This window comes from Tasmannia lanceolata, unplaced genomic scaffold (assembly GCF_043159265.1).
Source record: "Tasmannia lanceolata isolate RefF3 unplaced genomic scaffold, GAP_Taslan_0.1 ptg000005l, whole genome shotgun sequence".
NCBI classification, from domain to species: domain Eukaryota; kingdom Viridiplantae; phylum Streptophyta; class Magnoliopsida; order Canellales; family Winteraceae; genus Tasmannia; species Tasmannia lanceolata.
The window spans coordinates 9668299-9812477 of record NW_027518682.1 but is presented as its reverse complement, the minus strand read 5'-3'; the positions used below and the strand labels follow the sequence as shown (position 1 = coordinate 9812477).

Genomic DNA, 144179 nt, shown 5'->3' with positions numbered 1-144179 from the left:
GCCATTAGGGATCTCTTCCCTGATGATGAGATGAGTGGTATGATTAGACGTCAGTTATATGATTTCATAGGAAGGGTTGGAAAGTTTTCCAGTAAATTTGCCAGGGACGATGCGAAAGATCCCAACGTGTGTGTGACCAAATGGTGGAAATTTCATGGAAGTAATGTACCAGAGTTACAGTCAGTGGCCATCAAAATTCTCTCACAACCTATCAGCACATCTTTTGCAGAGAGAGTATGGAGCACGTATAGCTTCATTCACAATGTAAAGCGTAATCGCTTAAATTCACATCGTGCTGATACTCTTGTGTACATCCACTCATATCTTCGACTCCTATCCAGGTTTAAAGTTTGTTTTGTTTTTGCATGCAATAATTGTTTTTTATTATTTATGTCAGATTATTTATTTAATTTCGAATCTATTATTTAGATTTAATGCGACTGCATACAAAGAAGGACCAAATAGAAAATGGGACATCAACCCAAAGCTTCCACTTATGGATGACTCCTCTATCAGAATGGAGGATATGCGATGGCAGGATCTCGATGATGATTTCCTTAGACCTTCTACATTTCATGCGTCATCTCAGTCATTACTTTCAAGTCCTTCACTCACTATTCGTGACTTAGACGACAATGACGAAGCTGCAGGATCTGGGACTCCAAGAGTGGTCAGTAGCTCGGAACTTGAAATTGGACGACCATCCAACACTCAAGGTCGTATTACTAGTTTCCTGGGGCGTGGAGAACGTACAAGGAGGTACAAAATCTTTAACACTTGCAATTTCCCAGTGAAGATATTAGTCTTATAAATATTAATTCATTTATTTAAACTTTTCATTTACAGAAAATGTAGAAGGAAGAGGAGAATGAAGAGGACGAGCTGATCATGCTTATTCAAAGGGAAAGAGAAAAGCCTAACTTTATTTCTTTTTATTTGAAAATACTGGAGAAATTCTGTAATAATTTTGATATTTCGCTTTTTGGAAACTGAATTTTTTGTTTAAGGGTGGGGTTCTGGTTCCTGGACTCCTGGCCTCCTGGCTCCTGAATGAAGAAAAACTGTTATAATTTCAGTATTTGAAAAATCATGTTTATGTTTAATGGTGTACAGTTGAATGCTTAGATTTTGATTTTCAGGTATTTTTCCTTAAATTTTATCTTTTATTAATTTTTTATCGCTCTCCGACGACTCTCCGGCGAATCCCCGGCGAAAAATCGAATCCCGCTCCCAACCATCCCCGGAACCTTTGAATCCCGCTTTCGATTCCCGAATTCGAATCCCGACCTGGCAACCTTGGAAATAACCACAAATACACATTTGGAAACTATCACATAAGCAAAACAACCATTCATAATGGTTTAAGAACATTAAACACTTATGACATGAGCTGTCATGCTTGATAATGCAATGCATACTACATTTCGCATGTAAATCATATAAATGTTTATGCAATACTATACCACATTCCACATGCAAGTCATTTGAATATAAGTATGTAACACATGCTGATAAAGTATACCACAAATACACTTACGGTCTTGGTTTCGATTTGCATTTCGGTTTCAGTATCACTACAGTAGGGATGAAAACGGAAACATTTCAGCAGTTTCATTTCGTTTCCATGGAAATTTAAAACCATGGTCCTTATTCTGTAAAATACTAATCAAGGAGACACTAAAAATAATCCATTAGACAAAAACTCAATAAATTAGGACCCGTTCCAAACAAAGTAAAAGGGCAGTAAAAAAATTTTACGCTCGTGCGCAAAATCAAGTGCATTCCCGACGACGTACAATTTCACTTTATTAGGGGCATGAATTGATTTCCAAACCCAACTTCTGTAGGTAAAAGTTGTCAAAACACCATTCTTTCTCTCAATGTCTTTGAAAAAGCAGCAGGCATCTTCGGAAAACCCCAACCCCTACCATATCTGCTCTCCATGCTATTCAAAGCTTGAAATTTCCGTAAGCCTTTTAATTTTTTCGTATTTTAATTCAAGATCGCGGCAAAATCTTTCGACCCTGAATCGCACACGTTTTTTTTCTGAGAGATATTCGATCTGTTGTTTCAAGAAGAGATGGCATTAGGGAGTGATTTTCTCGCTAAAGGGTTCTTCAAACTTATTGGTCCGGGAAGGGGAAATGAATGAGAGGTTCTTCTGGAATTGAAGAGGTTACAAGAGGATTTGAGAGGAAAAGAGAGGAACCCTAAAGGCATGGTTTTAAATTTCCACCGAAACCGACACACAAAACAACCAAAATATTTTTATTCCATCCCCATCGAAACACATACGAAACTAAAATGCATAGCAGCACCAAATATGTGTATTAGCAGTATACTATACCAGCCTGTGTTACATAATTATATTTATATGAAGTGCATGTGAAATAGCGTATGCATTATGCATAAATATTTATCTTAATTACGAGTGAAATATGGTACATTGAATTATCAAATATGCGTGATAGCATTTATCACTAGGTATCCGAATGTGTTAAACCATTATGAATGCTTTGTTTTACTTGTGTGATTTCTTTTGAGTGTGTATTTGTGCTTATTCTAGCATTTGCTAAAGGTTCATCTTAAATCATTTGCATGTAAACATATGTTTACATATGTTTTCCGTGATTTTACAGGATTTCCATCTAAATTTTAATCCGAAACGAACATGTTTACATTTCCATCATGACCGAAACACATACTTAAACCCCAAGCCTAAAACCTTGCCCAAAGGACATTTAATGATTATGTCGGTGCATTTAGTAGAGATTTCAAAAAAAAAAAATATCACAATTTTTTGTTGGATCGATTGACATCATGGAGAGTTGGGGAGAGAAAAACAAAGCTTCTGAAATTGATGATGTTTGAGGGTGTTTTTGTGTTCATCTCTTACTAGGATTCCCAAGAAGGATTTGTAACATGACCCTGCGTTGTAGCTCGGGTCTCAGCCAAGTCAACCGGAGAGAGAGAGGAGGTATCGGCGGGTTGTCAACAAGTTGCACTATGGGTCACCCTCGAACATTGGTCGCCAAAAGGTCATTGGAGTTCTAGATACTTGAAACCGTCATTTCCCATTTTTTGTCAAAGTGGTAGGAAACTACACTACCAAGATAGCCAGTACAAAGGCAAAGAAGAGAAACAATATGAAAAGAAGAACAAAACATAACAACATTAAGGGGGATGGAAATCAAGAAACTCTAGCCTATCTCTGTTCACCCCCATAAGGGTCAAACGGTCAACCTCACTATTGGTCGATCTCCTAACATGACAGAAGTAAACCTGGTGCCAAGTTTTTAAATTTCGGTTTCGATCGGCACGGAAACTGAAACATTTCGATTTCGATGGAAATCTTGTAAAATCACGGAAATGTATGGAGAGATTTCTTGGGATACCAAGCGTCAAAGCTACAATCTAAAGGTCTAAATTCAAGACCTTTTACCAACAAGGCAGCCGAGTGGTTGGTCACGAAAATGTGTGGAAACATATGCAAATGATGAAATTTTAATATGAAACTTTGGGAAATGCTAGAATAAGCATAAATACATACAAGTCGTCACATAAGCAAGAAAGGTATCCATAGTGGGTTAATCACAATGAACCAATGTTCTAAAAAGCACTTGGCGGAGCTGGGCGGCTGACTGACCTCCCAGCACCCAGGCGGCGCCTAGGCGTTTTGAGGCGTTTTTCATTTTTTTTAGATATTAATATATTTTCATAATATCTTGCATTTTTTTATATAAAATACAAATACTTGAATACATAACAATCCAAACAATTTTATACACAGGCACTAAACATTAAATAATAACAAAAAGTCAAAAACGCCCAGGGCCTGAGCGGCCGCCTAATAACGCCCAGGCGGTGAGACCGCTTTTTTAAACGCCAAGGGCCTGGGCGGTGCGTTTTTTCTGCGCCCAGCGCCTAGGCGGCCTGGGCGGCCGCCTTTTAGAACAGAGCAATGAACACCTAGTGAATGTGTTGTCGCACATGTCTGGAATAGTAAAGTCAATAAAGAAGTACAATGTAATAAGGTATAAGTACAGAAAAGGCTCCCCTCCAAGGACCCCCAACTCTATGTCAATACCACATAGACTTGCAAGTTCCATCTCTGGTTTAACTCGTTTGTCAAACTAAGAAGAAGAAGCTGACCTAAAATGTTTACTTTTGAAAACCAAATTTCTTAATGGTTAAGAAATGTTTGAAATCCCAGCCGTTCGATTAGTTTTGTAAAACCCAGAATTCTATGGGCGGCAAATGAAATTTCGAAGAGCACTGTTTTGTATTTGTCCTTCTATTACTTGAGAGTTGAGACAGCCTTCTTTTGTATAAAAGAATAGTCCTAAATATACAACAGTAGGCTGTCCCATGAAAAAATAAGGGAAACAGCTGGAGGCATAAAGATTTCATCATGAGGTTGGTGTTGTCAACATCTGTTTTGTCAACATCATGAGGTTTTGTCTTTCTCAGAATGCCCACTAAATATTTGTTTACCCATCAAAAAAAAATTATTTATAAAAAAGTGATGTAATGCCCATTCCATGGGATGATCCAAATCGTCCATTTGACATAGAGGGCTAGGATCATCCTGTAAAATATTTTATTGGGCACAACCTATTAAGGTTGTGGCTCATCAAATGGACGGTTTGGATCTTTGGATCATCCTATGGTGTGTGTCCAGATTTTTTTCAAAAAGTGCAGTACTACCCACACTAGGATAATCCAAACCATCCATTTGATAGGTCACATATAGTCAAGAATTTTTCCAAAAATGTTGTACTGCCCATACCATAGGATGATCTAAACCGTCCATTTGATGGTCACATCTTGTATTTTTTATATTTATTTTTTATAAAAAAAAATTACATCTCAGGCTCTCAACCGCGTTCTTGGCCGCGTCCGCGCCGAGTTGACTAGGTTTTTCTTTGGCCGCATTTCGCGTCAGATCCGCGTTTTTAAACACTGCAATGGTCCACACTCAAGATCTTACGGTTTCACAAGTGGTCATAACGATCTTGTCTTGGCACAAAATCCATCCAAAAGCACAAATTCTAGATAGGTACGATGGGGGTGAGCTAGGGACAAAATGATGATAGAAAGACTTGATGTTGAATACTCCAGACGATTCCCATAACCAAACCCTCCTGTCATTGCCTGAGTTTTTTTATTAAAACAGAATCTAAGTCGTTCAGGACAAGGCAACCCTCTCCAACTCTGTCAAAAAATTGCCTCCTAAAATTGACCTTCCACGAGACCTGCGGCTCTACCGTTCCATACTCTCTTGAATCACCGCATCTTTGCCAACAGCCACTCCAAAACTATCCGGAAAGCTATCTACCCCTACCCTACACCATTTATCCTGGCAAAAGCTTAACTTATCCCCTTTAGAGACTGAATCTAATCCCTTCTGTTCTGCCTCAAATTCTCCCGCCATATAGTTAGCCCATGAAATCTATATCTATCATCAGAGATCCAGTTGCCCTTGCTTACTCCATACTTGCTCTCAATGACTCTAACCCAAAGCTGATGTCATTCCTCCCCATACCAACACAACCATTTTCCAAGCAAAGCTTTATTGTTCTATCAGATGCCTAGACACCCCCCCCCCCCCCCCCCACACACACACACGATTGGATTGAAAACCTCTTCCTAACTGACCAAATGGAACTTTCTCTTCTTTTTTTGAATCTAGATCTGCTCAATGCGCTTAATAACACCAAAGGAAATTCCAATCCCAAAATTTCAACCAAAAAAAAAAGGAAATTCCACTCTCAAGATTAAAAATTTAATAAAACAAGAGGGTAAAATTGTAAGTCTAAACATAATAACAAATGTTAATGAAAAAAGTTAGTTTTAGGGATTTTTTAGAAATAATTTTCGTAAATGCCAGCTTATTGGTAAATAGATAATTTTTGTGACTAATTGTATGATATTTTACTAACTAGGAATAATAAGCTAAAATCCCGAAGAAAAATTAGGCATGCACTTTTGGCTGGAACAAGAAATATAGCAAAAGAAATGGTAACATGACATAACTAAGGATAACAGCAGAAGTGATGGAAACAGGAGATGTAAATAACTAAATACAAATGTGAAAGAGGTCAAAGAACAAATTCTACCAGTAAATGAATTTAGGACCAGGAAATTTTCTTGTTTTGCACAATTATTTGTCGCAAGGGAGGGGTTGAAGGAAAGGAAATGAAATAAAGATCATTTAAATTTCACACAGTATATTTTGAAATTGATTTTGGTAAAGCAAGATGATTATTAACACACCATTCTTCAAAGATGGTATCCATTCATGCAATTATATTACAGTGGGGGATGTGTAATTATAGTAGACTTACCTAACTTAAGTTATCAATCAGACTAATAAAAGCTAGGTGCCACTGTAAAATGGATGTGTAATTATAGCAGACCCACTACCTACCTTAAGTTGTCAATCAGACTAATAAAAACTAGGTGCCACTGTAAAATGACCAACTACAAAAACTTGGAGCAATGCAGCCTTTCTAAATTTCGGTGAAGCAATAGGTGGGGCAGTGATCTGTCATTTTTTCCTGAAATGGAGGCAATAGCCTGTCAGTGTCATCCTTTGGCCTCTCAGTCATTAGACACACTGAGAACCACCATACGTCAGTTTCCACAGCCAGTTAATTCTTTTTTCTCCAATTAGTACTTTCCCGAGGATTTTATCTGATCTGAATATAGGATCATGCGCACTTGATAACCATAGTACTTTGTATGCAATAAACATTTCCTCAGGTCTGGATTTTATAGATAACTATGGCAAGCGCATACTGTAAACATGTAAATTCAATTCCAAGTCTTTTAACAGTAACATAGCATCAAAGCAGAAAAGAGTTTTTCTAGAATATTACAAAAATTAAGGAAAAATGCATGAAAGACAATATTTTGAATAAGATATATGTGCATTTTGAATAAGATATATGTGCATCATATGATGAAATCTATGAATGCGTAGGTTGGGTTCTCAGTAGAAATTAGAGAATATACACAACAACATCAGAGGAAAAAAACATGTGAGTCTACAATCTGACAAAACTAACCCTTTGTCCAAACATTATGGTGCTTGCGGTTTCTCCTCGATGGCGTGGAGATGGGCCAATAGTCACAACCAGTGAAGTCCTTGCAGTGCCTGGATTTTATAACAGGTCAGGCAACACATGTTCAAGATTCCACAACTTAGGAATGTCACGGACGTCTAAATCAAACATCCATAATCAAATGCACATATTCTAAATGTTATCAGAAATAAGTATTTACTCATCTTTTTATAAAAAAGAAGAAGCATTCAACAAGTATGCGGCAATTTTGTCAAAAGAAACAAATTGACGGAAACACATGACCAAGAACCCATAGTCAGATATGTGAGTAGGCCCTCAATTAATTAATAACCTTAAATATTAAATAAATGTTTGACGTACCAAAATCATTCCAAAAACAAAAATTGACATACCCACATGGTTCCATTGTTAACAAGTAGTAGTCTCTATCATTCTGTGACTAGTATTGTGTGTCTGTGTGAGTTTGTGCGTGCGAGCGTGTTGTGTACATTCTGATTGGATTAGTTTCTTGTTTCAGAAAGTGGTGAAAGTTGGGGCTTGTGGGAACCTATCCAATGGATGTGCCCCACCATGGATGCCTCACAGCCCAAAATTCTCAGCAATCGATGAGACAAAGTTGTCAAATTAATCACCTATAGTTATCAAGGGTTCACATTCAGCAGCAATGATTTGACACGGTGTGCAACTAGTCCAAAAACTCAATCATCAGTGAGATTTTATCCATTTCCAAATATTCATATTCAACAACATTGATCAGATAAGTTGAATATCACAAATAAGTAATACTTTTCGGCAATAGCCAACGGGCCCCATAAAGTGGTTGGGGTTCAGCATGCCAAACATTCGTCACATGTCCATAATAGAATCCTAGTCCAAATTGGACTAGAGGCCAATATATATATATATATATATATATATATATATATACTAGTTAAAAACCCCGTGCGATGCACGGACCGACAAAGAACTGTACGGACCACGCCATACGTTGATCCAAACCGTCCATGTGATGGAACACAACATAAATAGGTTGTGCCCCAAAAATCATTTCCATAGGTTGATCCTAGCACTCCAATCTATAGAGGTTTCCATAATTCCTCTTAAATCGGATGATTTAGATCACCCTATAGATTTTTTATTAAAAAACCATAAAGGATACGGACCACGTCATAGGTTGATCCAGACAGTCCATGTGATGGAACACAACATAAATAGGTTGTGCCCCAAAAATCATTTCCATAGGCTGACCCTAGCCCTCCAATCTATAGAGGTTTCCATAATTCCTCTTAAATCGGATGGTTAAGATCACCCCATAGATTTTTTATTAAAAAACCATAAAGGAGGGGGGTAAGATTGAAATTATGTGGCTTTAATGGGTGCCTTTGTTAAAAAGCATAAAGGAGGGGGTAGGATTGAAAATATGTGAGTTGAATGGGTGCATTTGTAAAAAAAGTCAAAAAAAGTGATGTGTAATTCTCATAGAATTTTCAAAAAATTCTCTTCTTTTCTCTTCTGCTATATATATATATATATATATATATATATATATAGTACAAAATAATGATCCAACACGAAGCATCTAAACCATGCTTTCATTTTAACATAGAATAGAGAAAACGAATAGTTAATACTAGCTAATATCTCGTCCTGCTCCTTGGAGATTCGGCACTCTTTTTGATGAGATTCAGGATCGAATTGGATCTTCCTTGATTTCCTTCATGCACGTCAGGTGGTCAGCGAATGGAGACGTTGACAAACTAGCTAGAGAGGGTGTATTTAGGGAGAGTATTGAGCTCTTTGATTTTCTTCCTCCCTAGTCTTTTTATTTTCTGTATTTTTCTCCGGATCTTGTTCCTTTATTTTATGTACTCTCTCGGTCCTCCCTGGTCCCGTTTTCAATGAATTTTCTCTTGCCATTCAAAAAACTAAAAAATAAAAAATACTAGCTAATATCTAAAAAAATCTCTTTCAACTGCTTATTAGAGGGGCAATTGTACACTGAAATCATGTGCATGATGTCATGAATTGCATTGGCCTATTCAATTTCAAATCAAATGGTCATAAGAAAAGCCGATTAACCTATGCAAGAAGAATAGCTCACCTCCAAAAGAATCTCTAAGCAACCTTGTAAGCTTTGAATCTCGAACAGGCACATGTGGACTGTTCTCTGCTAATGCATTAATGCACTTTCCTAATGCACTGAGTGAGAGATTAATAGACTTAGCTTCCTCTAACGTATGTCCCTCACTTCCTGCCAAATAAGATTAAATATTAAGAGCTTTCTACCATAGTATTTAATCCAATTCATAGAATACATGGGTCAGCATCAGAATGTAACAGAATTATCCAATGCATATGGTTCCCAGAATTTAAGATGTGCTGTACTGTTGTGATTTGGAAAATTGAACGGACAAAACTAGCAATATTTGAGATACATATCCCTCATGCAATGCAACATCATATTTCAAGACAACGCATCCCAAGCTCGGCGAAATAGACATGACAGACTATAGACCAGAAGAGAATAAGCAGACGAGGAAAGTAGAGGCAGGACATATGAACAAAAATATTCTCCAAAACAGCAAAAGCAAATATCAATGAATGCAATTTTAAGGAAACAAACTCAGGTAGCACTTTTGGATTTTAATGGCACTACATATTGGTGATACCATCAGTTTCATTTTTCCAAAAAAAAAACCTAATGAAAAAGAAGACAAAATGCCAGATTTTCAAGATTTTCAAACAATAAAAAATCATTGCAAAAAATAACAAAGCTGGACCAGCCAAAAATCAATAGGAGCAAAAACTAGTAGAATCATAGTTTTCAAAGTGGAAAGAAAATGCAAGAAGTGATGTGTTCAGCAGAAGTGGGAAGCGAGGGGTCTGGAAAAAAAGAAAAGAAATTGCGGAAAGCAAAGATATCAAAAGAAAGTAAAGAGGAAACATGTACGAAATGTCGTCAAAGAAGACAGCGACACTCCATTGATTGTATTAGTAAAAGCTAGAATGCTTTTCCAAGCATATATCAAAGAAATACATGATTCTTCTAGTCTTCATTTCTAGTTTCAATCTTGTTTCAATCTTGGTCATGGTATTGGATATTGTCATTTCAAAGTAGGACCAGACTCATAATATGTTCAGTGGCTCAAACAAGAAAAGTAAATGGCAAAGATCAGTCTCAGCATAGATAAACAATAAGAACTTGTACAATGTATTAGGTGTGCAACATACTAGACTCTAGAACCAAAGACTAGGATGCACCTAGAACAAACAAATAATTCAGATGCTTGAAGCAAACTAAAAGACAACCACAATTCATGGTAGATACCTGACTTATCAATGCGTTCTGAACCAGCAAGGTCTACCACAACTAGCTTGCTTTTTCTTACAATGGGTGGCCTAAGAGGCTTGACCAAGTTTGAGCCATTTCCGTTCTCACTTGAAAGGCCTACTTCCCTCTCATGCCTTCCTTTGACAGACCTCCTAACATGTACCTATACAGAACAGTAAAGTTTGAGTAAGCAACAAAAATTATTTAAATCAAGTCAAAAACCATCACTGGATCTTGCAAATTCAATATGCTTGAATATGAAAGCAATGGAACAAGACATTGTCATTCACCAATAGAATAGCATGGCTGCGAGAAGATTCAGTATTCAACTTTGTATTTGCAGCAAATCGATGAGCTTCCCCATGTCGTAGTAGCTCCACAAAACTTTGTTGATCCCTGATTTCTACTAGGGTTGCCCCAGGTACTGAAACATCTCCAGTTTTGGGGTCTTCCAAAATGGAAATGTTATCATTTGCAGGATCAAGGAGGTCCTGAATTGTCTCCATATAAAGCTGTGCACAAGAAGGTAAAGATCAAGAATATTAGACAATGTAAAACCTTCAAAGAAGCCTTCACAAGTTAACAAATACATAGGATGGCTCCCACAAGCTTAAGTAAAACAGACTGGGTCAAAACTCTATACTAAATATTCCAGATAATAAAATAATTACCAATATTACAATGCCATAAGAACACAACAACCTGCAAGTACGAGACTGATATAGTATCGGTCTCTGGAGAAATATCAGCAAGAATATCCTCCATTGTGCGCACCATAATGCCACGGGCAGCAGTGTCATCTTCTCCAAGCCGTCCTAGTGTGAAAGTCTTCCCAGTTCCGGTCTGTCCGTAAGCCATCACTGTTCCATTGTAACCCTCCAAAACACTCTACAAAAAGAAATGATGGCCCATCACATGCAGTGCGGAATTGAGACATCAAACCAGGAAAGAAAGTACAGCAGTATCCATAAGAGATAGAAGTAAAATTTGGCATGAAGCTGACCAAAACTAGCAAGAAATCAAAAGCATGCAAGAAACAGTTGTTTAAAGAATTTTCTTATGCTCTGTTTGGTTGCTCAAATGTGGCTGGGAGATTAGTGGAAGAAGAAGTCAAAAGGGAGAAGACGAGCATGGAAGATGTATAGAAGATTAGAGGAAGAGTGGTAAGTAGAGTTTGGTTGCACGACAATCCGCAAGAAGATTAGCGGAAGATGTAGGGGTGTCATTACCAAAATAGAGAGTGGAAGAGAAAGGGAAGAGAGAAAGAGAGATAAGAAAATAATACAAGAATCTTCTCCTCTTCTTCCACCCAAATTCCACCAAAATGGTGAAATTTGGGGAGAAGATTAGTGGAGGGAACATCGCCGCCATGTGGGAAAAAGGCAATAGTGATGTCTGGAAGATGTCTGGTTGTCAAAGGGCGTTTCAATGCAAAATGGCAACCAAACATGCTTTGGGTAGATCTTTGGAAGATCATCGGTGTTTCAAATGCCGTTGATCTCCCACATTTGAGCAACCAATCAAGGCATTAGTGTAAGAGTAGAAAAATTGAAAAGCAAATGGAAGGGTCTAGAGCAAGGTGAGGCAAGGGGAAGCCGACTGCTTGTTTGATGCAGAAGTCAACAACTCATGAAAAAACTGATACATCAGAAATCATTTTCTCAAGCAACTTTCTATCAAAAACATAGATAATAAGTTATATTTGCTAGTAAGGGACTCGCATTGACTCCTTCCCTATGGTAAAGAAATCGGCTACTTGTTTTGATGGAGGTACATCAAATCGTTCTGACCTATCTAGTCTCTACTTTCTCTCGGATGAAATGATAAGTCGGTTTTGATGTGCTTCGTCAATCAAGAAAGAGATAACTAGGACATATGTGAACAGATTTCAATTGTCACAACCAAAGTCACCAACGAATTACATCCAAGATGATAACCGACTTTAGAATATTTTCCAATGACTTAGAAATTACAAGATTTCCAATTACTTAGGATTCAGTCCACAAACAGTCCACCAACAATCCAACTATTAATCACGACCCAACAGTCAATTAATTGTCCATGAACATTGAACAGTCTCGGTCAGCACAACATGCAGTCTTATGCATATTCATAACAGTCCATATGATTTATTAATGATAAACTAAATGTATATTTAGAGACCGCCTTTAATTAGTACAAAGGAGGAGAACAGGTGAGCAGCTTAAACTCCTTGGATTGCAATGGGGACCCATGAAGAATTAGATCCACAAAGAATGAAAGGGAGATTTGAAGGCCTAGGGTAGATTATTGAATGAGGGCTTAGATTGAAAGATAGGAAGAGTAGGGAGATACGGGTTGAAGATAGATCAAGGGCTTCGAAGAAAAATCTAGAATTTGGAGCTAGATCAAGAAAGGAAGATGGATAGATCTAAGGTTTTGAAGGCTCGATCTAGGGTCAAGGTTTTAAATTTTGGTTTTGGTTTCAGTTCTGTTTTGGTCGTCATCGAAACCGAAACCTTTCTATTTCGGTACAAAACTTCAGCTGAAATCTTGTAAAATCACAGAAATATTACGGGAAAAAATCCAAGTAAGATTCTTCACCACTGGCTTTTATTTTTATTTTTTGTCATTTTTAGAAATATCTTAAAGGAATCTCGTGTTGTCCTTCTCTTTTCTGTGAGTGGAGTTGATTTTTGTCAGGGTTTCTGTCGAAGTGTTATTTCGACAGAAACTTTGTTTTTTTATCTGAAAAGTTGCATGTTTCACATATTTCAACCAAAACAAAGGAAATCTCGAAATTTCAGGCAAAATCCGGTATTTTTCCAAATTCAAGTGGATTCCGTTCGGTAACAGCCGAAATCGAAATATTTCAATTTCGGACGAACTTTAAAACCATGTATAGGGTTTCGAAGGGTGGAGGGATAGATTGTGATTTTAATGATATTACTAGGATTTTGGATGGTAAATCTAGGGTTTCGAAAGGTAGATCTAAGATGCCAAAGAGTAGGTCTAGGGTTTCAAAGAGTAGATCAAGATTTTGGTCTAGATCTAGGATTTGATTTCCCATAAATGGTGAAAGCATAATTAGATCTTAGTCTTCATCTTGGATACGAAGGAAGAAGACATAAAAAAAAGGTGCAATCTCCAATAAGGAGGAAAGCAATATCAGATCTAATGGAAGAAACAAAAGAAAAGATAAAGGGTCCAAGATCAGATCTAATGGAAGAAACCAAAAGAAAAGATAAAAGGATCTAAGATTAGGTCTCATGCTCTGATACCATGTCACATTTAATAACCTTCATCCACGCAAACTAGAAAGAGAAAGGAAGATTAGGGAGGAAAGGGAAAAGGAGAAGAGACATCGAAGGAGATAGAAATCGTATGGGCTGTGTCCCAACCCCACGAACATATCATATTTATAATGAGTCTTTAAACCAGATCCAAAAGTGCCATTATGGCCATGGAATGATGAGCCCTATAACAAATGCATGAGCCTCCTAATTATGCCTTAAAACAGTTCATATAAGTGAGTGCACCCCATCTCCTCAACAAAGGCAATAAAGGAGAGAGATTCATGAGCAAAATACACATATCGTCTAGAAGTTCTCTTCAATAGGTTCTAGACTTTTGTGGTACTGATCAATATGATATCTTCATCCTTTGCATCGAGCAGCCAATTTGGATGCATTTGTTTTATGAAATGAGAGGTCAGGAACATTAGTTCTAGGTCCTCGAATATAGTGATCAACACAGCATTTTAGTTCTTTAGCACCATAAAGTTTATATGATCTCACTAAAAATATTATTATTGAATCTGCTAAATCTTTTCAAGCATTGATTGTTACCATGTTAATATTGATTCATAATTTCGCAAAGATGATACAAAATTTTGTCAAGACCAATTCCAACAATCAACACAAAAGCACAAATATACTGAGATGGTAGCATTAATCATAATAATACAATGTGAATTCATGAAGACAAACCCGCAGCAAAATAATTTCACTTCTAAACATTAGAAACTAGCATTGTATTGAAAAAATGAAACGAACGGTAAACCTAAAGTGACAAAAGCCTTACAATGATGAAAGAAAAGCTCAGTTCTACAAGTCACCATTAATGACCTAAAAAAAGGGGGGAAACAACCATACCATGAACTACAATGAAGCATGGTCATGGACTCAAATTTCAAGGACCTAAGTCAATTTTATATGCAAGATACCTCCACAACAGGCTTTGCCACAACTTCGTAGACACGCTTTTGAGATGCAAATTCAGTGAGTACTTCATCAAACTCGTATGTGTCTGAGTCCCAATTGTTTTTGCGAAGCTTCAACCTTTTAAGCTGAGATGGAACAAACGATGAATAATATGACCAAGTCACTATCTTCCGTGAAACAGTATTCTCTAAGCATAACACATGAAAATTAACTGGCATTTGACGTTTCCATAAAGATTTATAAACAATAAGAGAAGTACAACTGAAAAACCTCTGGTTGTAATTCTACACAATCAGCAAAATCAGCATCTGCAACTAACTCCTCAGCATTCCGGGGTCGTAGTCTTACAGCCACACGAACCCTTCCAAGAACTGCCCAAGACATTGAAATAAGAAATGTTAAAAATGAGACAAGCATGAATCAGAGAGAGAGAGAGAGAGAGAGAGAGAGAGAGAGAGCAGGAACATGGCAAAACACTCAGCAGTGTTCCTGCAAAACACTCAGCAGTCCTGTACACAAAGAACTGACAGTGGATACAAAAGGAAAAAATGCAATAGAATCATAATATATTTTTGAGGCCTAGAATGTTTCGAGAGTTGAGAAAACATTTTTCTCTCTGGTTGACAGATATAAATAACTTTCACTCTTGCAAAACTACCCAAAACTTTTGATAAATAACAAATTAATTACTAGAGAGTACAAGGTACAAGAAGATTATAGACAAACAAAAGAACCAAACTTCAAGATTATAATAGAGTTCCTGACAACATGGTGAAACACTGAAACAGAACATTCTTCAATTGATAAACCAAGAATCTCTTCAATAGAACTGACTAGATCCACAGAGCACGGGCAATGTGACTCACCCATCTATAAGTGTTATTTTTGTTGCATTCCATAATAAGAGGCACAAAGAAATGTTCTAAATTATTTTTAGTCCTTCCAAAAGGGCCTAACTTTAGCCTCTAATAAGTATTCCATTCCAAGATGACCAGCTCACCTTGTCATAATCATTCCAATGGACCTGGATTTCAAATTAAGACTTTATTCAAATTAGTTTGAACATATTCGCCAAGGCTTACTATCTTATAGTGGATTTAAATTCTTCCCTTTGGAAAAACAACCTTTAAGAAATAATCATTCATATTATCTACCAAAAGACCACAAAAATTCCTTTTGAAGCAACACCCAAGAGACCCACATTTTGTACCTTTTACTTCTACATTTTATCAACCCACGCCAACCAGATTCTTCTTCAATCCATTGAATCCTATTGTCATACAATTCTTCAAAGCTCTCTAAATTATACACAGATGGAAAAATCTACCATTAGGACATGCTCCTCATAGGGAAAGAGACAAAGGAGCAAATTCAATAAAGTCAATAAACATTGTTGGTATGACCCAATCCAACCTAGAAAGCTAGAGGAGATAAGTCCATGTGACAATGTCTTCGTCCCCACAACACAAAATACACATACTAGGGAACCAAAAATCCTAATTCTTACAGAAATTTGAGTGAGAGCACCAGTAAATGTAGCCTCATTTGATATCCTTCGTACTATAAGGGACATGTTCTATTATGTGACAAATGTGGAATATGGATTAGTTACAAAATGTCACTTTATTGAACACAATTTTAGAGGGAAGAAACCTGAAAATGAAGGACAGAATTACAGGAAATGCCCACGACTATTGAGGTGATGAAGAGGTTAATGGGGATATCAGGGGCACGCAGATGTAACATGTAACTATGTCACCAACATATTTGATTTAACATGCACAAATTAATTTACCATAGCCGCGATTTTAATTAGAAGAAAAAGGGCGAAGGGATAATGCGGAAATCCGGCATAGATTTTTTTCCAAATTCCCAAATGGAATTAGATTTGGTAGTTATAAAATCCGCACTCCACCATCACCAGTGAACAACCATTAAGCATTTATATGATATGAGACGCCCATTAAAAATATTCAATAGAAAATAAAATAAGGAATAAGCAAAACCAATAGTCAGTATATGAATAGAGGAGCATACAACACAATAGTTTTTTCACACCATATCAGAACCTGACCCACCCCATTATACTGCTACTGTTTTCTCACCAAAACACCTAGAAAAAAAACAACAACAGCAGCGACAGCAGCGACAGGAAAAAAAAGCTATAACTGTCTATAAAATTGTAACCCCTGGCCCTATATATAATTATCCCCTTAATCTGAAGTGCTAAAAGTTTCAATGCAGGAACTCTCTGATCTAGACCAAGACCATTATTTAATTAAAATTCATAGTCCTAGGGAGTGCTCAAAAGGCATTTTGCACTCCACAAACACAATCGAATCAGCATATTGATATCAATAGGACTCAAAACCTCAAAATTTATACCATTAATGCACAAAGGCCAAGAATAGTAGAATTCCACCTCCCTATACCACAGAGAACAGTAACAAAACCCTAGATCTCCTATCTCGGTGACAATTCAAGCAGGCATTTATACGAACACATGGCTCTCCAAAAAAAAAAAAAAAAAACGAACAAATGCAAAACAATTCAAAGCCTCAACAAAATCTAACCTAAAATCCAACAACTCGATCTAAAAAATAGAGAAACCTAAAGTGCAAAAACTCCATTCAAAACCAAAATGCAGAAGATCCTACGACAATCTGTCTTGGAAAAAAAAAACAATAAGCAGATCTCGGCATCATTCTTTACCAAGAGCAACAAAATCTGAAAAAAATCTCAAAACTAAAAAGAAAAAATCACAACTCCCCTCCTTCAGTAACAGTATCTCTACCAACAGAAAAAGAAAACGCACATTAAAACAGTAAAAAGAATACGAGGATGCTGACCTCCGGCATCCTCTTTTCCTCCGGCGGGAGCAACGCCGAGCGATCCGGCGGTACTCCGGCGAAGACCGGAATTGAGCGAAGGCTTAGGTTTTATAGAAGGTTTTATGTTCGAATTCAAAGAAAGAGGTCTATCGACCTTTAAAGACGATTTAGTGGTGCCATTTCTGTAACTTCCAGAAGCCATGGTTAGTTTTCAAAGGAATCGAGTAATGAGCGGCAACAAAATGCACAAATGGTCAAAACCTAGTCCGATTAAAAGACCGAGGAAAACACTTCGGTACGAAGAGGAACAAGACAGAGAGGAAGAAGAACAAGAGATAAACAAAAATAGAGCAGAAATCGAGGTGGAATGGCTGAAACCGATAATAGAGAAAGGCCGGTTCAAAAATGAATAATTCCGGTTTTTTGTGAGAAAAGAAAGCGGTTTTTCAAAGCACGTACGAGAAGACAGCCAGTCGCGGCGAGTGGGGCCCACTTTCAGAGCCAGATGGTCCATCGCAACTTGTTTTCTAATTTTTTGGGGGTCTTGATATTTTCACCCCCCAGAGAGTATGTATTCACCCTTTCTAATGTGAACAGTGGGTAACTTCAACGCTTTCTGACGTCAAATCACTATACAAGTGGGGGCGAATGCGTAGTTAGGTCTGTATGAGGTGAAAATATCAACTGCCCTTTTTTTATTTTTAAATGGGAAAATGACCAAATAGAAGGGGTTTCTACTGACTATGACATTTCAAGAGGGGTGTTTTCTAAATCACCAATCAAGAGTGCATATGACTAAAATACCCTTGACTCTCTCTCTCTCTCTCTCTCTCTCTCTCTCTCTCTCTCTCTCTCCCCCTATCAAATCACCTTTTTGAAATGATTACATTTAGAGAAAAACAAATCCCAAAACCCACCTTTTTCCCTCTTCTTCTTCTTCCTCCCACCTACCAAAAAAACGTACGTATGAAAAACCCAAAAACCTCCATTTTTGAAACCCAAAAACCTCCATTGTTAGATGTCAAAAGCTCCATTCTATTGCTGAAAACCTCATTTTTAGATGTGAAAGCCTTCCTAACCCTTCATTGCATTGCACAACGCCTCCATTTTCAACAAATATTGGAAAAAAACGTTATTGGATTTGGAAATCTTAAAAATATTCACTAGAAACCACCATTCCATTGCAGAAAGCTTCCATTTAATGGAAAGGTGTGTATTTTTACCCCTCTCCCCTCTCTTTCCATTATAAGGCATGTTTATAAACTTGAATGAAAGTTTTACATGTTAAACTACTGTCTTCCATTGCAGAAAGCCTTCAATCACTATTTAATCTTATTTAAATTACTTTAAACACTTTATAATCATTGTTATTTTTCTGTAAACCACTAATTTCTTAAGTTTAACCAGTATTTCACTACCATAAACCGGTACTGAAGTGGGTGTTTATAAGTGGTTTATATAGCTTCTTTGGTTAAGAATCCTCCGTAGTGGTTTATAATCGTAATTAGTGGTTTATTAAGGCTTACCAGTGGTTTAGAGTGTTTATAATTGGTTTATAAGGATTTATAAATGATTTATACGAGGTGAGCAGTAGTTTATAGTGTTTATAAGTGGTTTATATAGGCTTATAAGTGGTTTAGAGTGTTTACAACTGGTTTATATAGGGTAAACAGTGGTTTATATAAGCCTATCAGTGATTTAGAGTGTTTATAAGTGGTTTATGTAGGCTTATCAGTGGTTTAGAGTGTTTATCATTGGTTTATACAGGGTAAGAAGTAGTTTATAGTGTTTATAAGTGGTTTATATAAGCTTATCAGTGGTTTAGAGTGTTTACAACTGGTTTATATAGGGTAAACAATGGCTTATATAAGCCTATCAGTGGTTTAGACTGTTTATAAGTGGTTTATGTAGGCTTATCAGTGGTTTAGAGTGTTTATACATGGTTTATACAGGGTAAGAAGTAGTTTATAGTGTTTGTAAGTGGTTTATATATGTTTATCAGTGGTTTAAAGTTTTTACAACTGGTTTATATAGGGTAAACAGTGGTTTATATAAGCCTATCAGTGGTTTAGACTGTTTATAAGTGGTTTATGTAGGCTTATCAGTGGTTTAGAGTGTTTAAACATGGTTTATACAGGGTAATAAGTGGTTTATATAGACTTACCAGTGGTTTTAGAGTGGCTTATCAGTGGTTTATAGTGTTTATAAGTGGTTTATATAACTCTATCAGTGGTTTAGAGTGTTTATAGGTTGTTTATATAGACTTACCAGTGGTTTTAGAGTGTTTATAAGTTGTTTATTTAGGATTACCAATGGTTTAGAGTGTTTATAAGTGGTTTATATTGGCTTAACAGTGGTTTATAGAATTTATAAGTGATTTATATAGGGTAAGCAGTGGTTCATATTTCCTTGTCATGACTTAGTAATGGTCTAGAGTGTTTAAAAGTGGCCCGAATTGTCTTAGTAGTGGTTTATGTTGTTTTATGGAGATTTAGTAGTGGTTGAAGTTGTGCATAATTCTAAAATGGCTGCTTTACTTGTTAATTGGAATGATTTTTTTTCAATTGGTTATTTTGACAATGGTTTAATTTTGTGTCAACAGAAGAACGGTAGAACGAAAAGCTTCTTTTATCTTACACGTCGACGGCTTTGTAAAGGATGCGGTATCATTTGAATACATCGGCGGGAAGAAGTTGTCCGTAATTGTGGGTCGAAAAAAAATTGTGAAAAAATTGGAAGCAATTAGGGGTTTAAACCAAACTTTAGGGCTTTAAACCATACAATTCTAAGAAATTAGGGGTTCAAACAAAACTTTACGACTTTAAACCATATATTTCTAAAAAATATAACCAAACTTTAGGGCTTTAAACCATAGATTTCTAAAAAAAAAATTAGGGTTTTAGTTGCTGATTTTCCAAACTGAAAGAGAGAGAGAGTACCAACCCTAACTTATTGGTTTGAGTCTAAACTGATTTGGGAAAATTATAGAGTTTTCTAAACTGATTTTCCAAAATATACGATTTTCTCAACTAATTTGGGAAAATATAGGGTTTTCTAAACTAAATTTCTAAACCAAACTTGGAGGTTTAAACCAATAATCTCTGAAAAATTTGGGGAAAATTAGGGGTTTAAACCAAACTTTAAGGCTTTAAACTAGGGGTGGACATGGTTCCGGTTCGAACCGAGGAACCGAACCGGCACATATGGTTCGGTTCGGTTCGGTTCTATATGTATATGGTTCGGTTCCGGTTCCGAAATCCAGGAACCGGTTCAGATTCGGTTCGGTTTTGGGTTTCGGATTCCGGAACCAAAAACCGAACCAAGAACCGACCCTCACCTTAAGTTCTTAAAATCACCCCCAGCCAATTTGATAAAATCACCCCACTATCTATATAAAGTTATAAACACTCTGGACTGCCAGAAAAATGGAAAATGGTACAATAAAAAAGTGCATGAGAGGCTTGATATGCGCCCACCCATGTCAGATAGTGTGATCTGAACCCTTTATTTGGTAGACCCTGTTGTGAACATGACATGATCAGAAAGTTAGTCTCACCGGATGATCCCGAACATCCAATCAATGCCTACAAACAGACAGCTGCAAAAACAGAGTAATATCCACAATCAGGTTGTATGAATGAATTGTTAGAAATTAGGGGTGGACATGGCCTAATAAACAGGGCCATTGGTGAAGGTTGGGTAAACCCAGAACCGAACCGAACCGAACCAATTATATATGGTTCTGGTTCGGTTTGATTCCATACATATATGGTTCGGTTCTGGTTCCAATTTCAGGGAATCGATTATATGTGGTTCGGTTCTGGGTTTAGCCCAAAACCGAACCGAGCCCAAACATGTCCACCCCTACTTTAAACCATAGATTTCTAAAAAAAATAGGGGTTTAAACAACTGAAAGGGAGAGACTACCAACCTGTGAGAGGAGGTTCACTCAGAATAAGAGGATACCGGAGATAGGTGCACGAACCTGAGGGGCATTGTCACCCTCTAATGGACGGTTGGGATCATCCCATGAGAGAAAGAGGGCATTGTGGCCCTCTAATGGACGGTTGGGATCTTCCCATGAGAGAGAGAGGGGCATTGCGACCCTCTAATAGACTGTTGGGATCATCCCATGAGAGAGAGGGGGGCATTGTGGCCCTTTAATGGACGGTTGGGATCATCCCATGAGAGAGAGGGGGCATTGGGGCCCTCTAATGGACGGTTGAGATCATCCCACGAGAGAGAGAGAGAGAGAGAGAGAGAGAGAGAGAGAGAGGGGCATTGTGGCCCTCTAATGGACTGTTGGGATCATCCCATGAGAGAGAAAGAGAGAGGAATTGTGGCCCTCTAATAGACGGTTGGGATCATCCCATGAGAGAGAGGGGGGCATTGTGGCCCTTTAATGGACGGTTGGGATCATCCCATGAGAGAGAGGGGGGCATTGGGGCCCTTTAATGGACGGTTGGGATCATCCCATGAGAGAGAGGGGGGCATTGGGGCCCTCTAATGGACGGTTGGGATCATCCCACGAGAGAGAGAGAGAGAGAGAGAGAGAGAGAGAGAGAGAGAGAGAGAGAGCCCTCTAATGGACTGTTGGGATCATCCCATGAGAGAGAAATAAAGAGGAATTGTGACCCTCTAATTGATGGTTAGGATCATCCCATGAGAGAGAGAGAGGTGACGGTATTTTAAAAATGAGGGTATTTTTGTCCTAAACCCTTGCAAACCAGTCACCATCACTATAGATTGGTTATTTCCAAGTCTCCCCTCTTCATATGTCATAGTCAGTAGAAAGTCCTTTCATTTGGTCATTTTCCCTTTTTAAATTTGTTTAACTTTTAAACTACCGAAACGATACTTTCCTGTATGTGAAATAAGTAAATAACTGAAACCGCGTTCGCGAGTGTTAATAATCACGAACTGGACGTGACCATTTTATCCTGGTAGGGGTTATGAGCAGGCCCTGAGTTGGGACCATATTAATAGAAACAGGTTATATCCGGGGAGGAATTCCGAAGAAGGGGGTGCTTGGATCTAGGAAAAAAATTCCATAGAAATTAAAAGAAATTTGGAAACAGCACATACGGTTACAGTGATTTATTTATTTTTAATGAGGTAAAGTAGCAGAAAACAAGAAACATATCCGGTGGTGAGAAGTGGCTAAAAATCAGAAAACAAAAAACTCTACTAAAAATAGGATATATTTGTTCCTGATTTTTAGCCACTTCTCACCCTCATCTCAATAGTGCCCTCCGAAATCTCTCCCACTGTGGCACCTATCTCTTACCACTTGGAGATGCTGATTTATCATGAAAAAATAATTTCACTTGCAACCAGACATGGCCTAGGGTTTTTACTTTTTCATTAAAATCAGGAAAATTATCATTAATTAGTTATGGTCCTTTCAATTAAAATTGTAACAACAATGAGCTAAAGAAATAAGTTTAAAGGCAAGTGACAGAAGGATCCATTCAAAGCGCCTTCGGTAGGTTCTTTAAGTAATTTTACATTTATTAATGTATATATATAAATTAAGACTAGTCAGATATTTGATAAATATTATCAAATAATAACTTGCAGACATTATTGATTTAAAACCGTACGGGGTTGGCACGTCGGACGCCTCGTGGGTTTACTCCCCATAGACTCAAGTTCAAATCTCCTTGAGCTTACCCGGTGCATGTGGTTTACAGTTGATTGCGTGCATCTGTACGGATTAGTCCTGCCCTAACTGGGGTGGGGATGCCCTATGTCATAAAAAAAAGATTATTAATTTAGGCTGAATTCTGAACTGCCGATTTTCTATAAGATAAAGCTTATTGGCTTATCCCATATCAATTTAGACATGTTTTATTGTACAAGTGGGGGCTACCTGATCAAAACAATTTATTTCCTAAGCCTCATTATAAATGAGCCAAGGAGAAAAATCTACTCACATTAGAAGATTTGAGGGTGTGTGTGGCCACATGGTCCAGTAGTTTTCAAAAAGTATTGTACGGCCCACTCCATAGGGTGATCCAAACAGTTCATTTGTTGGGCCACAATGTAGATAGGTTGTGCTCCAAAAACCATTTCCTTAGGATGATCTTAACACTCGAACCTCCAGAGGTTTCCGCTCTATAGATCGGAAGATCATCATATGGAAATGTTTTTTTTTTAGCACAAGTTGTTTACTTTGTGGCCCAACAAATGAACAGTTTCGATACAGTACTTTTTGAAAATTAGTGGACTAAAATCAACTACTTGGAGTGGATTTAGCTCTGTCTATCCATAGTAATTCCTAGCAATTGTATGGTTAGGATTATTTAGCAATTAAACCCACTTGTACTTTGATGGCGGGCAATTGTTCAATGATCCATGTCATTTGTTTCCCATGTCTTGCTATGGATGGGCCAACCACTCCTATTCAACAATTCTAACCATTCAATGCATTCCTGATGAATTCATATCATTGCTTCTTTTTTTGTAAAATTTTTTTTTTTTCTCCTAGTGACCACAAATTGAATGGTTAAAAGTATCCAATTGGAGACTTGGAGTGATTTCACGCGCACTCTCCATATAAAATCTCTAATATAAGAAGAACTCACCGAAAAAAATATAATAGGGAGGGGTATTCTTGTCAAATGGCACCGAATTTAAAAGAGTAGAAAAGAGTCAGACACCCGGAAGAGGGCTAACGATTGGGAGGGCTAACGATTGGGAAATGATGCGGCACGGCATGAGAAAAAGGAAGAGGTGCTTTATGTGATGAATGACTGACACGATTTTTCACTCAAAAAAGCAAGCAAAAGCGAGTAAAAGACGGAGAACAAAGGGTATTCACCTTTTCAAGGTTTGAAATTAAGGTAGCTTACCTTAATACCCCTTCTTAAGGTTTGAAACAAGGGCAGCTTACCTTAAACCCCTTCTTCACATGTTCCCGCACAAATCTCCCCTCATACTCTCAAAAGGAGAACTTTAAACGAGGTGGGGTCCTACAGGACATAGAAAATCCTCGTAACTCGGGTGTACCTCAAGGACATAGAAAATCCTTCGGGTGAAGAATGAAGATCACTCGGATCCCACGTTGCTCTCGCGTGGAGGTTGAGATTCCATGTTGGAAAAAGCAATTGATGGGGAAGGGCTTTCAAGGACTTGCGCGCTAGCTATATATCTTTTACGGGTGAGTTCTACTATGGTTCCAACAGAAAATTCAGTCAAAGTGAAATTATGGTTTCTCTTAACTTGCCTCAAGGAGGGGATTTGGGAGCACTCCTACTCACCTCAAGGTGCCTATCCTTCCACTGGGGCGAATGCAATGCGATAGAGCCTAAAATCATCCTCTTAGATATCTCTCACCTATTGAAAGTTTGCATGCCTTGGTTTTATGTATAGGATCTATGTTCCATACGGGAAATAGAATCATTGGGGCACTTGCCAATAAGAGAATTCTTAGCAACCAAACATGTTAAATGTACTCATGGTTGTTCCAATAAATCAAGACCATGTTGGTATTGCAAGTTGTCTCTTATTAATAAGGTGGTATAAGCTATGTTGCGTTGGAACTCCCTTACAGCAAAACCGGTAATTCACTTAGATGGGTTAAATAAAAAATCATAAGTATGGCTCATATACTTGTCACCAAAACCGATTAATTATATCATTTATAGCTTGCACCCACTACATGCAAGTAGCTCGATTATGTCTTGTTGCTTGCCTCACTTTTGATGGTCAGCACATTCCATTTTCACCGTGTCATCCCACAATGCTGTCGATTAATGCTTCAAATGAGATTGGTGACTCTCCACATTCCTTTTTGGCAGCACTTGAATAATCTGGTACAATCCTTGTCTCTAGACTCATGTTTGTTTTAGATTATGATAACTGATTGTGGAGTCCCCAACTGATTATTGGACCGAAATTTGTTTTAGATTATGACGACTTAACTCGCTCTTCGCTAACATTGACGACCAATCCATCACTAGTGAGTAGCGACACTTGTGAAACAACCAATTACTTCAAAAGCTTCACATGGTATCAAAGCTATCGCCTTGCAGCAGGTCCTTGGTTCAAAATCCAACAACTCTTGTTATTAAAAATCTATGTGTACGGCCAACCCAAAAGAGGGCGCATGTGCCAAATGTACGGTCAACCAAAAAAAAGGGGCCACACATGAGTGTAGAAGTATAAGTAATAATGCCAACTCTAGTAGCTTAAAGCTTTGGAGTAATTGGGTTAAACTTAATTTTGGAGTAAAATTGGTTGTTTCACAACACTCACTGCAACCGTCAACATTACCCCAATTGTAAGCATTGTGGCCTAATTGTTCAGACTAAAACCTGTTGTTACAAGATGCATGACTATCCACTAGGTCACCCCGTGTCACAAAAGCAAACCTCCGGTCTAAAAAAGACGGAGACATGGTCGGATCAACCATGGCTTATGACATAGGCATCATTTCCCCTATTTGGGTTGTCCTTTCCAAAACTCTATGTCTAATCGGATTGAAAAATCCAAACCAGATAGTCCAGATGAATAATATTCTGACCAGACCTATCGTTAGAAAGGCAGAGAACTCTACTTATAGAGTGCCTCTTTTCTTTTGGCTTTATTTCCTCCCAACAATACGTTTGAAAGAAATGAATGAACGAGTACATTTTTTAAAGAAATGAATGAATAGTAGAAATGGTGGTGCCGAGGGCATGTGACCACTATATCATTTGGTATAACATTAAAAGATAAAAGAGGGTAGTACTTTAGCATGTAAGTACATTTATATATGCTCTTTAGATGGCAGAAACGTTCTTAAACATGAAATGCTTTCGGAGAGTCCAGGATGGTTGATTCTCCCATTTTAAAGCTTTAAGTTGTCAAACTTTATCTAATTAAGTTGGCAATGAGGTAAAGGTGGGTTTTTTTCGTGCGGAAGACTTCGCCGGATTTTCCATGACTCTTTGTGGACTTGGACTTTGAATGTGCAGACACTTGGGACTCCCGAGATGCACACAGACACAGGGACTTAAGCAAGAACTTGTTAGTCACACATACATTGAAATCGCATGTCAGATATCACAGCTACATGACTTTGAACTCCTAGAAGTTTAATATCCAATTTTTATTATCATACATTGGGTTTATGAGTCCTACTAATGGATCTAAATGCTAGTGTGCATTTGTGGGCACCACTAATGCCTTCAAATAAAGAAAGATTTTAGGTCTAACTAGTGGTAAAATTCATATTTTACTTTGATATAGGTATTTTGCTATGTAAGAACATACACCTCAAAATGTTACATGGCTTGATAATGTATGCATGCTATGGTACTAGTTGCAGACCCGTGTGATGCACGGGGCGGTCCCAGAAAAGAAAGCTTTATAACTATTTTTAGGAAAAAAAATGAAAAAGAGAGAAGAAACATTCATAAGATACAGATAAAGATGAGAAAAAAACTTTTAAAAAAGAAAAAGAAGAAAAGAAACTGCTAAAATTAAAAAAATGAAAAAGAAGGGGCAAATTATTATCCACATTATTAGCATATTGGATTGGTATATGTTGGTTTTACACAAAGGGTCTCACCATTTACTTTTTCTTTATAGCCCGGTGCAATTTTTCCTATAACAATGTTAGCGTCTCCGGCTTTTCAACCCATGTTTTTATTGTTTACTTACTTAAAACTCTCTAAAACATAACTAAAAAAAGAGGGAGAGAGATTATAGTAGATTTAATTGGTTACAATGGAGATAAATAATAAAGTTGTAGAAATCCTTTTCAAAGTAGATGGTGGAAAGAGGGATTGCTTTCTCTTTAAAAGGTAACTAATAAAGGGGAGAGAGATAGGAGATTTAATTGGTTGATATGGAGAGAAATAAGGAAGTTGTCGAATTCCTTCTTAAACGTAAGCTGATCAAATTTCGGTGCTATACACAGAAGTTGTGTGTATAATATCCTTTCTCTTAAAAGGGGCTATACATAGAAGTTGCATGTATAGAAGGGTGTCACGTGGCACCACCACGTTGTGCGACATTCATCTTTACTTATATATAATTAGATATAGCAATCTCATCAATAATAACATGAGAATACATCAATGACTAACCAAAATTGACATAGAAGAATGTAGTACAATCTCCTGTCGTATCAAGACAACATACATAGAGACCTCATGAATATCCAATATAAACCACCTATTCTTCTAGCCAACTTTTCAAATTATCCGATAAAAAAGATTTAATAATAAGTTAGCAACATATTTAATTCATTACAGAAGAAATTTAGATGAGCTAAACAATAAAACATACCATTTTAATGACTAGTTGTATGATGTAATAAAGCTTCCTAATGATGATATTATCTCACATCACAATGCCTAGTTCAAGTTGTTGAGTCTGAGTTTGCAACCCCGTCAAAATCATAATCTCTATCATCATTTGGACCATTATGATGTATTTCTTTCTTTGACACATCCGGTGCGAACTCATCACTGCTGCATTCTCTTCTCAAGTAGTAATACAAAAGCACAACATGCCATTATTAACATCGCTTTTGTTTTATATAGGTAGGGAAGTTGAACCTTAAATATAGTGAGTTGAGATTTGAATAAATCAAATATACAGTCAACCACATTCCTTGGCGACGGGTCTTTTGGATTTTATGGTCATTGGTGTCGGGCATCACACTCTTTCAAGTGATAAAGTATACCACAATATGAGGCCAAAAATTGAACCCTGTTTGGATATCTGACATCCACCAGGTAAAACTCGCATACATAAATTAGCAGATTTATCATTAAAAAAATATATTGTTAATCGATCTTTATAAATAGATATATAGCAACTATCCAATTTTTATCCTCGAGCACTCTAAAACCATTACGCCTTGTTAAAGCATCCTTTAGCACACATGCATCATTCACAGATCCTTCCCAGCAAACACTTACATGAATAGCAAATCAAATGTACATGCCGCTACGACACTTTAAGAGAGCTGACTCTTTTTATTGTGATAAGCGACTGTGTCATCCTCATAGACTATATCTGGACTATAAGTTCCGCCGATAGCTCCAATGCAGTTCTGATGTCAATCATGAAAATAGTGAGAAGATAGTAGGATATTCATTAAAAAAAGAGAACAACATGTACATTTAAGGCTTTTAATATACATTTGATAATACTTACCTTAAAACAAGTGTTCCAATGGGCACCAGTCAAGATTTTACCAGGAGTGCTACTTGACAGATGGGCCATCGTGTTAAGCCCTCTTGAGGGAACAAAAGTGTTTCAATTAGGAGACTACACCTTAACTATCTCTCCCCATACCTTTTGCACATCCAAATGGTTAGTATCGACACCCAAATGATCTTCAACAATGAGAACCAAAATATAGAACAAAAAAAAGTGTGGTAAAAAATGAACAAAAAAGGAGAAATTTCCCTCAACTTCTTTTTTACAGGATAAAAGGATAAGAAAGTGACACTTGTAAAGCGAATGATCAAAAGGATCTAATGGTCACGAAATATCCTGTAGAAAATTCAACATGACCAAACAGATCTAATCACATGCAAAGGAAAGGAAAGATACACGCACACAATCACACACGAGATTTACTTGATTCGGCAAAGGTTCCTAACGATCACAAAGGGATTAACCTCTATTAATCCCATATCTCCTAATCCATTCCTCTCAACCCAAAGATTATATACCCTCATCAGCTTCATGTCTCATGTCCTAGGAGAAGTATAAACATAGGCTGATTTTAAGAACGTAAGAAAACTTTCAAGAGACTGACCACCTGGTCTGCTTTGGTGGAAGCCATTTCATATTGCTTTTGAGTGCCCTCAAGGTCAAGGATGAAGGACCATTTACGAAAGCGACTGAGAAATACACTTTACCCTCACCACCAAGGCCCACGCAGCATTTGATGCTGAGGGCTCACCTCTTCCACGCTCTCTCAAGTACTAGAGTAAGGAAATGAACCAAGACAATCTTTTTCCCTCACCTAAGAAAGGGACCTTATAGCCATCGTCATAGATAAAAATAGCCTTGTACATTCTGAAAAGTACTTACAAAATATCTTTTAACTTTATTAGTTTGTCAAAGAAGACATGTGACTCTTTCTTCCCTTGTAGCCGTGGATGAATGTAACCCCCCACCTCTTTAATGGCTTTTCACCTCTACAATTATGAGTCCCTTTTCTTCCTTTCATTACAATCCTTTTTGTTTTTGCTGGAAATAATAGAAATGGTATCACAAATAAAGCTTCATGCATCTCTTTCTTATGCACTAGCCCCTTAATACCACCATCCAATGCAATAAGTTGTGTCATATTACATGTGAGGCCTACCTTGGTCGATTTAGACCAGAGTGCTTTTGTGCGTGGTTAACGACGTTGCCTAGAAACATCTAGCACTTGTGCAGTTGTGCTCGTTGTATACTTGTATCCCAGTGATTATGCTGCGGATAAACACCGCTTAGGCCAGTTTGTTTTGGATCTTGAGAACCGATTGGATCCAAAACTGATTATTGGACTCAATTTTGAGTCCAATAATCAGTCACTGGCAATCAGTTTTGAAAAAGAAAATCAAACAGGGCCTTAGATGGACAACGTGCCAAAGAGTCTAAGACCCTCTCGTCTCCGTATATAGAGCTAATGTAGCGGTAATTGTGTCCTGAAGGCTGTTTGGAATGCAGGAAATAGATTTCTTGGAAATTTTTTCCTAAGGAAAGTTTCATTAACACGATTTAAAGGCAAAGGAGATTATTACTTGTTTAGAGGGATATTATTGTAAATCGAAGGTCCATGTACTTCCATTTTTTATTCCTTTGATTCTTTCTCGAGCCCGATGATGAAAAATTATCATGTGCAGGGGATGAGAATTCACCTATGCCAATAACAAAGAAACCTACTTGAATGATCCTGCATTAACAGCAAAATCGCTCCAAAAGCTTAAGCTATTAGAGTTGGTGTTATTTAATCATTAAAAAGTAGTCTTATATTTGATGGTATGCTTAGCTAAAAAATATCAAAGAAAAAATAACATAGCTATATATAACTGGGTGACTATTGGGCTCTCTTGATTCCCTTTTATAGGCCTAAAGGAGGTTCAAATAGGACATGAAAGAATGATGAACCTTCAAGAAGTTTAAAGTCATATTTCTAAAGATTGTAGGAGCCTTTATGACTTAGAACAACTGCAGAGAATTATATGATGTCTCTGTAAGTTTATATGATGGTAACCGTTGAATGATTGCCAAGGTGCGTGATCTGGACTATTAATATAAGTGGGGAGACTATATATATATATATATATATATATATATATATATAGGTGAGCTCCTTATTTGCAAATCACCTCCGCAACCTCTGAAGTCTGAACATCAGAATTTGTAAGTATTCTTACTTGAGGGCACACCAATTCATTCTTCCATTCACACTTGTGTGTGAATCTCAATGTCTTTGTCTTAGGCCAAGGCTAGATCACTTCCGGTTAGGTTGATTCACGGCCAACATTGGAAGAGTGTTACATGGTGTGAGGCCAAAGATTAGCAAGCCCATGACATATCGCACAGATTTTTATTTTATTTTTTATTTTTACATAAAAAGTTTAAACCTGAAAAAATCGTACATAAGAAAATAGGTCAACAAATCTCAAAATATTTTATTTTTACAGAAGGGTTTTAGAGCACAACCAAACATGCCCAAGGTGTGACTTCTTGTGTGTCATGAAAAATACACATCTTTGCCTACATTTTTTCATAGAAGCCAAATTATTTATTGATATTAGAAAAACTGTTAGGGCCCGTTTGGATACCCATTGGATTTGGATTTGGAGGTGAATTTGGATTTTCAAAATCCATGGATTTGAAATCAAGAATTTTAAAATTCACAAATTTATAAATAATGCCGTTTGGATGACCACATATAGATTTGGATTTCAAATCTAAATTAATTTTTTTTTGTTTGGATGCTCTTTGGATTTGAATTTGAAATCTAACAAAACCAAAAAGCTCTAAAATACTTGATATAGGGGCATTTCAGCCATTTTCCATGATCCAGGGGTATTCTAGTCATTTTACCCTTTATGGGGGTAGTTTGATAATTTTTTATGTCATAAGGGTGTTTTAGTCATTTTCCATGACTCAGGGTATTTGGTCATTTTCACCCGGTATAGATGTATTGCGGTCATTTTGCATGACCCGGGAGTAATCTAGTCATTTTACTTAATATGATGTATTTTTATCATTTTTATCTCATGAGGGTATTTTTAGTCATTTTAGTCATTTTTCATGAGCCATAGGTCATTTTTACTTGATATAGGAGTATTTCGATAATTTTTCATGATCTTAGGGTATTTCGATAATTTTCCATGATCTTAAGGTATTTTAGTCATTTTACCCTATATGAGGTTATTTTGATTATTTTTATATCATAAGGGTATTTTAGTCATTTTGCACGATTCGAGGGTATTTTGTCATTTTTACCTGCTATAGGGGTATTTCTAGTCATTTTACCTAATATGGGGTATTTTTATCGTTTTTATCTCATGATGGTATTTTTAGTCATTTTAGTCATTTTTTATGAGCCATGGGTCATTTTTACTTAATCTAGAGGTATTTTAGTAATTTTCCATGATATTGGGGTATTCTAGTCATTTTACCCTGTATGAGGTTATTTTGATCATTTTTATGTCATAAGGGTATTTTAGTTATTTTGCACGACTTGGAGGTATTTTGTCATTTTTACCTGTATAGGGGTATTTCAGTCATTTTGCCTGACCAGGGGGTTTTCTAGTCATTTTACCTAATACTATATTTTTGATCAGTTTTTAATGTCATGTGGGTACTTAAGTCATTTAACACTTTTTTGGTTTATTTTGGTCATTTTAACCCTTTACAGGTCAGATTTAGATTTATTAATAACCTCTCGCAGAAAGAATTTATAAATCCAAAATTTTTTACTAACATGATGAATTTGTAAATCTTGTGGATTTCACTCAAATCCAAATCTATATGTCATAAAGGCTTGCCAAATGCCGAATTTGGATTTAAAAATCCAAATTCACCTCCAAATCCAAATCCAAGGGGTATCCAAACGGGCCCTTAAGAAAATCTATCCATTTGGTTCCTTGGGACAATTCTAAAACAAGCTAGTCTTCATATCCTTTTCCTTAATATAAAAAGAAAAAAATAACATGTTGAAGTCTTGAGAAAAGGCTATTCAAAGAGGGAGGCCAAAATTTGTCCACAGAGAGTTATATTTTAGGCCAGGTATAGAGAGGAGTTTAGGTACCTTACACTCCTCTCACTGTATCTTCTAGTGCTCTAAATCAAAGGTGAAAGGTTGATAAACATCAAACTCCTATCACATACCCAGCAGAGAACTTTAATATGCACTCAGTCTCTTGTTTCCCTGTTGAAACAAGATGCTATTAACTCATACACCCTTGAGACACCCTTGAGACATTAGAATTAGATAAATACATCTCACGACAGTTTCCCAGATCTTCTTTGCAGTATCCAAAAACATCACATTGGCACTAAAATAAGGTTCCGTATTATTCCCCAGATACGCCATTATCTGATAATTTTCACATAGTCGATCTTCATGCTTAAGATCAGATATTGCTACAATCTTCCAATAAAAACTTTAATTAGGCTCATTGAGATTAACGGAAGTTGATATGATAGAAAAGAAAAGATATCTATCCACACTTCCTCATTTGGGTAAGGACACCCCTCCCCTTTCACTTTCAATAGAGTATTAGAGATACAAATATCATATGAAAAGCTTCTAACTCTGCCCTTGAGCTTCACAGACAATGTAACACAAAAAGCTTATAAATATCTCCATCAATGTGCTTTGGCTCTTAAAACTGAACCAATGAGCCTAGGACCAAAATTATTGGAAAATTTGAACTACACATAATTCTGAAGTATGAACATTTCAAGGTCACTGACTCGGAACTTAGTGCGCCATAAGTGGTCAAAACGATCATGAGAAATGAAATAGGACACAAAGCAAAATTAATCACCAATGATCTGCACTAAGTTGTACTACTGGACTGCCAATTCGCCAGCTTAGTGTGCTATGCAATTTTGTCTGTTGATGTTTTCCTTCTTGTCGGTGTAAGGGATAAGCAAGTAACAGAGTAACTCTTTATTTTCTATAAACTGTCTCCTATGAATTCAGGAACCGATCAAAGGGAACATTCATAGCGATTAGAACATGCAATGCAGAATGAGACTCATATTTTTTTTAATGGAAGAATCAGACTCAGATATGACTAACAAAGTTATATTAACCATCCGGAAGGGGAGTAGTTAGAATTAACAACCAAATGTGTTCTGTATCATGCAGAAGATATGTCATTCTTGATCTTATTTATGAGAATAGAAGACCAAAACATAAGAACAGAACTATCATTATCTTAAAAAGAAAAAAAGAAAAAAACAGAACTAGCATTGTTTTCTATACATGGACTAGGAGTGAGTAGTATCAGTACCCTAAACCTGAGAGTAACAAAAAAAAAAAAAAACTAAAATTTTATTAGTAATAAATAGATTAAATACGAGAAACATGATACTTTTCTGCAAAACTTTGAAGAGGACCATAAACTAATGAAGCAACCCTGGGAAATATCAAAGGTTAAGGTCAATTGAACCCGAGAAACCTACTGGAAATAATACATATAGTATAGATGAACGCATAAAACATTAAGATGTATTACCATTCCTTGCGTGTCGGGAACAAACTATGCAGAAAAGAACAGATCATTATGTATGAAGTAAGAGGGAAGGAAAAGACTTTGTTTCAACAGGAGCAATAGGAACTACCTGTCTAAGGCTTGAAGCTTTCAAATAAAGAATCCAATTGTTTCTTCATGACAAAAGAGACAGGAGAAGGACATGATACAATTGCACGGCTAAATAAATAAGACTAAAGTTTAACCTGTAGCACAATTGCATTCAATATATAATTCCTATAAAGATGACCTAAATCCTGAAGTTCTGATATTTCTTTTATTTTTTTGATTTCCACCATTTTATAATCCTCCCAATTTTTTTAAGATAATACAGAATTTATCACAAGTTCTTGAAAATTTGTCTCATCCTAGGTAAACCCATACGGGTGTGGCTCCTTGGCTTAAAATCATGGGTATGCTCCCCATTGATGCGAGTTCGAACCTCCGTGCTTACCCGATGCGCGTGGTTTACAGGTGACTGAGCGCATCCATAGGGAATAGGCCTGCCCTAAAAATTGGGGTGGGGATACCCTATGTCATAAAAAAAAAAATCAAATCCATAAGTGATAAGGTCAACCAGGAGTCAGTCACTAACTAGCAGAGAGAAAAAAAAATTGTGGGCCCCCATTATTTTTGTTGCCCAGTGATCAACACACCTACACAGATTTAAATAGCTGCAAAAATCAGCAAAGCCTTAACTAAAAATAGTTGTAGATTTGTTGTGGTGGCTGAGCATAAGACAGAGAATAAGGGAATCCCATTGAATACAGAACAAGGAATGAAAACCTGGATTCTGTTCTTCGAATCACTCTGTGAGGTTCTACACTATTCAGTCTCTTTATAAATTCACCATCAAAACCTATATAGTCTCATCAACCAAACCAGTTTCAAAAGCAAACTGGACAAATTTCCATCATCCAAATCATTTACAGCATGAAAAAATAACCAAATAAAACAAATAAGTAACTATACCAATTCATTCTGTTTGCACCTTCAATTATTGCACAAGGACACAAGCAAAAGATCCCTACATAAGAAATTATCAATAGAAAAGCATCAATACATAACAAATTTGCCAAAATAAAGTCAATAATAAGATTTAAACTCGTATTGAGTCACTAAAATTAGAAAAAACCATTATAAATCAACTAGAAATTTCTACAAGTGTAGAAGGAAAGAAAGCTTATATGAAATAGTAGATAGAATGTGAAAGCATCAGTAAAATAAATACAAAGATGGTATTTAAACATCAATAAAATACCAAACCCTATATCTGAGTTGCAGAGATTATTGCCAATCAAAAAGTACCTGGAGAAGACAATAGATCTAAAACAACATGGAGCATTTCAATGGAGAACTCTGAGAGAGAGAGAGAGAGAGAGAGAGCAACCCCTGAATAAAATGGGTAATAGTTAGGACGGCCACAGGGTCGGGTTGGGCCGGGCTTTTCAAAACCCTAGCCCAACCCTGTTTCCCATTATCTCAGGGCCTAAAATCCTCAACCCAATGCCCGCCCTGGCCCACCTTGATTGGCCTTGATTGTATTGGTCCGGGCCGGGCTGGGCTGAGACTGATTGACCCTAGTGAAAAAGAAGAAGAACAGAGATCTATCAATACAAAAGTCAAAACTATGTGTTTCTAGTCCGGCCGACTAGAGATCATTCTCTAGTCCGCCACCCAAAAACACATGGGTCCCACATATTTGGGTGATGCAAAGCATTCATTTGATGTGCTCTGACATAGAGACGGTGTCCACAAGAAATTAGCTGCATAGGATCATCCCAACCCTATGATTTGTGGAGCTTAAAATGGACGGCTATAAACCGCCACAAATCTGTCCATTTTTTAACTCCACAAATCGAAGGGTTAAGAAGATCCTATGAAGCTGAATTTTTGTGGACATCTTATCTATGATGAGGCCTATCAAATGAATGCTTTAGATCACCCAAATATGTGGGACCCATGTGTTTTTGGGTGGCGGACTAGAGAATGATCTCTAGTCGGCCGGACTAGAAACTTTCCTCATAAAATAAAGTATACGAACATAAGTGTGATGCAGCATAAATAGGTTCGGGTTGGGCTGGATCAGGGGTAAAGTGTAAATAGGGTTTGGCCAGGCTGGGTCGGGCTGGCCCGAGGTATCAACCCTTAGCCTGACCCTGACCCAAACTTGCACCCCTAGTAATAGTAATACAATGGGGATGTTTCCAGAGACCCTAACCCCTGAATAAAATGGGTAATAGCAATACAATGGGGATGTTTCCAGGAAATGTTTTTCCCAAAATAATAGCTCGTAGAAGATGGGCTAAATGGACCCAGTTTAGACTTGTGAGATAAGCTTGACTAATGGACAAATATGCGATTCCCTAGCAGTAGCTTTGGAAGGCTGTACTAGCAGTGGGTCAATGCCAAATGAGTAGGCCTTCAGTAGGTATTGATGAGCTTGTACTTGCACTGGATCCATGACATATGAGCCAGATATATGGGCCTTCTTCTACCTAAGGATGTCTTTAGTAAGCTTGTACTGATAGCGGGTCCATAAAATATGAGGCATATGTATGGGCCTTCTAAGATTTATCATTGGTTTTAATGAACTTTTAGAAGTAGGAGGTCCATGCCATAAGAGGCAGATGTATAGGTGATAGGCATCTTACTCTCTACAATTGGCTTTAGTAAGCTTGTCCTAGTAGTGGGTCCATGCTTTATGAGGCAGGTGTATGAGCCTTCTACTACCTAATTTTGCCTTTAGTGGGCTTCTATTAGTAGTGGGTCCATGCCGTATGAGCTTTCTAAAGCCTACGTTTAGCTTTAGTGGGCTTTTACTAGTATTCGGTCCATGCCATTGAACCAGATGTATGGGCCTTCTACTAACTACCTTCGGCTTTAGTGTATGGGCTGCATTTATATCTATGGGCCTTCTACAAGAGGCAGGTGTATGGGCCTTCTACTACCTAACTTTGGGTTTAGTTGGCTTCTTCTAGCTGGGGGTCCATGCCATATGAGGTTTCTAAAGCCAACTTTTAGCTTAAGTGGCTTTTACTAGTAATGGGTCCATGCCATTAAGCCAGATGTAAGGACCTTCTACTGCTTTTTGTTCTACAACCTAAATTAGTCTTCAGTGGGATTCTACTAGTAATGGGTACAGTTCATATGAGCCAGATGAATGGGCCTTCTAATAACATTATGTTGTAGTGGGCTTTTACAAGTATTGGGACCATGCATGTCATATGAGCCAGATGTATGGGCCTTTTACTATCTACCTATGGCCTTAGTAAGGCTTGTACTAGTAGTGGTTCCATGATATATGAGCCTTCTATTACCTAACTCTGTCTGTGGTTGGCCTTTTCTATTAGTGGGACCACGCTACAGCTTTAGTGTGCTTTTTCTTTAACATATAGAGTACAAATACATATAACCTCTCCTGTGCGATGCTTCATGGGATTCAACAGTTCTCAAGTTTCTTGGAGGTTTTTCCTTTCAGTAAAAATTCATAGGGAAGGGAAACCTTAGAAGATAAGAAACAAGAACGCACAAGTAAGTTGGACTCAAGATTGTTAAGGCTAGAAAGACAATGATGGTATGAAAAATAAGGAATTATGTAACGTAAGAAGAAAATTTCAACATCAATTGAGCTCCTCCATAGAGTATCCAGTATTCTTATATTGAAGAAGCTTCTCTCGTCGGATATGGGAAAAGTTTGTGGCACAAGTCAAATTGGTCCTCAGTTGAGTGAGGCATTCTCAGCCCTCCGCACGCATTGTTCCCCCGCTTAAAGTGGGATGGCTCAGAGTGCATATAACTTGTTGCAGTTTTAAAAACTGAAAAACTGAAAGCAAAAATACCACTAGCAATTTAGAGAGAGAGAGAGAGAGAGAGAGAGAGAGAGAGAGAGAGAGAGAGGTTAAAATGTGAAGAAGAAAAGGGTGTCTATGTTTATTCTTTTGCGTCTTTTTATAGTCTATTCTTCTTAGAGACTATCCAGCACTGTTCAAAACACTCGATGAATCGGATATTTTGTAGAGATTTGAAGCGCTGCATTCTTTTAATTTCTTGTATTTTTCAAGTTTTGGACATAAACAGGAGAGAGACGTTATATTCCTCATTTTAATTAGTGGAGATATTCGCCCCATATCTATGGCTTTGGGTTTTCCCCTCTTCATTGGGGGTTTTCACCTAAATTGTTGGTGTTATCATTTGCCTGTGCTCTTGTTACTTTTTTTTATTTTGGGTAGGTAATTTTGATACTTATGGGTTAATTACTCCAAAAAAAAAAAACAAAAAAAGACAACCCACCGAGGCGTTGGCTCTTCGGCATAAAGTCATGAGTTTGCTCCCTATTGACGAGTGTTCGAATCCCGCCCCCGACTTACCTGATACCTGTGGTGAGTGGGTCGTTGCGTGTATCCGTAGGGACTAGTCCTACTTCCGAAGGGGGTGGGGACATCGTACGTCATCAAAAAAAAAAAAAATTACTCCAAAAATTTATTGGTTGTTTTCTTTCTCCACCTTGTTTTAGCTAGCCAACTGAATCGTCTTCTATTTTGTCAGTTACTAACCTTTCCGGTCAACCTTTTTTTTTCTTTTTCCTGAAAATGACAGCATTTCTCTCCCTTTTGTTTGTTTCTCCTTCAAAATGATGTCATTTTCAGAAAAAAGGCAGACAAAAAAGAAACAGAGAAGGAGTGGATCCATTTTGGATCGGATCCACCTATGTCATTGTCACGATACGTTCAAATCCCTCATTGGTCGGATCCATTTTGGAGTGAGTTTTGGATCCTACCTACTGAGTCTGGGTCACGATCCATTTTGGATTGGACCGTCTATTGGAGTGTCCTAGGTTATTAGGTCATGCTTACGTTGAACCCAGTTAGGGCTTGCCATTTGGAGAGAGAGAGAGAGAGAGAGAGAGAGAGAGTTTAAAATGCTACTCGTAAATATACATAATTGGACAGAGCACCTAGCTATTATTTACAAAAGACTACTTAATTGAAAATGTTTTCAGATGGGAGAGTAAACTCTAGGGGCTCAAAGAGCTCGGAGTTTTTATTCCTATCATGGTTAAGGAGTCAACAGTGCATCCCCAAATGTGGGGTTGAAATCCCGGATTGGACAAGAGCTCATGACAATGTAAAGAAAAAGTAGCTTATTTAGTTAGAGTTTTTGCAAAAATGGGGATGCCATTTATGGAATACCCCTGGCATGAGTGTTCAACAACCGAAAATATGGAGATTGCTATGATGGGTTCCAATCTTGAAGCAGTTTAGTTCATATCAAATGCACTCAAACATATCTTTTACTTCACTACGTAAGGTCCTACACCATATGAACAACATGCTTCTTGCTTATAAAAAAGTAGACAGACCCATATGGAAATTTGAGAACTTAGGGACTTTTTCATAAAGATGGCATGGAATCACATTCAATTTGCCTTTCTCATGACTGGAAAAAGGATTTGGTCAAGGCACTTTCCTCCAAATACATCAATCGTAGCTTGGCAACTAATGAGGAAGAAGATTAGAGTAGATTTGATTACAGAAAGCCATAGTGATTGTCACCATTATGCTATTCTTCTTGATGGGCTGAAGGAAAAAGGAAAAAAAAATCTTTTGCTCAAAAGGAATTTAGCAAGCGAGTTTGACGCCTTCTTCTATTGAGAATACGAGGAGTAGCCAAGTGGTATGATAACCTTCTTGGGGGGCTGAAAATAAATATAAAAAAAAATAGAAAAAAGAAATTATATTAGCAATAGAAAAATCCGTTGTGATAGATCCTTTTTAGTGATGTTTTCTTTTGGCAACAGCTTAGTCTCCGCCGCTAAAAATAAATATATATGTTTTTTATTTAAAAAAATTAGTGACAAATATAATCCGTCGCCATTCTATAATAAATAGTGACTGGTCACTAACTATCGAAAAATATGTCCCTATATACATTTAGCAACGCCATATATTAAGACGATGAATTTCCGTCACTAATTGGCAATGGATTTTTTCTGTTGTCAATGAGTATAACTCTTGTTAGTGTTCTAAGAAGCAAAATCTACAAAGAAACTGATTATAAGGCTCAAAGCACTTTTATTAATTGAGGTTTGTTCTCAAATGCAATCAAACGGGGACATTTTTGAACATGATAAAACCTAAATAACACCAACTTTAGCTGCAAAAAGTAAAAAAAATGTAAGAAACCGTCCCCAAATTATGACGCTACGCGTAAAACTATGAAAAAAAACACAAAAAAAAAGAGAGAGATTTTATATGGTGTAAGGCCTTACAACAATAGGGTAGAGGAACCGCCCTTGATATTTGATCCAACAGCGGCTCACTTTTTGAGCTTTTTGAGGTGTTGCTGTCCGATCAAATGTCAAGGGTGATACTTCCACCGTACATAGGCCTTATTGTAGTAAGGCCTTACACCATATAATTTCTCCAAAAAAAAAACCTTTTGACTCTAGAATTAAACTATTCAAAGAATAGATGTTTATACTTTTTACACACAATAATGTAAAAGTATCTTCGAAAGTCAGGGTTGCTAATAGGATTTCCATTTTTTTGTGACTATTGTGAAGATTATTTCTGGCAGGAAGGGAAGCTTATAGTAGACTTGCCCAAAATTTTCTTCATTTTCTTCTTTCTTTTGTCTCTCCCTCCTCTCCTCCCCCCCCCCCCCCCCCAAACACACACACACACAACAACATTCAACACACCCAAGAAAACAATACATCTTAACACAAAACTACGGCCAGCGTTCAAAGAAAGACTGTAGAAAATCAAATTATATGTTCTTGATAATTACACTTATGGAAAAGCCTCCATTACCACTCGAAGGTCAAAAGCTGTTTAGGGTTAGAATCAAATTATATGCTCTAGCTAATTATGCTTGAGGACAAACCTTCGTTACCATTTTTTGGGCAAAATACTGTTTAAGATTAAATAGAAATAGTAAAAGACAAAAAAACCTATAGGTTTGGTTTCTTTAGACGTACAATGGCCATTAAACAAATTTTACACCAAGATTAGAAAATGACTGAAGCGACGAGTGGAAATGCCCCAACATCGACAAGGGCTGTGTCTGGGTTGCAGCAATTATGACTAAGACGTGTCAAGACAATGATATTTCAAAAATATTACACACATGGCAAAGGCAGTACAATGAAGAGAATGACATTGGAAAATCCATCACAATATCTTGTAGTCTTGCAAGTTGCTTAGAGAGGATGACCTGACCTTGGTGTATTTGTCTCACACTTTTTGCCCTAATTGACTTGATAAGTGACGGACCGTATGAATCTCATAATCTCTGTATAAAATATTTATACTCATTAATATGACCTTGCCAAATCAACTTAAGAGAAAATGGAAAGATGGTAGGAAAGGAATACTTGATATTCCAAATGGCACCAGATTTTGTTTACAATAGTCAAAGTTAGATTATGTCTTAAGAGTTAGTTAACCATTATGAATATCAAAGGAGAAGAGACCAAAAACAAATAAATCGTGTAATTGTGATGACACATCAGTTAGAATTGCTTTTCCTTGGTATTTGACATAATGCATGTGTTGAGAAAATCCGCCGGGCAAATCCAATCAGATCGAGCACAGATTAGTAGAAAAGTAAGATAAACACAAGCCACAAGATGAACACCAAGATTTACGTGGTTCGGCCAAGCCTACATCCACAGGCAGAAATACGATCTTCCACTATGAGAAAACAATATACAAGGATTACAATGGATTAAATCCAAACCCACAACCCTTTCCTTGCTTCTCTCACTCAAGATTGAACATTGAGAGTAATCCGAGAATAAACCTGAGAAAAACCCAAGAGAAACACACCCAAGAAGAGACTCTCAGAGAGAACCCAAGAAGAAACCCGCTTCTTCTTTCTCCCTTTCTCCCTTTCTCTCTCCTCTCCTTCTCTCTCTCTCTCTCTCTCTCTCTCTCTCTCTCATGTTCTCTCTCTTTCCTCTTTCCTCTTTCCTCTCTTTCCCCTTGAGGTAGCCAACACACCCAGCCTCCTCTCTTGCCGTCGCACTCACATGAGTAAACCCAATACAAGTTTTTTAGGTTTTTTTCCAAAACCTATAAAAAATATATTTCTATATTTTGCCTATTGCCTTCCCTTGGTGGTGGAAAATAAGGCGATTATCCCAACTGCATGAAACAATATTTTTTTGGTAGGTAAGCTGGGATCGAAAACCTGAAACCTCAAGGTTGAGAAACAAAGCCTCAACATTGCATGAAAGGATCCTTCAACAGACATAGGGTTTAATCTCCACCTATAGGCTATACCCAATATATCAGATGATGCATCAAGCATAATTGAAAGTTAGTTAGGCAGGCATATAAATTATATAAAGCAAGACTAAAATTCCATGCCATTAATGGAGTTTTATGCTAGGGTTGAATCTTGCCTTAAATCACCTGATATCAAATAAGGTTTATATAAGAAAGGGAAGATAAACAAGAGAGAAATTATAGAGGAAGATCCTTCTGAGCTGCAACATCTGACGACCATAGGAACTAAATTAATGTTGATCCTAATTTTCGAAAAGGTTTATATAGTTCATGCCATCAAGAAATTTCTCCATCTCGATACCAAACATCTCTTTGAATTACTTGATGACTGCAAACTTCCAAACCTCATTAGAGATAACTCCATAAAGATTTTATTGATCAATTGTAAGGTCCATTAATTGGAAGATGAAAGGTCTGAGACATGCAAACTTGCAAACTAAACATCAAATGACGAAGAGGTGGAATAGAATAGGAATACAGAATAAAAAAATGGTTTACAAAGGTTGCAAAAACAAGATGTAAGATGTAAATGTGAGAAGAGGGATGCAATTTTCTTCCAATAAGAAAAACAAAGAAGTAGCTGTGGATCAGACCATTGTTGAAGGGGATTCGTTAAATGTGATTCGTTGGCTGAAAGGTGGGGCGGTTCCTCCGTGGAGATTTCTTTCCATTTTTTATGAGATTGGTGATATAACTTCGGGGTCTGCTATCTGCTATCTTCATGTCAGAAGATCGGCAAATGATAAGGCGGATGCGCTTGGCAAGTGCGGTGTATCCAGTGGTCCTATTATGTGGTTTGACCATCTTCCTCCTTGAGGAGTGGTGTGCCGTTGATTGTATCTTTCGGCTCTTATGTTTTCTTGTATTCTATTGTAAATATGGGAGTTCCATCTCGGTCTCCTATTTTTCTGTCATTTATAATATTACCATTTAAAAAAACAAAAAAAAAAACAAAGAAGTAGCTGGGGTGGGTGTACGTGTTTGGGGCGGGGAGATGTGCCTTGGAAAATGAAGTGTCATTGTACTCTTCTAAGTTATTTATGATATATTGAAAAATGGAAAAGTCTTTGTATGTCCCTTAGAGTTCACTATTTCAAGTTAGTTTATCCTAGAGTCTTACCATGAGTTCTATGTGGTTGGTTGTGTTATCTAAGACTAAAACTATCGTATATAGAAACCTACCACCAGAATGATTCATGTGATTAGGAATCTTAGAAGTTGTTTATGTCTATATATGTAGTCCATTTGTATGGAGAAAAGAAAGGGAGAAAACCAAAAGTATAGAGATCAAGAAGAAGAAGAAGAAGAAGAAGAGAAAAAAGGGAAGAACCTAAATTGTAAAGACATATCTTGTAGGTCACTTTGATATATGAAAAGTTCTACTTTGGTGTTTATTTGATTTCGAAGTGGAGCTCTATATGGATATATGACCCAGACAGCTACAAAGGCTTTTAATACAAGAACGTTTGCAGAAAGAAACTAGTCCACAATTCCAATATCAATGTGGATAAGAGACAAATAATGGTACAATTAGTTCTGACCCTAGTTTCTTGTCTTGATGTTGGAAAAATTCCTGACCTCATTCATCTTTCAAGTTCTATAGCTGTCATAAACTAGCACAAAAACAGGATCTATTTGGAAACAAAAGAGAGGAATGGCTTAATCTTTAAAAAAGTTTCCAGTTTAGATGGGGAAAAAAGGAAAAGAAGAATCTCATATCTCCTCTTAACTTTTTGATAACAATAAAAGGAATAATATATGATGGCACAAAATGATTTAGGTACATTTATAGAAACATTTCTATATGCTGACCAAAATGATGAATCAATGTGAGTTGGTCGCAACTACTGTTCATTTAGAACTCCGAAAAATATTGACTAGCTAGTATGCACATAAACCTAGATACTTGTTTGGAAACACAACTTCTAATGCAATTTCCCTAGAAAGCTCACAAATCAAGCAAGAGAACAAAAAACCCCACATCATGTTAGACGACTTTCTATCGATGGAACTCGAAGCAATCGTGGTAAGGGTTATTTGGGCAAGACAGTTTTGGTTGGAAAACCTCAATGACAAGATGTTCCTTTCGTGAAATAAGTTTTCTAAAATCCATCTGCTCATACATATCATAGAGATTTACAAGACAAGGTAATGTGAAAAAAGATGATAAAGCTGCAAAAGAAGAGCCTCCATAACTTTTTTAAATGCATGAACACAAGGCTAATCAAAATCAGTGCAAAGAGGAGATAATAAAAGAAGAAGAGAAGTGGAAAAAGAATGCAAGCTAACCCTCGTTGAAGGGTCGACCTAGTCAACGCGACTGAGAAAGATCTTCAAGGCCTATCTTTAAGGTGGTGGATTGCCGCTAAATCATGCAAAAAGAAAGGAGAGATCATGTTCCGTTTTTTTTTCTTCCCATTTTCTTCCATGTAGACTGTGTACTTACCTCACTTACGAGTTTTATTCATTTAATTGCTGCGTTATATTTCAGTCATAAGGCGAACTTTAACGCTCGGGAGTCCTTGTCGTGTGCCTTTTATGGAATTGCTACCTCGAAAAAGAGCTTGTTCAGAGCAGTGCACGTGTAAGACAGACTGCATTCATGTCATCTGGGAAAAGAACCAAAGACCAGACCTTTGCATGGAAAGCCTCCGCCTCTTCAGCTTAGAAACGGTTACTACTGAGTCTAAACTGTTATATCTGTAGAGAAACTTTGCCAAGGAGAACTGTTTGCCTTGTAGTAATCATCTTTTCCTTCTTCTTGTAGGAAATATGTTATTGTATGTACAACTGATCAAGTATCTTGTGATAGCTGGACTTGAATTGGCAGAAAGAAACTGATCAACTTCAAAAAAAAAGTTGGGTGTGAAGAAATCGATGAAATTGATTTAAAATAATTGATGTTTTTCAAATAATATTTTTTTGAATGAGTATTTTTCAAAGAATTTAATTCCTTTATCTGTCCCACTTCCCCTTTCTTATGGGTTATTTTATAGGAGGGGTTTGTGTAATGTATTTAAAAAAAAAAAAAAAAATTATAGGAGGGGTTTGAGTAATGTATTAGGAGCTGAAAAACGAGAAACAATAATATTATGTAGGCTAATAATAGAGGCACAAAGCAAAAAGAACAAAAGCACCAATTCTAGCAGGAAATGAAATAATCAGACAAATTTAACTAAGTTGAAAGGTCACAAGAAGGAAGACAGAAAGAGAGGAAAGTACAAACCACCATTCTTTCATTTCTCTTCTCCTTCCCTTTGGAAACTCGGAAAAAGCTTCCCTTCAAATCAAACCCATAAAGAACCCATGAATTTGTACATGCTTCTTCATTCAACAGGCAGACGCGCGAATCATTCGATCATGAACAAGGAAAAAGAAGAAAATCAAAAGAAAAAAGATAAAGTCCCCATCACCCCAAATTCTCCTCAGCTTGACTTTTTTCCTGCAAGGCTTCCATGGTGAGAAAAACTTGATGGAGAAATAAAAAAGGGTCGATTTTTTTCTCTCTTTTTTTTCCGCATTTTATCAGTAAGGAGGGCGACCACTAGTAGCCCAATAAGCCTCAGCAGGTAATTGGCAGTTGTTGAGAAGGTTTGGTGGTAACCCATGAAAAAGAGATGTGTTTGGATCTGGCAAAAGCTGTTGTTGTTGCTGCTGCTGCTGCTGCTGATTTTGCTGACCAACCATTCCTGGCGATCCGATTTGGCCGCCGATTTGGATCGGCTCTTCTTCCTCTAATGGAAGCCTCTCATAAGCCGCGTTTCCAAACGAAGCCGCCATTATAACCACCGGACCCGACGCCAGCAAAGCACCCACCACACTCCCGCCGACCACCTGACCTTGCCCTCCGGCCAAATAAATAGTCAGTCCAGTTGCTGCAGGCGGAGCCGGCGGAGGCAGGAACGAGCCCGAGAGGGAGAGAATTTCGAACCGCCCGTGTAGGGTTACAACTGCACCTGGAGCAGCGGGTTGTCGGAGAGTTACATTGGTGACGGTGCCGCTACCGCTGAGGATGCAAACGCCTCGCTGGCGCCGGCGGGCGAAATTGGCCACGCTCTCGCCTACATCGCACCCGTTGGCGATCTCCATCACATGGGATCGGAGCGCATTCGCGCTGTCTCGGGTTATGATGATCGGTGGCTTTGGTTTGTTCTTCGATCCTGCAGGCCGGCCTCGAGGTCTTCTTGTGATCTCTCCTTCGGCGTTGATGATTTCCTTGCTGTCTTCATCGTTGTTGTTGTTACCGTTGCGGTCGCGTTTTTTGCCTCTGTTGAGACTGCTGCTGCCGCTCTGTTCATCTTCCGAATTCGGCTGTTGGTGGTGGTGTTGTTGGTGGTGGTGATGGAAATCTCTGGTGTGGAAAGCAGGTGGGAGTTGATGACCATGAGCTGATGCTGTTATAGGATCCATTTTTTTGTCCTTAATATATATTTTTTCTATTCAAAACCCCTTCTTCTCATACAAAATTCAAAGTAGTTTGAAACCTAGGAAATGAAACAGTAACAGAAGAAAAATAGAGAGGAGAAGGAGAGAAGAAACAGAAAAGAAAGGAAGTCTCCACAACCCTTTGTTTTTCTATCAATCTATCAATCAATCAATTGGTACTAGCCTTGAGAAAGAAAGGAGAAAAAGATGAGGCTTTTTGCATCAGCCACCAAATTTGTAGCGAAATCTCCCATCTTATCTCTCTCTAACCCTTTGTGTAGCTGTTTCTTTGGTATTTGGGTTTTTCTTTGTTGCTGTAGTTTAGGAGAGATGAGGAGAAGGGTGGTTTGGGTTGTTTTTGGGTTAGTGTCGGGTTAGGGTTAGGTCAAGGTAAAGGATCGTTGATGGGTTTGGTTTTGGTAAGACAGCATGCGCCTGGGCGGTGGGAGGGCCCACAGCTTTCTCTCTCTATTTTGTCTCCCCGAACACTCCACGTTCTCTCTCTCTCTCTCTCTCTCTCATCTATATAAGCTTTTCTTTCTTTCTACTTATCTCTCTTCCCTTGTCTACAAGAACCTTTCTTCTATGTCAACTGCTTGAATTTTCTCACTTTCTCGCTTTGTCTAACCCTGCAACTATCTCAAGCTCATCTGGGACAGTTTCATTTCCATATTTCTATATATGTTATCGTGTGTACATGAGGTGAAACAACTAAAAGACCCATAACTATGATACTAACTACGATAATACCACTAGTCCTATCACCCCAATTAGAATCTATTGTTCTAAATAAAACCGCCCAGAAAACTTCACTCTTTTAACTCTGGTTTCTTTTATTACAAGTCCCCTAAAGAGAGAGAGATTCTTTTGGGAGCATTTTGTTTAACGGGTCTAAGAAAAAATGCATCTTTCTATTTTGTTGGGAGCCTTAAGCTTGCTGAAAAGATTGTTATGATCATTTTCATTATGCCTTTGTCATTTGAACGATATTCGGAGAATTTATTGCATCTTTCTATTTATCCAAGAATATAACCCCATGAACGATGAGAGAGAGAGAGAGAGAGAGAGAGAGAGAGAGATGGAATTTGCAGGAAGTGCATGAGGGTCATGGGAAATTGGAGCGGACACATATAAATAACGTCAGGGATTGTCTTAGGAGAGGCTCGAATCTCGGGCGCTATCATCGGCCGATGAATGTAGGTGATCGGTCCTACATTGTGTGATTGCACTCGTGGGGCACGTGATTCTCCTCCTAGCTTCTTCTATCCATCACTCTGCCAACTCTCTCCAACTCAATCCTTTTTTATTAATGGTGAACAGGAAAGAGGGTTGATGCAAATTTGGTAGCCTATCCTAATTTTGTTCAGAAATTTCAATCTTCATCTGGGGGGTCCAGCAAAAATCGAGCACTTTCCTTCTATTCTAATATGGGAAATGATATATTCGCCCCCCTTTTTTTAACTTGGGACAACCCCTCTAGTTTATCGGCTTAGAATCCTCCACAAATGCTCATTTTGTTGCACGATATATAAATGTTTGGATGATTGAACAAATGAGCCTTCCTTGTACTTTTGGCCACGCATAATTCTTCTTTAGAGAAACATGAGCATTCATCTTGTAAGTGTGTTACTCTCCTAAGTGGGGGCCCGCCTAGGTATGGGATTAGGTGAGACCCAGCCTGGTACGGGACATGTTTAAAGGGCCTTGCCTAACGCGTTCAATCAGCTCTGGAGCTTTTGGCGTATCGGTAAGGTACCTAACATTTGGTATCAGAGCAGCTACCACGTCTCGTGTTCGAGTCACGGAAGAGGCGACCTGTGGAGAGGACTATCTGGAAAGGGCTACCTAGTAAAAAAAGCTAGAGTGAAAGCCGTAAAGAGTGAAGTTGCCACAGAGTGGGCCGTCTCGGAAGGGGCGAAATGTGGAAAGGGCTATCCGGAAAAAAAATGCCAGAGTGAAAGCCGACACAGAGTGGGCCGCCAGGACGGTGGATTCAGAAGCGTGGTGGTATATTACAGTCCTAAGTGGGGGCCCGCCTAGGTATGGGACTGGGTGGGACCCAGCCTGGTATAGGATAGGTTTAAAGGGCCTTGCCTAACGCGTTCCATCAGCTCTTGAGCTTTTGGCGTATCGGTAAGGTACCTAATAGAGTGCCATGTGTACGGTTGATATTCAGGCATGGAACCCTAGTTGATGGACCTTCTAAATTTTGTGTTCTGAATTCAAAGCTATGCGCACTGAGCACCCACACGTTGTCACCAACATGGTTTTAAATTTTGGTTTCAGGTATAATTTCGTTGTTCACCGAAACTGAAATTTCGGCCGAAATCTCAAAATTTCAGCTGAAATTCTATAGAAGCTCACGAAATGTCGGTTTTTTTTTCCCTAAATTTCAGCCGAAATTCTATATGGGCCCGTTTGGATACCTTATATTTTGTATTTGGATTTGGAATTAAGTTTTGAATTCAATATGAATAGATCTGACAGCTCATGTTGAGGGAGAGAGAGGGGAAATGGGGTACTTCCTACCGGAGGGGAGAGGTTGAGGAGCAAAGAGGGTGAAGGAAACTGCCAGGTATGTGGATTTCCAATTACTTATTCGCACATCATATTTGGAAATCTGATTTTTTTCACTGTCCGTCACTGATTAGGAAATCAAAGGATTTGATCCGGATCCAAATCACAACAGAAAAAGGGCTGCAAATGTGAGAAATCCAAATCCAAATCTTCTCAGCATCCAAATGGGCCCCAAAGAAAAAAAATAGTATTTTATTGAAATTCCAACTGAAATTGCCGACCAAAATTTGGTACATTTCGGGGATTTCAGTTTCGTAACGTTTCAGTTACCGAAATTCGGTCCAAATTTAAAAATTAAAACCCTGGTCACCAATGGCGCAAGTCATTGTTGTGGTTTTAGCTTCTTTTGTGTGTAGTAAATCTCTAAAATGACGGAAATACCCTTTGCAAATAAAGCTTGAGAAATCGCTATACTTGGGCAATTGACGTCATTGTCTGAAGTCAGGGAATAGTTTTGCGGGAAATAGAGAATACGGTACCTGCGTTGGACCAAGCCCCGCCCAAGTACAATGCTCCAACAATAAGGTTGAAATGTTGCCACAGGCCCACAACCACCCTCGCTCCACAAATGCTGTCTGATTTTTTTGAGTAAAGTACCCTTCATTATTTGGAAGATAGAGTTGTCATTTCAGCGGATCAGATTGGACCCCTTAAACACACACCTTTTTTTACCTGGGACAGCCCCCCCCACTGTTTTTATGACAAAAGCACCCTTTGGTTTAGGCGCACAATGCCATTTTAACTGAAAAATGCGTCATATTTTATGAGATTTTATCGTCTAGCATTTTTACCTCGTTTTTCTCAATGCCCCTTTTCTTTCGACGTAAAAATGGGGCGTAAAATTTGTTTTATGCTGTAAAAATGAACATAAAACAAATTTTACATCCAGTTTTACATCGAAAGAAACGGAGCCTAAAAGAAACTGCATTTGCACCTTTAATTTGTTTCTCTTTTCCTGAAAAAAAAAAAAAACAATTTCAAGAAAAAACAAACCACAAGCTTTAAATTTCATCCCCCTATTTATTATAGGGGAGTGATAAATCGACTCCCAAATATGATAAATCGACTCCTCATGTGTCTTTCTCTCTCCACTGGGTTAGAGAGAGAAAGATGAGAGATAGACAAATGAGGAGTCGATTTATCATTATGGGGGTCGATTTATTACTGCCCTTTATTATATATCAATTAAAATACATACGTAGCACCCTAATTCATATTTCTACTCTATCTATGTATAATATAACTATATAAGTAGGGTAATATTTATCAATTTGAGACAATGCGATTTCATGGGGTCTTTCTGTATACAAATACCTCTACACTGCCTAAAAAATTATATTAAAGTTATCAAGCTATAGTAAGGTTTCGAATTCGGTTCCAAAGTTGGGAAATATCTCATCACTTGTAATAAAAATGATTAAAACACAACTCAGAAAGTTAAGGATTCCATACGAGGATTAGTCAAACTATTCCGACCCTCTTTTATGTCTCTTGTTTTATCTTTTCTGTCGCTAGATAAGCTTTAAGCAAGTTAAATAATCAAGGCGCACTTGACAACTATTCGAGTGCTTTATACAAAACAAAAACAGATAACCTTTGAGTCATTTTGCAATTTTGATGGGCACAGATGTAATTTAACCTCATTCCATCTCTCAGAGAGAGAGAGAGAGAGAGAGAGAGAGAGAGAGAGAGAGAGAGAGTTGAAGCGTGGGGTGCGCTGACAAAGGGTTTGGCACGTGCGGGTGAAGCGTGGGGTGCGCTGACACAAGGTTTGGCACGGGCAAAGACGATAGAGGGGTTTGGGGAGAGAGAGGGGAAGAGAAGGAAAAGAAGGAGAACGTTGGGAGTCTTAAAAACCAATCGCTTATGACCCACGAGGGGTTTTCAGGAAACCCATGAACCAAGAGATGCTCTTTGTCGGGCATTCAGTCCTCCACATTTTTATTTAAAGCGGCCCCCCTTGTGGGCCCCGCTCCTCATCTCTCGCATTCTACGAAGAAGTCCCAAACAACCTTTACCTCCTTTCTCGGGAATTTCGATCTCACTGTAATTTTCTAGCAGGGAAGAATGATGCAAAAAGACCTAGGCAGAGAAACCAACAATCAAAGTGAGAGATGCAATCAAAAAATTAGAAACAAATTTGAGGATTTCTATTTTGGGATCAAAGTGAGAGATGCAATCAAAAAATTAGCAACAAATTTGAGGATTTCTATTTTGGGAAGATTCACAGGTTGAAAATATGGAATATATATGTGAATAAAGTGTTTTGCAAGAATGGAAAGTTGCTCAGCTTATATGATTTTGACTTTTGAGATATGAGAAACTTACATTATTGGGAAGCTTGCAAGATTACAAGCTTTGAGATATTAGCAAGTTCCTAGAATTAGAAAATATTGTTTCCTATTCCCTTAGGTGTTTTGTTTCCAAAGGGTTATCAATTTCTTATTTAGCTATAGTTTATAGCTAGGGAAACTTTAATGTTTTAGATAGATATGCCAATATCATTTTTGCTACTTTTTAGTTTTTGGAAATCTTTTTAAAATGTAATAAAAAGAGATGGACATTGGAGTTGGGGGAGCTTTTTTTGACGTTGAATAAAAATTCTAGCTTATGGAATACGTGAGATTTTCATTCATGGCATACGTGAGATTTTCATTCGTTTTCTTCTCTTTATACATTCGTTCTTGGCTTGTTGATTGTTGGTGTTTCGACTGCACCAGATTGGAGTTGCGCCACGTGGTTGGGAGAAATTGAAATTACGTACGTAAATGAATTTTTATTTTTGTGTTCTTTTTAAATCCAAATTCAAACATAAAAATGAAAACGGGATGGTTTTCCATAGTGAGGTTGTGACTGTGAGCAAGGAATGTTGGTGTACCCAGCTATGTCATATTCTCGGTTTCCCGGTAGAACTCTTATGAAAACAAGTAGCAAAATATTTAGATTTGGAAATGTTTGGTCCAGAAATCCTACTGACATTTTGTGGATATATGGTTTAAACAGGGATTTGATCGACATTATGTGAGTGGAGGGTAATTTTGTAATAAATGATATAAAGTGTAATTAAATTTGAAATTTGATATGTAATGAATTGTAGTAGGAACTTCTGAAACAAATGTGTAACAATGGTTGAGGACTAGAAAAATCCTTGATCATTTGGCAAAGATTTAAATCTTACCAAACTACTGCTATAGGTGTGTCAAGGAGCCCGACCTACTCACGTGAAAAGAAAATATTATTAGAAATTGTTCAAAATTATATTTGAAAAAGATCAGTGTAAATCAACTCATCTATGTAACTTTTACCCTTGACATGAGAGTTGAATCAACTCATTTAAGTATAAGATGGAAATCTATTTTCTCTTAGAAATTGTCCAAAATTCTCTATTTTTTAATGTTGTTAGGCAACCACAAGAGAGTCCTACTCACGTGAAAAAGAAACCAATCCCAAAGATGGGCTTAGAGGGAGAAACTTGAGATGGTGGAGTTCATGGGAGCACGAAAAGGCGCTTGGAAAAAAAAACCAATTTAAAGTCCTCTCCACTGGTGCTCTCCCCTCTCTCCTTTTTAGCTCTTCTTTCACAATTGGGCCCATGAATATACCATGGAATAATTTTTCATGGTTGCCAAACATGCCCAAAATCTCGAAACGAAAATAAGTAGAGGATAACATTTAACTAATTTTTGTTGTTTTTTCTCCTTCTTTCTGGTATCTTTCTTGTTTTTGTTCTCTGGGTTGCCCCTTCTCGGGTGCTCCCTTTTCATTTTATACAAATCGCTATTTCAAAAAAAAAAAACATTTAACTAATATTGTGTCCAAGATCAAGTATCAATTATGAGTGATTTTGGGCAAAGGTCCGTTCACGTGGGGGCTCACTGTAACAACAACTTCATTGCCATACACATGTGCCACGTGTAGTAGGATGGGAACATAATTTATGTTCTTGTCCTAGAGAGAGATGAACTTGAGTAAAGGTTAAGCAAAGAAGGTGACAAGCTAAAGTATAACATTCTTATTCTTAGGTTTGCTCACCATAGAAGCGAGTTCGAATCCCTCGGGCTTACCCGATGCACGTGGTTTACGGGTGTAGGGATTAGTCCTGCCCTAAAGGGGGGTGGGGATACCCTTATGTCATCAAAAAAAGAAAAAAAATGTGACTAGCTAAAGTATGGCCTGCTCCATGCTTAGCAAGAGGGAGAGGGTAAAGGTGAAGCAAGGAAGGTGAGGGACTAAATTGCGGCCTGCTCCATGCCTTGCAAGAGTGGAACAATGGAAGACTCCCTATAAAGTGGGCCCACTTTCTTTGAATATGTTTTCTCCTCGTCTTCACGCCCTCGTTTCTTATACGCTGGCCCTTCCCTTATACGGTCCTTAAACTAAAAGACAAAAAACAAAGAAGGTAAAATAACATTTCCAAGACCAGTCAATGCAACTCTGCAAGTTCCTGAAATCCATGCTATCTCACACGAACTCCTCCTTTTATCCCGTTTCCCATTTATTATTCTTGTCTTTTACTATTTTACTCTTAGTCTTTGGTCGTAGAAAATGATACCCCATTTCCTTAATTTGATAACGCCACTCCGTTTTATACTTCACATTTTCTGATTGGCTGTCGACAGCTTTTTAAGAATTACAACAGCGTCAAAGTTCAAACTCAATTAAGAAAGTTGAAGAGAAAGAGAGTTTTGGTACTGCACAAACAAGGAATTGCGGATCTAATATTCACACTTTTACCTTCCATTTTACACTTTTGCTCTGTCATGTAATACAATGAAACCCATCTACGTAAAACATTATCTATCAATGTGTTTGTTAGGGCATGAAGGTCTCATGATATTTAGGTAATTTTTTTCCTTCTTTTTTACCCCTTATCTTGTAGTGTCTTGAATGCCATTTTTAAACAGCCTGTTATTAATGTGACATAGGAAATTCCCCCGATTCCTTGTAAAGTTCAATGCTCACGAGTCATGACTCATGAACCCATCAATTTGAGGTCCAAAGGTCGATTCCAACGTAAAAGTAGATGCATTTTAGTGAAAGCTCCCTAGGTGACATCTTGTGTACATGGGAACGTGGGTCTTTGAATGCAGTCTTCCCGAGAGAGAGAGAGAGAGAGAGAGAGAGAGAGAGAGAGAGAGAGAGTTGCAACTCCAAAATAAGTATCAAAATAATATTCTAAGGTCTTAATCATGTCTAGGTTATTTTATTAAAGAAAATAACCCATTACCATCTCCTAATAAACAATTGAGTCATCGGGTAATCCGTGGACCACATAATTTTTTTTTTTTGCAACCATGTGACCGGCACCAATTGCCCTAAAGATGCATAATGTTGTATGTCTCCACTTTCTCAGAAGTCTACTTTCAGGGCAGGCGACCCACGATTGTCGCTGCCCATCTGTTTATCTACGGAGAAGACCAATTGGGAAGCTTCATCCGTAGTTAATTAATCAAATTTCATCGAACTTTGGGATTATTTTATGTACTAAACAACCGACCACACTGAGGTTACCACGTGATCGATGGCGATCGGTTTGGAATTATGCTAGTCTCCCTCCAACCTGAGGAAGGTGAAAGCGCCAGCACGATCAAGTGGCAGTGTGTCGTCAATGGTTTATGTTCACACTAATCAAGACCCTTAATCTTTTACAAAAGACTTGGGATTGTCACCGCCTTAACGTATATGACACGTTCGTGCGAGACATTGTAATTGGGCCTACAAGTCAATTTGGATTATTCATTAGGTATATGGTTCCATATAGATGCCATAACTTGAAATTCGAACGCATTCGATAATTCTAAGCATTCGATCAAAAGGTTTGAATACGATTGTTTGTTCTTTTAACCGTCCATTTTTTTAGCTAATTGGGTAATAGGAAAATCTGATGACTTCAAATTTTAGGTTGATACTTCTTGATGCTGGAGTTTCAATCACCAGTGTGAGATATAGGTCCATTTACTAGTACCATTCTCCTTTCTGTAACTTTATGACGCCTCCATCGAGTCCTTTCACCTTGTAAAGCTATTAGTTATCGCAGCCTCTCTCATTAGAGGCAACTTTTTCATCTCTTTTAAGTCATTTTCTAAGTCTTGTAGTTTAAAGTAGTTTGTTTGAAGTACAAATGATTAAATAACACCAACCCTAACAGCTTAATTAAGCCTTTTGGAGCAATTGGTTGTTTCACATGGCATAAGAGCTATTGCCCTAGGATAGGACTTCTGGGTTCAAAACCTAACAACCCCTTGATATTAAATATGTACCCAAAAGAGGGGCCACATGTACGGCCAACCCAAAAATATCATCACCCTAGAAATATCTCCATATACTGTTTTGCACCATATTGGGGTGCAATTCCTATGTATTGGGCACACGGAGAATCTATTCACTACCCAAAACGAGCCGCAGCTTCAATTACCGAAGGCCAAAAATCCCTTGCCTCAGATGATCTTTAACCATTTGTTCAAAAGATTGCACAAAGGACGTGGAAGGAAGCTCGTCGAAGGACTAGGGGCACTTTAAGTTGTCATCCATAGTATCCGTTATAAATAATTTTCCTTTTATTTCGGTTTTGAGGTAAGGTGGTATCTCTCTCTTGTACTTCTTTTATTTAATTATTAATAAAATTTTAGGTTCTTAGATAAATTACGGGTAAATAAAAAACAGAGAGATCCAAAAGGATGGTAAAACGAAGAGACCTCTGGTTCCCATTTGCATGCTTCATTTGAATGGCTAGGATCATCCAAATTGTGACATTTTTGCATGGTGGCCCACCCATCGTGGAGCACACTAAGTGGACTGTAACTGTCCAATATTAATGATTAGACCATCTAGGTGTACCCATAAAACAAGTTTTTACTAAACCATTGGTTTTTAATTCAATCCCACACAGGGCACATAAATTTTGCCATTTTTATGGGGAAGCTGGCACTTAAATTAATTTAGTGTTTCCACACGTTTTTATTGTGCTTGACGTGATCACTTGAAAGAGGTATATCTACATAAATCACAAATTCCTAAGCTAATTGGAAGCTCTTAGTATATAATCAACTAATGAAGGAGATGATAACTTGGAGAAAATAAATGGCTGCTTTTATAAGTCCAGATCATTTTTTTATTGTGTCAAACTATAAAGAAGTTTATCTGAAAAGTTAAAAACATAACCCAAAGAAACATAGGCTTTTGAATATATGAGTTCGCATAAAGATATAAGTTGCATGAATAATTTAATTGAAAAGTAATGTTTAATAGAGAAGAAGAATAGGTTAACTATGAAGTTTGGAGTGCTACAAAATCATTACTGTCAACATGTCTAAGTGCTAGAATAATAGAAAAACAGTAATGTAGGTAGATAAATTAAGGCAATGGATTTTGTTCCCTTTGATATTGTAGAAATATGGGATGTTCAAAAAGTTGTGTAAGATTGATTAATAATTCTAATTTGTCTTTGTTATGTGTGTCAAAAAGTGCTCTCCTCTAACTCTTCTTGTGTAGGTTATATTAAGTTGTAGTGTATGTTAGATAGTTTTTATTTACTTATTATTATTTAGTGGATTTGATTATACATATATCTTTTATATGTCACATATGCATTACAAAATTTTATTTTATTTTCTTGTCAACAAAAACAAAAAGGTGGATTTTTTGCGTTTCGTGATTGTTCAAAGAGGTGATGTAGGGCATCCGTCTAAGGGAGCTCGTTAGCTTTGTATCTAAACCAACTTATATACCAAATAGGCAAAAAAATGAACAAAAAAGGAGATGATACAAGTGTGATAAGGCATCTAAATTTTACTATTGGATAAAATACTTCAAATTACTAACTCTTAATGTTAAAACTGAGGCCATATTTTTGTAGGGTTTTTTTTACAGAAGAAAATGTTGGTGCAAATAGGGAAAAAACTATAAAATGAAAACTGCAATAATATAATCTTAGAGAAAAGTGAAAATTGTGGAACGTAAATCACACAGATCGTATTGTGGACCAATAGCACACAACACTTTGAAGCTTCTTGTGTGGACCTTAATCTCAGACATAAATAGTGGAACAAATCACGCGAGCATTATGGGACACACCCTTGGTTGGCTTTTCCTTTCTCACACAACAATGGTAGAAAACTTTTCTCTTCTCTCTCTGAAGAAAAGCTGTACTTTTTCTCTCTTTATGAAAACAAGCCAAAGAGTCGTCATTAATGAGAGCACTCAAGGCACACCACTAAATGGCAAACCAAAGAGTCGTTTAATGGAATGCAAAGAGTTAGCTTCCTTTTATAAAATGACTCTTAAAATTTCAAGGAATACAAAACGCCACCTTAAAAGCCTCAGCCCGTCCTTTGTTTGAAACTTCAATTTGAATTCAAAATCCAACAGAAAAATCACTGAAATTCCGAAGCAAATATACATGTGGATTAAAGAATCAAACGATCAAGAGAACATTCACACAAAATGACAAAAAAACATTTACATGAAAAACCCTACAATGAAGAGAAAAAACTATGGAGCGAATATGACGAAATCTCCACTAATTAAAATGGGTAATGCAACATCTCTCAACTTCTCACCTAAAACTTAAGGAAATATAAGAAATTAAAGGAAATATAAGAAATTAGATAGATACAAGTCTTACCTCTATAGGAATGACAAATCCATCTTTCTCAACATAAATACGCCATTCGATCTCTAAATCGAAGAAACCAAATCCTCGCGAAGTCTCAATGCATCAAGAAGATTAAAGCTGCGGTGAAAATCTTTAGGAATAATCTAAACTTTAGGTTTTGATCCCTTACAAAACCCCCAAAAAGAGCACACAATGAAAACCCCTAATTTCTTCTTCTCTTCCCTCTCTCTTCTCTCTACGCCTTCTAGTTTTTCTCTTTCCACCTTTTTCATTTTTCATTCGTCACCACACACCGTGCCCCTTTTTCTTTCCTTATCAAAAAAGGAATACGCATCTTGTTTCCTAATGCAAATAGGAAACCTATGTGTGTGGGAGTGGGTTCCATGTCATGGGGAGGAATCCCATGACAGTTTGGAAATGATAAATTTTTTCCATGGAATATTAGCTTACCAAATGTTGTGAGAAGGATAGGGAGAGTGGGAGAGGGCAGAAGGATAGAATTGAGAGGGTATGAGCGAGGATATTGTGAAAATTAGTGAAAACAAAGAACTCTCTTCAGTTTTCCCTAATTTCCAGCAGCTCGGTACCCTCCCTCTCAATTCTCTCCCTTTTCCACCCTCCTTGCCCCTCTCTCGCCATTTGATAAACGGATATTCCATGGAAAAAGCTTTCATCGCTGCGAAACATGGTTTAAGTAGTAACAGTTATCCATAACATGGTAGAACCGTAGAAATGGAATGTATTGAGTGGTAGAATTCATCCCTCTTATCTCTAGTGAGGTGAGTTAATTATAAGATTCAATCCTAATGGTGGTTTGCTTCTAATGTTCTTGAATTAACTTTTATAACAAAAAGGGGTTTCTGCAAAAAAAAAGTCTCCAACTATAGTGTTTTTGCAAATAGAGTCCTCTAGTTTATCAATTTGCAAATCAGGTCATGGCTTATGGCTTTTCATTGCAAATTAGGTCATATCTTTCTTACTTCTAATTCCTAAGGTTGAGGGGGCTAGTAGGATCTTGGACTATAGGCCTATTAGTCTCGTGGGGTGCCTCTATAAGCTTTTGGCTAAAGTTTTAACTGAGCGTTTAAAGAGGGTACTTCCATCAATCATATCGGATTATCAATGTGCCTTCGTTGAGAAGAGACAAATTTTAGAGTGTTCTTTGATTGCGAATGAGGCCATTGACTGATATAGAAAACTTCGAAAGAAAGGCATTCTTTGTAAATTGGACATGGAGAAAGCTTATGATAGAGTGGATTGCGAATGCCTGGATTTCTCTTTAGAGAGAATGGGCTTTAGATGTCTATGGCGTTTGTAGATGAAGAGTTGTGTTTCCTCTGCTTGATTTTCTATCCTCATAAATGGATCTCTGAAGGGATTCTTTAAGTCCTCTCGAGGACTTAGTCAGGGAGATCCATTATCCCCTTTCTTATTTGTCATAGTTGAGGAAATCCTTAGTAGGTTATTGGAGATGAGGAGTGGTCTTGATCTTTTTAGAGGTTTTAGGATCGGTTTGGATGAGGTGGAGGTCTCCCATTTGCAATTTGCTGATGATACTTTATTGTTTTGTGAGCCGGAGTCTGGTCAAGTGCGGAACTTAAAAGCCATTCCGAGATGTTATGGGCTCATTTCGGGTCAAAAATCTAATTTCCACAAGTCTAAAATATTTGCCTTGAATATTTCTGAGGAGAGGGCCCAGGAGATAGCTTTGATCCTGGGGTGTCAGTTGGATTCGCTCCCTTACTCGTATTTGGGTCTTCCGTTGGGGGTGAGCAGACCGAATAAAGAATTGTGGGATCCTATAGTTGAGAGGATTGAGAGAAGATTAGGCTCATGGAAAAGGAATCTAGTATCTCGTGGTGGTAGGCTTGTGTTGGTGAAGGATGTATTGTCCAACATACCTATTTACTTCATGTTTTTATTTAAATGCCCTGTGAGTGTTTCTCTGCGAATTGAATAGATTCAGTGGAGATTCTTGTGGGGTGGGAATAAGGAAAAGAAAGGGATTGCTTTGGTCAAATGGGAAGATGTTTGTGTCCCCATCAAGATGGGCGAGTTGGACATCAGGAGAGTTAAGGAATTCAACCATGTGCTTTTGGGCAAATGGTTATGGAGATTTGGGGAGGAGCATGATAGGTGGTGGGTTAAGGTCATTAGTAGCAAATAGGGTGAGATGGAAATCCATGGTCTCGTTTGCGAAAAAAGGGCTGTCGGTATGGAGAGATATCTTTAAAACGACATCTCTTTTCATGTCAAAGGTTAGATTTAGAGTCTATAGGGGTGATAGAATTTTGTTCTGGCATGATGTGTGGTGCGGGGATGTGTCCTTTAAATGTAGATTCCCGAGATTCTTTAGCATGGCTTCTAATAGGGAGGCCTTTGTTTGCGATTGCTTCGAGCGGAATGATAGTGTCATTGCGTGGAATCCGTGGTTTAGAAGATCTTTTTTTGAGTGGGAGGTGGAATTGGCCTCCAGCCTGCGGGTCCTTCTTTAGGGATGTTATATTAAGAGGAATGGAGAGGATAAAAGGCTTTGGACTGAGGAACCTTCTGGGTCTTTCTCGGTCAAATCTTCTATAAGAGTTTATTGCCCATTTCTAACCCTTCATATTCGGCAAATGTATGGAAATTTGTATTTTTGGCTGGGCTGTTTGTCGTGATAGAATACAAACTATCAATTTTCTGAGAAACCGTGGTATGTGGCTTATCGATCATTGCCCCTATGCCTGCAAGATGGGGAATCTGTGGATCATTTGTTTATGCATTGTTCTTTTACTCGGCTCATTTGGCCGTTCATTTTCATGAGATTTGGAATTTGTTGGGTTTTTCCAAAGTCTATTCCGTCGTTATTGCATCAGTGGGGAGGGGTTCCTTAGAAGGAAAAAGGGAAAACTTTGTGGAATTTTTGTTTACTCGCTACGTGGTGGTCTATTTGGAAGGAGAGGAATTCTAGGATCTTTGAGGGGAAAGCTAAGAACCCTCATTGGATTTACTTGAAAATTATCACTTTGGTTATATCCTGGGTGAGATGCCTTCCTTCTTTCCAGTTTGTATAGGCTTATGATCTTTGGAAAGGTTGGAGGGAGGTTTGTTTTAGTGTTGATCGGAGAGCTCTTGCTTCGCAAAGGTGAGAGTCGCCTCATCAAAATATGCTTAAGGTTAATTTTGATGGAGCGAGCTTCGACAATCCAGGTCCGGCTGGGGTGGGAGGGGTGTGTCATAACGAAGAGGGGGGAGTAGTATGGGCATACTATGGCTCTATAGGTGCATGTGATGCCTCCGAAGCTGAAGAGAGGGCTGCGCATTTTGGCATTTTGCATATTGATAGAAGTCTGTTGGATCAAACCATTGTTGAAGGGGATTCGTTAAATGTGATTCGTTGGCTGAAAGGTGGGGCGGCTCCTCCGTGGAGTTTTCTTTCCATTTTTTATGAGATTGGTGATATAACTTCGGGGTCTTCTATCGGATATCAACATGTCAGAAGATAGGCAAATGATAAGGCGGATGCGCTTGCCAAGCGCGGTGTATCTGGTGGTCCTATTAGGTGGTTTGACCATCTTCCTCCTTGAGGAATGGTATGCTGTTGATTGTATCTTTTGACTCTTTTGTCTTCTTGTATATATGGGAGTTCCATCTCGCTCTCCTGTTTTCCCATCTTGGTCTCCTGTTTTTTCCATCATTTATAATATTACCTTTTTAAAAAAAAATGAGACATTTCTTATCATTATGCAAACAGAGACGTCTTTCAATTATTACAAAGACAAGAATGCCCTTTGCTTGTTAAAAGTAGATATTACACGGAGGATGATCCGTGAATGCACATGCAACCCAAAAAGGCAGTGGAGCCCACATTGTTTGGGTGATCCAAACCGTTCATTCATTGAGCCATAGCTTAGGTAGGGTGTGCCCAAGAAATCTTCTTGGTAGGATGATCCTAACGGAGGTTGAATATTGAAGGCACAATATGAAAACCTCGACAAATCACAGGGTTAGGGTCGTCTTATGGAAATGATTTTCTGGGCACATCCTATCTACATATGGGCCCAAAAATGAACGGTTTGGATCACAGAAGCAATGTGGGCCCCACGGTATTTTTTGGTGTCCGTGCACACGGTCGTCCGCCATATAAAATCTTTGTTAAAAGATAAAAATACCCTTTTGTTCCAATTTTTGTTGTGGTGTCAATTATAAGCATTGTTAAAGTGCGATATACATGTAGAATGCATTTAAGGTTGTTTCCTCTTTTCATTTAGTGGGCCCTTGTAGATAGGGTGTGCCAAGAAAAACTTCTCCATATGATGATTCTAACCCTATGATCTGTGGAGGTTTTTATATTGTGCCTTCAATTTTAAACGTCCAGAAATCTGAGGGTTAGGTTCATCCCATGGAAAAGAATCCTTGGGCACACCTAGGGCCCAATGAATGAATGGTTTGCATCACACAAACAATGTGGACCCACTTCTGTTTTGGGCTGCACGTGCATGTATAATTTATTCTTTTAAAAAACAAAGGGCATTTTTGTCTTTTTAAATATGAAACACGGCTCTTTTTGCATTCCGTTAGGAAAGGTCTTCATATGACCTGATATGCAACGAATGACTATAATGCATTACCTGATTTGCAAATTAGCAAAATGGAGGACTCTATTTGGATCCACATTTATTTGGAACACCCCCCTCTAGACTCTAGTGGATAATACTAGTAGTCATAAATACCCTAGTGGCCTAGTGGGGCTGTCCCAGGTAAAAAAAGAAAGAAAAAGGGGGCGAATATATCATTTCCTCGAAAAGAATGTGCCATAGAGAATTGGCACGTGGACCCACAGTGAACTGCTGTAACCCTCCAAGTCCAAACTATTCTCACTAGATGATCCTAACCGTCCAAACTATTTTCGGTTTGCAGGCCATCACTCGTGTAATTATGATAAATCTGACCGCGACGATAACCCCTCTATAGTAATGGACGGTCCAGATCGAGACTCGAGAGTCCCACAACCTATATGTTCTGTGCTAATTATTTTCTCAGCAATTGTGTTGTGACGATTATAATCTTAATCAGAGGTTAGCTATAGCTTATAGGGCGTGCTACTACTCAGTTTTTCACCTTGTGCTTTTTTCAAACGAAAGCCTCCTGCATTTGGGAAAGAAGCAGCCAAAAAAAGGTGAAAAATCACCAATTTCTCCATCACATTGTATTCTCAATAACCTCTGTAAGTAATCTGCTGTTGAATTTTTTATTGTTTCTTTGTCAGAACCATTTGATCTTAATTTCACAATTCTGGCATTTTAAATACTAATCTTTTGCCCCTTTTAAATTGAGTGCGTGCGTTCCATCTGTTGATTGGTATCTGTATTTCCTTTTTTCCGGTTGAAGATAATGGCGATTGCCGATTAGGGTTTCGAAGTTCACTGTTTAAATTTCTAATCCAAGCTGATGACACCATTATGACATTGTCCTCTGCACCTGAGTAATTTGAATTGTTTCTGTACCTTATTTAGATAAATTTATTGATGCCATACCCTAGAAAAAAAATGGAAAAAGAAAAATAAATTGAACAAACTGTTAGGAACACATTTAGTCAGGAATGTTGCATTGTCATGGACTATGTTGGAAACAAGCATTCCCAGAGCTTCTTTATGATATCGAAGAGCTATATAAACTTGTAGCATGATGCAAAAAGATCCTGGTAAATTAATGTATTAGATACATATAAAGTGAGGCAAATAGGTGAATTACGATTCGTTTTAGGTCTTGTATGATCCCAATTTCCAATATGTGTCTCATGGCAAGTTCCTCATGGACTTTCTAAACACGTCGGAGAATTGTCATTGCAGATGAGTTTTGAATTCTCAATCTGCAGTATGTATCAGATTTCTATATGGTCATGATACTGTTAAAACCTTAAAAAGACTTCATTTTTATTCTTAAATGTGTTAATGGGTCAATTGGAACTAGAGAGATGGGGGAAACATAGTGGCATTGATGAAATTTTGAGCAATTACTCGTTTTGAAGGGATTAGAATAACAATCCAAATAGGATCTGCAGATGCTATTTCATCTTAGTTCTGTAGAAGATCACTTTTTTTTTGGTCCTTTCTGGCTCCTCGAGAGTTTTAAAGGGTTCAGGTTGCTGATTGATTAAATACTTGGGAGTCAGGGAGTCCTTTTTTGAGGATGTTTGCAATTATTAGCACAATTGTCAAAGAAACTCAAGTAGAAGCTATATAAGAAATGATGGAGCTTAGAGGGGATATCACCTCTAGAGAATTCAAAATCAGTTGTATAAGCAGAAGCTACATAATATGTCAATCCCTTGTTTTTATGCCTTGTGGAACTTGAAGTATTTAGAGGAGAAGAGAGATAAGGCATCATTTTTCACCCTTTTATCCCTGCATTTTGGCAGAGCATGTAAGGCATAAGATGAAAACATTCCTTTCTATTGTTGCACCTGGTTTTATTTTTGGGTTCCATAAGATGAAAGTCCCACAATGCCCATTATTGCCTCGAATAGCCATAACTGGACAACAATCTTCATTTGGCAAACTTATGGTGGAAGGTGATTCTAGGAACGTGATCATGTGGGCATTGAAGCTATTGCCAAGGCCTGTTGAGACTTACTCAATTTATCGTGGAGGTACTTGACATTTGTAGGGTCATTAATCCTACATTTAAGCATGTGCCAAGGTTGTCAATGATGTGGTGGGTGAATTGGCATGGCAGATGTGGACAAAATTGAGCTGTTAGTTGGATACATTTCCATTATAATGTTGGTGTATTCGATATAAGTGTGGTGTCGCTTTGTATATCTTTCGAGGCAGGTTGTCCTTAGCTCCTTGTACCGTTACATTTGTAATGATTGAATAGTTTTTTTTATCATTCATCGAAAAGTCTTTGTCTGCCCTGTTGGTTGGTACCTTAGTTATAAATTCTGTTCCGATCACCGTTCTGTTTTGGCTACCGGAACAGAACGTTCTGGTGTTTCGGCCGTTTCGTTCGGCGTTCCGGTCGAAAAAAATAGTTAAAAATATGAAACAAATTCAAAAAAATAGAAATTGTAAGAAATATATAAAAAAAAAGTTAAATGAACTAAAACACATATTTATTACTTAAAAACCAAAGTTTAATACAACTAAGACATAAAAAAGTAAAACATAGAAGAACAAAAGCTAAATACATAGTGCCAGCCACATCTCATATCATCTTTAAATCTAAATCAAAATGGTGGTGAATCTGATTGAGGATCATCATACTCAACCGACTGGTAGCTCTCATCATCGCCGTCACCACCACCTCTTGGAGGAGTGTCCTCAAGGTTTGCGTCCTCGTCCTCGTCGTCGGCCGCATCAACTTTAGAAGGCGCTTCAATATTTTCCCATACAATGTCGTCTGGTGTCAGAATGACATCTTCATCTTCCACAACCCAATCCATCATAACATCTAGGTGATTTATACTCAGTGGGTCGCTAGTGGTAGAAGATCTTTTATTTAAGTCCCTGAAAAGAATGTCCAACATAAATTAGGAAGTAATACTTAAAATTTAAAGGCACGTGGTGAAATATGAGAAAATTAATTCCAATTCAATTAAGTAGCATATCTTTCTCGGAACTTAAGGTTGTAATGGACAAATACCAAGTCATTCAACCTTGGTGCTCCAACCTGTTTCTTTTTGCCGAGTGGATGTGCTCGAAAGTGCTCCAGTTCCTTTCACATCCAGTAGCACTACAGGTTTGACTGAGAATTCTGACGGCGAAACTCTGTAATTCCGGGACGTCATTTTTAAACTGATTCCACCATGCAACTGTAAAGTAAACAATAATAGTTAAGCATTTACTTGTGGAAATTTTAAATAAAATATACTTAATTAAATGAACAAACCAATATACCTAGTCCCAATCTGCCTCGGTTGCGGATTGCCATCTTCATTGCAAACATGCCCGTGGACTCTCGATAGTTCTCAATCTGACTGGTGATGGTGTCTTGTGTAACTTCATCAGGTACTAGTCGATTAATACATTCAATCAAACCTCGGATGACTTTATGATGCTTGGAGAAAGTAGGACTGAAAAAGAGAGCATGATTAAGAAAGTATCCCGCTGTATGGAAAGGACTGTCAAGCTGTTTGTCCCATCTTTGATCAATAATCCTCTAGATGGGAGCATAATCTGACTTCTTGTTCTCTAGCCTAGCTTTGATATTTTCTTTGGCTCTATCCATGGCCTCATATATGTAACCCATTGCTGGTTTGTCTTGCCGGTCTACCAAACGCAGCACCCTCACCAATGGCTTGCTGATGTTTAGAATAAGCTTGCAGCTGTCCCAAAATTGTTTATCCAACACTGTACTCACGATCTTTTCACTCAATCCATGTCGAATATTGTGGACCCTGATCTGAGAGGACAAGTGCCGAGGGACGCGAGATCCCCCTGCAATCCTCAAAGATCTCCACATGTGAAGGAAAGCTCTACCAAGGAACTCTCGAAATAGGTGCCACTCTCACAGCATAGCATGAGTGGCGATACAAAATGAATGAGATACATCATGATCCGGAGCCAGGGCTCGAAACCAAGATGTATCTAAAATAAACTCAGAGTCGCCATCCATGCAACCAAAAATAAATGCTCTGTCTGCAACGGATAACCAGAGATATAAAAGGTCCGTGCCTGATTACGAATGGAGAAGGTCCGAAGAGCACCTCAAATTCGTCCGAGTGCAAGCACTTGGTCTCTTATGCCATTTATATTAACTCCAAAGAATTTTGGGCAAAATCATGTGAAATGGGAACGAAATATTCCCGAGAAGACGTCTAACTAATCATGCATGACTCGGGGATGAAATAATAAGCAAACACAACATAAATGAAAGAAGTGTTACTTAAGCATTGCTAGGTTATAAGTGTCATCCCTAATGTGTGTCTAAGTTCTGATGTGCAAACACATGCATGCTACAGCTATAGGTATAAGGTCTGCACAGGAAAGTAAGAAAATACAACAAAACATGCAATATAATTTGATACCACACATGACACAACACAACAAATCCTAAACTCTAAACGATTTAGCCTGAGTCCTTGGATGGTCTGATGTTCATCCAAAGAAGCCTACGTATCCCCGCCTCCACGAGAATCAGAACAACGTAGTTCTTCGCGCCAATTCTAAGCTATGATGCCTAAGACACCTAGACCTCTATCCTAGGCTCGATCTAAAAGACCGGACTAGTTATTAAAGCTTCTTGAGCGATTATTTAAATTCCAATGAATTGCGGATTTTAGGACACCCTATATGCCCTAACTAAATGCAGGTTAGCCATAAGCTAATGCATGTGGTTCCTACAACCTATGTGTAACTAGGCTGTGTTTCCTAAGAAAAATAAAGGGTGGACTAACACATTCTATTCTAGTCATCAGTCGGCGATGTGGATCGCCAACTGACCGGACGGAGGCGCTCCTATAACTCTAGGACAAACCCCTAACTCTAAAACAAGCACAAATAAGCACACAACAAATCAAAGACCAAACCCTAACTCTAAAACTCTCTATCTAGGACAAAGTCCTAACTCTAGAGAAAGATCTTTTTGAAAACAAGGTTTTAAAGTTGTTTATTTAATTTTTGAAAGATTTATAAAGTCTATTTACAAAGTTTGGCTGGACTTAGGATAATTATCTCAAGCTGCACTACGTACCTTGTGAAAGAGGATCAAGCCAACGTAGTTCGGAATCGAACTCTCCTAAGTAAAACCTAACATTCCAAATGATTTAAGAGTTTTAATGTTTTTCAAGTGTTTTTGATATTTTTAAAGTTTTCAAATATTTTTTAGTATCAAATTTCTAATGTTTTTGGATTTTAAAATTCTTCAATGTTTTAGGACATTTAAATGCTTTCACTCTTAAAGGGAACACGCAAGTAACACCACAAACTAGGGCAAAGCCCTAAATCTAAAGGAAAAATCCTGAATAAGCAACTAGCGTCTCAAAGAGACAACCCACAACAAATAAACTAGTGCCCCAAGAACAGAGAAAACGATCTAAGATCTCAAGCCAGCAAGGCTCTAATAACAAAGAAGAAGACAACGACTCTAAAGGACTAACTCCTAAGCTATAGGACAAACTAATAGTCTATGAAATAGACTCCTGAACAATCAATACTAAAAAAAAAGGACGCAAGTAAGTCAAAGCACATCTAACACTCTATGAAGGGGTGTAAATGAGACTAGGCCTCCTCTGGGCTAACCCTCTGATAAGACCAAGGTGGTCTCCTAAAAAGAAAACTCTTCTCATGAGACAGAGCATGTCTCCTAAAAAGGAAAACATCCTAATGAGACAAAGTGTGTCTCCTAAAATGAGACTCATGGAATTTGAAAGGTCTAGACATGATTTGGACTTGATTCTAAAAGTTTAGATATCTAGGTTGACATGTAGCACGGGTTCCATTCATTTAACATAATATATATATATATATATATATATATATATATATATATATATATATATATATATTGAAAGCACTCTACACAACATGCAATTTTCACAAGTAAGGCTCTAAAATACAATGTAAATCATAAAAATTGATCAATGTATGATTTGTAACTTGCTAGCATGCTCATCATATCCCAATACCAGCATTAGAATCAATATAGGCTCAAAACAATCTAAAAAAATATAAGAAAGATGAAATTTCCACCCAACATGTAATTTTCACCAAAAAGGGTAAAACAAATGCCAAATAATTCATGAAAATGATTCAATATATGACTTAAAACTTGCTACCAAGCTCAAAACATCCAAAACAATCATTAAAATTGAATAGAGCTCAAGTTGTCGATGATTTTCAACAAATGACAGTTATGACATATATTGAGAAAAATACAACTTTTCACTGACTTTTGGACCCCTCAAACATCAAAACTATCAAAACCTCTACTAATCAAAATTGTAGATCTCAGCATAAGGGACATTCTCTCAGTTGACCACTTCGTTTGGATCTGGCCAAAAGTGGTCGGAAAATGGCCTCTTCCGATCCATCGCCATTAAAAGACATAATAGTGTTTTAACTGAAAGTTTGGGCTCAGTTTTGACACTCAAAACATCGCTTCTGAAAACATTCACTCAAGGACAAAGTATTAGAAAATCTTGTGAAGAACATTTTTTTTTTCTACGGCTTTGTAGACACCCCATTTTGACCGAACCCTAAACCGTTGTTTTTGTTAAAAAAATCCTTTAAATAGTTGAATTTGATGTCCCAAAATCAATACTAGCATAGATCAAGGTCCCATTTAGGTTCCTCTATAATTTCAGAAAAATCCGTCGCGGTTTGCATAGCAAACGAGAATGGTAGGTAATGTTGTATAATTTTAGTGTCGCTTAAGGGGTGTGCATTATCCTGACCAGAGGGTGACCTGGTGGGAGTAAAATGTGGGTAATTTGCTGCAGGACGGTGTCCCTGGGTGACCAGGGAGGCACGAATTTATTTTTTATTTTTTTTATTTAAAGCAATTTTCTGCATATCACCCGGGGCTATACAAAATAAGCTAGAATGAGGCAAAGGGGGTTGTCTAAGGTACATAATGGGGTGAAAAAATTATGACAAATTTCTATAAATAAGAGGCTTGGGCCTCATTTTCCCGAGGAAGAAAAGTTCATCAAGAAAGCCCTAGCAGAGTGTTTTTAGAGAGGATTTTCCCCAATTTCGAAACCCCAATCTATTCTTCTTCTCCGGCAGATCTCCGATTGAATTCTGGTCGTTTGTCATGAGATCTGATGGTTTTGTTTTAGTATCTGTCATCATCTTCTTCTTTTCTACTACATCAAGCTTTGTTTTCTAGATTAGAAACCCTAACCCTAGATCTCATCTTCTCCGGTTTCTTTTGGCGGATTTTGGTTAAATCCTGGCAAATCTTTCTCTGTTGCAAACTTTTCTTCTTTCTCCTCTAATTAGTTTTGTGTCCTTTAGATCTTAATTCCTTCAGATCTAAATCTCTAAATCTTAGGTTATCTCATCCAAACCTTATATCTAAGGCGTAAAACTCTTGATCTATTCATATACGTTATAGATCTAATTGTTACTGATTCAGATCTCCTTGTTAGTAAGGTTTGGGCGTTCCACTTGATTTTGAACAAGAGAACACCATTTGCAAGCAGATATTGGCATAATATCTTTACAGAAGAAGGAAAAATGTTTGGATATTCACAAAGGCAAAGAAAATTCAGGTATGATGTTCATCTGTTCATATATTTTATGGATACTTTTAAGGTATTTGGTTTATAAACTTGATTAAGGTATAATCCTGTTGATTTTGTTACGATTTTGGCTTAATTGATTGATGATCACATTGAAATATGGAAAGATGAAATTTTGTGATGACCTGTAGTTTTCTTTTATGAGAAATCTGCATAAGTACATGAGTTATTTTACTTGAGTTTCTCAGTCTGTGATTCTTTGATCGATTTGATGAAATGAGGATCTTTCTAGAATAGTTCTCTACAATTTCTAAACATAAGAATTTGTAAATTTATTTACACGGTTTGATTTTGTTGTGTATTGATGATTTCAAAAAGAAAGGTCATATTGAATTTACTGTGAATTGAATGGTTAGGATCATCTTATAAACAATGTTTACAAGGCCTACATCAAAGCAAAATAAATGAATGAATGAGCCTGGATTGCTATGTAATATAGTCTTGTTTTGTTTGAATGATCAAATATTTTAGACTTGCTATGTCCTTTTCATATGTCCAGGCCTTTTCACTTATGATATGAGCACTTCATTTTAAAAAAAAAATGTTTGATTATGTCATTTTCCTTTTTATTTTATACACGTGAGGAAGAATTGGTCTGTAAAGTTATTTACATGTGTTGAATGTTGCAAGATCAAAATTGTAGTGAACTGTTGTTAATTTTTTATTTTTTTTTAATCTTCTTGGAATAGTGACAGTAGTTACTTATACGTTAAAATGCTTACGCTTAGAATCCCTTTATATATGTAAAAGAAGATGATAGGGGTGGACATCTGCCCTTTTTTCAATTATGGCTTACATGGAGTCACTTTGGATTTCATATGCTATCTAAAGAGGAAGAATAAATTATACAGATTATTTGGTTTATGAAAAAAAAAAAAACTGGACAGTATGTGTTGAATGATTATTAAACTTGGAGATGTGATTCGTGTTTTGACAATATTGTGATCCTTGTTATTCAAAGGAATATAAAGCAGTTTTTTTTATAATACCCATGTTAATCACTGTCCTTATAAAATGCTTGTTTAGATCACTTTGTATGCACGATGAGAGTAATTCCCTTAAACTAGCACGACCATGGAATTTTCTGCAAAATTATCATGCATCACAGTGGATCTCCTTTGGCCACTAATTGATAGCCCATGGTTAGCTCCCGGCTTTAGACACATTTTGAGCTCATTATTTCAACCACTGCTGCCCCTGTTTCAACACAGATTTATACAGATTCAGCCCCACTGATGCCCCTGTTTTCAACACAGATTTGTACAGATTCAGCCCCACTGCTGCCCCTGTTTCAACACAGATTTATACACTTCAACCCTTGTTTAAGCACAGTTTTCACTCACAAATCTGTCCATGTTTTGGCACGAATTCTGCACACAAATTTTGTCACAGTTCAGACCCGTTTTAGCACAAATTCTGTCCACAGTTCAGACCTGTTTTTAGCACGAATTCTGTTCACAAATCTGTACCTGTTTTGGCACAAAATATGCACACCAATTCTGTCCACAGTTCAGACTTGTTTTGGCACAATATGAACCCATGGTTCAGCCACTATTAGCACATATCTTTCCCGTAGTTTAGCTCCGTTTTTATGCACATGTTTAAGCACATTTCAGCCCCTGTTTGAGGCGTAATTTTGTCCATCATTTAGCACTTGTTTTTAGCACATAACAACCTTACATATGCTCATTTCCATCATGTTTGCTGAGTTGAAATATATGCACAATTGTAGGTAAATTTTTCATAATGAGCTTGGGAACTTATGAGTCATTCTTCTGAACATATTGAATTGATTTGGAAAATGAGGTTTTAATAAATATGATTTCAGCCCTTGTCCTGTTTCAGCCGCTGTTTTGGATATGGTATTGGAGGGGGTCTAGGCATTGGTCTTGAGGTTAATGGTTATGTTGCGCAGGCGTTTTTCTTATATAAAAAAAAAATGTGACAAGAGGTGATTAGAATCATGTTGTGTCATGAATATTTGGTTTTAAGGGAGGAGCAAATAAGTTTTTTTTTTAGTCTTAAGGTTGATGATTCCTCGGATCATGTGGTTGATTTAAATGGGTTGAAGAGAGATATGATATTGTGAACATTGATAAACATTTTTTTTTTGTCAACTTGTCTCTCATGTAGCTAACTCTTCTATTTATATTTCCATTAAAAAAATGATTTTATATATAACATGTTGTCGCCAAAATGCTTTTTAATCAGAGGATATTCCTTTGAATTGTTGTTGTTCCTGCATGTCATGCCTTTTGCCAGTCTTAGCACTTACGTATTTTTTTTCTCGGAGAAGGTTGAGTTCTCTCTGTTATGTGCTCATTTAGCTGCTAGGTCACTCTCTTCATGCCTGATTTATTATATAGTAATTTTTTTATTTTTTTTATTTTTCCTTCTTTGGTTTATGACAATGCCTTGGGTGCCAAAATCTGCCTTGACATGATTCTGTTAGTCATTGGGTGTGTTAGAAAGTCTCAATCAGTATCTGGTTAAGGGTATCTCATATGTATATCCATTTATTTTTATAAAAACTACTGTCCTACTGTAATTTGGAACGTTAGACTGCAAAAAGCTACATTCTTGGGTAAAGATAATTATTGATTGCTAAAAAGCAAATATTTAATATACTAATACTAAACATATAAAGACAAGAACACACCTATCTTTATAGCGTGAAGCACAACCAGTTCCTTTATCCTTCTTGTTGTAATTTGTTGGTGGCCCTGGTGTAAAATTTTAATGAAATAATGACAAGTTTGAGTACTTGAGTTGAAAAGAATGATGTTGACACAGGACTGGTTAGCCGTTGTCCATCCGTCAGTTTCAATTCACAATTATCTAGATGAAGTTTTTTTTTAGCTACCTGGAATAGTTTGTGGCTGCAGCTTGTGGGTGGTCATTTCTGGGTTGAATTGAAACACTTTCAAGCTATGATACCTCGATACGACACCGAATGGCTTGAGGATGGCTTTTGCAGTTAATATTGGACATCAAACAAAAATACGGTATGGATACACTGCCTATTTTGGAGTACCTATGCATCCTAGTTTTTTACTGAATTAGTGAAGAAGTTTCAGAGGATCCTGAATGGTGATGCCCATTTAATCTAGTTCATTTATGCTACTAGACACTAGTTGTTTCTTTTTGGATATGATAACTAACGAGGAAAGACTGCAGATAAGAGAAACAGTTGCATGCTGTCTCGTTTACGTGCCTTAGGCGGATACTAATTGATTAAGGTCAACTCAGTTCCCCTTTTCCTGCTCTTAACCATAAGAAAACGCATCTTGCTTGGGGACCTTAAACATAGTAGTAGGTTCATTATATAGTGATCCAGTTCATTTTCATTTTTTTTAGTCCTTCCACCAAGAATATCTCATTCACATTGTTTGGATGAAAGACAAGAAGGCTTTAATGCAAATGTTAAAACATGGCAGTGATAATACTAGCAGATCTTTATGGCTAGTTCGCAGGAAGGACTGTGAAGGTTTTCTTGATTAAATGTATATAATGGATTGATAGTCAAACTTTATCTTGATTCCATTTTATACTTTAGTTAGGGGACTTAAGAGATGTTAATGTTTCGTTTTGAAAGCTTAAGTCACCAAATTATATTTTAAAAAAAATTTTATAAGAAAAATTATCACAGTAATTTTCCCTATATATTCTTCCTACTTAAAGAACCAGGGCAGCATTAATGCTCTATGAGCATATAAAATACTTGTTTAGGTCTCAATTTTGTTTGTGATATATTGTTCCTCAAACTGATTTCAGTTACAAAGAAGTTTAAGAATATTGAATTGAATTTATTTAGTTAATTTAGCAATGGCAATTGAATAAAATTTGTTTGGGTTCATGTTTCCCAATAGCATATTAGTATGTTCATTAAGTAAGTTTGCCTTCAAATCCTAATACTGTATTGAAACGTATTTTAGTTTATATTTTTTTGTAAATAGTACATTAATAGTTTTTGATATGAAATTTCCATTGTATTTCTTCAGTAAAAGGTCATAGTATGATGTATAGTTTGATTAGCCTGATTACTTGATGTGATTTGAAATTATCAATAACATGAATTTTGTTGAGTTTTCTTTTGATCACATTATTGTAGTTTTAATTGTTATTCATATATTTCACAATCATGGTTGGTCATAAATGTGAAAGGTTGGGTTGGTGTACAGGGTTGATTGTTTATACAGGTTCCATTTTTAGTTATGATTTTGGTCTTTAAGCTTTTTAAATGGACGTCTATACAAGTACAAGATATGAGATTGATCCTTTAGTATTACTTCCTTTATGACTTTTGGCTGCATAATATCCCAACCATGGTATAATAAGGTCTATCTTTTGAAATAGACCTGCAAAAGCCTTTAATTTCAGTTTAAGTATTAGAGTAAAATTTTCTTACCTAAATAACGCTATTATAATTTGAGTCTTCGTTGGTACATGCTTAAGAATATTGTTAACTGTTTAAATTGATCATAATATATATATATATATATATATATATATATATATATATATATATATATATATATATATATATATATATATATATGAGGAAAGTGAAGCTACACCGCCGGCTTAAAATACAATGGCCCACATTGTTTTGGTGATCCAAAGAATTCATTTGATTGGCCCTCTCACATAGATAGGGTGTCCGCCAAAAATCAGCTCCATAGGATCATCCCAACCCTACGATTAGTGGAGGCAAAAATGAACGTGTAAAAACCTTCACAAATTTGTCCATTTTTTCCTCCACAGTTTGAAGGGTTGGGATGATCCTATGAAGCTGATTTTTGGTGGACACCCTATCTATGTGAGGGCCAATCAAATGAATGGTTTGGATCACCAAAACAATGTGGGCCCATTGTATTTTAAGCCGGCGGTGTAGCTAAGTTAGCTACACCGGCGGTGTAGCTTCACTTTCCTCTATATATATATATATATATATATATATATATATATATATATATACATACATTACTTCTTGTGCTATAAGTAAATCTCTGAGTAATTTTGTTTTAGATGATGGACATTTCAATCATTAAGTTTCAAGTAATAGGTCTGATATGACTTACATGTTGTTTCATCATTAGACCTATTATTTTCAGGGTGAAAGAAAAGCTTTTATAATAGTATTTTGCAAATGAGTAGTTTTCCCCTCTTTCATTTAGTAGGCTAGCCTAGCCTTTTAAGTGCGTTTAGGCGATGAAGGCGCTAGCCCAAGCCCATCCTTAGGGGACTTACTCAGTCCAAGTAGTGCTCCCCTCTTTATTTAGTAGACTAACACAGTCTTTTAGACACTTCTTAAATAGTAGAGCCGTCATTAGGAGACACACTATGTCTCATTAGGTGGTTCTCATTTGGAGATAATCCTCGTTTTAATTTTACCCTTAGGGAGTGTTCCTTGGTTTAATAGAGAGATACCCATAGGAGGCATACAGTGTCTCATTTAAAGAACCTCCCATACCTGTACCTCAATTTGTAACCCTTCTTTAGTTTTGTCTTGGTTTAGAGGTTTATCCTTAGAGATTAGCTTAGTCTTTTTCGGGTTTGACTTGTTAGGAACCTTATCATTTCTCTTTTACTTTAGATTTCAGTTACTTGTTTATGGTTTAGTTCAAGTGTCTTTGACACTGGCTTGCTTGTTCGGGGTTTCCCCGTAGCTTTAGGGTTTTGCCCTAGTTTGTTGCTTTGTGTGTTCCCTTAGGTCTTTGACCAAAAGGGTGAAATCAGAAATTAAAAATCTAAAAACATCGAAAATTCGAAATCCAAAAACATTTGAAATATCTTAAAATTAAAAAAACATATAAAAACTTAAAAAAATACCAAAAGCTTTTAAATCATTTGGAGTGTTAAGCTTTTTTTTTTTAGTGGTAATTAGGAGAGTTCGCATTCCGAACTACATTGGCTTGATCCTCTTTTACGAGGTACGTAGTGTAGCTTGAGATCCACATCCACATCCCAAGTCAAACCAAACCTTTAAAAATAAACATTTCAAAATTTCCAAAATTACAAAAATTCTTCAAAACCTTTTAAAAAGATCTTCCCCTAGAGTTAGGAGTTTGTCCTAGTTATTTTGGGTGTTTTAGAGTTAGGGGGCTGTCTTGATTTGTTTGATATGGTGTGTCCTGTCGTGTGAGTGTCCCTAGAGTTAGGAGGCCTCGAGTTGATCGGTTAGACATTTAGTCGAACCGGTGGCTAGACTAGGAAGCATATAGTTAGCCCATGGTTTTCATTAGGTTGCACAGCCTAGATACACATAGGATGTAAGGCCCACCTGCATTAGCTTAAGGCTAACCAACTTGCATTAGTTAGGGCATATAGAATCCTAAAACTTACAATTCACATGAACTTAAGCAATTGTGTAAAAAGCTTTAAAAATCAGTCGAGTATAGTGAATCGAGTTTATGATGGCGGTTCTAGACGGTTAGGCATCGTAGTTTAGAATAGGTCATCGAACTACGTTGACTCCGATACTTCCCGAGCCCGGGATACGTAGAGCAGCTGGGATGGACGGTCATCTTGGTCCGAGTCAAGTCGCATTAGAGTTAGGATTTGTCTTGTCCTGTCATATATAGGATTGATTTGTGTTTTATATTTTGATGTGTTTTCTTACTTCCTTGTATTGATACTATACCTTTAGCTGTAGCTTGCATGTATATGTCCACCAGAACTTAGACACCCATTAGGTATGTCACTCATAACCTAGCTTTGCTTAGGTGACACATTTTTCGTTTCATTTTGTATGCTTATTTCTTTATCCTCAGGAAATGCATGCTTAGGTAGACGATTCCTGAGAATTGTTCCTATTTCATATGATTTTCGCCCGAAACTCTTTGAGGTTAATAATAAATGGCATAAGAGACCAAGTGCTTGCACTCGGATGAATCGGGGATGCTCTTCAGACCTTCTCCATTCGTAATCAGGCACGGACCCATACATATCTCTGGTTATCCATGGTATACGAAGCATATTTTGTTTGAGGATCCATGGCCGTATACCATGGATGGCGACTCCGAGTTTGTTTAGGTACGTTTCGAATCTGGACTTGTTCCCGAATCGAGAGGTATCTCTTTTATATCGCCACTCGTGCTATGCTATGAGGGTGGGAACCGTTTTGAGAGTTCTTTGGTAGAGTTCTCCTTTCACGTGGATGATCCAAGAGGCCGCTGGGGGCTCGTCCTCCACCTCTCTCTCTCGGATCGAGGTCTACAGGCTTTAGACGAAACAGACCTGAAATAGCCTAAAAATGGTCGACAAGCTGCTGTTGCAGAAATGATAGTTTTTTTCAGAAAAAATGAAGCTTGTAAGTAGTTTTTGACATATTAAAAAGCATTTATGGAAAAATTTGCTCAAGAAGACAGTTTTGGAAAATATTATAACGAACACTTTTCAAGTTGACAGTTTCGAATAATTCTGGCCAAAAGCAGCCCAAAAGTTACTCGACACGATCATTTCTAAAAAAACTAACAAAAACAGCATTATGGACTGAAAACTTTAAACGGGCACAACTCTCTCGTCTTTTGGCCAAAATTACAAAAATTCTTCAAAACCTTTTAAAAAGATCTTCCCCTAGAGTTAGGAGTTTGTCCTAGTTATTTTGGGTGTTTTAGAGTTAGGGGGCTGTCTTGATTTGTTTGATATGGTGTGTCCTGTCGTGTGAGTGTCCCTAGAGTTAGGAGGCCTCGAGTTGATCGGTTAGACATTTAGTCGAACCGGTGGCTAGACTAGGAAGCATATAGTTAGCCCATGGTTTTCATTAGGTTGCACAGCCTAGATACACATAGGATGTAAGGCCCACCTGCATTAGCTTAAGGCTAACCAACTTGCATTAGTTAGGGCATATAGAATCCTAAAACTTACAATTCACATGAACTTAAGCAATTGTGTAAAAAGCTTTAAAAATCAGTCGAGTATAGTGGATCGAGTTTATGATGGCGGTTCTAGACGGTTAGGCATCGTAGTTTAGAATAGGTCATCGAACTACGTTGACTCCGATTCTTCCCGAGCCCGGGATACGTAGAGCAGCTGGGATGGACGGCCATCTTGGTTCGAGTCAAGTCGCATTAGAGTTAGGATTTGTCTTGTCCTGTCATATATAGGATTGATTTGTGTTTTATATTTTGATGTTTTTTCTTACTTCCTTGTATTGATACTATACCTTTAGCTGTAGCTTGCATGTGTATGTCCACCAGAACTTAGACACCCATTAGGTATGTCACTCATAACCTAGCTTTGCTTAGGTGACACATTTTTCGTTTCATTTTGTATGCTTATTTCTTTATCCTCAGGAAATGCATGCTTAGGTAGACGATTCCTGAGAATTGTTCCTATTTCATATGATTTTCGCCCGAAACTCTTTGAGGTTAATAATAAATGGCATAAGAGACCAAGTGCTTGCACTCGGATGAATCGGGGGTGCTCTTCAGACCTTCTCCATTCGTAATCAGGCACGGACCCATACATATCTCTGGTTATCCATGGTATACGAAGCATATTTTGTTTGAGGATCCATGGCCGTATACCATGGATGGCGACTCCGAGTTTGTTTAGGTACGTTTCGAATCTGGACTTGTTCCCGAATCGAGAGGTATCTCTTTCATATCGCCACTCGTGCTATGCTATGAGGGTGGCAACCGTTTTGAGAGTTCTTTGGTAGAGCTCTCCTTTCACGTGGATGATCCAAGAGGCCGCTGGGGGCTCGTCCTCCACCTCTCTCTCTCGGATCGAGGTCTACAGGCTTTAGACGAAACAGACCTGAAATAGCCTAAAAATGGCCGACAAGCTGCTGTTGCAGAAATGACAGTTTTTTTTCAGAAAAAATGAAGCTTGTAAGTAGTTTTTGACATATTAAAAAGCATTTATGGAAAAATTTGCTCAAAAAGACAGTTTTGGAAAATATTATAACGAACACTTTTCAAGTTGACAGTTTCGAATAATTCTGGCCAAAAGCAGCCCAAAAGTTACTCGACACGATAATTTCTAAAAAAACTAACAAAAACAGCATTATGGACTGAAAACTTTAAACGGGCACAACTCTCTCGTCTTTTGGCCAAAATTACAAAAATTCTTCAAAACCTTTTAAAAAGATCTTCCCCTAGAGTTAGGAGTTTGTCCTAGTTATTTTGGGTGTTTTAGAGTTAGGGGGCTGTCTTGATTTGTTTGATATGGTGTGTCCTGTCGTGTGAGTGTCCCTAGAGTTAGGAGGCCTCGAGTTGATCGGTTAGACATTTAGTCGAACCGGTGGCTAGACTAGGAAGCATATAGTTAGCCCATGGTTTTCATTAGGTTGCACAGCCTAGATACACATAGGATGTAAGGCCCACCTGCATTAGCTTAAGGCTAACCAACTTGCATTAGTTAGGGCATATAGAATCCTAAAACTTACAATTCACATGAACTTAAGCAATTGTGTAAAAAGCTTTAAAAATCAGTCGAGTATAGTGGATCGAGTTTATGATGGTGGTTCTAGAGGGTTAGGCATCGTAGTTTAGAATAGGTCATCGAACTACGTTGACTCCGATTCTTCCCGAGCCCGGGATACGTAGAGCAGCTGGGATGGACGGTCATCTTGGTCCGAGTCAAGTCGCATTAGAGTTAGGATTTGTCTTGTCCTGTCATATATAGGATTGATTTGTGTTTTATATTTTGATGTGTTTTCTTACTTCCTTGTATTGATACTATACCTTTAGCTGTAGCTTGCATGTGTATGTCCACCAGAACTTAGACACCCATTAGGTATGTCACTCATAACCTAGCTTTGCTTAGGTGACACATTTTTCGTTTCATTTTGTATGCTTATTTCTTTATCCTCAGGAAATGCATGCTTAGGTAGACGATTCCTGAGAATTGTTCCTATTTTATATGATTTTCGCCCGAAACTCTTTGAGGTTAATAATAAATGGCATAAGAGACCAAGTGCTTGCACTCGGATGAATCGGGGGTGCTCTTCAGACCTTCTCCATTCGTAATCAGGCACGGACCCATACATATCTCTGGTTATCCATGGTATACGAAGCATATTTTGTTTGAGGATCCATGGCCGTATACCATGGATGGCGACTCCGAGTTTGTTTAGGTACGTTTCGAATCTGGACTTGTTCCCGAATCGAGAGGTATCTCTTTTATATCGCCACTCGTGCTATGCTATGAGGGTGGGAACCGTTTTGAGAGTTCTTTGGTAGAGCTCTCCTTTCACGTGGATGATCCAAGAGGCCGCTGGGGGCTCGTCCTCCACCTCTCTCTCTCGGATCGAGGTCTACAGGCTTTAGACGAAACAGACCTGAAATAGCCTAAAAATGGTCGACAAGCTGCTGTTGCAGAAATGATAGTTTTTTTCAGAAAAAATGAAGCTTGTAAGTAGTTTTTGACATATTAAAAAGCATTTATGGAAAAATTTGCTCAAGAAGACAGTTTTGGAAAATATTATAACGAACACTTTTCAAGTTGACAGTTTCGAATAATTCTGGCCAAAAGCAGCCCAAAAGTTACTCGACACGATAATTTCTAAAAAAACTAACAAAAACAGCATTATGGACTGAAAACTTTAAACGGGCACAACTCTCTCGTCTTTTGGCCAAAATTACAAAAATTCTTCAAAACCTTTTAAAAAGATCTTCCCCTAGAGTTAGGAGTTTGTCCTAGTTATTTTGGGTGTTTTAGAGTTAGGGGGCTGTCTTGATTTGTTTGATATGGTGTGTCATGTCGTGTGAGTGTCCCTAGAGTTAGGAGGCCTCGAGTTGATCGGTTAGACATTTAGTCGAACCGGTGGCTAGACTAGGAAGCATATAGTTAGCCCATGGTTTTCATTAGGTTGCACAGCCTAGATACACATAGGATGTAAGGCCCACCTGCATTAGCTTAAGGCTAACCAACTTGCATTAGTTAGGGCATATAGAATCCTAAAACTTACAATTCACATGAACTTAAGCAATTGTGTAAAAAGCTTTAAAAATCAGTCGAGTATAGTGGATCGAGTTTATGATGGCGGTTCTAGACGGTTAGGCATCGTAGTTTAGAATAGGTCATCGAACTACGTTGACTCCGATTCTTCCCGAGCCCGAGATACGTAGAGCAGCTGGGATGGACGGCCATCTTGGTCCGAGTCAAGTCGCATTAGAGTTAGGATTTGTCTTGTCCTGTCATATATAGGATTGATTTGTGTTTTATATTTTGATGTTTTTTCTTACTTCCTTGTATTGATACTATACCTTTAGCTGTAGCTTGCATGTGTATGTCCACCAGAACTTAGACACCCATTAGGTATGTCACTCATAACCTAGCTTTGCTTAGGTGACACATTTTTCGTTTCATTTTGTATGCTTATTTCTTTATCCTCAGGAAATGCATGCTTAGGTAGACGATTCCTGAGAATTGTTCCTATTTCATATGATTTTCGCCCGAAACTCTTTGAGGTTAATAATAAATGGCATAAGAGACCAAGTGCTTGCACTCGGATGAATCGGGGGTGCTCTTCACACCTTCTCCATTCGTAATCAGGCACGGACCCATACATATCTCTGGTTATCCATGGTATACGAAGCATATTTTGTTTGAGGATCCATGGCCGTATACCATGGATGGCGACTCCGAGTTTGTTTAGGTACGTTTCGAATCTGGACTTGTTCCCGAATCGAGAGGTATCTCTTTCATATCGCCACTCGTGCTATGCTATGAGGGTGGCAACCGTTTTGAGAGTTCTTTGGTAGAGCTCTCCTTTCACGTGGATGATCCAAGAGGCCGCTGGGGGCTCGTCCTCCACCTCTCTCTCTCGGATCGAGGTCTACAGGCTTTAGACGAAACAGACCTGAAATAGCCTAAAAATGGCCGACAAGCTGCTGTTGCAGAAATGACAGTTTTTTTCAGAAAAAATGAAGCTTGTAAGTAGTTTTTGACATATTAAAAAGCATTTATGGAAAAATTTGCTCAAAAAGACAGTTTTGGAAAATATTATAACGAACACTTTTCAAGTTGACAGTTTCGAATAATTCTGGCCAAAAGCAGCCCAAAAGTTACTCGACACGATAATTTCTAAAAAAACTAACAAAAACAGCATTATGGACTGAAAACTTTAAACGGGCACAACTCTCTCGTCTTTTGGCCAAAATTACAAAAATTCTTCAAAACCTTTTAAAAAGATCTTCCCCTAGAGTTAGGAGTTTGTCCTAGTTATTTTGGGTGTTTTAGAGTTAGGGGGCTGTCTTGATTTGTTTGATATGGTGTGTCCTGTCGTGTGAGTGTCCCTAGAGTTAGGAGGCCTCGAGTTGATCGGTTAGACATTTAGTCGAACCGGTGGCTAGACTAGGAAGCATATAGTTAGCCCATGGTTTTCATTAGGTTGCACAGCCTAGATACACATAGGATGTAAGACCCACCTGCATTAGCTTAAGGCTAACCAACTTGCATTAGTTAGGGCATATAGAATCCTAAAACTTACAATTCACATGAACTTAAGCAATTGTGTAAAAAGCTTTAAAAATCAGTCGAGTATAGTGGATCGAGTTTATGATGGCGGTTCTAGAGGGTTAGGCATCGTAGTTTAGAATAGGTCATCGAACTACGTTGACTCCGATTCTTCCCGAGCCCGGGATACGTAGAGCAGCTGGGATGGACGTTCATCTTGGTCCGAGTCAAGTCGCATTAGAGTTAGGATTTGTCTTGTCCTGTCATATATAGGATTGATTTGTGTTTTATATTTTGATGTGTTTTCTTACTTCCTTGTATTGATACTATACCTTTAGCTGTAGCTTGCATGTGTATGTCCACCAGAACTTAGACACCCATTAGGTATGTCACTCATAACCTAGCTTTGCTTAGGTGACACATTTTTCGTTTCATTTTGTATGCTTATTTCTTTATCCTCAGGAAATGCATGCTTAGGTAGACGATTCCTGAGAATTGTTCCTATTTTATATGATTTTCGCCCGAAACTCTTTGAGGTTAATAATAAATGGCATAAGAGACCAAGTGCTTGCACTCGGATGAATCGGGGGTGCTCTTCAGACCTTCTCCATTCGTAATCAGGCACGGACCCATACATATCTCTGGTTATCCATGGTATACGAAGCATATTTTGTTTGAGGATCCATGGCCGTATACCATGGATGGCGACTCCGAGTTTGTTTAGGTACGTTTCGAATCTGGACTTGTTCCCGAATCGAGAGGTATCTCTTTTATATCGCCACTCGTGCTATGCTATGAGGGTGGGAACCGTTTTGAGAGTTCTTTGGTAGAGCTCTCCTTTCACGTGGATGATCCAAGAGGCCGCTGGGGGCTCGTCCTCCACCTCTCTCTCTCGGATCGAGGTCTACAGGCTTTAGACGAAACAGACCTGAAATAGCCTAAAAATGGTCGACAAGCTGCTGTTGCAGAAATGATAGTTTTTTTCAGAAAAAATGAAGCTTGTAAGTAGTTTTTGACATATTAAAAAGCATTTATGGAAAAATTTGCTCAAGAAGACAGTTTTGGAAAATATTATAACGAACACTTTTCAAGTTGACAGTTTCGAATAATTCTGGCCAAAAGCAGCCCAAAAGTTACTCGACACGATAATTTCTAAAAAAACTAACAAAAACAGCATTATGGACTGAAAACTTTAAACGGGCACAACTCTCTCGTCTTTTGGCCAAAATTACAAAAATTCTTCAAAACCTTTTAAAAAGATCTTCCCCTAGAGTTAGGAGTTTGTCCTAGTTATTTTGGGTGTTTTAGAGTTAGGGGGCTGTCTTGATTTGTTTGATATGGTGTGTCATGTCGTGTGAGTGTCCCTAGAGTTAGGAGGCCTCGAGTTGATCGGTTAGACATTTAGTCGAACCGGTGGCTAGACTAGGAAGCATATAGTTAGCCCATGGTTTTCATTAGGTTGCACAGCCTAGATACACATAGGATGTAAGGCCCACCTGCATTAGCTTAAGGCTAACCAACTTGCATTAGTTAGGGCATATAGAATCCTAAAACTTACAATTCACATGAACTTAAGCAATTGTGTAAAAAGCTTTAAAAATCAGTCGAGTATAGTGGATCGAGTTTATGATGGCGGTTCTAGACGGTTAGGCATCGTAGTTTAGAATAGGTCATCGAACTACGTTGACTCCGATTCTTCCCGAGCCCGAGATACGTAGAGCAGCTGGGATGGACGGCCATCTTGGTCCGAGTCAAGTCGCATTAGAGTTAGGATTTGTCTTGTCCTGTCATATATAGGATTGATTTGTGTTTTATATTTTGATGTTTTTTCTTACTTCCTTGTATTGATACTATACCTTTAGCTGTAGCTTGCATGTGTATGTCCACCAGAACTTAGACACCCATTAGGTATGTCACTCATAACCTAGCTTTGCTTAGGTGACACATTTTTCGTTTCATTTTGTATGCTTATTTCTTTATCCTCAGAAAATGCATGCTTAGGTAGACGATTCCTGAGAATTTTTTCCTATTTCATATGATTTTCGCCCGAAACTCTTTGAGGTTAATAATAAATGGCATAAGAGACCAAGTGCTTGCACTCGGATGAATCGGGGGTGCTCTTCAGACCTTCTCCATTCGTAATCAGGCACGGACCCATACATATCTCTGGTTATCCATGGTATACGAAGCATATTTTGTTTGAGGATCCATGGCCGTATACCATGGATGGCGACTCCGAGTTTGTTTAGGTACGTTTCGAATCTGGACTTGTTCCCGAATCGAGAGGTATCTCTTTTATATCGCCACTCGTGCTATGCTATGAGGGTGGCAACCGTTTTGAGAGTTCTTTGGTGGAGCTCTCTTTTCACGTGGATGATCCAAGAGGCCGCTGGGGGCTCGTCCTCCGCCTCTCTCTCTCGGATCGAGGTCTACAGGCTTTAGACGAAACAGACCTGAAATAGCCTAAAAATGGCCGACAAGCTGCTGTTGCAGAAATGACAGTTTTTTTCAGAAAAAATGAAGCTTGTAAGTAGTTTTTGACATATTAAAAAGCATTTATGGAAAAATTTGCTCAAAAAGACAGTTTTGGAAAATATTATAACGAACACTTTTCAAGTTGACAGTTTCGAATAATTCTGGCCAAAAGCAGCCCAAAAGTTACTCGACACGATAATTTCTAAAAAAACTAACAAAAACAGCATTATGGACTGAAAACTTTAAACGGGCACAACTCTCTCGTCTTTTAGCCAAAATTACAAAAATTCTTCAAAACCTTTTAAAAAGATCTTCCCCTAGAGTTAGGAGTTTGTCCTAGTTATTTTGGATGTTTTAGAGTTAGGGGGCTGTCTTGATTTGTTTGATATGGTGTGTCCTGTCGTGTGAGTGTCCCTAGAGTTAGGAGGCCTCGAGTTGATCGGTTAGACATTTAGTCGAACCGGTGGCTAGACTAGGAAGCATATAGTTAGCCCATGGTTTTCATTAGGTTGCACAGCCTAGATACACATAGGATGTAAGGCCCACCTGCATTAGCTTAAGGCTAACCAACTTGCATTAGTTAGGGCATATAGAATCCTAAAACTTACAATTCACATGAACTTAAGCAATTGTGTAAAAAGCTTTAAAAATCAGTCGAGTATAGTGGATCGAGTTTATGATGGCGGTTCTAGACGGTTAGGCATCGTAGTTTAGAATAGGTCATCGAACTACGTTGACTCCGATTCTTCCCGAGCCCGGGATACGTAGAGCAGCTGGGATGGACGGCCATCTTGGTCCGAGTCAAGTCGCATTAGAGTTAGGATTTGTCTTGTCCTGTCATATATAGGATTGATTTGTGTTTTATATTTTGATGTTTTTTCTTACTTCCTTGTATTGATACTATACCTTTAGCTGTAGCTTGCATGTGTATGTCCACCAGAACTTAGACACCCATTAGGTATGTCACTCATAACCTAGCTTTGCTTAGGTGACACATTTTTCGTTTCATTTTGTATGCTTATTTCTTTATCCTCAGGAAATGCATGCTTAGGTAGACGATTCCTGAGAATTGTTCCTATTTCATATGATTTTCGCCCGAAACTCTTTGAGGTTAATAATAAATGGCATAAGAGACCAAGTGCTTGCACTCGGATGAATCGGGGGTGCTCTTCAGACCTTCTCCATTCGTAATCAGGCACGGACCCATACATATCTCTGGTTATCCATGGTATACGAAGCATATTTTGTTTGAGGATCCATGGCCGTATACCATGGATGGCGACTCCGAGTTTGTTTAGGTACGTTTCGAATCTGGACTTGTTCCCGAATCGAGAGGTATCTCTTTCATATCGCCACTCGTGCTATGCTATGAGGGTGGCAACCGTTTTGAGAGTTCTTTGGTAGAGCTCTCCTTTCACGTGGATGATCCAAGAGGCCGCTGGGGGCTCGTCCTCCACCTCTCTCTCTCGGATCGAGGTCTACAGGCTTTAGACGAAACAGACCTGAAATAGCCTAAAAATGGCCGACAAGCTGCTGTTGCAGAAATGACAGTTTTTTTCAGAAAAAATGAAGCTTGTAAGTAGTTTTTGACATATTAAAAAGCATTTATGGAAAAATTTGCTCAAAAAGACAGTTTTGGAAAATATTATAACGAACACTTTTCAAGTTGACAGTTTCGAATAATTCTGGCCAAAAGCAGCCCAAAAGTTACTCGACACGATAATTTCTAAAAAAACTAACAAAAACAGCATTATGGACTGAAAACTTTAAACGGGCACAACTCTCTCGTCTTTTGGCCAAAATTACAAAAATTCTTCAAAACCTTTTAAAAAGATCTTCCCCTAGAGTTAGGAGTTTGTCCTAGTTATTTTGGGTGTTTTAGAGTTAGGGGGCTGTCTTGATTTGTTTGATATGGTGTGTCCTGTCGTGTGAGTGTCCCTAGAGTTAGGAGGCCTCGAGTTGATCGGTTAGACCTTTAGTCGAACCGGTGGCTAGACTAGGAAGCATATAGTTAGCCCATGGTTTTCATTAGGTTGCACAGCCTAGATACACATAGGATGTAAGGCCCACCTGCATTAGCTTAAGGCTAACCAACTTGCATTAGTTAGGGCATATAGAATCCTAAAACTTACAATTCACATGAACTTAAGCAATTGTGTAAAAAGCTTTAAAAATCAGTCGAGTATAGTGGATCGAGTTTATGATGGCGGTTCTAGAGGGTTAGGCATCGTAGTTTAGAATAGGTCATCGAACTACGTTGACTCCGATTCTTCCCGAGCCCGGGATACGTAGAGCAGCTGGGATGGACGGTCATCTTGGTCCGAGTCAAGTCGCATTAGAGTTAGGATTTGTCTTGTCCTGTCATATATAGGATTGATTTGTGTTTTATATTTTGATGTGTTTTCTTACTTCCTTGTATTGATACTATACCTTTAGCTGTAGCTTGCATGTGTATGTCCACCAGAACTTAGACACCCATTAGGTATGTCACTCATAACCTAGCTTTGCTTAGGTGACACATTTTTCGTTTCATTTTGTATGCTTATTTCTTTATCCTCAGGAAATGCATGCTTAGGTAGACGATTCCTGAGAATTGTTCCTATTTTATATGATTTTCGCCCGAAACTCTTTGAGGTTAATAATAAATGGCATAAGAGACCAAGTGCTTGCACTCGGATGAATCGGGGGTGCTCTTCAGACCTTCTCCATTCGTAATCAGGCACGGACCCATACATATCTCTGGTTATCCATGGTATACGAAGCATATTTTGTTTGAGGATCCATGGCCGTATACCATGGATGGCGACTCCGAGTTTGTTTAGGTACGTTTCGAATCTGGACTTGTTCCCGAATCGAGAGGTATCTCTTTTATATCGCCACTCGTGCTATGCTATGAGGGTGGGAACCGTTTTGAGAGTTCTTTGGTAGAGCTCTCCTTTCACGTGGATGATCCAAGAGGCCGCTGGGGGCTCGTCCTCCACCTCTCTCTCTCGGATCGAGGTCTACAGGCTTTAGACGAAACAGACCTGAAATAGCCTAAAAATGGTCGACAAGCTGCTGTTGCAGAAATGATAGTTTTTTTCAGAAAAAATGAAGCTTGTAAGTAGTTTTTGACATATTAAAAAGCATTTATGGAAAAATTTGCTCAAGAAGACAGTTTTGGAAAATATTATAACGAACACTTTTCAAGTTGACAGTTTCGAATAATTCTGGCCAAAAGCAGCCCAAAAGTTACTCGACACGATAATTTCTAAAAAAACTAACAAAAACAGCATTATGGACTGAAAACTTTAAACGGGCACAACTCTCTCGTCTTTTAGCCAAAATTACAAAAATTCTTCAAAACCTATTAAAAAGATCTTCCCCTAGAGTTAGGAGTTTGTCCTAGTTATTTTGGATGTTTTAGAGTTAGGGGGCTGTCTTGATTTGTTTGATATGGTGTGTCCTGTCGTGTGAGTGTCCCTAGAGTTAGGAGGCCTCGAGTTGATCGGTTAGACATTTAGTCGAACCGGTGGCTAGACTAGGAAGCATATAGTTAGCCCATGGTTTTCATTAGGTTGCACAGCCTAGATACACATAGATGTAAGGCCCACCTGCATTAGCTTAAGGCTAACCAACTTGCATTAGTTAGGGCATATAGAATCCTAAAACTTACAATTCACATGAACTTAAGCAATTGTGTAAAAAGCTTTAAAAATCAGTCGAGTATAGTGGATCGAGTTTATGATGGCGGTTCTAGACGGTTAGGCATCGTAGTTTAGAATAGGTCATCGAACTACGTTGACTCCGATTCTTCCCGAGCCCGGGATACGTAGAGCAGCTGGGATGGACGGCCATCTTGGTCCGAGTCAAGTCGCATTAGAGTTAGGATTTGTCTTGTCCTGTCATATATAGGATTGATTTGTGTTTTATATTTTGATGTTTTTTCTTACTTCCTTGTATTGATACTATACCTTTAGCTGTAGCTTGCATGTGTATGTCCACCAGAACTTAGACACCCATTAGGTATGTCACTCATAACCTAGCTTTGCTTAGGTGACACATTTTTCGTTTCATTTTGTATGCTTATTTCTTTATCCTCAGGAAATGCATTCTTAGGTAGACGATTCCTGAGAATTGTTCCTATTTCATATGATTTTCGCCCGAAACTCTTTGAGGTTAATAATAAATGGCATAAGAGACCAAGTGCTTGCACTCGGATGAATCGGGGGTGCTCTTCAGACCTTCTCCATTCGTAATCAGGCACGGACCCATACATATCTCTGGTTATCCATGGTATACGAAGCATATTTTGTTTGAGGATCCATGGCCGTATACCATGGATGGCGACTCCGAGTTTGTTTAGGTACGTTTCGAATCTGGACTTGTTCCCGAATCGAGAGGTATCTCTTTCATATCGCCACTCGTGCTATGCTATGAGGGTGGCAACCGTTTTGAGAGTTCTTTGGTAGAGCTCTCCTTTCACGTGGATGATCCAAGAGGCCGCTGGGGGCTCGTCCTCCACCTCTCTCTCTCGGATCGAGGTCTACAGGCTTTAGACGAAACAGACCTGAAATAGCCTAAAAATGGCCGACAAGCTGCTGTTGCAGAAATGACAGTTTTTTTCAGAAAAAATGAAGCTTGTAAGTAGTTTTTGACATATTAAAAAGCATTTATGGAAAAATTTGCTCAAAAAGACAGTTTTGGAAAATATTATAACGAACACTTTTCAAGTTGACAGTTTCGAATAATTCTGGCCAAAAGCAGCCCAAAAGTTACTCGACACGATAATTTCTAAAAAAACTAACAAAAACAGCATTATGGACTGAAAACTTTAAACGGGCACAACTCTCTCGTCTTTTGGCCAAAATTACAAAAATTCTTCAAAACCTTTTAAAAAGATCTTCCCCTAGAGTTAGGAGTTTGTCCTAGTTATTTTGGGTGTTTTAGAGTTAGGGGGCTGTCTTGATTTGTTTGATATGGTGTGTCCTGTCGTGTGAGTGTCCCTAGAGTTAGGAGGCCTCGAGTTGATCGGTTAGACATTTAGTCGAACCGGTGGCTAGACTAGGAAGCATATAGTTAGCCCATGGTTTTCATTAGGTTGCACAGCCTAGATACACATAGGATGTAAGGCCCACCTGCATTAGCTTAAGGCTAACCAACTTGCATTAGTTAGGGCATATAGAATCCTAAAACTTACAATTCACATGAACTTAAGCAATTGTGTAAAAAGCTTTAAAAATCAGTCGAGTATAGTGGATCGAGTTTATGATGGCGGTTCTAGAGGGTTAGGCATCGTAGTTTAGAATAGGTCATCGAACTACGTTGACTCCGATTCTTCCCGAGCCCGGGATACGTAGAGCAGCTGGGATGGACGTTCATCTTGGTCCGAGTCAAGTCGCATTAGAGTTAGGATTTGTCTTGTCCTGTCATATATAGGATTGATTTGTGTTTTATATTTTGATGTGTTTTCTTACTTCCTTGTATTGATACTATACCTTTAGCTGTAGCTTGCATGTGTATGTCCACCAGAACTTAGACACCCATTAGGTATGTCACTCATAACCTAGCTTTGCTTAGGTGACACATTTTTCGTTTCATTTTGTATGCTTATTTCTTTATCCTCAGGAAATGCATGCTTAGGTAGACGATTCCTGAGAATTGTTCCTATTTTATATGATTTTCGCCCGAAACTCTTTGAGGTTAATAATAAATGGCATAAGAGACCAAGTGCTTGCACTCGGATGAATCGGGGGTGCTCTTCACACCTTCTCCATTCGTAATCAGGCACGGACCCATACATATCTCTGGTTATCCATGGTATACGAAGCATATTTTGTTTGAGGATCCATGGCCGTATACCATGGATGGCGACTCCGAGTTTGTTTAGGTACGTTTCGAATCTGGACTTGTTCCCGAATCGAGAGGTATCTCTTTTATATCGCCACTCGTGCTATGCTATGAGGGTGGGAACCGTTTTGAGAGTTCTTTGGTAGAGCTCTCCTTTCACGTGGATGATCCAAGAGGCCGCTGGGGGCTCGTCCTCCACCTCTCTCTCTCGGATCGAGGTCTACAGGCTTTAGACGAAACAGACCTGAAATAGCCTAAAAATGGTCGACAAGCTGCTGTTGCAGAAATGATAGTTTTTTTCAGAAAAAATGAAGCTTGTAAGTAGTTTTTGACATATTAAAAAGCATTTATGGAAAAATTTGCTCAAGAAGACAGTTTTGGAAAATATTATAACGAACACTTTTCAAGTTGACAGTTTCGAATAATTCTGGCCAAAAGCAGCCCAAAAGTTACTCGACACGATAATTTCTAAAAAAACTAACAAAAACAACATTATGGACTGAAAACTTTAAACGGGCACAACTCTCTCGTCTTTTGGCCAAAATTACAAAAATTCTTCAAAACCTTTTAAAAAGATCTTCCCCTAGAGTTAGGAGTTTGTCCTAGTTATTTTGGGTGTTTTAGAGTTAGGGGGCTGTCTTGATTTGTTTGATATGGTGTGTCATGTCGTGTGAGTGTCCCTAGAGTTAGGAGGCCTCGAGTTGATCGGTTAGACATTTAGTCGAACCGGTGGCTAGACTAGGAAGCATATAGTTAGCCCATGGTTTTCATTAGGTTGCACAGCCTAGATACACATAGGATGTAAGGCCCACCTGCATTAGCTTAAGGCTAACCAACTTGCATTAGTTAGGGCATATAGAATCCTAAAACTTACAATTCACATGAACTTAAGCAATTGTGTAAAAAGCTTTAAAAATCAGTCGAGTATAGTGGATCGAGTTTATGATGGCAGTTCTAGAGGGTTAGGCATCGTAGTTTAGAAGAGGTCATCGAACTACGTTGACTCCGATTCTTCCCGAGCCCGGGATACGTAGAGCAGCTGGGATGGACGGCCATCTTGGTCCGAGTTAAGTCGCATTAGAGTTAGGATTTGTCTTGTCCTGTCATATATAGGATTGATTTGTGTTTTATATTTTGATGTTTTTTCTTACTTCCTTGTATTGATACTATACCTTTAGCTGTAGCTTGCATGTGTATGTCCACCAGAACTTAGACACCCATTAGGTATGTCACTCATAACCTAGCTTTGCTTAGGTGACACATTTTTCGTTTCATTTTGTATGCTTATTTCTTTATCCTCAGGAAATGCATGCTTAGGTAGACGATTCCTGAGAATTGTTCCTATTTCATATGATTTTCGCCCGAAACTCTTTGAGGTTAATAATAAATGGCATAAGAGACCAAGTGCTTGCACTCGGATGAATCGGGGGTGCTCTTCAGACCTTCTCCATTCGTAATCAGGCACGGACCCATACATATCTCTGGTTATCCATGGTATACGAAGCATATTTTGTTTGAGGATCCATGGCCGTATACCATGGATGGCGACTCCGAGTTTGTTTAGGTACGTTTCGAATCTGGACTTGTTCCCGAATCGAGAGGTATCTCTTTTATATCGCCACTCGTGCTATGCTATGAGGGTGGCAACCGTTTTGAGAGTTCTTTGGTGGAGCTCTCCTTTCACGTGGATGATCCAAGAGGCCGCTGGGGGCTCGTCCTCCGCCTCTCTCTCTCGGATCGAGGTCTACAGGCTTTAGACGAAACAGACCTGAAATAGCCTAAAAATGGCCGACAAGCTGCTGTTGCAGAAATGACAGTTTTTTTCAGAAAAAATGAAGCTTGTAAGTAGTTTTTGACATATTAAAAAGCATTTATGGAAAAATTTGCTCAAAAAGACAGTTTTGGAAAATATTATAACGAACACTTTTCAAGTTGACAGTTTCGAATAATTCTGGCCAAAAGCAGCCCAAAAGTTACTCGACACGATAATTTCTAAAAAAACTAACAAAAACAGCATTATGGACTGAAAACTTTAAACGGGCACAACTCTCTCGTCTTTTAGCCAAAATTACAAAAATTCTTCAAAACCTTTTAAAAAGATCTTCCCCTAGAGTTAGGAGTTTGTCCTAGTTATTTTGGATGTTTTAGAGTTAGGGGGCTGTCTTGATTTGTTTGATATGGTGTGTCCTGTCGTGTGAGTGTCCCTAGAGTTAGGAGGCCTCGAGTTGATCGGTTAGACATTTAGTCGAACCGGTAGCTAGACTAGGAAGCATATAGTTAGCCCATGGTTTTCATTAGGTTGCACAGCCTAGATACACATAGGATGTAAGGCCCACCTGCATTAGCTTAAGGCTAACCAACTTGCATTAGTTAGGGCATATAGAATCCTAAAACTTACAATTCACATGAACTTAAGCAATTGTGTAAAAAGCTTTAAAAATCAGTCGAGTATAGTGGATCGAGTTTATGATGGCGGTTCTAGACGGTTAGGCATCGTAGTTTAGAATAGGTCATCGAACTACGTTGACTCCGATTCTTCCCGAGCCCGGGATACGTAGAGCAGCTGGGATGGACGGCCATCTTGGTCCGAGTCAAGTCGCATTAGAGTTAGGATTTGTCTTGTCCTGTCATATATAGGATTGATTTGTGTTTTATATTTTGATGTTTTTTCTTACTTCCTTGTATTGATACTATACCTTTAGCTGTAGCTTGCATGTGTATGTCCACCAGAACTTAGACACCCATTAGGTATGTCACTCATAACCTAGCTTTGCTTAGGTGACACATTTTTCGTTTCATTTTGTATGCTTATTTCTTTATCCTCAGGAAATGCATGCTTAGGTAGACGATTCCTGAGAATTGTTCCTATTTCATATGATTTTCGCCCGAAACTCTTTGAGGTTAATAATAAATGGCATAAGAGACCAAGTGCTTGCACTCGGATGAATCGGGGGTGCTCTTCAGACCTTCTCCATTCGTAATCAGGCACGGACCCATACATATCTCTGGTTATCCATGGTATACGAAGCATATTTTGTTTGAGGATCCATGGCCGTATACCATGGATGGCGACTCCGAGTTTGTTTAGGTACGTTTCGAATCTGGACTTGTTCCCGAATCGAGAGGTATCTCTTTTATATCGCCACTCGTGCTATGCTATGAGGGTGGCAACCGTTTTGAGAGTTCTTTGGTAGAGCTCTCCTTTCACGTGGATGATCCAAGAGGCCGCTGGAGGCTCGTCCTCCACCTCTCTCTCGGATCGAGGTCTACAGGCTTTGGACGAAACAGACCTGAAATAGCCTAAAAATGGCCGACAAGCTGCTGTTGCAGAAATGACAGTTTTTTTTTCAGAAAAAATGAAGCTTGTAAGTAGTTTTTGACATATTAAAAAGCATTTATGGAAAAATTTGCTCAAGAAGACAGTTTTGGAAAATATTATAACGAACACTTTTCAAGTTGACAGTTTCGAATAATTCTGGCCAAAAGCAGCCCAAAAGTTACTCGACACGATAATTTCTAAAAAAACTAACAAAAACAGCATTATGGACTGAAAACTTTAAACGGGCACAACTCTCTCGTCTTTTGGCCAAAATTACAAAAATTCTTCAAAACCTTTTAAAAAGATCTTCCCCTAGAGTTAGGAGTTTGTCCTAGTTATTTTGGGTGTTTTAGAGTTAGGGGGCTGTCTTGATTTGTTTGATATGGTGTGTCCTGTCGTGTGAGTGTCCCTAGAGTTAGGAGGCCTCGAGTTGATCGGTTAGACATTTAGTCGAACCGGTGGCTAGACTAGGAAGCATATAGTTAGCCCATGGTTTTCATTAGGTTGCACAGCCTAGATACACATAGGATGTAAGGCCCACCTGCATTAGCTTAAGGCTAACCAACTTGCATTAGTTAGGGCATATAGAATCCTAAAACTTACAATTCATATGAACTTAAGCAATTGTGTAAAAAGCTTTAAAAATCAGTCGAGTATAGTGGATCGAGTTTATGATGGCGGTTCTAGATGGTTAGGCATCGTAGTTTAGAATAGGTCATCGAACTACGTTGACTCCGATTCTTCCCGAGCCAGGGATACGTAGAGCAGCTGGGATGGACGGCCATCTTGGTCCGAGTCAAGTCGCATTAGAGTTAGGATTTGTCTTGTCCTGTCATATATAGGATTGATTTGTGTTTTATATTTTGATGTGTTTTCTTACTTCCTTGTATTGATACTATACCTTTAGCTGTAGCTTGCATGTGTATGTCCACCAGAACTTAGACACCCATTAGGAATGTCACTCATAACCTAGCTTTGCTTAGGTGACACATTTTTCGTTTCATTTTGTATGCTTATTTCTTTATCCTCAGGAAATGCATGCTTAGGTAGACGATTCATGAGAATTGTTCCTATTTCATATGATTTTCGCCCGAAACTCTTTGAGGTTAATAATAAATGGCATAAGAGACCAAGTGCTTGCACTCGGATGAATCGGGGGTGCTCTTCAGACCTTCTCCATTCGTAATCAGGCACGGACCCATACATATCTCTGGTTATCCATGGTATACGAAGCATATTTTGTTTGAGGATCCATGGCCGTATACCATGGATGGCGACTCCGAGTTTGTTTAGGTACGTTTCGAATCTGGACTTGTTCCCGAATCGAGAGGTATCTCTTTTATATCGCCACTCGTGCTATGCTATGAGGGTGGCAACCGTTTTGAGAGTTCTTTGGTAGAGCTCTCCTTTCACGTGGATGATCCAAGAGGCCGCTGGAGGCTCGTCCTCCACCTCTCTCTCGGATCGAGGTCTACAGGCTTTGGACGAAACAGACCTGAAATAGCCTAAAAATGGCCGACAAGCTGCTGTTGCAGAAATGACAGTTTTTTTTTCAGAAAAAATGAAGCTTGTAAGTAGTTTTTGACATATTAAAAAGCATTTATGGAAAAATTTGCTCAAGAAGACAGTTTTGGAAAATATTATAACGAACACTTTTCAAGTTGACAGTTTCGAATAATTCTGGCCAAAAGCAGCCCAAAAGTTACTCGACACGATAATTTCTAAAAAAACTAACAAAAACAGCATTATGGACTGAAAACTTTAAACGGGCACAACTCTCTCGTCTTTTGGCCAAAATTACAAAAATTCTTCAAAACCTTTTAAAAAGATCTTCCCCTAGAGTTAGGAGTTTGTCCTAGTTATTTTGGGTGTTTTAGAGTTAGGGGGCTGTCTTGATTTGTTTGATATGGTGTGTCCTGTCGTGTGAGTGTCCCTAGAGTTAGGAGGCCTCGAGTTGATCGGTTAGACATTTAGTCGAACCGGTGGCTAGACTAGGAAGCATATAGTTAGCCCATGGTTTTCATTAGGTTGCACAGCCTAGATACATATAGGATGTAGGGCCCACCTGCATTAGCTTAAGGCTAACCAACTTGCATTAGTTAGGGCATATAGAATCATAAAACTTACAATTCACATGAACTTAAGCAATTGTGTAAAAAGCTTTAAAAATCAGTCGAGTATAGTGGATCGAGTCTATGATGGCGGTTCTAGATGGTTAGGCATCGTAGTTTAGAATAGGTCATCGAACTACGTTGACTCCGATTCTTCCCGAGCCCGGGATACGTAGAGCAGCTGGGATGGACGGCCATCTTGGTCCGAGTCAAGTCGCATTAGAGTTAGGATTTGTCTTGTCCTGTCATATATATGATTGATTTGTGTTTTATATTTTGATGTGTTTTCTTACTTCCTTGTATTGATACTATACCTTTAGCTGTAGCTTGCATGTGTATGTCCACCAGAACTTAGACACACATTAGGTATGTCACTCATAACCTAGCTTTGCTTAGGTGACACATTTTTCGTTTCATTTTGTATGCTTATTTCTTTATACTCAGGAAATGCATGCTTAGGTAGACGATTCTTGAGAATTGTTCCTATTTCATATGATTTTCGCCCGAAACTCTTTGAGGTTAATAATAAATGGCATAAGAGACCAAGTGCTTGTACTCGGATGAATCGGGGGTGCTCTTCAGACCTTCTCCATTCGTAATCAGGCACGGACCCATACATATCTCTGGTTATCCATGGTATACGAAGCATATTTTGTTTGAGGATCCATGGCCGTATACCATGGATGGCGACTCCGAGTTTGTTTAGGTACGTTTCGAATCTGGACTTGTTCCCGAATCGAGAGGTATCTCTTTTATATCGCCACTCGTGCTATGCTATGAGGGTGGCAACCGTTTTGAGAGTTCTTTGGTAGAGCTCTCCTGTCACGTGGATGATCCAAGAGGCCGCTGGGGGCTCGTCCTCCACCTCTCTCTCTCGGATCGAGGTCTACAGGCTTTGTGTAATAACCGGTAAAAATATATATATATATATATATATACAAATAAATAAAAATGGCCTCATAGGTGGGTAATCATTGGCCATTACTCATTTTTCCCCGAGTTAATCGGGCATGAGGACATCTGGCATAATGGGGCGTACGCGATTCGAACCCAACGCTGAGCGAGGATTGAACGGCTTCCTACCACTAAACCACCGTCCCAGATGTCAACTAAAAATGAGTAGATACTTACACATATAAAAAAATTACCAATAGTCACTATTCATAATTACTATTCACCATAGTCACTATGCAAGATTACTATGCAGAAATACTACGTAAGATTACTATGCAGAAATAGTATGCAAGTTCACTATTGAGATAAACTATTCAAAATTACTATTCACAGTAGGACCCACCGAGTACTATTCACAAGCGGGTCCCACCAACAGCGGGTCCCACATCAGCGGGCCCCACACAAACGGGTCCCACATCAGCGGGCCCCACACAAGCGGGTCCCACATCAGCGGGTCCCACAACAAGCAGGACCCACAAATAGCGGGACCCAACGCCAGCGGGACCCATCACTAGTGGGAACCACTACCAGAAGGACACACCGCAACCACTTTCATTAACTCATTGATTAAGCGGGTCACTCCACAACCACTATCATTAATGAGTAGTTGTGAATTGAAGACGGTAGTTGAAAAAAATACCTATAAATAGAGGAAGAGAAGAAGAAGAAAAATAAAAGGAAAGAGAGAGAGAAGAGAACGAGAAAGAAGAAAGAGTAAGAGAGAGAGGAAAAAAAGAGAGAGAGGAGAAGAAAAAGGAAATCATCCACTTCATCACTACCAAGGTAAGTCTTTCATATAGATAGTTAAAGTATTTAATATGGTTGGTTCTGTAAGTCTTTCATATAGATAGTTAAAGTATTTAATATGGTTGGTTCTACCACCTATGTAAATAATAGGATAAAGCATGCATAAGAGGCGATAACTCGCTATAGATTATGCAAGTTTTATCATCTTATTTGAACGGTGAAATCCTAGCATAGTAACCGTAAAGTAAACTTTAATCAAAGAAAGGCGAACTGCTGAGCATAGTAGCCCATCTTATTTGAACGGTGAAATGTTAGCATAGTAACCGTAAAGTAAACTTTAATCAAAGAAAGGCAAACTGCTGAGCATAGTAGCCCATCTTATTTGAACGGTGAAATGCTAGCATAGTAACCGTAAAGTAAACTTTAATCAAAGAAAGGCGAACTGCTGAGCATAGTAGCCCATCTTATTTGAACGGTGAAATGCTAGCATAGTAACCGTAAAGTAAACTTTAATCAAAGAAAGGCGAACTGCTGCGCATAGTAGCCAAGAAATAAACTAAATCAAAGAATGGTGAACTGCTGAGCATAGTAACATGTGGGGTCCACATGAATAGTAACATGTGGGGTCCACATGAATAAGTAACATGTGGGGTCCACATGAATAGTAACATGTGGGGTCCATATGAATAGTGCATGCTGGGCCCCATGATTTTTAAAATTTAATAGAAAGAACACTGAACACAGGGAACATTATTTTAGACATAGATGGACATTACCTGGACAGAAAGGACACTGCCTTAAAACATGAATTTGATAAAATTAGAATAAATTTACAGGTTATCCACTCCAAGGTGTAAGCTCAAACAAACCTGTGATCGGAAAGCTAGATGTAAGGGTTTCTTATCTTCTAATTCTTTTTTGTTATATTTGATGTAAGGGTTCCCTATCTTTTGATTCTCTTTTTGCTAAACTTGATGTAAGGGTTTCTTATCTTCTAATTCTTTTTTGTTATATTTGATGTAAGGGTTCCCTATCTTTTGATTCTCTTTTTGCTAAACTTGATGTAAGGGTTTTCTTCCATTGATTTTCTTTTATGTAAGAGTTTTCTCCATTGATTATCTTTTGATATACTCGATGAGAATATTTCATATTCTTTGATTCTCTTTATACGCAATTGCTATAAGAGTTTCTATCCTTCTAAACTGATGAGAATCCAAGGGGGATCCTTTCTTTCAGACCCCATTCCTTTCAGATAAATGATTATATTTTGTATCCTCGAAACTTGTTTCCGTGAGATATTTTTATGTTTAGGGTTTATCTTGTGATACCCTAATTCTGAATATGGACTGAGTTATGATATGATGACGGGTGGACGCGTTATAGTCCTCCATGTGCACGTGGGTAAAGACGACTCTAGAGTGTGTAAATCTAGAGGATTATGAGCCGAGGTATGGCTATGAATGGGCCGAGATATGGCTATGAATGAAAGCATCTATGCTTAATGAAGTCTATATATTCTTGATATCAAGTTCTGTAAGTTTTCTCTATACGTTTGGAAAGTATGTTGTGCTTATTCTTTCTTTCCATGTTTATAATGTGAGATGTCCTATCTGCAAAATATCATGTTCTTATGAGCTTGACAATTCTACATCACTTCTTGTTTATACCCTACTGGGCTATTTGAGCTCACCCCTTTTTCCTTGTTTTATTGTTCCAACCCCCAGGTGAAGTATAGATGAAAGATGATGAATGCTAGAGTTGAATGCAGAACTGTTCTAAAGAACAAATATGTTTTAAATATGTATCAACTATGTCTTGAATTAAGATGTAATAAGTTAGACCTAATTTCTGTAAACCCTCTAAACGTCGCTGTTGTATTTGAGATCTTGGGAATAATGAAAGTTTTTAAGAAAGATGATGTAATATTCTTCTACGCACCGAGTTGGTATTTCTCCAAAAATCTGGGGCGTTACACTTTGGACGAAACAGACCTGAAATAGCCTAAAAATGGCCGACAAGCTGCTGTTGCAGAAATGACAGTTTTTTTCAGAAAAAATGAAGCTTGTAAGTAGTTTTTGACATATTAAAAAGCATTTATGGAAAAATTTGCTCAAGAAGACAGTTTTGGAAAATATTATAACGAACACTTTTCAAGTTGACAGTTTCGAATAATTCTGGCCAAAAGCAGCCCAAAAGTTACTCGACATGATAATTTCTAAAAAAACTAACAAAAACAGCATTATGGACTGAAAACTTTAAACGGGCACAACTCTCTCGTCTTTTGGCCAAGTTTGGGCCACCATATGTCGAACTGATTGGCTCGACGAGAACTACAAGATTGAGATGCTTGTTTTTGGAAGTTTTGAGTTTTAGAAATCCAAAAAAAAGCCGGAAAGCATGCAATGAAATGATGAGCGGCTGAGTAGAAGATGGTCGAACATACAGTTTGACCGGACTTATACCAGAGTACCAAAGCCTTCTATTTTCTCTCTTTGAATTGTAGGCTAACAGAAAAAAATGAGGCTCTTTCTCTGCAATGATAAAGATCTAACGATGGAAATTTGGAGAAATTACCCAGAGAAACTAAAGACTTGCCAAAGTTTCAGAGGATGATTGAAAAATGAGGTTTAAGAATCAATTTACAATGAACCGAATTCCACTAATGCTGCCAATGGGATCTCTGAAGAGGACAATCTGATAAACGGAAAACATTAGGATGAAAATCAGCCGAAGTGAAAGGAATTGACGGAGAGGACAACCGGAGAAGAGGAAGAGTGAAAAATTGAGGTCATCTACACTCCCTAAAAGCTCTAACTATCACAATCCCTTTCCTGCTTTTTTTCTTCTGTGTGTTGTTCTATACTGGCTCATTTAAATGCCTTTAATTCATATATATATTTTTTAAAAGGTAAACTCTCATAACGAAATGAATGAACAGGAAGCTCTTTTCAGCACTCAAAAGTCATTCCATCCCATAGGTTATGGATTCCCAAGTAAAACCAAGAGAGATACCCCTTTCCTTGTAATGATGTAAACACAGACCAATATTATAATCTCTCCACCAATCTGACGAAAATGAGGAGTGTCTCTTTTAAGCTTTAACACACACACACACACACACACCACACACACACACACACACACACACACACACACGAGGACATGCTTTCCTACTAATTTCATTCAAATAGCTAAGATAAAAAACAATTATTACTAACATAAAAAGAACTGATCCTCAAGGCCAAACCAACAAAATGAAGCAAAATCATAGATGATAGAACCAAAGAAGATGGGAAGAAAGCAAGGAAGAATACCTGCTTTGGACGATGATGTGGCCCCTAAATCGCTCCTTATTTTCACCCTTTTTAGACAAAGCTTTGATCCTAAGTTGATGGCGGTGATTTGGCTGTGAAGAAGAGGGAATGGTGGAAATGGGTTTGGGTTTGGAGGTTGAGATATGAAGATAGGGGTTGGGGAAGATGAAGGTGGAAATGGAGGTAGGAGGTGGTGGTCGGATTTAATGGGGTTGGGTTTGGGGGTATGGATGATAGGGTTAAGAAAATGGGTTTAGGGGTATGGATGATGGGAGGTGGCTGAGAGAGGGGGTTTAATGGAGGTTGCCGGCCAGGGTTAATGGTGGATGGTCGGATTCCGGCGAGAATCCGACCAGAGAAGAAGGGGGTGGTGCGGCTGAGATGGTGGTGATGGTGGATGTGGTAGTGGAGTGGGTTTGATGGAGATGGTTGGGAGTAGTGGCTGTGGAGAATGAAAATGGTGGTGGTGGAGATGGGAGCTCTTCCCTCTCTATCTCTTTCTCTTGTGCGGCTGCCCAAAATGAGGTCCTCCCCTAAAAATGAGAAAAATCCCCTTATCTTGTAAGCCCTAGTTTGATTGCTTGTAAAACAAGCAAAACAATAAATTTACCCCCCCTCCCTTCCTTCTTACTTGGACAACCCTATTTAATGCATTTTATCACTTACAATAAGGTGGCTCGGCTAATATTTGGGGTGACCATAAGAGAATAATATATTTGCTCTCTCTCTCTCTCTCTCTCTCTCTTTCATGGACAACTCCCTCTCGGATAATTCACACCTCTTTGTAACAAGGTAAATGTACTTGTACTACCATGCCTTGACAATAACATCACTCATTTTGGATACTTTACCCTCCTTTAATCATGAAAATGATTTATTCAACACCCTCTCTTACTTGGACAACCTTTATAACATGTTCACTATGAATTTTCTATTCATGAGAGATGGTTCAAATAAAAATAAAAGAAATGATATGTCCTACCCCTTTTCTACTTGTAACCAAACCTTTTCATCTATTTTCAATGGAGTATCTTGATGCAAAATAGACATTAATATCCGCACACCCATATTGGACGAAGGCACTATCCTAACTGTCTTTTCTCCTCCAATTGATTTACAGGTTGATACCGACACTCCTTTGCTCCGATAATGCACCACCCCTCTCGCAGTACATCGCTAACTCAACTTGTCCTACTAGGTAGTCTTTTTTTTCTTTTTTTTTTTTGACGATTTTTTTTCTGAAATTTGGCAGGGACCTGCTTGGGACTGTAAACTACTCTAGGGTTAAATTTGAAACTCTAGCTCATTTATTTGAATGGAATTTACTCAAACACATGTGCTAAGGGATCGGTCACAATGGGGTGTCTACAAATATACCTACTAGCAGCATACTCATCAGACACGAACATCTGTTGTAGGGCTTTCCTATGAAGCACAAGACTTTGTATACTAATGAAATTGGTAGCAAATCTAGTCCACAGAGGACGACACAAGTCCCTCCCACCCGTGAATTTCTGTCTCATCAAATTCAATAGAGCTGTGTGGTTGTTGATAAACCTCGTAATCTTCCGAGCCCTGTCAATTGTGCTTCCTATGAGAGGAAACACATCCGGTTTGCCAAAGTGCTCTAAAATCAGGTCTAAACAATGGGCTGCACACGGAGTCCAGAAGAATGTGGCATATTTGATTTCTAACTTCTTCCCAGGAGCTTTATAACTTGGCTCACTATCAGTTATAAACTGCACCACATTTTTCGGGCCTACCTCAAAAATTGCAAACAATGCGTCAGCATTCTTCACTACGCTAGATGCATTAACAGATTTAGGAAAAACTACTCCTTTAGGACAGTACACTAAAAAGTTAATTAAGGCACGTTGTTTGGTGTCTGTCCATCCATCGGCCATAATGCTACACCCACTAGTTTTCCATGAATTCTTAACTTCCCTCAAGTAGTTGTTTACATCTTCTAGAGTTTTCTTCAATATCCTCCCCCGTAAATCGTGAAAAGAAGGCGCCTTATAACCTGAGCCTTCTGCATTTATGGCATTAAACATTGGCTGCCAATATGGTGAATTAGCAACATTGAAAGGCAGGTTGGCATCATAGCAAAGCATGCCAACTGCCATATTTGCCCGATCAAGTGTTTCTTTTGTTGCCAAAGCACCTTAGTTATAAATTCTGTTTCGATCGCCGTTCCATTTTGGCTACCGGAACGGAACGTTCCGGTGTTTCGGCCGTTTCGTTCTGCGTTCTGTCGAAAAAAATAGTTAAAAATATGAAAAAAATCCAAAAAAATTAGAAATTGTTAGAAAAATATAAGAAACACTTAAATGAACTAAAAGACATCTTTATTACTTGTTAAAGTATAAAAGATAATTAACACCTTTCTCCAACAGCTTAAGCTTTTGGAGAAGTTGGTAAGTTAACATGGTATCAAAGCCAAAGGTCTTGAGTTCAAACCTCCCGGATAGCAAAAATCCACATGCGATGGTCTGCCCAAAGTGAGACCACATGTGCCACGTGTTTGCCAAATGGGCCACACGTGCGGGGGAGTGTTAAAGTATAAAAGATAATTAATGCCTTTCTCCAACAGCTTAAGCTTTTGGAGAAGTTGGTAAGTTAACATTACTTAAAAACCAAAGTTTAATACAACTAAGACATAAAAAGTAGAACATAGAAGAACAAAAGCCAAATACTTAGTGCCAGCCACATCTCATATCATCTCTAAATCTAAATCAAAATGGTGGTGAATCTGGTTGAAGATCATCATACTCAACCGACCGGTAGCCCTCATCATTGTTGTCACCACCACCTCTTGGAGGAGTGTCCTCAAGGTTTACGTCATCGTCCTCGTCGTCGGCCACATCAACTCTAGAAGGCCCTTCAATATTTTCCCATCCAATGTCGTCTGGCGTCACAATGACATCTTCATCTTCCACAACTCAATCCATCATAACATCTAGGTGATCTATACTCAGTGGGTCGCTAGTGGTAGAAGATCTTCTGTTTAAGTCCCTGAAAAGAATGTCCAACATAAATTAGTAAGTAATACTTAAAATTTAAAGGCACGTGGTGAAATATCAGAAAATTAATTCAAATTCAATTAAGTAGCATACCTTTCTCGAAACTTGAGGTTGTAATGGACAAATACCAAGTCATTCAACCTCTGGTGCTCCAACCTGTTTCTTTTTGCCGAGTGGATGTGCTCGAAAGTACTCCAGTTCCTTTCACATCCAGTAGCACTACAGGTTTGGCTGAGAATTCTGACGGTGAAACTCTGTAATTCCGGGACGTCATTTCCAAACTGGTTCCACCATGCAACTGTAAAGTAAACAATAATAGTTAAGCATTTACTTGTGAAAATTTTAAATAAAATATACTTAATTAAATGAACAAACCAATATACCTGGTCCCAATCTGCCTCGGTTGCGGATTGCCATCTTCATTGCAAACATGCCCGTGGACTCCCGATAGTTCTCAATCTGACTGGTGATGGTGTCCTGCGTAACTTCATTAGGTACTAGTCGATTAATACATTCAATCAAACCTTGGGTGACTTCATGATGCTTGGAGAAAGTAGGACTGAAAAAGAGAGCAGGGTTAAGAAAGTATCTCGCTGCATGGAGGGGAATGTGAAGCTGTTTGTCCCATCTTTGGTCAATAATCCTCCAGATGGGAGCATAATCTGACTTCTTGTTCTTTAGCCTAGCCTTGATGTTTTCTTTGGCCCTATCCATGGCCTCATATATGTAACCCATTGCCGGTTTGTCTTGCCGGTCTACCAAACACAACACCCTCACCAATGACTCACTGATGTTTAAAATATGCTTGCAATTGTCCCAAAATTGTTTATCCAACACTGTACTCACGATCTCTTCACTCAATCCATGTCAAATAGACCTACTAGCAGCATACTCATCAGACACGAACATCTGTTGTAAGGCTTTCCTATGAAGCACAAGACTGTGTATGCTAATGAAATTGGTAGCAAATCTAGTCCACGCAGGACGACACAAGTCCCTCCCACCCGTGAATTTTTGTCTCATCAAGTTCAATAGAGCTGCGTGGTTGTAGATAAACCTCGCAATCTTTCGAGCCCTGCCAATTGTGCTTCCTATGAGAGGAAACACATCCGGTTTGCCCAAGTGCTCTAAAATCAGGTCTAAACAATGGGCTACACACGGAGTCCAGAAGAATGTGGCATATTTGATTTCTAACTTCTTCCCAGCAGCTTTATAACTTGGCTCACTATCAGTTATAAACTGCACCACATTTTCCTGGCCTACCTCCCTCCAAAACGATCTCACCAAAAATTGCAAACAATGCGTCAGCATTCTTCACTACGCCACATGCATTAACAGATTTAAGGAAAACTACTCCTTTAGGACAGTACACCAAAAAGTTAATTAAGGCACGTTATTTGGCGTCTGTCCATCCATCGGCCATAATGCTATAGCCACTAGTTATCCATGAATTCTTAACTTCCCCCAAGTAGTTGTTTACATCTTCTACAGTTTTCTTCAATATCCCCCCCCGTAAATCGTGAAAAGAAGGCGCCTTATAACCTGACCCTACTGCATTTATGGCATCAAGCATTGGCTGCCAATATGGTGAATTAGCAACATTGAAAGGCAGGTTGGCATCATAGCAAAGCATGCAACTGCCATATTTGCCCGATCAAGTGTTTCTTATGTTGCCAAAGAACTCTTAATGCTTGGCTGGGATCGAGGGGTTGTTCGTGGTGCAAAGAAATCTCTTAACCCCCCTTCAAGACCCTTCTTTTTCCTATTGCCCATGTAGACACCCCATTTTGACCAGGCCCTAAAATCCCAAAATTCAATAAAATTCCCAAAATTCGAGTCCCGAAATATCCAAAATTCCATAAATCTTTAAAGAACCGAGCCCAAGTGAGAAATAAACTGAAGGAAGCCCATCTGCAGTTCGTGTTCAAAATCTTTTGGTACCCGAATGATCCCTGAACCCCTATTGAGATCCTCGTTTAGTTGCTCCAGTCGGTTCATTCGCTTTTATAGAAATTAAATTTTTTACAAAAAGGATACCCCTGAGCTGTGATATTAGCACCCTGGTATCTAAACACTCGAGTTCTATTGATACTGGCGCGACCTTACTTTAATATTTTCATTAACTTACTTTGTCTTTCAGTATTCAAACAGTGGCCGAATAGTTATGTTTTCAAAGCAAAATTGGAGAAAATACAAGCTAAGTTTGTACTCTTATTAAAGCATGGGCGTGTTGATATCAATCACAAGTCAATTAAGAGAAAAAGACAGTTTGGCGGTGTCATTATCAAAATCTACTAGAAATTTAACACAGAAAAGACAAGATATGAGAGTGCATTTGTTAAATATGGTTGTACTAATATCATTTTTAGGATAAACAAAGAAAGAGCGGGGTAGTTTAGCAAGGCCTGGAGGTGCCAATATCACTCCCTATAAGAAGAAAGCTTGTCATTATCTGAGTTTTTTTTTTTTTTTTTTTTTTTTTAAGTATTGATAAACAAACTAGCTGGGGGGGGGGGGGGGGGGTGGGCTGTTCTAAGAGGAAAAAGGGGTTATATATGTCAATTTTTTTAGGGCTGGTGTTTATCAGGACCACTTCCATTATGGGATAAAAGTGTAATCAAGTTGCATTAAAGGTGGCTGTCCAAGGGAGAAAACGAGGGTTAAATACATGATTTTTCCCTTTACAAGAGAGCTGTTCAAGAGGAGAAAAAGGGGGCATATTTTTTAGGGCCTCTTTTGACCTCAAACCACCCCTTTAAATAGAAGAATAGTCCCATATGGCCATATGCTTAGAGGAGGTTGTACTAGAACAAAAAGGGGCTATGAATGTATCTATTCTCTTAAAAAAAAAAATCCGATCCGCCTTCAAATAGAGGGGGGGCGTGAGCTGCTTCGCCAGTTTTTTTTCGTTTGTAAAAATAGGGCCAGTAAAGGAAGAAAAAGGGGGAGTGCATTATTTAGTTGGGGATGTGCCCATACCAGCCTCATCCACAAGGTAATTAAAAGAGAGAAAAGCAAGTGGGGACTGCACAAATATAAAGAGTGTGGGGGTGAATTACCAAAATGGAGAGTGCAGTTATCAAAGCATGGGGCGCTAATATCAGCACACCCCTTTCTCACTTATAACTTTATAAGAATGGGAGATCGGCTGAGATTGGAGAGGGGGCTGATTTTATCAAGCATGGGCTGATTTTATTTTTGTTTCAACCAAAATACAGAGAGAGAACGAGAGAGAGGAGAAAAGAGCTCAAAACCCAAACCCTATTTCGTTCCTCATTTTTCTGACCATCTTCATCTTCTCCTCCGGCGAGTTGTGCCGGAATCCGGCCACCACAAGCCATTGCCATGTCTATCACATCTTCTTCACTTCTACATTCACCATAACCTTGGATCTACATCCTATAACCCTAGATCTACCTTCTTAAACCCTAAATCTAACCCTAGTTCTTCATCTTCTCTGTGATACTCGACGGAATCCGGCGGATCTCCATGAAATCCGGCCATCCTCTCCATCAGCAGATATAGCTCACTTTTACCTCTAATTAGCTTTTGATCTATTTTTCCTTGAGTCAAACTTTTTAATCTACATGTTTTGTGCTTAGGTCCGGCCATTCCACTCAAATCCTGGCCAACTCCCGGCTGAATTCTAGTTTTTTTTTAGACTTTAAGAAATTCAGAGAAGAATTGGAGAGGGGGACTACCATTCAAATCAAAAATAAAATAAAATTGGAGAGAGAGAGGAACTCCCATTTTCAAGTGAGAAATTGCAAGGAAAGGGATTTTAGGGCTTTTAGGCAGAGAGGGTTTTTGATTTTCTCCTTGAAATAAAATCAGATCTAGAAAAGTTCCAGGGAGAAGAAGAAGTAAGGGGCTGAAAATTCATTGGTTCCAACGATTTTTATTGCTGTCTAGCGTTGCCATCCGATCAAAAGTCGCCGTCAAATCTCATTTTTCTTGGCGAGAATTAGTGCAGGCAGCTCAAAAAGAACAATTCCAATTAGATTTCTCACCTATATTCTCAGGTAACTTCCATAACTTTTCTTTATTATTGTGATTGTGTGCCTTGTCTGCATTGTTGGATATTTTGGTTGATGGCTTTGATTGTTCCTCATTCTTATTTAAAAAAAAAAAAAAAACTACTAATAGAAGCTTACTTCTCAGTTCATTAAGGTCATGGTATAAAGGGAGGAATACAATTGCTCCTTACTCTGTTTTGTTTTCTTGTGTCAGTTTGTTATGATGTGTAGGAGGTTACTCCTCACATCATAAAGTCATAAACAGATGACCCAAGCAGGGAAATGTTTATTTAGCATTCTAATCAAATGGATTCAGACTCCGAGGACTTTGATTTGACTAGTGTGATGTTCTCAACATTTTGCAAGTTTGATTTTTACTATTAAGCACTGGAACTAAGTCAAGAGTAGCATCTAATTGTATATAGCTTGGGATAGATAAAATCAGTTGAGAGGTAAAGGTATCACCTGGTCATAATATCTTTGTGATTAACCAACATAATCAAGTTGTCCTTTCAGCCGGTGTTACTTTAGGATCAACGGGTTGGATCTTGTATTTGATTTAAAACTGGGTCTCAATGCAAAAATTGTATTAAGCATCTGTTGATATGAAAAGGAAGAGAGAGAGAGAGAGAGAGAGAGAGAGAGAGAGAGAGAGAGAGAGTTGGGTAAAAGTTTAGTGTTTCCATTTCTCTTTTGAAACCCACTTCATTTCACATTTTCATCTACTGTTGATATCAAACCCACTTTAATTCTCATTTTTTTCTCTCATTTATGACTTCGGGTAATGTTTTCTATGTCCGAGACTTATTTCATTGCTTGCTTATGCCGGCTAACAATTTCAATCTTATGACTCTTGGACATCACCACCCTCCCCTCTTATAGTTTCAATTGTGACAGCCATCTCTTCACTCTGCTACTGTCAGCCCATGCATCTTTGTTAATGACAACCCCATACCTTTTTGATTTGGATAGCCCTTATACCCTTCTTGATAATGATACACCCTCACACCCCCTTTTGATAAAGACCATCCTTCACTACTTATTGGGTTCAGCTTTATGTTTGTCATCACTATATGTGGATCCTAGCAGCCCTCATTTTGTTGGCTGAGCATGATGATATCTATGGGAGCCACTTCTTCATTTTTGGTAATGGCAACCCTTACACCCTTGGTGCTAGCAGCCCTTGCACTCTTGGTGCTAGCAGCCCATGCCTCTTTATAATGGCAATCCTTACACTTTTGATATTAGCAGCCCATGCACCCTCATGATATTTATAGGCCCTGTTGTGTGATTTGTTTCTCATGAATATTCATATGGTTTTTCATTCTGCCTTAGTACAAATATTGTTCATAGTATTGAGGCTGTTGTGCTTTGTCTCCACGAATGATATGGTGATAATTAGGGTATTAAATTTGTGTGAAAGATTATTTTTCTCTGAGATGTGTATATACAAATTGTATGTGTCTGTGTATGTCCATGAATGTGTGTATATGTGCCTTCCTCCCCTCATTGCTACGACGATGAAGGCGTTAGCCCAAGCCCATCCTTAGGGGACTTGCTCGGTCCTAGTAGCGCTTCCCTCTTTTATTTTTAGATTTACCTAGTCTTTAAAAACCCTTAGAAGTTGTCTTTTCATTGCAAGGGCAATGAAAGAGCCATCTAGAGCCCCCCTTTAGAGAGACAAGCTATGTCTCAGGCAGAAATGTCATACCTTTAGGAGACATGCTTTGTCTCGATAGAAAGGTTTTCCCATTTAGGAGACCATAGTAGCCCCGTTAGTGAGTCATGCTTAGGAGACTATCCGAGACTCACAAGTTGTACCCCCTATTAGTTGAAGACCAACTTGGTCTATTAATTGCCAATTCCATTTATCATTGCAAGGGCAATGATAAGGTTACTTGGAGCCCATTTCTGTGTTTAGGAGACTTACCTAGTCTCACTAACACCCTTCTTTATCCACCTCTCTTTTAGGAGACTTGCCTAGTCTCATTAGCACTTTTCTTTGTCTCCCTTTCTCTAGGAGACATGCTTTGTCTAGATAGCACCCCCTCTTAGAGTCACTAGTCTAGGAGTCAGTCTTCAGCATAGGACTCAGACCTTCAGTTTCAGGAGTCTGTCCTATCATCATCATAGGGGTAAGATTCTGTCTAACCTCTCATCAAGTAATGTGATTTTTATCCAATATTGCAAGGTATAGGATGCTGTCCAACCATTGCAAAGTCGTGATTCTGTTCAATTCCCCCGCAAAGTATAGGATTCTGTCCAACCTTTGCGGGATATCAAAGTCTGTCCTACTCATATGATGATAGGATTCTGTCCTCTTGTATCAAAAACTCAAAAACATTCAGAAATTTCAGAACATAAAAAAAAAAAATCTGAAAAGCCAAAAATCTCAAAAATCTTGAGTCATTAGGAGTGTGGTTAGGGGAATCTGTTCCGAACTACGTTGGCTTGATCCTCTTTCACGAGGTACGTAGTGCAGCTCGGGATCTTTATCCCAAGTCCAGCCAAATTTTGTAAATAAACCTTTTAACCTATGTTGCATGCGGGTGTCGGAATCTGACACGGATTCGAGGTGTCGGATTCGGCAAACCCAAATAACAGGGATTCGGATTCGGCATCGGATTCGGTATTTTAATTAAATTAATTAAATATTTTAATTAAGCAACATTCAATATGCTTTTATGGGCCTTAGCCTAAATAGGTTATGCCCCAAAATTATTTCCATGGGTTGATTCTAACCCTCCGATCTATAGAGGGTTAGGATCAACCCTCTAACATTCAGATTTGAGGGTTAGGATCAGCCTATGGAAATGATTTTTGAAGCATAACCTATTTAGGCTATGGCCCATCTAATGGACGGTTTGGATCATCCTATGGTGTGGGCCATACCGTACTTTTAATAAAGTGAGAGTGCCTTCATAAAAAAACAGTAGTGTTGATAACATTTTCCTTTTTATTTATTTATAGGAATTTGCTAGCCAACTTCTCCTAGGCCACTTCTCGGCATGTGGCCCATCCTTTGTGCAAAGATGGGCACATGGGCCAAAGGTTGCTAGCAAAAGCAAAAATAAAATAGTAATCATTACAAAAAAAAGTAAAATAGCAGAAGTTATAAAGTTTTAAATGAAAAATTACGGAAAAAGGGTTGCAAAGTTGGAAAATTACAAAAAAAATACCAACAACATGTAATAATATATGACAATTACGGAAAAAACTACAAGTAAAAGTAAAAAGTTATGACAATTTCTGGATTTGCATTAATTAAAGCTGCATGCGTGTAGCAAGTCTCTTTGATGAATCTTTTTTAATGTTTATCTTGGGGAAAATACCGTGTGACGTATGGATTGGCCGGATTCGCATTAATTATAACCGCATGCCGTGTCGGATTCGCATCATAGACGGTGTTGACTTGGTGAAAATGTCTCGACACGTATCTCACCGAATCCACCGCGTATCAGTGTCCGAATCCGTGTTGAAACGTCTCGACACGTGATTCGGCCCACTGTCATGAAGAATCCGCGCAACACAACTTTTAACTCTTTTAAAAACACAAAAATTCTTCAAAACCTTTTCAAGAAGATCTTCCCTGAGAGTTAGGAGTCTGTCCTAGAAGTTTGGGGTGTCTTAGAGTTAGGAGTCTGTCCTGGTTATGTGAATGCTTTGTGTGTCTTGTCGTGTGAGTGTCCCTAGAGTTAGGAGGCCTCGAGTCGTGGTCGGTTAGACACTTAGTCGAGCCGATGGCTAGACTAGGAAATACTTAGTTAGCCCATGGTTTTCCTTAGGACACACAGCCTAGTTACACATAAGATATAAGAACCACCTGCCTTAGCTTAAGGCTAACCAACTTGCATTAGTTAGAGCATATAAGGAGTCATAAAAAGTTACAATTCATTTGAACTTAAGCACTCGTACAAAAAGCTTTAAAAACTAGTCATATCTAGTTGATCGACTCTAGGATAACAATTTTAGATGGTTAGGCATCGTAGTTTAGAATAGGTCACCTTACTACGTCGACTCTGATTCTTCCCGATTCCGGGATACATAGAGTAGCCGAGATGGATGGCCATCCTGGTCCGAGTCAAGTATCACATTAGAGTCTAGTGTTTGTCGTGTCGAGCCGTGTGTGAAGTCGAGTTGTGTTGTGTGTTTTGTTGTGTTTTCTTACTTTCATGTACTGACCTTATACCTTTAGCTTTTTGCATGCATGTGTTTGCCTATAAGAACTTAGATACTCCTAGGTAACACTTCTTTCATTTATTTGGTGTGCGCTTATTATTCATCTCTGAGACATGCATGATTAGGTAGACGTCTTCTTGGAGATATATGTTCCCATTTCACATGACTTTCGCCCAAAACTCTTCAAAATCAATAAATAAATGCATAAGAGACCAGATGCTTGCACTTGGGCGGATGGGGTGCTCTTCGGACCTTCCAAATTCGTAACCAGGCACAAACCTTTTGTATCTCTGGTTATCCATTGCAACAGAGCATAGTATGGGATCCAGGGCCGACTTCCTTGGATGACGACTCTTCTTTGTTTAAGGTACATCTCGAATCGAGAGGTATCTCACTTTACATCGCCACTCATGCTGTGAGAGGCACATTTTTTAGAGTTCCTTGGTAGAGCTCTCCTTCACGAGGATCATCTAGAGACTCTCAGGAGCTCGTCCCCCGCCTCTCTCGGATCGGGGTCCACAACCCCACTCGGTTCTACAGCAACTGCTTTCCCCTTATTCCTAGGCTGAGGTGGTCCCATCGGTTCATCGTCCTCATCCCCCTCCCTCTCCTCTACATCTTCTTTTTCTGGTGTGGCATAAAAACTACCCACATCTGCCCTTGATACACTTTTCTAGCCCTTTCTTTTCTCATTTCGCCTAACATTTGTGTCATTCTCCATTTTACATCGGCATTGACTTTTTTACATGCCGTTACCTCGCCAGGAACACCAGCTAGATGTTCTTTAAACCGGGTTATACCTCCACCCTTTATGAGTTTTTCACAAAAGGTGCATTTAACACAGTTTTTTTGACCCGGAATCATTAAGCCATAAGCCCATGCCGGGTCATCCGATCTAGCGGGTGGGGAACCAATAGATGAGGCTCCTCCAGAAGAACTCATATTTTAAGTTGAAATGGAGAGAAAGAGAATAATGAATGAAAGGAAATTAAATCAAATAAAGCTTTAACTTTCCTTACGCCTTTTGGATGAGATAATAAGTTGAAGAAGCCTTAGGTTGTAGAAGAGAAGCCCTTGTCTTTAGTATAGTAGAGTTTGTTGTTGTAGGAGATAAAAAAAGCCTTTGATCTTCTTGGGCTTGTAGTGGAATTAGAATAATAAAAGCCTTTGAGATGATCTTTGTAGTTGTAGGTGAAGTAGATGTAGTTGTATGTAGTGTAGGAGATAAAAGAGTTGTAGTTGTAGGAGAAGATTTGAAGAGGAAATGAGTTATGAAAAACCAATTGTGAAAAAACAATGGTTAGAGGGCTATTTATAGCTTTTGGGGTGAAAAATGACGCAAAATGCCCTCCCAACAGCTATAAAACGGTCATAAAATGAGGGTAGAAGTGTAAAAAATAGTCCCCAAATACACTCCCCAACAGCCATAAATGAATTTATGTAATTTTTTGGATTTTTTTGGATTTTTTTTTAGAAAAAGACAAAAAAAATGCCCTCCCAACAACTATAAAACGGTCATAAAACAAGGGCAAATGTGTAAAATATGCTCCCTAACTGTCTTAATGGCATTTTAGTAATTTTTTTGATTTTTTTTTTTGAATTTTTTCTGCCTTTCCAGACCGTTTCGGCCGGAACAGGGCATTCCGCCCGGAATTCCGGTTACCGCCGGAACTACCGGAATCCGGACCGGAACGGAAAATATACCCATTCCGTTCCGGAATCCGGTCCGGAACCGGAATTCCAGTCCGTTCCGGCCGGAACAGAACGGAATTAATAACTAAGGTACCTTCACTTTTGGCACCTGCACTTGTGGCCGAACTATAGTTCCTGTCAAGAGGGTACATATTTAAGGTTTTGATCCATGCCTAAACTCATTGCACTTTCTAACTGGGGCATCTCATTTGATTAAAATAAAAAAGGCAAACATATATTTATATGTTATATATGTATATATGTAGGATCCAGGTTTTTTATTTTTCTTTCGAATATTTTCTTAGCTGTGCCTGCAGAACTCTTCCTTGTGAAAATTTCCAAATCAGTCATCAGGGTAATGATTCCAGCCTTCCTAATCAAGAAAATTTGTCTCAGTTCCTCGTTTTGGAAGTGACACTTATACTGAATTATCTATGTATACATATATACCCATATTATATGTACATATATTATGCAGTAAAATTGAAATATTGTCAATTGTAAGTGTTTGGAATGCATCACATCGATTGAAACCTGGCTCCTTCACAAAGCATGAAATTATGTTGAGGCCTGTGATATCAGGGGTCTAAGAGGGAAAGAGAAAAGAGTGGCGAAGGATCTTGTTAAGGGAAGGAAGTTGGATCTTTTGGATTGTCTCATTCTAGTGAAATAAAAGAATGGAGGAAGTAAATGGCCATATAACTCGTCAATTAGGGAAGATGGAATTGTGAGAGACAGATCTCCCATTTATAAGAACTGTTAGTGGAATTATAGTCCTGTTGTGTGAGGACAAATTTGTATGCAATGATGTATTCATCGGTGAATTTTCTCTTTAAATATTAACTCAGTGGACAGTGGTTTTCAATGAGTGTCATATGGGACATGTCCTAATAAACCCCATATTAGATGAAGAATTTTGATATAACTTGAGGTGGCCGACAGTTTGGCTAGGTTGGGGGTGACAAAAGAATCCATGGCCTGATTTGACTCGCTGCCACCGTGATTCCGGCCATTCCTGCCGTTTTCTGTATTTGGTTTTATCCTTAGTTCCTTCTCCTTGTACTAGCTATGCTCTCTCTTGTATTTTGACCATCTCGGTCTTTTGCTAATATATACAGCGACCATTCAAAATTTCTTTTTGACATAACTTGAGGTATTAGAGGTGGTGCTTGGAGCTGCTTTTAACAGAACGCATTATGAAAATGAAAATTGGTTGGAACGGAAGCACTTCGAGTGTGGGAAATTTCTCTACCTTTGTTCCCCGAAATAATCTTATCGATTTGCCCTCGGGAGGTGCATGTTAGATGTAGATGAATTATCAAGTCAATCCTGTTACATGTAGATTTGACTGGTGTTTTGTTTCTAGAGATTGGGAAGAGCATTTCCAAGGTTTACTCGAAGGCCCTTCTGATGCAGGAGAATCCCATTTGGCATTTCGACATCAGCCCTCTTTGCTCATTAGTGTAGGATTTACTTTGTTTCTTTAATGGTAGCTAGTCATTTTAGTATTTTACCATGCACTTCTGTGTCATTTTACACTACCAGGGGTAGTTTTGGAAATTCTAGTTTCATTAGGGGTATTTTGGGCATTGCATGTAATAGGCTAACCTATATAAAGACACCCATCACATGGGTTTTTGGCTGAATTGACTTTGTAGATATTCCCTCTTTTGAGAGAACTTTGAGAGAGGCTTTTCTCTTTTTTATCCCTTTGTTTTAACTTGAATTGGAAATTGAAGATTAGGAATTTTCTAATCTATTTCTCATTTTCTTTCATCTTTTTACCTTGTTTAATGCAACGATTGTAAAACATTTGAAATTTCTTGCATCTCCTTGCAAGAATCAAAGTTTCCATTGAAGATCCGATCTCTTTCCGAAGAACACCAATAGCGCTTCCGCTGCCACTTGCATAACCTTCCTAAGCCTGTGTTCCACCTTTGCCCTCTATTAGTTGAATCCATGTATTGATTGGGTCTGAAGACTTTCCGTTATTGTGAAAAGTTTAGCATGAGGGGCCATACTAAAAAGAGGTAGAAAATTTGTGATTCGAGTTGCTCATTGAGGGGTGGAAGGGGACTGGGTATCAAGTTTAGAATTCAAGATAGAGGATTTCAGTAAAGAGAAATTTTGCGATGTTATGGGCAACAAAGAGGGGATATTGCATAAGATGAAGTCATCGATTTGTTCAAAGAAGGACAATCCTTGACAAAGGAAGAAAGGTCTTGTAGATCACAAATGAAAGAAAACTGGAGAATTTCTCAAGTGGGAGAGATAAATTGATGACAAAAGTTGAGGGCATTGTGGCTGAAACGAGATAGGATCATGGTTTTTTTTCCACTGGTTAGCTAATGCTATAAGGAAATTAAACAAAGATGCTTGAATGAGGGGGACTGTTTGGTGGAAGATAGTGGGTAGGTGGAGAACTTTATGGAAGCTGGGGTTCTCCCTCTTTATTTTCTTCTTTCCTTCCTGTCAAAGTAGGTTAACCACTTGTCCGTGCTGAGTATTTGTTAGTGGGCATAATGAGGCGTCGCCCGATGAGACTTGATGATTCACCCGTTTGGGAATCTATATAAAGCGGTCGCCCGATGATGCTTGCGATTTTGATGAGGCCATGAGGCGTCCAAAACTTCAAATGCGGACCAGGGAATCATATCCAGATAGGGATGGATGTTGGTTCAGTCTTTCTAGCAAGGTATCAGGTGCCCTCGTTGGAGGATCAGGGTTCTTCCTTCATAGTTGTGATTTGGTGCTTCCAAACCCTAGGTGCAATCTTCAGGGTTTGTGAACTTGAATAAGAAGAATCCATGTTTGATAGCAAATAGTTGAAGATCACCTCCTAGCTTCCATTTCCTTGAGATGGATTTTCTAAGGGTCACAAAGTATGGTGTTCGACCGAGGAAGTATCTGATTAAGCAGTTTGCCCATTTCCCCTCCCCCTCTTTGAGTAGCTCTTCTTCAAAGTTGATTCACGGTGGATGGGGCAATGAAATCAAGCTTTGCGGATGGAGTCTGGGCATTGCACTTTGCAAATAGTTGGCTCCATTGTTTTTGGGTTCCTTTTGAGGGGTCCGTGGCTTCCTCCCTTGTTGGGGTTCTTTTTTCTTCCTCTCTGTCTTGCAAGGCGATCGATTTTCATTGCATACTGGAGTCTTGGGGGGTGAGCTTTCCATCTCTGGTGGGAGTAGATTGCCTACAGTTTTGACCATTGAAGTAGGAGGGTGCTGTATATTTGGTGCCAGCATTCCATTGTGCAGTTAAGGTGGTCCTCCTTCAAGCCACTTTCCCAGTCACAAGGGGGAGGGTCTCTTCTATGATCAACATGCAGAGTGGGTCCGCCCTCTTTTGCTGGCCATTTTTGAAGCGCGTTTGGGGTTTTCAGCTGCGATGGTGTGCTAAGGTTGGCTGGTGCCTGCCTTTCAACATTCGGATTTGAGTTTTTTCCCTTTTTGGTTTCCCCCTCAGCACCTTCAATTGCAGCGGAATATTATGCACATTTACCTTTAGGTGCACCATAAATGTTAGGTTGTGAGGATTAGTGGACCTTTTTCCTTTGGTTGTGGATATGGCAACCTTTCATTTTAAGGACCATTGACTATTATTCTTTTTAATCATTCTTTTGCAAGACATCCACTAATGGGATTATTCAATTTGAGGCCTTTTGGGCGTGGCCCATCCATGATCGATCGCATAGGTAAACCATCAAAGGTTTTGATCAAAGTTATAAAGATGCTAATATGAGTAGACTTTTCCCTCTTCAAGTGTGGACCATTGCTAAAATGTTCCCACCCATCCATTTCTAGGGCATATGAGATTGTCTCATGTAATTGTCTTCTAGTCATGGCCTTCCATGATTGGTTCTATTGATGAACCACTCCACAAACTCTCCTCCATAGTGTCCTCTATCAAAGTTGGAGTCTGCTAGGGTGATTAGGCTTTTACCCTTTAAATCTTGACCATTGGTTATATTCTTTCTAACCATGGATTTGTAGGACATCCAATAATGGGGGTGTTTTGTGTAATGGTTATTTAAGAGTGACCCTTCTATGGTGGGTTTTGTCGATGAAATAATTAGTGTCTCTCACAAGAACCTCTAGCAGATCTTAATCATCCATACAAAGCTTTTGTGCAAATGGAATTCTATTCTTTAGATGCAACAAAACTTCTAGACTGTCAAATGTCATGTTGAGCGGCAAAGTAACTTAGCAACATGGAAACACACAAACAATGAAAATTTGGATGAGAAAAAGTGGAGAAGAAAAAACAAAGTTGGCTTTGCCACATCCAACAAAAGATACAACCAAAGTACACCATGTGAATATTTTAGAAGAAGTGGAGAAGAAAATTAAAAAAAGTCTACCAAAAATAATGTAATAAAAACTCTTAAAAATATCACATGATGTTCTTCCTTGCTCTAGCCCACCAACTCAAAGACCTGTGTTATACATGTATCCTACAATTCTAGTTTGTCAAGCTAAGTAAGCTTTCTAACTCAAAGTTTGACCATCATATTTTCTAATTCCCCGCAAATTCCAATTAAAACCTACTCATTCACTACTCCAATGAAAGGCAATAACTTACCTACTTCCATGGGACAAGACATTGTCAAATAAGATGCGTATTGACACTGTATCGGTTTGATACATGGGTCTATCAACCATACTTCTCTATATCAGCCGATACGACACGGCGACACCAATACAGCCCCTTATCGGTGGGTTATGATATTTTAAGATCCCTTGGTTTACATAGAAGGCAACCCGAACCCCACTTTCCATCCTTTTCAGCATTTCTTACTTTCATCAGTTTTCCCTACAATTGAAGGTCATATGATCAAATCCACCAATATTTACTCGAATCAAGCATAAAAAACATGCATCTAAGCGTGAAAGGATACACAGAAGGTGGAACACAGAATTAGGGATTTCTCCATTTAAGGTATAATACCTAAAATTTCCTTTTTTTTTGTTATTGATCAGATGTAGAACATATGAACATACATGATTCATTGAATAAGCTTGATAGGAGACAGAAGGTGGAACATAGAATTAGGGATTTCTCCGTTTAAGGTCAAATACCTAAAATTTCCTTCTTTTTTTTTTTTGTTATTGATCAGATGTAGAACATAAGAACATACACGATTCATTGAATATGCATGTTTTGGTAATATTTGATAGGATTTAGTGGTTGTTTATGCTTGTTTTCTCTCTCTCTCTCTCTCTCTCTCTCTCTCTCTCTCTTCTATTTTAAATTTACTTTCAATTATAAATTTGATGCGAGTCATATTAATTTTAAGTTCATTATTAATTTCATCTTTTATGTTAAATCTAGTTAAGTTTTATGATATTTTGTTTATACATGTCTTGTGACTTATCTCTCATGGTATGAGATACCCGTACTGATATTTGTGCCCATTTTGAAAAATGCCTGAGTCCTATCTACATTCCCGTTTTCATGTCCATGTTCCTATTAGTATCTGTATCTATGTATTATTGATCCTTCCTCATAGTGTGTCCATCTCTGTATCTGTATCTAGGCATTATAGATCGTTCCACTGGTTTTGTCCCCTCTCTTATTAATATATATTTCACCATTTAAAAAAAAAAAAAAAAAACAAAAAACAAAACAAAAATCTTGGGGTCTTTTGAAGTTTGCAAGCAATACCAGAGTTTCTTTCCTTACCTTCAAAAAATCGTGTCAACGTCAAAACATGTGTCTGTGTCTAAGTTGCTTAGCTTCTGGTTAAACACCTGGAGAAGTGTTGAAGAATTATTGATTTCCATGTAAGAAAAGTGAAAAGATGTATATGTTGTGAAAAATGAACGGAGCAAAACTTGAAAAGATCTCCTTAATTCTGGCCTGGAGGTCAGTTGGCAGTACTGCTCGGGCAGGCAACAAAGAACAGTTACCTCAGTGATGCCCTTTAGTAGTCAGATGGTGCCTAAAATCCCTTAGACCATGTGTGACGTTTGGTAGCCCAATGTAACACAAATTTGCTTCAACCTCTTTTGCGGTGCTATGTGTTAGGGCCCAGTCTCTTTTGACTACCATGGCTGTCGAACCCACTGGATCCTCACACAATTTTTTATTGATGGCACTATGATGTAGCTTCAACAGGAGAAATTGAGTTTTAACAAAAATAATTACCAGAAAATTAGTGGAAACTAACTAGAGCATCTAAGATTTAACTAGAACACCTCTAGGACCGTTCTTGCTAAAAAGGAAGCAAGCCAACGAAAAAAACTCAAAAAATATGTCTTCTCTGTTCCCCCAAAAGTAGTCCATATGCAGCCTAATAAAGAGAATACTTCTAGTCTGCGTTAAATTCAATTGCTACTGACTCCTTTCCTTACATAAGCAGCTTCCAAATCAAAAGGACTTGCTGTTGAAATAAACTATAAACCCAAAGAGCCCTAAAATGGAAATAAAACTCATGAAATTACCCTCTGCTAGAAACCTCTTTAGAACCGATGCTAACATAAAATAAATTTTACCTTTAAGTCTATAGCTCCCCATAAGTAAAAAAATGGGCAAGACTCATTAATCTGGCCATATAAGTGGGCCCTCTGCTGACATCAGCATGACATCATGATGACGCCATCAATATGGTCTGCATAGAAAAAAAAAACATAAGAGTGCCTGGTTCCGGTGCCTGTTGGTGCATTGAATTTGCATCACACCACCTTGCAGCTTTAAGTGGCACACTTGAAGCTTCCTTTTTTTTTTATTTGGCACGTTAATGAGCTATACGTTCTGGGAAAGACACGGTCTTTCCTAATGATAATACTTGTCTATTGTGATAGTGAAACATGCATACCACCATGTAGAGAGTGCGGCAGCTGGGACCGAGCATATGGAGTGCAGGATCTGTCCAATTCAAAATGGATTATCCTTTCCTACAAGCAGGTTTGGGGGATCTTATTTGTGTCCTTGGTAAGATATCGCACCCATCAATAAGAGAATAGGGGAGATTCTTGGTTTATCCCAATAACAGGAGAAATATGTGCCATTTAAGTGTTCTGGTTTCTCATTTCATGTGATCTCTTCTCATGTGATATCAGGTGATTGTTCACCTCAATTCTTGTTGTTTTTGGTTTTCAATAGTGCCTGCAATTCCATAATTTGCCGTGGCAATAGAAAAAACATCTATATGTCTAGAAAACGTACATGGTTGACTTTCTATGAACAGAACACCACATTTTACTTTATCGCAACTCTTCCACATTCAAATGTGTGACACGCTCTTTGGTATCTGCTTTATACGGTTTTAGAATATTTCCCTAATGTCCAACTAGTGTTTAAACTCAGGGAGGTGATTTCCGGCGTGCACACTTGGATCTTTTTAGTTTAGAAGGATCCTTAAGCATATATGGATCCCGTGGAGTGTTTGATTTCATTCCTTAGTTCCTTAAGTCCTAAGCTTTAAGTGTTCCTTCACATATGAATAAAGATGTCATTGGTATAATACAATCTTCTCAATCAATTAACACTAACTTTGCTTTCGTCGCAGATGTCTAATGACGTCGAAAACCCCAAAGGTGAGATTAAAAAAAACATTAATCTAACCGATCCTTCCCCAGAAGTTCAAACAAGCTGGTATGACAGTCTCGTAATCTTACTCCAGCAAGCATCGGTTTATGGGATAGCTGCTGGATATTGCATCTCAGCATCACTCCTGTCAATAATCAACAAATGGGCAGTTACGAAATTCCCTTATCCCGGAGCCTTGACTGCCTTGCAATACTTCACTAGTGCTCTCGGAGTCTTTGTGTGTGGATGGTTAAAGCTTGTGGAGCATGACCCACTCGAGCTACAGACAATGTGGAGATTCCTTCCCGCAGCCATCATATTCTACCTCTCCCTCTTCACAAACAGCGAACTCCTTCTCCACGCGAATGTTGATACCTTCATTGTTTTCCGATCAGCTGTCCCGATATTCGTTGCCATCGGAGAAACTCTCTACTTGAACCAGCCATGGCCATTGCTTAAGACGTGGCTTTCACTTGCTACCATCTTTGGTGGCAGTGTGATATATGTCCTAACAGATTACCAATTCACACTGACAGCATATAGTTGGGCTTTGGCTTATCTTGTGAGCATGTCCGTAGATTTCGTTTACATAAAACATGTGGTGATGACTATAGAACTCAACACGTGGGGTCTAGTGCTTTACAACAACCTCGAGGCGCTTCTTCTGTTCCCATTGGAGTTGCTTATAATGGGCGAATTGAAGAAGATAAAACATGAGATCACGGACGAGTCAGATTGGTATTCTTTCAGCGTGGCTTTTCCAGTGGGTTTGTCATGCTTATTTGGTTTGGCCATCTCTTTTTTCGGTTTCTCATGCAGACGGGCGATTTCCGCGACAGGTTTTACTGTACTGGGTGTAGTAAACAAGCTTTTAACTGTTGTGATAAATCTTATTATCTGGGACAAGCATTCAACACTTGTGGGAACTATTGGGCTGTTGATATGTATGCTTGGTGGGGTTCTTTATCAGCAGTCTACAAGCAAGCCAAAGGCTGATCAAAAGGAAACAGAAGGAAAAATTAGTAATGAGGAACAACAGCAGCTTCTAGAAATGGAGACTGCAACAGAAACCAACACTACTGAAAAGCCTGTTGTAGATTCAGGAGAAGCGAAGTGAGAGATTGTTCTTTTATGCTCTGTTTGGTTGCCGGGTTTTTTTTGTTCCCGGGAGTTATGTGGGAGAAAAAAATACCCTGGGAGATAGGTGGGAAAAAAAAGTCCTGGAAGTATCCTAGTAAAATAAAAATCCCATGTTTGGTTATGTGGGAGAAAAAAATACCCTGGGAGATATGGTGGGAGAAAAAAAAACCTTTGTTTGGTTGCTTAAACTGTTGGGTAGAAAAAAATTCTTCTCAAGCTTATTTTTGGTTCCTGAGTTTATTTTTGTTCCTGGGGTTATCTTGGGATGGGATGAAAAGGCAATCATTACAAAAGTGGGATTAAAAAATTCACCCCACAAGTAATCATTACAAGAGTGGGATTAAAATAAACCTAGTGCTAAAAGGCAACCAAACATGGGATGGGACCAAAATTTAACTTACTCTCCCACAAAACTCCCAGGCACAAAAAAAACCCAGCAACCAAACAGAGCATTATGGGTTCCTCTTAAGCATTCTTTTGTTATATTATATTCCGAAAACATTTCTCTGGTCACTATCAAAGAAGTGACGCCAATCCAATTTCTACAATTATTTTTGATTCCTGGATGAATTCCACGTTGCAGAAGTATCACTCTTGGCAGTTAAATAGAAGAGTCCCTTGAGTTCATTCACTCTCTTCTACACCTCCAAGTACATAATCCCTTCCCATTGGTAGCTGGTCTATTCAGTTTAAGAGTGGGTCCCTTAGATTTACATAACAAATAGGTACGTACTTCAGGTATAACCATTTTTTTGTTATAGGCTATGTATTTAGGGGACGAACTCATCCTGTTTTAAATATTTTAACTAGCTATCAAAACTGCAACAGTCGCTTAAGGGAAATGTTATAAGCACTACTGTATTTTGATGAGGACACTCCTCACTTTATAAAAAGTACGGTATGGCCCGCACCATACGATGATCCAAACCGTCCATTAGATGGGCCACAGCCTAAATAGGTTGCGCCCCAAAAATCATTTCCATAGGTTGATCCTAACCCTCAGATCTATAGAGGGTTAGAGGGTTGATCCTAACCCTCTATAGATAGGAGGGTTAGGATCAACCTATGGAAATAATTTTTGTGGCACAACCTACTTAGGCTGTGGCCCATCTAATGGACGGTTTGGATCATCCTATGGTGCGGGCCATACCATACTTTTAATAAAGTGAGGAGTGCCCTCATCTACAGTAGTGCTGAAAACATTTCCCTATATTTAAAGGGGCTGATATTGCCACCCAATTTTTGGTTTCGTCGGACATGTATACATAATTTCTTTTGTTGAAAGATTTATTATCGGTGGCTACACTATGTTAAAAATGCCATCACCCATCTCTCTCGGGCTTTTCCATTCCTACTTTCTTTTTATTTTCTGTGCCACTAAACTACTAAAGCAAGGACATTAGTCATTCTAAAGGGGACTTCATCAAAGACGTGTGTGTGTGTGTAAAGTGAAGGATACTAATTAATTAGATAAAAAGTAGTTTGGACTCAAACAAGAAAGCAAAGGCAAATGAGAGAAAAGAGCAAACCACTAATCTCCTTAGATGGGAGATGAAGCTCAGCTCTCCTAACCACGCTTTAAAATTTCGACCGAAATCCCGAAACCGAAATTTTCCGAAATTCAATTTTTCTCCATTTACCAAATTTTGGTAATTTCGGTCAGAAATTTCGATTTAATGACATTATTTATTAAAAAAAAAAAGTGTACAAAATTTTGGAATTTCGGACCGAAATTTTGGCGAAATCTGAAATTTCGGTTTTTGGTGGGGTCCGAAATGGTTACCGAAACCGAAATTTTAAACCATGCTCTTAAATCTAGTGCGAGCATTATAATTGGCTTCCAAATTTGACATATGTCTAACATGATGAATTTTGATATCATGACCATCAATCTTATTGAGAATTTCCTCAACGACATCTGCAAATCTCCAAAAGTGGTAGACCACTCTAATCCAATTCAGACAAAAATGTTTGTTTTCTTGCGGAGACTATGTCCATCCAACTTTAAATCGTAGTGTAAGATTTTCTTGGGCATATTATTCGGAGTGTTTAGCCAATTTGCCAAACTAAACGTGTTATTTCTAACATTTTCATCTAAAGGAAGAACAGATACAAATTGAGACATCATAAATGTAGATTTTTTCCAACGCATTCCTTTCAGATATAATATAATCCTTCTCATTGCTTGGAACAATTTACAACTAATTGTACAAAACAAGTGAAGATAAGGAGGGAGGGATCCAACTAAGCTCCCAATAAAGAAGATTCTGATAAGGATAAAATTTCAAATGCCAAATGAAGAAAGATGAGGAATCCACATGTTCATTCATGTGCATATTAAAGAGACTTGAGGTATCTAATGCGACATCTACAAGCTCGTATTGACTATTCAAAGTGGCTGCCACACTAAAATCAAATTGCCCAGATCTCTGCCTATTACAATCCCCTAAACTGCAATCTTGGTCAACGCCTACACAATGACGATTTAACTCCACCTCTTTTCAATTAAGAACTTCAATGGTGGCTAATTACATGCTTAATTATGATATAAGCGTCTGTATCTCTTTCATCTCTTCTATCTTGGGCAATCATTCAAAACCAACAGAAAATTACCACGCGGAACCTCCGGCCATCATCGATTGGAATTCTTCGAAATCCACAAGCCCATCTCCATTCTTGTCGACCCCTCTTATCATAAGGAGACACTCATCCAAACTACACTTAGTGTGTCCAAGGCTAATTAGCACTCTTTGCAACTCCTTTGCGGATATGAATCCGTTCCCATCGGTATCAAAGATGAGGAATGCGTCCATAAGATCCTCCTTGCTACTGCCCCCGTCTTCGCTCTTCTCACTCACAACTTCCATAAACTCATCCAAGTCAATAAACCCATCTCCATTGCAATCCACCTCCTTTACAATTACTTCGGCTTCCTTTGCGGCGTCCGACGTCTCACGCCCCAAGCACACAAGCACTTGCCGGAGCTCCAGCAAAGATATCTTCCCGTCTCCATTTGCATCCATCACTTTGAAGACTTGCTTCAATTGGTTCGATATTTCCATGGAGCCGATCGATGATGAAAGCCAATCGTAGCCTGTGGATAGTCTCTTGAGCTTTCTCCTCCTTAATTTGCACCCTGCCTTGCCCCATGCATTGGCTTGGTGAAGCAAGGTTCTGACCCACTTGAGTAGAGGGCTGAAATGAAGGTTTTGCGAAGAAAACATGGTAGAGAAAGGAAGATATGTGAGGTAGGAGAAGGTGGGTGTAGTTATAACAGTGTTTGGAGCAATGATTGTTGGGGTGGGAGAGAAATTAGATGATAAGAAGCATGTGAGTTTGCATGTGCGAAGGGTCTCTTTGGGTAGTTTTGTCACCTTGCAATAATTATATGAGGTACTACACAAAAGACCAACTGGTCCTTCGATTTAGGACTGGTGGAATCTCTTCACGAGAGAGAGAGAGAGAGAGAGAGAGAGAGAGAGAGAGAGATTTCTATTTCTATTTCTATTGGGGTGTGGAAGTCCTGTGTAAGTTGGGAACGAAGTTTCCTAGTGAGCTGTTTGCGTGTGACTTTTTCGAAGCTCTAGACGTGCAGGCATTTCTTTATATGGTAATCTCCGCAAGTAATGGCCGGTTGATACCGAAACTTCGGTCTAAAATCAAATTTTCATTTTTAATGAAAACCATATTAATCTGCTTCTTTTTCTTTAACATTTCAACAATGATCTTAGAGCTTATAAATAAACAGAGAGGTGCTACAGCAACCGACGGTGGAACCGAACAAATACCTCAAAACCACATGACATAGGAGGGGTAGTTTTGTCATTTTAAGGAAACAAAGGGGGAATGATTTTAACACTGCAATGTTTATATTACAAGCCTTTAAATACTAAATGAAAAGCTGCTTTCGCCCATCTTATAAAAACATTGGAATGCTGAAATCATTTCCCAAACAAAAAGCCAAGAAATGAGGAAATAATTGCTAACATGGGAAAAGGCTATTTGTTCAGTTGGACTCTCGGTTTTCATATCATTATTGCCTCCACTTAAAAAGGGCAAGCATAATTAAAATTAAATTTACACCCACTTAAGTAGGTGTAAATTTGTTTAACGTTGAACCTGGTTAGGACTGCAAGAAAAAACATTTTTTTAGAAAAGTTTTTCTTCTAAGAAAAATCTTTCTTTCTACAATTTAAAAAGAAAGAATATGATTATCATTAGTTTAGAGAGATATTATCATAAATTGAAGAACAAAATAATATTTTTTTGTTCAATGATCCAAACCTGTTGGGGTTTCACGCAAAAGCAAGAATCCCACCTCTGAAGTCTCTCCATCTCCCGCTCATCGCACACAACTGGCCCCATTAATATTCCATGAAATAATTTTTCATGGTGGCCAAACATGTCCAAAATATTTCCTACTTACAATTAAGGTTTTAAATTTCGGCCGAAATTTCGGTGAGGACCGAAACTGAAATGTTCCGAAACCGAAATTGCAGAAATTTGAAATTTCAAAAATGCCGAAATTTCGGTGAGGACCGAAACTGAAATGTTCCGAAACCGAAATTGCATAAATTTGAAATTTCAAAAATTTCAGAAATTTTGGTGAATTTTTTGATAAAATATTAAAATTTTATTGCTTTACAGAATTTCAGCTGAAATTATCAGAATTTAGGTAACTTTGGCAGAAATTTCGGCCCAAAAAAACAATTTTTGAGCTCCTTTACTGAATTTCGGGATTCTTGCTAAAATTTCGGTAAGGACTGAAATAACCCCCGATCAATGGAAGATCAATTTGTATTGTTGAATGTGTGGCCCCCACTTATAGTATTGAATGCTAGCTTTTTTTTGTTGGATTTGATTTGGTCTTATACGTTAATAACGTGATTAGAAGGGGGAAATTTGGAACTAGTTGGCTTTCTTGACTATCCTTTAGCAAAGATGACCGGACAACAACAGGCGAAATTGTCGTCCTTGCCACGTGAATTGGGTGGATTTGGTCATGTTTGATAGCTAATTATGGACCTTCAATAGTGGGCCCATAAGACAATTTGTCCTTGATGTTAATTCATGTACATGGATTTAGTGAATGGTGCTATTAAAATGGTGGGCCACCACCAGTCCACCATGCCAATGTCCTGTGCACTCAACACAGGCAATGCCCCAAATTTGTGAGAAAGATTTTGCAAATTGGTATTGTCCATATGGTTTGATCGGGTCATACACACATCAAATTTGATGATTGAACGGTTAAAAAGTGTTGGAACAAGTGATTTATAGCCATTGATTTGGTAGACTCCCAAGTGGATGGCTTGTCCCACCAAATGTGTTGTTGACATGTTTATTTTCCATTGGTCGTACTCTCCCGTCTCCATATCATTTTCCTTATGCTCTGTTTGGTTGCTTGTTTTGCGGGGTTTGTAGGAGTTTCAAATGCATGAGATCTCCCAAAGATCTCCCCAAAGAATGTTTGGTTGTCATTTACACCTTTGACCACTAGACATCATTATTGGTTTCTATCCTAGGTGGTGCCTATGTGGCGGAGATGTTCCCCCCCCCATAATCTTCTCCCATTTTTTCACCAAAATGGAAAATTTTATTGGGGGAATTAGGAGAAATTCTTGTCTTATTCTTTTTCTCTCTTTCTCTCTTACTTTTCTCTCTCTTCCACCTATATTTTGATAATGACACCCTACATCTTCCGCTAATTTCTTCGCGCAATCAAACACCACTCGCAAATCTCCCTCCTAATATTCTCCCCATCTTCCATTCTCTTCCATTCTTGTCTAATTCTCTTTGACTTATTTTTCTCCTATTCTCCCAGCCATCTACAAACAACCAAACAGAGCATTAGAAAAAGAATTGCCACACAGTGGGCCTAAGTGATTTTTTTCCAGAGACCAAGAAAATATACATTATTTGATTTCCGTGTAGATTTTTTGAAGATGAGTAGGGACTACGTTGTTCAAAGATCTAAACAAGGCAAATCATATACTCAACCCTTTTCGTTCTTGAATCTTGAGCTACCCCTTGTAGTGTAAAAAGAGTAGTCGTAACTCGTAAGTAACTAAGTACACTAGAGAGAGGTGACCAAGGAAGAAAAGGGGTGAGGATATCACTTCCCTTGACAAACTAAGTTGTTGGGCCCCCAAGTGGTCACGTTGAGAGAGAGAGAGAGAGATTATGGTTTTGTGCGAAATTACTTTCCCTTAATAGAAAAAATATTCTGTGGAAAATAGAACTCCATGGGTCCGGTGGGTTGCAGTTTTACTCGAAAATAAGGAAAAAATCTTATTTTGCAAGAAAATTTCAATGGAAAAAGAGTTACCAAACACTGGAAAATGAAATTACAAATTTTTTTTCCATTCAACCAAACAGCCTCTTACGTTGTGTAATTCACAGTTCACATCATTCTTGATAACATGTCTGTGGGCCCATGTTAATCTTCACATAATATCAAAGGGATTCTCGTGGGCCCATGTCAATCGTTGATGCTTTTGTGTCCAACCACAATGGGACTCACCAGGCCACCACATAATACTTTACAAGGTGCTTCGTTTACCCTTAGAGGCCTTATTCCACAAACTTTCTCAAATACTTTTGAACATTTTATGCTGAAACTGAAAGTTAGGTACACTGAGAAATGTGAGGAACCTTGCTAAGTCATTAGCTGGTTTAATTAGAGGATAAAAATGCCCCTACTCTTTCCCTAAAATGACATATATGTCCTCAGTCGCCTATTTAATTAGATTGTCAATGTTGCTTCCGTGTGGAGGGGGAAATACCCTATATATATATATATATATAATTTCCTTTAGGCCCAACTGTGTGAGATGGGCTGGTAAGGAAGGAGAGGGAGAGAATAGAGTGGGTCAGAGTTGAGATAGCATCCCTAAAAACTAGTGAAAAGAAAATGCCTATTTAGAATTGGTTTTTAGTAGCATTTCATGCTCCAGCTACACCCACCTCTCAAGTCTCTCCATCTCCCGCTCATCTCTCACAACTGGCCCCATTAAGGTTCTAAATTTCGGCTTTCGGATTTTGGTGAGGACCGAAACTGAAATGTTCCGAAACCGAAATTGCCGAAATTTGAAGTTTTGAAAATTTCAGAAATTTTGGTGAAATTTTTGGCCGAAATTTTGGCAGAAATTTCGGCCCAAAAAAACAACATTTTGAGCTCCTTTACCAAATTTTGGGATTTCGGCTAAAATTTCGGTTTCGGTGAGGACTAAAATAACCCCCGAAACCGAAATTTAAAACCCTGCTTACAATACTACGAGACGGCTAATCAGTCGCCTGATAAATGGAAGATCAATTTGTATTGTTGAATGTGTACGTGGCCTCCACTTATAGTATTGAATGCTAGCTTTTTTTTGTTGGATTTGATTTGGTCTTATTCGTTAATAAGGTGATTAGAAGGGGGAAGTTTTGAACTAGTTGGCTTTCTTGACCATCCGTTAGCAAAGATGACCGGACAACAACAGGTGAAATTTTCGTCCTTGCCGAGTGAATTGGGTGGATTTGGTCATGTTTGATAGCTAATTATGGACCTTTAATTTTGTTCTTATCTCTTGATGAATAATGGGCCCATAAGACAATTTGTCCTTGATGTTAATTCATGTACATGGATTTAGTGAATGGTGCTATTAAAATGGTGGGCCACCACCATGCCAATGTCCTGCATGTGGCAATGCCCCAAATTTGTGAGAAAGATATTGCAAATCGGTATTGTCCATATGGTTTGATAGGGGCACACACACATCAAATTCGATGATTGAACGGTTAAAAAGTGTTGGAACAAGTGATTTATAGCCATTGATTTGGTAGACTCCCAAGTGGATGGCTTGTCCCACCAAATGTGTTGTTGATATGTTTATTTGCAAACAAGGGCCGATTTTGATGTGATGCAAAGAAGCCTTAAAACTACCATTCAAGGACAGAAACGTGAATAAAAATAAATGGGGCCAAAGGGACAAAATGAATACTTCAACCCAACCCGTAGCACTTTGATATAAGAGAACTGGAACGACGGGAATTAGTTGTAGCGGTGATGAGTCTGAATTTGGAAGTCCTGTACTTAGAGATAGAGAGGCCAAGAGAGAACTGCAACAACACCTTGGGTAATTTTGCCCGAAACATACAAACATAGGAAAGATGAGAGTGTCATCATCAGGATATTGAGGGAGAGGAGTTAGCTGCGTATACGAGTCTTCATGTCAATGGAATATATGTTTATTATCTCTCTCTCTCTCTCTCTCTCTCTCTCTCTCTCGTCCAGTTTTCGGCAGGAAATGTCCCTCGTTCATTTGCTTGCTAAATGATAGGAGTTTGATGCTCTCCTCTCACAAGGAAAAGTGGGGTTAAGATTCCTTGCTATCCAAATTTCATACCCAGTCACATCATTAAAAAAAAGAATTTCACCTTCATCCTAGAGTTTTTATATGGTAGGGTACGGTACGGCTCTTAATATTTGATCCAACAAAAGGAGACCTTCTAAGAGGCCGTCGTATGATCAAATATCAAGGGCAGCACCAATGTTGTACCTCCATTGTGCATAGCACATGAGTTTCAATTGATTCCACCATATCAAAGGGATTCCCAGTAGTATTTCCCTTTGCTCAATTGATTCCACTATATCCAATTTCCCCCTCGTAATGGCGTATGGTCACAAAGGAACCTTCATAAGTATGGAAACTTCTTTAAATTTCAATAGTTCTGGACAGAAGTCAATAAATTTCTGCGCTGATAAAACTACAAAACATCTGGGTAGGTTGATCTTTAATTCTGTGAAACGACCAATTACTCCAACAGTTTAATATGTTGGAGATGGCGTTATTTAATCTCTAATACATCGTTAATACGTTAACACTCTGTTACGGTCCTGAGTGGGGGCCCACCTAGGTATGGGACTGGGTGGGACCCCTTGGTATGTGACAGAATTAAACGGCCTTGACGAATGCATTCCATCAGCTCTGGAGCTTTTGACGTATTGGTAAGGTACCTGAGATTTGGTATAAGAGCAGCTACCACGTCCTTTGTTCGAGTCACAAAAGGGGTGACATGTGTAGAGAACTATCTGGAAAGGGCAACCTGGAAAAAAAGAGCAAAGTGAAACCCGTCACAGAGAGGCCACTGAGGACCGCTGATTCAGAAGCGTGGCGGTATGTTACGGTCCTGAGTGAGGGCCCGCCTAGGTATGGAATTGGGTGGGACCTAGCTTGATATGGGACAGGTTTAAAAGGACTTGCATAACCATAACGTGTTCCATTAGCTCTGAAGCTTTTGACGTATTGGTAAGGTACCTAACACACTCCCCCTCACGTGTGGCCCCTCTTTCAAGGGTTGGCCTACACTTGGCCCCTCTTCTTATGGGTTGGCCATTACATGCGGTATGTTACTACAAAAGCTTAAGCTTAAGCTGTTGGAGATGGCATTATTTGATCTTCAATCACACTCACTTAAATTGTTCAAAACATTTAAATTAGGAAGCTTTAAAAAGTTGTTATAACATTGTTAATTCAAGAATCAAGGCTATAACTACAAGCAGCTCTTATGTATACTTTCTCCTTTTGTTAGATGAAGGGATTTAATTGTTTAGTAAGAGTACGACTAGCGGACAACCATGCATCGAGATCAAACTCAGCTATTACTTTTGGGTCCGACATGGAGGTATGCATATATACATAATCAAGGCTGTTGATCTTGTAAACCATCATGATGAGAGCCCCATAGTCCAGTTCCCAGGCCTAATGGGCATCACATGCGAAGGACGAAGTCCTGCAAAAATCTATGGTTTATCTTTTCTTGGAAGGCCACTAATCTTTTCTTGGAAGGCCACTAAACTATGCTTGACGGAGCAATGCTAGGATTATCCAATCAATGCGGTATCAATGGCAATGGGCCGAACTTGATTTGAGGGTTGGATTAACGGACCCGATCACGTTCACGTAGCACACGTGCGGCCCAAAAAATAGTATTAAGAATGAACCTAACAACCACCATCCTTTCAAGGATAAAAACCTTCAATACGCTATCCCCGGGGATTGTCTAGGCTGTTTGGATTATTTTATCCTAAAAACTCTATGAGATTGGCTATCTTGCTTGCATGGTATACGCTAGCCATTGGGGTTGTTCTCTAGACAAGGACGATAGAAAGCCTATCCGTGGATAAAATAAACCCCGGATTGCTATCCTTAGTGGAGGAAAGCCCTGGCCATTAAAAATTTAAAACTAGCAGTCTCTACTTTAATGGAATGCTGACACTACTTAGGAGTATTAAGTTCTACTTCAATGGAATGTAACATCATTCCTAAGCTAATACATCATCTTTGAGATATCTAACTCGACACGCCTCCATAGTTTCCTCGTAAAAAAAAAATACATTATCTTTCAGATATCTAACTGGACACGCCTCCATAGTCTAAATGCCACCATTATTATGTGGATTATGTGATAACAACGCTAAAAGGTGTTAGTATTTTAATATTAAAAATGAAAGGACATTTGCTTTTGCAAAAGATTCTTTTTTGCTTTTAAAATTTCCATCCAAATTTCAAAATTTTAAAAGATTCTCTTCTTTTGTAATTTCCCACAAGAACATTTGAACTTTTAAAAGAGGCTCTCTTACCTCTCAAAAGTTTAGTCCAAGATGGGAAAGTGAGAAAAATTCTCAAATCCATATAAGATGGAGTGTTGAGACAAAGGCTTGGACCTTTCAAGGGCATTCAATTTGTTTGCCTTGGGAGTTTTACAAAGAACAAATACAAAAATAAAAAACACACGCGTGGTGGAAAAAATTACAGTTTCGAGGCTTCTAGATGCATGGACAGCTCGCCAATGAACAATGAAAAGAAAAGATTCATATTCAATCCCAGTGAGTAAGGTTACCTGAGCAATGCACAATTCTCTGGTATGGGTCAATTTAATAACGTATTATGGGTTGTAGTATGAGCTATAGTGTGTAAAAACTCATGACTCGTATGAGTAACTCGGGGAGAAAGTAAACGTAAGTCTGACTTAACTTGGGCGAGTCAATGATTGATGTGGTCAAATTTTTATTAACTAGGGTGAGCTAAAAGAGTTTTGATTGAAATGGTTAGACAATGTTTTTTGGACTCAGATGAGAACTTGACCAAGGCAAAACTGAGTCGACTCGGACGGGTTAATGATTGTCCCGAAGAGTTTTAAACGAATAAACTAATGGGTGTCTAAATATTCTAACAAAGGGTGACCACAATGACCCTGCCTGTTCTGTTTTAGGCACACCCTATGGCAAATATGTTGTGAGTTGAAGAAAACTGAAACTCTAAGGCCTTCATTCAAAGGGGCACAAAACCCATGCCTTTCTATGTCTGCACACAGACGATGGAAAGTAGCACTATGCACCCTAAGAATTTGCGATAAAGGTGATCCCAATACATTTTGTTGGGTACGGTTCTTCCATGGAAATCAATCATCTCTCTCTTATAAAGATAAGATCAATGATAAAAGGCAATAGCAAACTGAAAAGGATCGCCATAATTTATAAAGATTTGGTTGTTTTAAAAATGGGGTGCAAGTGAAAGTTAGTGCCTTTATAAAATATTGAAAGATGGTGGATTCTTGCGTGTCATCTTGATTCAGTGGCAATGCACGACAGGGCAATTTAACTACGCACACCACTAATTTTCCCTCTTCAGCCCTTCAAATACCTATTTTCATTGCACCCTCATCACGCACTCACCCTCAAAAGGAAAAAAAGGTTTTTTCATGGACAGCTGAGATGGGTGTCTTATTTCAAGCATGTGAGACTCTTGTAGTTTCGTAATGCGAATAGAAATCAGGTGGAGAGAGAGAGACAGAGAGAGAGAGAGATGTGACACTACCAGTTACTCCAAAAGCTTAAGCTATTGGATAAAGGATTTTTTAATCTTTTATTCTTTAACACTCCCCTCACGTGTGGCCCCCTTTTTTTTGGGTAGGCCTACACGTGGCACATGTGGCCCCCACTTTTTGGGTTTTGCCATTGCATGTGGATTTTGCTATCAAGGAGGTTTGAACCCAGGCATTTGCTCTGTACCATGTGAAACTACCAGTTACTCCAAAAGCTTAAGCTATTGGAGAAAGGCGTTTTTAATCTTTTATACTTTAACGAGCGAGAGAGAGAGAGAGAGAGACGGTTTTATGAAATCGTGAGATTGTTCAAAGTGAGTTGACAAGTAGAACAATGGTGCTGAAAATATAGTTGTGGCATTAAGAGACGAGTAAAGTGGGATGAACCCAACTATTTCCATCGTGTGTGCACCATATAGGCAATGTTAGCTAGGCTCCACATATTATATATTTTAGAACATAGACAGTTCAGAGCGTGAAGTGCGATGAACCCACCTAGGCTCATTGTGAGATGTACCCAAGACCACCTCTACAAAGATAACGAAATGCCCGTTTTTTTTTTATTCTAAATTTTGTGTTGAGTTATTTCAATATCAGCCGTAGCAGTTCTACTGATTTAAGGGCATATATAACAAAAAAAAAGCCAAATAATAATAATAATAATAAATATGAGGAATTCTAGACTGAAGGGAGCCCTTGCAAAAACGAGCTCAAAGGGCTCTCCTATTAGCTACACATCAGCATCATGCATTAATAACGGCTGAAAAGTCAACCATGATAGTGATGTGCAGCCAATGAGGGAGCCCTTTCACCTCTTTTCAGCAAGGGCCCCTTCAGTTTAGACTTCCTCTAATAATATTAGCAACTGAAGAATTTGTGGTCTGACGACGTGTTGGTACATACGTTACACACTCAAGACACATCTCCTTTTGGCGAATGCTATAAAGATTCGGGGTTGTTTTATACAGAGAAGTCCAGAACCAAGATGATTTGATAAGAAATTCTAGGCCATGTTTGTTTCGGATTTTTGAGAACCCCCCGTTACTGAAAAGTTGACAACCATCTTCACGAAATCCCATAACCAGGTGATTTAATTTTGTGAAGGAATTCTAAAGGTAATTAAAACCGTCTCTATTCCTACATTGTCAAGCCCAACAACAAAATTACCAATCTCCTTTATCTTCTTTATAAAACCACAGGAGAAACCCAATAGCTTTCTCTTGTATTGGCCGTTACTAAATGCTTTCATCACTTTGCCAACCATCTTCACGACATACATGCTCTCAATAGAATCGTATTATCCCTCCACCTAAAATCTTCTAGCTGGCCAAAATTAAGAGAAGCCCTTCGAGCCCTTGCCCATAAACCATGTCCACAACATCAACATTAGAACAAAAACTAGGAGAAACCTTTCAAAATTCACCTCAATCATCCTCTCCTCCACCTCCCAATGAAACATGGCCAACCAATCTCAAAGAAAATGTCCTCTCAGAGCTCCGAAAGCAACGAAAAATCGCGGCTCCATTGGTGGCCATGAACCTGACATGGTTCGCGAAGATCACCATCACAACAGCATTTCTCGGCCGGCTTGGGGAGCTGCAACTTGCTGGAGGGACGCTCGGTTTCACCTTCGCAAATGTCACCGGATTCTCAGTTTTAACAGGCCTCTGTGGAGCCATGGAGCCCATATGTGGCCAAGCTTTTGGAGCCAAAAACCACAAACTCCTCCATAAGACACTCTTCATGACCACCCTTCTCCTCCTCTTAACCACACTCCCCATCTCCTTTTTATGGCTCAATGTAGACAAAATCCTCTTACATTTTGGCCAGCAGAAAGACATCTCAATGGTTGCAAAAACCTATGTAACATATCTTCTCCCTGAGTTAGTAGCCACTTCATTTCTATGTCCTCTCAAAGCCTACTTGAGTTCTCAGAGCATAACAGTTCCTATAATGTTTAGCTCAGCTCTGGCTCTTGCCTTTCATGTTCCCATCAACATCTTACTTTCCAAGGCCATGGGCCTTGAGGGAGTTGCTATAGCAGTTTGGGTAACGGATTTCATTGTTGTAATTCTATTGGCTTTGTATGTATTGGCCAACGAAAGGAGAAGTAACTGGAAGAGCTGGGAAGAGGGAGGGTGGTGGGAACAAGAGCTGGGCGACTGGACCCGGTTGCTCCGGCTATGCGGGCCGTGTTGCTTAACTACATGCCTTGAGTGGTGGTGCTATGAAATCTTGGTCTTGTTGACAGGGCATCTAAAGGATGCTAGACGGGCGGTGGCGGTTCTAGCAGTGGTGCTAAACTTTGACTACTTGCTATTCTCTGTCATGCTCTCGTTGGCCACATGTGTGTCCACACGTGTGTCAAACGAGCTCGGTGCAAACCGGGTCCAAGCTGCATGCAGGTCTGCCTATGTGTCATTGGCCCTAAGTATAGTCGCAGGTTGCATAGGTGGCTCAGTTATGGTATTGGCACGAGGGGGTTGGGGTTCTTTGTATAGCCATGATGACGGGGTCGTGAGAGGGGTGAAGAAGATGATGTTGTTAATGGCTTTGGTGGAGGTGGTTAACTTCCCTTTGGCAGTTTGTGGGGGAATAGTTCGCGGGACAGCCAGGCCATGGTTGGCCATGTATGCTAACCTTTGTGGGTTTTACTTGTTAGCCTTGCCTTTGGGTGTGGTTTTGGCTTTCAAGGTGGGGCTTGGGCTTGCTGGGATGTTGCTGGGTTTTTTTGTTGGGATGATGACTTGTGCTGTTCTTCTGATAGTGTTGGTTTTGAGGATTGATTGGGTTGAGGAAGGTGGCAAGGCACAAAAGCTTGTTTCTGTCAAGCAAGAGGATGATGATGGGCGTGGGGGTGGAGATGTTATGTTTTAGCTCTAGCGATTGGGGCTAGTACAAAGGACAACAAGTGTTGTGAGCATATATTGAGAACATTCTAGCCTTCTCTCCTTTTTCTTTAATTAAATTTTCTCATATGAATCTTGGAAAGAAATAAAGATATAAAGGGAACAAATCGAAGAAATGAAGTCAAAATAGAGAAGAATAAGCATACGACATCAGAACTCCTTGCAAGTAAACCCTCTCTCTGAATAGAGGAGATATGCTTTCTACACTACAAAATGTTCAAAACTATTTATCAATCCAATACCAACACTAACTCCATATGCACCAGCAATCTACATATCATTGACAATGATTATGACAAACGAAAAAGGACAACACAGAGTATGGGGTCTGATACCGACGCTAGTTGAGGGTTGCTCTCCCAATTCCATACTGCTTGGAGAATTGCCACAACAAGGGGTGCCCGTCCTGCCAACTATCTTCGTTTCACAGAACCAAGTGGGACCAGCCAATGAGGCCTCGCCTAAACACCAATAGAGGGCTCGGCTGATCGCTTAGATTGTGATGTGTCAAGATAAACTTGCAGGGCCTCTTTGCAGAGGTCAATGAGGTAGGAGTCCACTTCAAGCTTGCTGCTACGTCAACTCAACTCAACTCAACAAAGCCTTTGTCCCAAACTAGTTGGGGTCGGCTAATGAATCCTTTAAAAAAATTTCATGATCGCCCCCTGCACCTGTGGACCCCGATCCGAGATAGGCGGCGAGGGAACGGGTCCCTAACACCCTCTGGATCATCCACGTGTGAAGGAGAGCTCTACCAGGGAACTCTCGAAACGGATGCCACCCTCATAGCATAGCACGAGTGGCGATGTAAAAAGAAAGAGATATGTCTTGATCCGGAACCGAGGTTCGAAACCGAGACATACCTAAAATAAACTCAGAGTCGCCATCCATGGATATACCATGGAACCCTAAAATCAAATCCTCTGTGCAATGGATAACCAGAAATATATATGGGTTCGTGCCTGGTTACGAATGAGGAAGGTCTGAGAGCACCCCCAATTCGTCTGAGTGCAAGCACTTGGTCTCTTATGCCATTTATTATTAACTCCAAAGAAGTTTGGGTAAAAATCATGTGAAATGGGAACAATCCTCAGGAGTCGTCTACCTAAGCATGCATTTCCTGAGGATAAAGATAATAAGCACACATAAAATAAAATGAAAGATGTGTCACCTAAGCATAGCTAGGTTATGAGTGACATGCCTGATGGGTGTCTAAGTTCTGATGTGCAAACACATGCAAGTTATAGCTAAAAAGTATATGATCAGTACTAGAAAGTAAGAAAACACATCAAAACATACAATAATTAAACAAAATCCTAAGACTCTAAATTATTAGCCCGAGTGCTCGGATGGTCTGGTATTCATCCAAAGAAGCCTACGTATCCCCGCCTCCACGAGAATCAAGGCAACGTAGTTCTTCGCGCCTATTCTAAGCTAGGATGCCTAAGACACCTAGACCTCTATCCTAGACTCGATCTAAAAGACCGGACTAGTTATTAAAGTTTCTTGTACGATTATTTAAATTCCAGTGAATTGTGAATTTTAGGACACCCTATATGCCCTAACTAAATGTAGATTAGCCCTAAGCTAATGCAGGTGGTTCCTACAACCTATGTGTAACTAGGCTGTATTTCCTAAGGAAAACCATGGGATCACTAACGCATCTTAGACCTAGTCATCAGTCGGCGATGTGAATCGCCAACTGACCGGACGGAGGCGCTCCTAGCTAGGACAAACTCCTAACTCTAATACAAACACACAACAAGCACACAACAAATCAAAGACAAACCCTAACTCTAAAACCCTCTATCTAAGACGAAGTCCTAACTCTAGAGGAAGATCTTGTTGAAAACAAGGTTTTGAAGGTTTTTGAAGAATGTTTTTAAAATATTATTTACAAAAAAAAATTTGGCTGGACTTGGGATGTAAATCCCAAGCTGCACTACGTACCTCGGAAGAGGATCAAGCCAACGTAGTTCGAAACGAACTCTCTAACTACTAATTCTAAAACACTCAACACTTTAGGCTTTTTAAGGTTTTTCAGATGTTTTTCATATTTTTAAAGTTTTTCAGAAGTTTTTGAAGTAAAGAGTTTTCACCCTTTTGGTCAAAGACCTAAGGGAAAATACAAAGCAAAACCTTAGGGCCAAACCCTAGGGCAAATAGGGGAAACCCCTAAACAAGGCAAACTAAGCTATTGATGACAACAAAAAGATCTACGACCTCAAAAGGCAAAGCTATAATGAGACTGGGCTAGTCTCCAAAGAAGAAGGAATGACAACAAGACTAAGGAGAAACTCCTTACTAACAGTATCAAAGAAGACAAATGAGCCACAGACTCTCTAATACTACAACTTAGAGGAGAAATGAGTCAAAGACTCCCAAATAACGCCAACGGAAGAACCAATGAGTCAAAGACTCCCTAGTAATACCACAAAAGAACGAATGAGTCAAAGACTCTCTAATAATACCAACTAAGAAAATGAAGTGAGTCAAAGACTCTCTAAAAGAAATGGAAATATGAGTCAAAGACTCCAATAATACCAACTAAAGGATAAATGAATCAAAGACTCTCTAAAAGAGAAAGAAACACGAGTCAAAGACTCCACTAACACCGACTAAAAGATAGATGAGTCAAAGACTCTCTAAAAGAGAAGGAAATATGAGTCAAAGACTCCACTAACACCAACTAAAGGATAGATGAATCAAAGACTCTCTAAAAGAAAAGGAAACACGAGTCAAAGACTCCACTAACACCAACTAAAGGATAGATGAGTCAAAGACTCTCTAGAAAAAACCAATAAGAGAAAGATTGAGTCAGAACTCTTTAATAACACCACCGAAAAGGCAAATGAGTCAAAGACTCTCCTATAACACCACCTAAAAGGCAAATGAGTCAAAGACTCTCCTATAACACCACCTAAAAGGCGAATGAGTCAAAGACTCTCTAATCAAGGCTGACTCCTATGCGAATGGACTATCGACTAAAGAGAAGCTTACAAGCAAAAGGAATAAGAGACCTTGTGCATATTTGGCAAAGGTAAAACACCCAGCCGGGCCGGACAGCTACCTAGCCCTAGGGTGCAACAAATGTGCAACCCAATACCCATAAGGGTAGAGGTATGAAGCCAAGCCGAGTAGGGTGTTATCCTAAAACCAAACGAAGCACAAAGAGGAGAACTAGCGAGAGAATGAGACCGGGCGGGTCTCCCAAACACACACAAAGATGGGCTCTAAGCAACCTTATCAATGCCCTTGCAAGGGGGAAGCAAGGCTAAGACAACTAATTGACCAAATTGGTCTCTAATTAACAGAGGCACAAATTGAGGTGTAACCTCAGAGAGGATTCTACAAATGAGGCCAAGCAATGCCTTCTAAAGGTACACCATTTATCAAAATCAAAGCAACCTCCCTGAGGTTAAGCTAAAAAAAGAGGCTTGCCTCCAAAGGAGGATTGCCTAACGAGACAGAGTATGTCTCCTAGTACAGGTTCTAGTATCTAAAGAAATCTAACAGAAATCTAAAAGACTGTGCTAGTCTATCCAAAGAGAGAGGAAAATGCTACTAGATAATCGCAAATTCCATTCCATTCTTATAAAAATAAATCAAGTGTGAAGCAAAGAAGAATTTTCAATTAAAAAAATACACAACCTATAGCAATCATAAAATGATAAACAACATTAATTAGTCCAGACCAGCCGCTGGATAGCCTAATAAAGCAAAAAAACAATATCAAACACTTCTATGTCCAACCACAAACACCACCTCAATATGAGGATGAAATCAGATGATGCTAAAGTAATCATCTGATATCATAATACACATGATAATATTTCTAATCCCGCCTTGAGATCAGACAGTACTCATGTCGATAATATCGAATAGAGTAGTCATCTGATCTCCTTCTTCCCTAAACAATTTAAAATAGAAAGGAATGAGTATAATAAGCTTTGAGATAATCTCACCTGAACACCATTTATTACCGTCTTCAAACCCTAACTCAAAGCTTAGTACAAGAGAAGAATATTAAAAAATTTAACAGATTATACAAATGCATGCAATGCTATTTCTGATTTTTATAAATTTTGGTGCATAACAGGGGGCATCAACTTGTGCAGATTCAAGTGCAAAAAAATGGTGAGCCACAAAACACAAAGATGGGCTCCAAGTAACCTTATCATTGCCGAGAGAAAGGTTTTTTTTTTTTTTTTTTAAAAAAAAAATAGTTAAAAGAAATCCAAAAAGTTGGGTAGGCCTACTAAACAAAAGAGGAGAGCGCTACTTGGATTGAGCGAGTCCCCTAAAGATGGGCTTGGGCTATCGCCTTCATCGCCCTTTCAAGAGAAAGGGTCATCTAAGATTTAAAGGTACCTGAAAGGAGAAGAAGAGAGAAGAGGGTACTACCACAACCAGGTAAGTCCCTCTAATGATGGGCTTGGGTTAACGCCTTCATTGCCCTAACCCACGAGAATAGATTCCTGAACTTATAATTTCAAGCTTCGAAACATGAGAGTACTGAAGAGGAAGACAATAATAAAATCAAAGAGTTACCATATTGAAATTATCATTTCAAAATTTTCACAATTAACTGTTAAGTTCATGAGAGTGAATAAGAACTATCTATACCCCTCTCACCAAAGAGCCTCTTGTTAAACATCATTTTCCTAATCACATTCCCACTATATTGCCTAACCATAGCCTCTACATTGCTAATTGCACGGCCTTGGTATAGCTACATTGGTTATAAATGTACCAAACATCTACACACCCAATTCCATTATGAAAATGAAGCATTTTTATATGATATAAGATTTCATGCAACCAAATTTGCAGAACAAGAGAAGCATCATCAAATTAATTGGCCATCTTAAGACTACTACTCACGGATTATCCAGGTGACAACAAGGTGTGAAAATCAATCTACAAACATTTGAATATTATGTAATCAATTTAGAGGGAACAACAAATCAATTCGTAACTCAATGCCCTACCGACTTCATTTCTGCTAACCAAGTATCAAAACAAGAAGCAACTTGCAAGAATTAAGAAGCCCTATCTACATTTGCAAACTGAATGCACTCCAACTAAAACAAATAAAGATTCAATCAGCTTTTAATCTCAAGATGTCCAAATTTAAATCAAAGCTTCAGTCAAAACTACTAATTATGATAATAGCTTGAAATTCAAGGCTTAGGCAAATTATAATGAAATCCGATCATTCAATCAACACCATTCAAAGAAGAGCATTAAAACAGGAATCAACAGTTGATCACAGCTCTAGAATTAGGAATGGATAGGAGTATTACCTGTGTAACTGATGAAAAGAGGGTTCAAAGATGCAAAATACTTTCTCATTGTTGTAAGCGACGATCGGATCCGGCTATGCGTGGCCGGAGATGATGACCGGCTTAGGGTTTGTAAGAAAACAAAAAAAATCACAGATCCAAGGGTTTCAAAGTTGAAGAAGGTGAAATGCATTAGGCAATGAAGATTTATAGCAAGGAGGAAGCCTGTCGGAGATTTGCCAAAGCTCCAATTTGCCGGCCGGAAAAGAAATAATGACCGCAGAAGATAAAGAGATTAGCTAGGGTTTCGCTCGGTTTCTCTCTCTCACTCACCCTCTGATTTGTGACGAAAATGAAAACCCCCCTTTCTTTCAATCTCTTCATCTCTTTGATTTTATTTTTTTTATTTCTCTCTTGCTCTCGATCTGCTTTTCTTTCTCTTTCCTCAGATCAGAGATCTCAGATCTCGGATCTGAGATTTCTTTGCTGGCCGGAGCTCCGGGGAGTGAGATCGGAGAAGAACATCCCCTAATCTCTCTTCCTCCCTCACGAGAAAAATCTCAGATCCTCTTTCTCCTCCTTTGATTTCTTCTATTTCCTTCTTCTTGCTCTGTGCTGCTTGGATAACGAGAGGTGTGCGGTTGAATCTCGAGACAATTGCCGATTTCCGGTAGGAAACCCGCCGGAGAAGATGACCGGCCGGATCTCCTTCTCCCTCTCAATCTCTGTGTTTGGGCGAAGATGAGAAGACCTTCCCCCCCTCGTTTTCCTTTTCTTGCTGCCTTTATACCCAAAATCAGTTATTGATATCGGCACTCCCAAATTAATGGGCGCACAAATTTGATGGGCGCACGAATTTGGCCAAAGCTCAAACGAGCTAATTCACCCCCCTTCCATACAAAAATGATACCTATATTTCCTTTTCAATGAACAGCTCTCACCCGGTACAGATAAATCACCCCCCTTGATCTCATCCTACATTAAGCTCGCTTACCAGGCGAACTACAACGGATTTAGACAAAACCTTACAAGGACTTACTTGGGACCCTAAACTATACTATGGAT

General features: G+C 38.6%; 4 protein-coding genes, 1 long non-coding RNA gene and 3 pseudogenes across 6 annotated transcripts in view; 2 read left to right on the top strand and 6 right to left on the bottom strand.

The window, feature by feature from the left end:
* The window catches only part of LOC143877419 (kinesin-like protein KIN-UB), a 38220-nt gene extending 20347 nt beyond the window's left edge, over window positions 1–17873 (bottom strand). Inside the window, exons 1-8 of the mRNA XM_077379457.1 lie at window positions 17471–17873; window positions 14892–14992; window positions 14624–14746; window positions 11122–11307; window positions 10710–10931; window positions 10417–10582; window positions 9190–9339; window positions 7071–7159 (exon numbers count right to left, since the gene is read on the bottom strand). Coding sequence (XP_077235572.1) covers window positions 7071–7159; window positions 9190–9339; window positions 10417–10582; window positions 10710–10931; window positions 11122–11307; window positions 14624–14746; window positions 14892–14992; window positions 17471–17654 — 1221 coding nt within the window. The 5' untranslated portion in view covers window positions 17655–17873. The remainder of the gene's footprint in view (window positions 1–7070; window positions 7160–9189; window positions 9340–10416; window positions 10583–10709; window positions 10932–11121; window positions 11308–14623; window positions 14747–14891; window positions 14993–17470) is intronic.
* Window positions 17874–34264: 16391 nt separating this feature from the next.
* On the bottom strand, window positions 34265–35652 carry LOC143876592 (uncharacterized). Its single transcript, XR_013250426.1, has 3 exons — window positions 35479–35652; window positions 35143–35197; window positions 34265–34701 (listed from the first exon to the last, which is right to left on the bottom strand). It is a non-coding gene; the product is annotated as an uncharacterized LOC143876592 (long non-coding RNA).
* Window positions 35653–45677: 10025 nt separating this feature from the next.
* Window positions 45678–47049, bottom strand: LOC143876591 (AT-hook motif nuclear-localized protein 22 pseudogene; annotated as a pseudogene).
* A 16074-nt stretch (window positions 47050–63123) lies between these two features.
* On the top strand, window positions 63124–123037 carry LOC143876590 (GDP-mannose transporter GONST3 pseudogene; annotated as a pseudogene). Its single transcript, XR_013250425.1, has 2 exons — window positions 63124–63289; window positions 121890–123037. The product of XR_013250425.1 is annotated as a GDP-mannose transporter GONST3 pseudogene (transcript).
* On the bottom strand, window positions 102792–103595 carry LOC143876345 (uncharacterized). Its single transcript, XM_077378063.1, has one exon. The coding sequence runs from the start codon at window positions 103593–103595 to the stop codon at window positions 102792–102794; it is 804 nt and encodes a 267-aa protein (XP_077234178.1).
* Window positions 104205–105227, bottom strand: LOC143876344 (uncharacterized). The gene is made up of 4 exons (XM_077378061.1): window positions 104876–105227; window positions 104586–104790; window positions 104444–104484; window positions 104205–104401 (listed from the first exon to the last, which is right to left on the bottom strand). Exons 1-4 carry the CDS (start codon window positions 105225–105227, stop codon window positions 104205–104207), a joined length of 795 nt encoding a protein of 264 aa, XP_077234176.1.
* Window positions 123038–125204: 2167 nt separating the features above from the next.
* On the bottom strand, window positions 125205–126385 carry LOC143876589 (putative calcium-binding protein CML10). Its single transcript, XM_077378294.1, has one exon. The coding sequence runs from the start codon at window positions 126271–126273 to the stop codon at window positions 125659–125661; it is 615 nt and encodes a 204-aa protein (XP_077234409.1). The 5' UTR covers window positions 126274–126385; the 3' UTR covers window positions 125205–125658.
* A 9720-nt stretch (window positions 126386–136105) lies between these two features.
* LOC143877418 (protein DETOXIFICATION 56 pseudogene) lies at window positions 136106–137975 on the top strand (annotated as a pseudogene).
* The last annotated feature ends 6204 nt before the right edge of the window (window positions 137976–144179 follow it).

Bases quoted from the DNA above. Each gene is read 5' to 3' on its own strand.
- LOC143876345 (XM_077378063.1), bottom strand. From the start codon at position 103,595: ATGGCAGTTGGCATGCTTTGCTATGATGCCAACCTGCCTTTCAATGTT.
- LOC143876344 (XM_077378061.1), bottom strand. From the start codon at position 105,227: ATGGGTTACATATATGAGGCCATGGATAGGGCCAAAGAAAACATCAAG. The intron at 104,791-104,875 runs GTATATTGGTTT...TTTACTTTACAG, and splicing joins CCGAGGCAGATTGGGACCAG to TTGCATGGTGGAACCAGTTT. The intron at 104,402-104,443 runs GTATAGATCACC...GAGTTGTGGAAG, and splicing joins TACCACTAGCGACCCACTGA to ATGAAGATGTCATTGTGACG.
- LOC143876589 (XM_077378294.1), bottom strand. From the start codon at position 126,273: ATGTTTTCTTCGCAAAACCTTCATTTCAGCCCTCTACTCAAGTGGGTC.